Here is a 143,880-nt window from a genome sequence, read left to right on the forward strand (position 1 = left end):
AATGCAACACGACTAAAACCAACCTTAAAACACAAATACCACACCACAATCAGCTCACTCTACACACACGCAATTCTACAAGCAGGCTCCAAACACATGCACAATACTCTTTCCTGGCCCTTTTGTCTCCTGTTATCCCATTTATAAAGGCACCAGAGACAAGTTGCAAGTTGCAACATGTTATTAAATTTGCTTGACAGGTGTATAGTCGCCATTTGGGCAGTCGGAATCCAGGACAAACCAAACCCATATCCTAACCCAATAACACGCAGACACTAAGGAATATGGGGAAATTTGTCCACAGCTTTATTAACCAATAATAATAATAATAATAACGATAATAATAAATTAACAGGTAAACATGGGTCATTGCCCCCCATACTCCGCCCTCGCATCCTGTTCCTTCTGCTACCATACAAAAGGCAATGACCCCCATATAAATAACACATATACATACTTATAACATACACCAACATTATTCCAATCCACCAATTGTAAAAGTGCCAACCATCCATTAACCACGGCAGGGGTATACCCGGATACCCCTGCCCCACCAGGTTCTGAGCCACCTCCAGGACTCGAAACCTCTCAACCACCGATGACCACAACTTGTTTGTTCCACCTCACGTTCATCCTGGGGAGCCTATTTCCTCTCCTTCAGCTCCCCGTCCCGCCACAAGCTCAGACCTTGACCCCTTAAGCCGTCTGAGCTCCGCCACCCCGAAGAAACAGTGCCATCTGCATACCATCCTGCCAACCCAAGTTGAGCAGGTCCAGACCCACATCCGAGAGATGAACACCATCCGAGCGGTAGTATCCTGGCAACCCTTCCTCCAACTCATGGTGCCTCACTACCACACCCCCCACTTTTCTGACAAAGCTTGCCATCAAGCTGTTCACCTTCTTCCTGCACTTATCCACAGCCACCGGATCCCGTGCGTGCCGCCATCAGCGCCGCGGGACAATTTCTGACCAAACTAACATAATACCCGGAAGCAGCTCCCTCAACTTGTTGATATCCTGCTTCATCCACTTCACCAGCCGGCGTTGCGGCGTAAGACCCAGGTCATTACCCCCTGCATGGAGGACCAGCAGGTCCGGCGTTTGCCCACCTGCAACCATCCTAAACAGCTCCCCGCAAACATCCCCCCAGCAAAACCCCCGATACCCAAACCATCGAACTGCCAACTGGCCTCTCGGAAAACCCAGCTGCTGGCCTTGCGCTCGAGCTGCGGCCCTCCTCTCGGCCCAGAAGACAAAGGAATGGCCCACGATCCATGCAATACGCCCTGGGGAGGAGAAAACAAACGGTGAGGGAAGTCCGACAGAGACCCCCACCCCAGCCCAAAACATTAAAGCGTTCCTCTTTTTTTTTTTTTTTTAAATATTCCCCCAACTCCATCACTCCAATAACCCCAACCGGACATATGAACGGAATCTTACCGACTCCCATCTCCCTATCCGCTTCACCACCTCATCGCCCAGTCCCAGCCGCGCAGCCTCCGTGGCCGCCCCAATACGGAACGAGTGCGTTCCAAAACGTTCAGCCCGAAGCCCCAACTTACCTAGACCCAACTGAAAAACCTTTGAGAACTGGAACCGAGAAAGGGATGATCCGTCAGCATGTACCAACAGGGAACCACCTACCGCCGGCCTCCGCGCCAGGTACTCCGCCGTAGCGGCCAATGGGCACAAAGCCGAGCCCGGCAAGGCCCAAAGTGTCACGTCCCGGCCTACGCCGCGGACGTCCGTCAGAGCCCCACGCCCGGCCCGTTGGACCAGCTCGACCGCCCGGTCGAAAGATGCATACGAAACCGAGCATAAGTCCCTACTAATACCATCATTCACCGACTCCCCTTTCGGGTACGAGAGATGGTGAATGAGTCTGAACTTCCCCGGCTCCTTCTTGGGAACCACCCCGAGGGGGGAAATCCGCAGGCCCTCCATCGGAGGTACTGCGAACGGGCCCGCCATGCGGCCCAGCCCGACCTCTTTGCCCAGCTTTTCCCTCACCACATCCGGGAAGTCAGCAACAGACTTCAGGTTGCGCAGCCTCCCCGACCCCCCCCCCCCCCCCCCCGCTCCTGGAACGGAATAAAAAACCCATTCGCAAAACCCGCCCGGAGCACAGCAGCATCAGCCCTGTTAACGTAGCGGCTTAGCCACGGTTCCATCGCGCCTAGCCTCACCGGGGTTAGGCCCCGGGGAAGCGGACGCACCCCCTCCCCCAGTTGCGACAGCTTCCGGACTTGCCCTTCTTGAAGCATCGGTTGAGCCCATGAGCACCCCCGCAGCCGGAGCACTCGTGCTTGAAACGACAGGTGGCCCCCCATTTGCATTGACCCTCATTATAGAGCCAGCATAAGCCCTTTTGTAAGGCGGCCGACGAGGCGGACTGCCCCCTTGCGCCGGCCGAGTTATGAAAGGGCTGCGCCTTCTGCGCCATCATTAGCTTCATCCAGAGCGGCAGGTCCATCTGGTCCCACCTCATACCCGGATTAGCCGACAGCCGTTGCCTAAACTGCTCATCATACCGCCACCAAGCCAACCCCCCATAAGTACGGTATGCCTCCCAAACGCCGTCCAGATAGCAAAACAGAGACGAGCATAACCCCGGTGATTTCTCGCCGAGCACGCTAGCCAGCACGCAAAAGGCCCTCAACCAATTACCAAAGGATTTCGAAATCTTGCGATACCGCTTCCTCTTTTCCTCCTCCTCCTTCTTCTCATCCTTTTTATCCTCCTCCTTGAGGTCAATAAAGTCCTCCAACGGGAGAAGGGAGAAAATCTCGCAAAACTCACCCTTCCATATCTTTTCCTTCACGTCCTGTTTCAGGTGAACCCCCAGCGGGCCCGCGAAAGAGACATATGCGTGCTGCCTAGCCGCGTCGGGGATACCCCCTGTCAACTCAGCCCGCTCAATCCCAGCCTCCCCGACGTCCTGCGGCACCACCGTGTCCCCGCCCAAACTAGGCCCTGCTGAATACCCGACCCGAGAACCCGTAGCCCCAGCTCCTGGGGCCCACACCTGACCAATGCCGCCCCCAATGTCACCCCCCGCCCCCAATGAGTGGAGTAGTGCTTGAAGTGTGGTAACTAAAGCGCTGGAGTGTAGTGACCCATTGGACTCACCGGCCAAGCCCCCCGACACCTGAGCGGTGGGGGCTGCATTGTCGATCGCCCGACGTCCAGGAAGAGGAACTTCCGCCGCCGTCTCGCCAACCGGGGAGCCAACCTGGTGCCCTGCCTGCGAGGAGATGGAACGGCTCCGAGAGCTAGGAAAAGGAGAAGAAGTCCTGGGTATGGTGTAACGAACATCAACTCCCCTCCCGTCACGACCCCGGGAGCGCCTGCCCTGAACCGAAGCCTCCCGCTGAGCTCTACTTCCCCGTGGCACACGAGAACCCCTGGGACTACGACTCCTCCCGTCCCTACACGTAGACCGCCCCCGCCGATCATACCTAGGGGCTGCCTCACCATCGCCTGCTGAGCTGTCCGAGGGGGAGCAATGCCGTCCAGACCTACCCCGATTACCCTTTTACCCCGAGGATCTAACCGGCGAGGGGCTGCCACTACTACTCCCAGAACCCAAACCCCCCGCCGCAGCCCCCCAACCGCCCACCCCCCGCGGAAGATCCCAAACCCCCACCTACCCCGCCTAGCTGCACCCGAAACCCCCTCCCCGCACCAACCGCCTCAGCCCCCTTACCTCTCCCCCCATGCGTACCTGACCCTGACAGCCCAGGCCTACCCTCACCACCCCTGGAGAACCCGCTCACTGACCCAGCAGCACCCCCTAAACCCCCACCACCCCCAGTACCCACTCCCCTTAAGCCACACTTCCTCTTAAGGGCCCCAGAGCCCTCCCCCCCACAACTAAGTCCCGGGCGCCCACCACTGGCAAACTCCTGCCCCCCCTGTAACAGAGCTCCCCCCAGCGTCCTTCCCGCCAAGAGGGCCCCGGCCGGAGCCCCCTGCACTTGCCTGTTGCCTCCTGGGCCGGCCCTGCGTCCTCCCGGATCCGGTCCCATCATCCTCGCTGGGGGGGAGGCCCTCCTGGACCTCACCTCCGTGGTCCCCGACCCACCAGGGGGCCGCCCGGTCACCTCCGACCCGAAAGCAGCAGCGCCCCCGTCCGCGTCCTCCTTCCGCCTCCGAGCACTCATCAGAGACTCCGGCCGCACGCGGGGAGGCAGGGCCTCGACCACGCGGCTACCGGGCCCGCTGCCGGCCGCAACCGAAACTCCACTGCCTCCGGGGATAACTTCACCGGGCCCCGCGCCCGGGCTTAGCCTCCTCGGGGGCCTCCTGGCCCGAACCGGTCTGCCACCGCTGCCGTCCCGTTCCGCCACCTCCGCCAGGGCAGGGCCCAGCTGGGCCCGCAGCCAGTCTGCTCCCTGATGCCTCGCCGCTGACCTGATCCCCTCCAGCAAACGCTCCACGTCGTCCATCGTACCTGCAGAGGAGACAAAAGGAAAATCCCACCAAGCCAAATCTGTGCACCCAGGGGTGAACACAAACTCAACCAGGTAGAAAGTTAGAATGACTCACCTAAAATGGCTGCCCATTTAAATAGCCAATCCTACTTACCCATAACTCCAATCCTTGCTTACTTCCTCCTAAGCCCGCCTAATAACCCCTGTCAAGGCCTTTTTCCGCTTAGCTGCGCTCTAGCTACATGGGGCTACATGAACTGTGCAGAACAAATACAGGGCCTTTTTTCTCATGCTAGAGCTCTTTAATAGAGCTCTGGGCATGGTCTGCCCTGGAAGACCATTGAACCAATATGCTCACTTTGAGATGGTGCGCTCTTGTCACTGGTGATGACAAAACACACTCTCTGCCTCGCCCCCTTCTTAGTGGGCCGCTGTGATTAAAAAGTGCCCGGGCCGAATTTTCCAAGTCTGGCCCTGCCCCAGCACATGCCTATGTATGCTTAGTAAATGGCTGCCACCAGAGGTTTTTATTTTTTTTATTCCTATCCCATGGATCTGTTTCACTTGGATCCAATTACTTGAAATAATTTCAGTTGTTTTCTTGGCAGACCTCCAAATGTCTCACAGACAGGGTCGCCATCAGGGGGTGACAACCATAACGGTTGTCACGGGCTCAGCGGCCCTGGGGTGTATAGTGCGACCGGGCCCCTTTAAAATAAATAAATAAAGCAGCCGCAAGTGCTGCTGGGAGGAAGTGGTCACTTCCTCTCAGCTCACTCCGCGCGGGAGGAGTGCGCGCGCCAGTGAAGAGGGAGCTGCGCCGATTCCCATCATCCCCAGCCACCCTCCTGCAAAGAAAAGGTAAGAGACAGGAGGGTGGCTGGAAAATGAGCTTTGTGTGTATCTGTACAGGGAGTGCAGAATTATTAGGCAAATGAGTATTTTGACCACATCATCCTCTTTATGCATGTTGTCTTACTCCAAGCTGTATAGGCTCGAAAGCCTACTACCAATTAAGCATATTAGGTGATGTGCATCTCTGTAATGAGAAGGGGTGTGGTCTAATGACATCAACACCCTATATCAGGTGTGCATAATTATTAGGCAACTTCCTTTCCTTTGGCAAAATAGGTCAAAAGAAGGACTTGACAGGCTCAGAAAAGTCAAAAATAGTGAGATATCTTGCAGAGGGATGCAGCACTCTTAAAATTGCAAAGCTTCTGAAGCGTGATCATCGAACAATCAAGCGTTTCATTCAAAATAGTCAACAGGGTCTCAAGAAGCGTATGGAGAAACCAAGGCGCAAAATAACTGCCCATGAACTGAGAAAAGTCAAGCGTGCAGCTGCCAAGATGCCACTTGCCACCAGTTTGGCCATATTTCAGAGCTAAATGTGGGAACTGCAGGTGGACCCAAGCCCAAACAGAGCTCAGGGGCACCAAGAAAGACTCTATGAGTTTACTCTTGTATGGACAAAAAATAATAAATAAAAACACCTTTATTATAGGGTATAAATTCCCCCAAAAAACAAAGGAAACTTATAAATAATGCTAACACATCTAATAAATCGAATTGAGGGAGGTAGTAATATATACAGGTGAGAGAGGAGTGAGCAATTAAGTTTTACACAGTAAGGTACTTAAGACCCTCTAACCAGGGGTTACTTTAGGTATCTATGTAGTCTGTGTATAAAATAGACAATGCTTGTTGAGGACTAAAAAAAAGCCCTTAAAAGAAATAAGATTGTATCTTTTGTAGGTAGAGCTATTACTTAGTCAATAGTAGGATTGATACAGTTAGGCAATAAAGCCTTAAACATAGTATCAATTGTATCCAGGACTAACAAGTCTTATGTGATCTATTGCTAATGCTTTTAATTATTGGGCTTCATCAAAGGGCCAAAGATGAGCTGTCCATATAAGGGGTTAAAAAATGCCCCAAATGCTTAGTATATTACTTAGCACAAAGATTGAAAATCTGTGCAGTAGTTATAATCTCTACAGGAGATTCTGTAGCCTAGCCTAAGTAACAGGAATCCACACTGTTATTCCTATTGGAAAGTAGTTAAACCTTCACCTGAGTGCCAAGGATACATTGTCCATATAAGGGATTAAATGCCCCAAAAATATGTTGCTTAGCCCAGAGGTAGAAGGCTTCTGCTGTGGTTATCATCCCTACAGAGGATTCTATAGTGTAGCATAAGCAACAGATAAACACGCTGTTGCTATTGTTGGAGGGTTGCTAAACCTTCACCTAAATGTCTGCGATAGATTATCTACAAACGGGGTTAGATGCCCCAAGTTGCTCAGTATAATGCTTTACAACCACTGGAAATCTTATGCAGACATAAAGTATAGTCTCTCCAAGAAATTTCAGCATAACATAAAGATATTCACGCTAGTGCTCCTGTTGTAGAGTTACTAAACTGAGACATCACGGCCACAAGCTTGAAAAAGCCCCAAATTACTCTAATCTGATATATCCATCAGTCTCCTATACTCTCATCTACCTCCCCTCACCTAGTGAACACACACAAAGTGCTTGGTGATAGTTAAAAAAGCATAACCTAACGCACGTTTCGGCGCTATGCAAGCGCCTTTCTCAGAGCTGCAACATCACTGGAGTGCCCAAAAGCACAAGGTGTGCAATACTCAGAGACATGGCCAAGGTAAGAAGGGCTGAAAGACGACCACCACTGAACAAGACACACAAGCTGAAACGTCAAGAAATATCTCAAGACTGATTTTTCTAAGGTTTTATGGACTGATGAAATGAGAGTGAGGATGGATGGGCCGTGGCTGGATTGGTAAAGGGCAGAGAGCTCCAGTCCGACTCAGACGCCAGCAAGGTGGAGTACTGGTTTGGGCTGGTATCATCAAAGATGAGCTTGTGGGGCCTTTTCGGGTTGAGGATGGAGTCAAGCTCAACTCCCAGTCCTACTGCCAGTTTCTGGAAGACACCTTCTTCAAGCAGTGGTACAGGAAGAAGTCTGCATCCTTCAAGAAAAACATGATTTTCATGCAGGACAATGCTCCATCACACGCGTCCAAGTACTCCACAGCGTGGCTGGCAAGAAAGGGTATAAAAGAAGAAAATCTAATGACATGGCCTCCTTGTTCACCTGATCTGAACCCCATTGAGAACCTGTGGTCCATCATCAAATGTGAGATTTACAAGGAGGGAAAACAGTACACCTCTCTGAACAGTGTCTGGGAGGCTGTGGTTGTTTCTGCACTCAATGTTGATGGTGAACAGATCAAAACACTGACAGAATCCATGGATGGCAGGCTTTTGAGTGTCCTTGCAAAGAAAGGTGGCTATATTGGTCACTGATTTGTTTTTGTTTTGTTTTTGAATGTCAGAAATGTATATTTGTGAATGTTGAGATGTTATATTGGTTTCACTGGTAAAAATAAATAATTGAAATGGGTATATATTTGTTTTTTGTTAAGTTGCCTAATAATTATGCACAGTAATAGTCACCTGCACACACAGATATCCCCCTAAAATAGCTAAAACTAAAAACAAACTAAAAACTACTTCCAAAAATATTCAGCTTTGATATTAACGAGTTTTTTGGGTTCATTGAGAACATGGTTGTTGTTCAATAATAAAATTAATCCTCAAAAATACAACTTGCCTAATAATTCTGCACTCCCTGTATGTATGTGTATGTCTGTCTGTATGTCTCTGTCTGTCTGTCTGCATGCATGTATGTCTATGTATGTCTGTATGCATGTATGTCTATGTATGTCTCTCTGGATGCATGCAGGTCTGTATGTATGTCTGTGTGTATGTCTATGTCTGTCTGTCTGACTGCATGTGTGTATGTGTGTGTCAGTATGTATGCCTGTATGCACGTATGTCTGTTTCAGTATGTGTGTCTGTTAGTATGTATCTGTGTCCTTTTGTATCAGTGTGTGTGTTTGTGTCTGTGTGTGTGTATTCCTGTGGGCGGTATTTGGAGGCGGACCCAGTGGGCGGTATTTGGAGGCGGACCCAGGGGGCCCAGACCCTGAGCTGAGTTAGGGGCCCCAAAATTTCTGGTGGCGGCCCTGCTCACAGAGCAAAACCTTGAGACTTGATTAGGACTTGGAACAGGGTATTTGAGAATTTGAAGTTAAGTTCAAATTTGAGGTCAAGATACCTGAAATGGTCAAATAAAAGTGTCAAAATCTTCTTTCAGTTTGGCTGCTCTGACCTGAAATTTGAAATTCACTTTGAATCCTCAGGTTAGTAAATTACCCTGTTTATATTGCATGCCTTGGGTTATTTTCACATTTATCCCCAGTAATATCATAAATAATTATTTCATAATTTGAAAAATCATGTTGTTTCTATTTGTGGGGCTTTTTTTTCATTTTACAAATAGTGCAGATTTCAATAGAAATTGGCACTTTTATAAATTAACTTTATAACACTCACCTGTCTGTGAATTAGACAATTGGTCTTGTTACCTCCTGGTTTATTTACACTGTATGAACAAAGGTATTGCAAGTATTTTCAATCAGCCCCATTGCCACAGGTGTATAAAATCAAGCACCTAGTCATGCAGTCTGCATTTAAAAACATTTGTGAGTTTGAAGATGTCAGTGAATTAAAGCATGGTTCTGTGATAGGATGACACCTTTGCAATAAGTCCGTTTGTAAAATGTAATTCCTGATAGATATTCCACAGTCAACTGTAAGTGATATTATTGGAAAGTGGAAGAGCAACCACTCAACCACGAATTGGAAGACCACGTAAAGTCACAGTATGCGGTCACTGAGTGCTGAGTCCGCGTGGTGTGTAAAAGTCACCAACGCTCCTCTGATTCCTTAGCTGAAGAGTTCCAAACTTCCACTGGCATTAATATCAGCACAAAAACTATGCGGCAAGAGCTTCAGGGAATGGTTTTCCATGGCCGAGCAGCCGCATGCAAGCTTCACATCACTAAGTACAATGTCAAGCGTCGGATCAAGTAGTGTAAAGCGCGTCACCACTGGACTCTGTAGCAGTAGAAACCAATGGCTAATACCAGGGCTCTAAGTCTAAGACCTATTCTTTCCAGTTTGCCAAACAGTTTGTTGATTCTGATATTTATTACTGAATCCAGTCAGCTCCTTGAACACCGTGGCGTACTTAGTTCAATACATATTTTGTATTTGTGCTGAGTGTTTTACATCCTGACTCCTTAAGAGTATATAGCCTCCCACATCAGGATCCCCAATTAACTATTGCATTAATTATTTGTACAAACCTTTCATGCAGTAGGCAGGCCTATTTAGGGAACAAAGGAAAACAGCAACGTGGCAGGGATGCATATTATCAGTTCTTAGAATGGTTGGACTTAATATTTTATAGTATATACATATATTTAACAAGGAAAGATTACAGAGCTTGCCTAAGGTTTCAGCACTGTCCAGGAGAAAGAAAACCAAAAACAAAAATGTCTGCACAGTATGCCAAATTCCTTTGTCCATTTACCTGCATGCTCTGGCCGTGGTACCAAAAAAAACCCTGTTTGGATTAATGCACAGGTATGTTTTGTGCTGTAAGCACATGTAGTAAACATGACACTAATGGATATGTAGTAGCCAACTGTGTCCTGACTTTGGAAATGGCAGTGCCAGACTCATGACTACTAATAAGGCAAACTAAAATGACAACCCTCCAGCTCCCAAAAGTGCTCCTTATCAGGATCAGCATTTGCTTCTCACACACCTGTTCTAGAACCTCCCCTAGATTCAGAGAGTCACCTAAGACAGAATCCCAGTATATCCCTTTACCTTCCGTGGCACAGGCACCTGTATGACTAATTTAAAAGCTAGAATACCAAGAATTATGCAACACTTACTCTGAAATACATTCTTTCTTAGAAAGTTTTAGGAGGATCCCCAGCTGTCTCAAATTATTTTTTGTCTTTACAATCTCCTCCTCAGAAATTAACTCAACAGGAACTTCTGGCTCCAGGAGACAAAGTAATATTTTAGGAGTTACCTCTGGCCATGGCACAAAAGCAGTGCATCTAAATCAACCTCTGGCATAGGCAGAAAGGACGTTAGAAGAACAGCATGTGTTGAGTACATCCCGTGCTTCTCCTACGTAACCGTTCATAAAATCCAAATTAAATCCGAAATACTTTATTTAGTGATTGTTAAATTATTACCAGCTTCTAGTTAAGCCTAAATAGTTAGCATTTTGTCCATTTATATTTTTATAGCACCAGGTCCTCGACTCAGGAAGTGGAGTAAAAAAGTATTTCTTATTTATTTAAAATTTTTGTTTTAAATATGTTTATTGGTATCACATAAAGGCATCGCAAACCTGCCATTAAGTGTGCTGTTGCCTGCGCAGAGGCTCTTCATAAGATTAATTGCTGTGTTGCCTGCGCAGAGGCTCATTGTGTTGAAAAGTAATCATGTAAGAAGCTGGTGCCTACGCAGAGGTCCAGTATAATTTTACAGGATGTCACTACCTAAGCTTTTGAGTTCAGTGCTGCGTTCATGCGCTGCTGGTCACTGTATGAGCTGATTTTTAGCCACTTGTAATCAATTTTTCTTGCGAATGGATCGGAAACCTTAAATAGCATTGGGTAAGATCGAATAAGATAAACTTAATGATATCTAATGTAATCACCACGTAAACCCTTCTCAGGCGTACCCCCTTGCAAAAAAAAAAACAAAAAAAACAGGGGGGGGGGGGGGGAAATAAAACCAGGTCGTATATGTTTCACATGGACTCAAATAATTGCTTAAGCGTATGGTGCGGTAAGCACATTTGGCAGAGGTATTGCTCAAGTCCGGTATTAGTAGATCATGTCTTGTAGCATTATAACAATTTCTTATCAATTGTATCGTAGGCATGTTATGAAATAAAAATACATGAATTAAACGAAATTAAAATAAAAAACTGTAACTTTTGACATAAGGGGCTTAATCGTTTTTTAAGCTGTGGTGGATTACTACGTGATGTAACAATATGGCTATTAAGTACGTGGTAATAAACAACCTTACAGCCTATTATGCAACAAACAATTATTACGTATGCAGCGGTAAGTACAATAATTAAAATAAAATAAAAACTGTCTAACTTTTGACATAAGGGGCATATTTGTTTTCAAGCTGTGGTGAATTATTATATTATGTAGCAATCCGGCTATTAGGTATGCGGTATTCAGCAACTTTACAGCCTATTATGCAGCAATCAGTTATAATGTGTGCAGCAATGAGTACGTAGCATCAATCTTTGGCCCCTAGAGGCATTATAGCATGAACTGCGTATTCCTGTGGCATTGTAGGCTAACATGGTAGTAGGGGACCAACATCAAATGTACGAAATAAGTAACAACCTAATATGCATAACGGGTGTGTCTGAGATGTATCACCAGGGAACCTTCCCTTTGTGAACGTCTAACGTTTTAGGCATAACAAATCCTAACGTGATAGCCTAGCAATCGCTTAATTTGCCGCCCTATACAGTGCATTATAGCGGAGTATGCATTAACTAAGGAGCAGTATTTTGTGAAGCAGTAGTATAGGGTGTGAACATACAGGGTTTGAACCCAGCCAAAGCTGATACTTTGCCAAAAATATTTAAAATTTTTGTATACTTATACTTTTAATCTTTTTAAATAAAGAAGAAATACTTTTTTACTCCACTTCCTGAGTCGTACTTCACCTTCCTTGGAGCAGGAGCAGTGTTCACGCCCCCCAATGATATCAGGGGAGGCACCCTTGGGCGCAAACCATTCATCAATCTTGTGAGTTCTATTCTACTTAGCACACTCATATTTTATCATACAGTGTTGCACTATTGTTTTATTTTATTCTTTGTAGATCTACAGCTGTATCCTCATTTTGCATATATCTATTCTATATTGGAGGGATTATTGCTGGGATATCCCTGGAGGAAGCTGTCACCTCTGTCTACTAAGATCTTTTTGTTTTAAGGGCAAAAAGTGATTGTTCTTTTGTATTATATACATATTTTTATAGCCTCTTCATGTCTTCCAATACACTCCTTGCCTAGTTACAAAAATGATCTGGACTATCTTCCTGCTGAAGAATCATGAGTGTAGCATATTCATCCCAGCATGGTCACAAATTACTTTTCATATAATAAAGGCTTAATACAGCTTCCCAAGTTTTATGAGGCAGATTTCTGGTCACTGGTCCTTTTGGATCAAAACCCATGCTACGGTTAAGAACAGTTGTTTATTTATTTATTATTTTTGCTGTGCAGAGGTGTACACGCAATCATGTCATGCCCCAACAGCAGTTGACACGAACTTCAGAATACATAGTTTACATGTGAGGAGGCATTTAGGGAGAACATGCACAATTTTGTAGATTATAATGACAAGCGTAGAACTATGCAAAGAAACCATATCTAGCTGTGACTAGTTGTAGGCACTTGTAAGCGACTAAATACCCTCAAAACAGTAGGACATTTTGCAATAAAAACAAAACAAAACTTTATACTGAATAGCGTTTAGTGCTTAGCATGGTCTGGTTTGGCAAGATAAGATTTTAACCTTGGAAATATTACTTGCTACTATTCTACCTTAGAAGGAAAAGAAAAGAAAAATGGCAGTGTCACCAGCAAATTAAATTAGAACCACAGTGCTCGTTAAGGTGTCAGTGACCAGTGTCTCTGAGTGAGTGCTGCTGAGCCTCAGCCAATACCTGTAAGTGGCAGAATTGCTTCATGGCTAGAGATAGCTTTTCTCCAGGCTTGGGTGCCTCTCCAGCCCCAGGTCCGGGTGAGAGCCGCCATCTGTGTACCACCGACTCGGGTGCTTCTAGAGTCCTAGCCCGACCCTTTTATAGGGTGATCGGAGGATGTAGATGTTGTTCGCAGCTGTGTGCGGTTGATCTTCCGTCTTTGTGGGTGATGTAGGGCTTGCTTGCCCCGTGTGGCTCTCGGTCTGGGTGGGCATACGTTTGGGTGCACATGTTGCTTCACTGTAGATGTGCCCTGAGTAGGCCCCTGCGCCTCTGGTTGCCCGCCTCTCCTCACTCTCTTCCAGGGCTCAGCTGCAAGGCGTTGACGGATTTTGAGCCAAAAGCGGTGAAAGATCTGGTCAAGCCGTGTCATGGCTTCAGCGACAAAGTCGCGGGAATCCCCCTGGGTGGAACTCAGTGTTTGAGTCCACATGGAGAGGATCCGCCATTTTGGGATCCCAGAGAACCGGTCACCGCAACGTTCTCATCTTGGTAGGTATCTGTGGATGTGCTTAATCAGCTCTGAGGGGACCGGGATATCCCCCACCGGTCCAAAGGGGGGGCGGGGGGGGAGTAGGGGTGTTGTCGAACCCAGTCTAGAATCAGAGCTCAGGAAGATCGGCTGCTTCTCCCCCCGCCCCGCTCCCAGCAGGCCGCAACAGGACTCCCAGGTATGTAATAGGACAAGTCCTCGTTTGAAGTGACAGGCAGCTTGCAGAAACACTAAGATTTGGTCTCGGAGGCCAGTAAATCAGGAGTTATATCCTTTTGTCGATTAATAGTGCAGGAGCTCCAGCGTTTCACCTTCGCTTGAAGGTCAGGCCCTGCCCACAGTTGTTTTGTTTTTTTTTTTTAAATGGGTTCCATTGTCAATTTCATTGTTCATTTGCATGGTAAACTGGTAATTCAACTGATAATTCTCTGATAGTTTTGGAAACTTGATTTTTTTTTTGAGGTTCTGTAGCAAATATGAACTTACCCATTGAAAATTAAATGTTAGGGCTGATTTCTTAAAGGAATGCTTATTCCTAACCCTATAATGTTCCCCTGCCTATATAGGTGTCCACAACCTCTGCATCTTTGGCTGAGATCATCAATACTGAACTTAGTCAAACCAATGCTTTCCTATTTTGGAGGCTAATGCGCATGTACAGCATTATTATTAATATACTGAACGAAAGTATAAACGCAACACTTTTGTTTTTGCCCCTATTTTTCATGAGCTGAACTCAAAGATCTAAGACTTTTTCTATGTACACAAAACGCCTATTTGTCTCAAATATTGTTCACAAATCTGTCTAAATCTGTGTTAGTGAGCACTTCTCTTTTGCCGAGATAATCCATCCACTTCACAGGTGTGGCATATCAAGATGCTGATTAGACAGCATGATTATTTAGGCTTAGCACCAACAAATTTAGGTTTAGATTTAGGCTTAGCACCAACAAATTCCGTAGCGCTGTACAATTAATGCACTAACAAACAGGTCATTTTATTAAAGGACACGGAGGCTCATATTATGCTTATCTCTTTCTTTATTATACCTCAGCAGCAAAGAGAAGGTATAAACATTCATAGAAAAAAAGTTTTAACAGGTTCTCCAAGGGTTAACACAACATTATACCCTTAACCAATAGGAACAGTCCTTCTATTTATAACTACTCATGTGACCTTTCCTTTCCTCTTTCTTTGCTGCTGCCTCAGCTAAGTACCATCTCATTTTAGCTCTCCTCAGAGCAACTTATTTAGATTGTTAAAGCTTCTTTTACTTATGTCTTTTATATTCTCAATGTTATTTTTATGTGTTAATCCTATGTGTGGCATGTGTTAATCCTTCTGCTCTGCTATCGACCGGCGCCTATCGGCTCCTGATACAGATAGAAGGCTTCATTGGGGTCCCCCCCCCCTCCGGCGGTTAACCCCCTCCCACACCTCCCCGGGTAGTTTATTACCCGTTCTACTTCGTCCTCCCAGCGTATCGCGGCAGCCGTTACCGGCGCGAGCGCTCTGAATCCAGAGATCGCTTGCGCAATAACGGCCGCACGGCGCGGCGGCCATTTTCCAGCAATCTGACTGGTCTTTGCCGCGCTTTTTCTCCGCCCGCCCCCCGTACCTGAGGGCAGGCGCTCTCGGATTGGCTGCCGGCATTGGCTGGCAGCTTACCAGTGCTCCCTGGCGGCCATTCCGGAGGGAACACTCGGTAAGCTGACAGCCTTTGTTTGTGCCTGAATTCCCTTTACATAGAGCAGAGCTCACTGCCCAAGTAGCTAATACTACCTTTTCCCGACATAGGGTTTAAAGGGATACCACTTTTTCTTACACACTTTTAAAAAAATTTGGTGCAAATTCACTGTGTCAAACAGTATACTCTAATATACCTGTTTTTACTAATTCAGCGTCCCAAGAGTTTTGTATAGCCTGCCTGTAATGCAGCACCTCAGGGACCAAGGGGTTTCCACACCCACTGATATCAGCAAGGACACCATACACCACGTGTCCCAAGTAACACGTCCATGCTCACCACAGAGAGAGGACATGGCATCCATGCAGCAGTTGAACTCGGAGGAGTTTCACTTGCTTCTGGATGCGACCATGACCAAATCGGTCACCCAAGCCATCTTCACGGCAATGGGGGCGATGTCAGAGAACCTGACACAATCTATTAGTAACGCCATACTGGCGTCTAACAACAACCCCAGCGGCCTCCGCCCCAAGGCCCAAACTGACAAGCCTGCGTCCCTCAGCGGCCGTAAGGCTACGGAGAAGACCCACCATACGGGCAAACACACCTCCAAAACCAGCATGACGGACAGGTCACACCCTGTCACTACTGAGGACGTGGGGTCCCCACGTAAGAGAGCCACCCGCCGGCAAAAACGGTGAGGACGTGGAAATGGGCAAAAGCCCAGACAGAGACATCCGACTCTGGTTCGGACATAGAGGAGGTAATGAGTGAGTCCGAGGAAATCGGCTCTTTGGAATCAGGGAACTCTTCCCCTGAGCGCAACCTGGCAATCACACCAGCTAAGGGTAAAGTGTCCACGGATGACTCCATCATCCTAGACCCTCAGGGCGAGCCCCTATTTAACCCAGACGACCTCCAACACCCTAGGTCTACAGACTGGTTCCCAGCTGACCATGTGGCCCAATATATAGCGGCCAGGATCAGGAAGCCCCTGGATAAAACGACCAGGAATAAGTTAAGAGCAGAGTGCCCACGCCCAACGGTCCCCGATATGGCTTGCGCCACACCGGAGGTGGACCCTAAGATTGCCCAGTTCCTGGGTAAAGCTGGCTGGAAAGCCAAAAAAGGGCTGGACTACTCCCTACGCCACTGCCAGGACAAGGTGCTTGACTCCTTGGGCCCCAGCGCAAAAATCTTCGACTTAGTCGAAGCAACACTCTCAGGTGGCGCACCGGTAGATCCCTTAGAGATCCGAGAGTGGGCGCAACGCTCCATCTGCCTCATCGGCAACTCCAATGCCGCACTTAGTACTGAGAGGCGGAAAACAATCCTCATGAAAATAGACCCTAAGCTGGTCAACATGGCCATAACCGAGCCTGGACCCCAGGCAAAAGGCCTCCTTTTCGGAGACAATTTTGTAAAAGAGCTGGGCAACTACATGAGCACATTTACAGCCCTAGATAAGGCACAAACAAACCTGAAACGGGTGTTCTCCCCAAAGGTTTTTGGAGGGGCTGGCAGGTACAGGGGCCGCCTGTCCAGCCGCCCATCACGGAGCTCTCATCGGGGCTACCGAGGCCCCACCACACCAAGGTTCCCTCAGACGGAGACCAGAACCCCCGCACCTTTCTTCCCGGTCAGGGGCAGATCGTAGCAGCCCAGAGGACACAGGGGTTCCACATACGGCCGACGACCTTATGGTAAGTGCTTTCTTCTTCCCCCTCTCTTGTACCTCACACGTGGGGGGCAGACTTTCCAAATTTATCGGGGCATGGCACAGACTCACGTCCGATGCCTGGATTCTCAACACGGTAGCAGGGTACCACATAGAATTCGTAAAGGACCCAACCCAATCCACAATGCCAAGGCGGATGGTGTTCAACCCACGGGACAGAGAACTCGTGTCGAAGGAAATCAGAGCACTGGAGGAGAAGGGAGCGATCTATCAGGTCGCACCTCACTCCCCAGGCTTCCTGAGCAACCTGTTCCTGGTCCCCAAGAAAGGCGGTGGGGTAAGACCAGTGATCAACCTACGCCCGCTCAATGCGTTTGTAAGATATCACCACTTCAAAATGGAAGGGATTCATTGCCTACGAGACCTTCTCAGGCTGGGGGATTGGATGGTCAAACTAGACCTCCAAGATGCATATCTCACCATCCCCATTGCGAAGGAATGTCAACATCTCCTTCAATTCCGTTGGGACACTCAGACGTGGAGGTTCCAGTGCCTACCGTTTGGCCTATCATCAGCACCGTGGTGCTTTACAAAACTGTTAAAACCAGTGGTTGCGCTGCTACGCAGCAGAGGGGTTCGCATGATCATATATCTGGACAATATGCTGATCATGGCGCCGGACACCCTACTACTACAACAACACCTATATTGGGCAATAACACTTCTACAAAACCTGGGATTTCTAATCAACTGGGAGAAGTCGGTACTAGTCCCCTCCCAGTCCTTAGAATTCCTAGGATTCGAGATAGGGGCGGTCTTAGGGACCCCAAGCCTACCACCCTCAAAGATAAAAATCATCAAGAAGGAGATCCGCAGAACATTGGTTCGTCCAATACTCACGGTCAGACAACTAGCCAGAATAATTGGACTCCTTTCCGCTTCCATACAAGCGATCTTCCCGGGATCCTTGCACTACAGGGCCCTGCAGAGACTAAAAGCCGCACAACTACGCTCAGGACACTCCTACTCAGACTCTGTGCCACTCGATCACACAGCCAAGGAGGAGCTCAAGTGGTGGCTACAGCACATGGAAGCGTGGAACGGCAGAGCAATCTTCGGCAACAACCCGGATTGCGTAATAGAATCAGATGCCAGCACACGGGGCTGGGGAGCGCACTGTGGACATACCTCCACAGGCGGAAAATTGTCCCAATCGGAGAGGACATTACATATCAACAGCCTGGAATTAATGGCGGGATCGTTCGCGCTAAAGAGCCTCCTGGGCCCCGTGACGCATTGCTCCATCATCTTGAGGATGGACAACGTATCAGCCGTACAGTACATCAACCGCCTCGGCGGCACCAAGTCCAAAATCCTGGCAGACTTAGCCACAGAATTTTGGCAGTTTTGCTTAGAACGCAACATAACAGTACGGGCCGAATACATCCCGGGACTTTCAAATACCGTAGCAGATTGGAATTCCAGACACCTACGGGATATCCACTTGACGCGTTTCACCTGTAGAAGGCTTCCTCAGAAGTGTGACACTTCTGAGGAAGCCTTCTACAGGTGAAACGCGTCAAGTGGATTTTTAGAGACTATATATTTATATTTTTAATCTCTTTTTTTAACTATTGTTAAATAAATTATCCTTACTACACTTCGGATTTTTTATTTTTTCACTCCTGGTTACCTACTTGTTCCTTGGTGGGGACTATACCACCTATGCCATTAAGACTAGAGCAAGTTCTGCTCTAGCAAATGTGAGTACGATATTTTTATTATTTATTCACATATTTTATCAATACATACTGTACTATTTGGAGTTCTTTTATCTTACATATATCGCCCATATGAGAGTGTGAAGACCCCATATATCCTTAGACGGGAATTGTTCCGTCCAGGCGAGATAACAGCTGAGCTCTGAGTTAGCTCTGGGCCATGTGAGTGTGGAATATCTACAATTATTTATCCACCCACCATATTTAAATATACTACACTATTATTGTTTTTTATGTTTTATGCTTTTTTTGAGGTCTACTGTGTAAAGAAGACTATAAACCACAACTTCTGTGTACGTATATATATATATATATATATATATATATATATATATATATTTGCATATATCTTTTTATTTAAGGCGCGGTTTCCTTCCCTTTTTTGTTCACAAGTAATCACACTTACCTGTTGTTGTGGCAGGCTTTGTGTGGCTTTTCTTTGCCTCCTATGCAGGTTTGCAGCAAGATGGAGGATTAGCTGACATTTTAAGTAATCACACTTACCTGTTGTTGTGGCAGGCTTTGTGTGGCTTTTCTTTGCCTCCTATGCAGGTTTGCAGCCAGATGGAGGATTAGCTGACAGGAGTATGGGCAGCAGTACAAGAGAGGGGCGTCGAGTGGCTGAGAGACCGCCTTAGTGAGGCCTTGCCGTCCGGCTCTGGGAGCTCCCTGGGACAGAGGCCGGTCAGGAGGACAAGGCACCCCCTCCCTTTCAGAGGTTGAGCCTCAGCGCGGTTACAGGCTCCCGGCATCCATGGAACCCTTCTGGAGGCGGCGGGCAGGAAGGCCGCAAGTGGAATGAGGTCGCGGGAGGTGTCGCAGGGCGGCCGTACGAACACGGCGCCGAGTGAGGTAGGAGTTGCAGGCTGCTGGTTCGGGAACAGAATCTGAAACTGCCGAACGTTCGGGAAGTGAACATGGAGGTAGGGGAAGTAGCGAAGGGGCTGAAACTGCCGAACGTTCGGGAGGTGAACGTGGAGGTAGCCATACTGCCGACCGTTCGTTTGCCGAACGGGGAGGTAAGAAAACTGCCAACCGTTCGGTAGTTGAACGCGGAGGTAGCCATACTGCCGACTGTTCGGCTGCCGAACGGGGAAGCAGGAAAATCTGCCAAACGTTCTGTTTTTTTTTTTTGCTTCCTCTGTTGCAGGTACAGCAGGAGAGGTGGCGGATGTAGACAGGAGTTCGGGCAAACGGCCAGTACAGAAGGGGATCTACAAGGAAGGGAGGATAGGTGTGGCAGGCTTGTCAGCAGGACCTGGAAGCGCTGGAAGTGCTGTTGGCAGTGGCAGAGTTAGGACAGTGGGAGTTCATCGCCCGGGTCGACCTCTGACATCATTGCCCCTCCGGTTGCCATGCCAAGGGTAGCCCCGGTGGTTGGTCCCGGTACGGGTCAGGCTGGTGACGGCGGGGGGGGGGGCAGTTGGTAGGCGGGGGCTAGAAGGGCAGCGGCTGGACCGGAGGGTTATGTTGACACACGAGACGCCCTACCCAGGTCGTCTTCTCCTCCTTACAGATCACTGGAGCATCCTTCCACGGGCCGTGAGCGGGCCAAGGACTCAGGGGCCAACCGGATGGTTGGCAAGAACTCCTGGGTCCTTGGGCGGCGGAATCTCGACGGATCCCCCCACGCTCTCGACCAAAGGAGCGACTGGTGAATCTGCTAATACAGACAAGTCTGGCAATTTTACAGGGTTTGCGTCATTTTTAGATAGTTGGGGCTCTGGGCAGGATCAGCCAGGGTTTTTTTGGGGGGGCGTGTCTGGGAACCAAGCCCGGGGTTTAGGGGTTTAAGTTAGCGCAGTCAGAAGCAGGAGAGTTGGTAGTCACGGCGGGGGCATCAACATCGATGTGTACGGAGGGCAGAAATGAACGCGCCGAACTGACGGGTAGCAACCCTTATGCTGCACGGCAGGATGTGCACATATCCTTCGCGGGGCCGCTTGGTTGCCAATTAAAACATTGGACTTGAAGGGAAGGATTTGGAAGGGTGAGTTCCTTGAAATGTTGTGCTTCTCCCATTGGGGAAGTGTATTTGATTTGAAGGACAAGGACGCTAACAAGGAGGGGGAGGGAAAAGTATAGGATGATCCTGAAGGCTTTTGGCAATTGGTTGCGAGCGTTCTGCATTTGGACCGTCGTAATTGGCAAGAAGTGTCCGGAGAAGTGCTCACAGCTCTTTTGTTATTTAGACGGCAATTGGGAGGCTCATAGAAAGTATGGGGGTCTAGCCTGGGGGCGCTACGACGAGCAGCTGTGGGAGGGTTTCCCACACGGTTTTTGTTCCTCCCCCCCTTTTTCTGGATCGCCGTCCGGAATGTCAGTTGCATAAATAGAAATCGGTGGCGGAATTTCCAGAGGTAGTGCGAGTAAAACTTGCTAAGGAGGTCCAAATGGGTAGGATGGCGGGACTCCCCTTCACCGTCCCGCCCTTGGTGGGTCTTCGGGTTCCCCCCCTTTGGGGGTAGTGCCGAAGAAGGAGCCGGGGAGGTTCATCATACATCACCATACGGCTCATACATCACCTTCGTACCGAAAAGGGTCGTCAGTCAACGGCGACATTGACGAGGGTTTATGCTCGGTTTCTTCTACATCATTCGACACGGCTGTCGAGTTGGTTTGGCACGCAGGGCAGGGGGCGGTAGTGCCAAAAACTGATGGGGAATCGGCTTGTCTGTTACCTTTTGGGTTGTTGGGTTGGCGGGGAGCTCTTCATTGACCTTTGTTTGCCCATGGGACGTTCCATCTCATGTGTGTATTTTGAGAAGTTTAGTACTTTCTTGGTAGAGATAGTTAAGGTGGAGTCGGGTAGCAAGTGTATAGTTCATTATCTGGATGACTTCCTCCGTGTCAGTCCCGCCGGTTCGGAGGATTGCCGTTTACGGTTGCGAACTCTGGAATGGGTCGCCCAAGTGTTTGGGGTCCCTTTGGCGGCGGACAAAACAGTGGGACCGACCTCATGTCTCAATTTCTTGGGTTTGGAATTAGATTGGATTGCAGGGGAATGTCAATTGCCGGTAGACAAATTGGTGGCATTACGTCAGGCTGTCCGGGAGGCTGGGGCAGCACGTAAGGTGACTTCAATATCAATGCAATCATCGCTCGGGCGTTAGAACTTTGCTTGTAGCATTGTGCCAGTGGGGCGGGTTTTTCAATAGGTTGTTAGCAAAGGCGACATGTGGGGTTAGTTCCTCTCATCATTTATTTGGGTTACGATCCTGATGTGGGAGGTTTTGGCAGTGCGGGATGTGTTCCTTAAGGACTTTATTGGCAGGGTCTCTTCCGGGAGCCCACTGGTCAAGCTAAGGAATTGGAACTTTTTACAGACGCCTCTGGGTGTGTGGAGTTTGGAGCGTATTTTGCGGGACAATTGGGTGCGGAACCGTGGCTGGAGGAGTGGAAGGCGGACGCTATAATTCGTAATCTGGAATTTTGGAATTGTCTCCCTTGGGCTGAGGACCCCCCAAGCAGTGATCTTAATATTATCGCATCAAGTATCTCCATTGCCCAGGGCACTATTGTCCCATGGTTCCCAAACTTTTCGGAAGGCTGCCATGGTTCCTCTCATCCTGGCCGTAAGATCTTCCATGATCCTGCTGTCCTTTATCCTAGAGATCACCCCTCCGAACTCCGGCCCTCCAGGTGTTAACCATGCCGCTGCTATAGTTCTATGCGCACTCAAGGTGATCGTCCGCACTAATTTCTGTTCCCTTCTCGACCATCCCTCTATATTTCTATTTAACAGATAGAACCATGGGTCGAAGGGGAGGGGTCTGCCGAAGGTCTGCCTCAGTAAATTTTCAAGAGCCTTCCAAAAGCCCCGGAGCGTCGGGCATTCCCACCACATATGAAGATATGTACCCCGGAAACCGCAGCTCCTCCAACAATCATCAGAATCTAATTTGTGCATTTTGTGCAAAATGGCCGGGGTAGTGTACCATCTGAGCATGGTTTTCCATGCCTGTTCTTGCTGCGTGACGCATATAGATGCATTCTTGGTTGCTTCCCAGATTTCCTGCCATTCAATACCTTCTAGTTCTTCCCCTAAGTCTTGTTCCCATCTGTCAATGTACGCCAGTCTACCCCATTCTTTAGTTTCCGTGCAAAGATGAGCGTATAGGAGGGTGATCATCCCCCTGGGGGCAGACGCATCTCTGCAAAGTCTCTCGTAGAAGGTAAACTGTCCCTTGGCCGCCGCTATAATATCTGGTTTCCTAGCAAAGTCCCTTATCTGAAGGTATCTAAAATAATCTGCTGGGGTCAGGTGGGTGTTTTGTTGGAGGTCTTGAAAGGGGATCACAGCCCCCTCTCGGTAAAGTTGGTAATACCGTTGAACCCCGTTTTTTTCTATATTGCGGAAATTCCTCGGGGCCATACCCGGTGGAAATGCTCGATTCCTAAGTATCGGAGTCATAGGGGAAGGAGATGAGGTGAGTCTGAACTTGGTGCAGTTCACATCCCATAATCGTAGAGAATTAAGGATGGCCGGGCAAGTTGCTCTGATCATGGGCCTATGTTCTCTCGGGACCCACATGGTGAATTGGGGAACATCGAGACCGACCATCAAAGATTCTATTTCCACCCATCTCCTTTCTCCCACAGGGGAGTGCCACATAATCACCTGGGACAACTGGGCCGCCAAATAGTAATAATACAAATTTGGAAGCCCCAATCCCCCTCTATCTTTGCGCCTATACAAGATTTGTCTGGCTATTCTATGCCGCTTATTGTGCCACACAAAGTTACAGATCGCCCTTTGCAGCGGCTGTAATTGAGACTTCGTGATGCGGATGGGGAGTGCTTGAAACAGGAAAAGTATACGCGGGAGGATGTTCATCTTGGCGGAGTGAATACGACCGAGCCAAGAGATAGACTCATCAAAGTCCGTAGCATGGGTTCGTAATTGCTAGAGTACAGCCGGTTCGGATCTGCCGTTAAGTAAACTCCCAGATACTTGAGGGAGTGCGGTTCCATTCTTAAGTGGTGAGTGTTCTGTATCAAAGCCACATCTTCTGCCGCCATCGCGCTGGATTCCGAATGTTTGCTTTGTAACCGGATAAGTCCCCGTATTCTCCTATAACTCTCTGTAATGTTGTCATCGACTCAAGCGGGTTCGTAACTGTGAGGAGGACATCGTCTGCGTAGGCGGATACGGTGAATTCTTCCCCCCCGACTTCTACTCCATGAATGTTCGGATGCCTGCGGATCGCCTGCAGAAGAGGCTCCAGGGCCAGCATGAAGAGGAGGGGAGAGAGAGGACACCCCTGCCTGGTTCTGTTGTGCAGACTAAACGGAACAAGCGGGGCCCCCGATATCTGTATCTGAGCCCTTACGTTATGGTACATTGCCCTCGTGACTTGCAGGAATTCATCCGGAAATCCCAGGTGCGCCAACACCGCAAATAGGAAATTCCATTTGACCCTGTCGAAAGCCTTTTCGGCATCAATAGATATTATCAGGGAGGGTGTATTCGTCGCCACTTGTTTCCAGATCAAATCAACCGTTCGTCTGGTGTTTTCGAACAATTGTCGGCCTTGTATGAACCCTACCTGATCGGCATGGATAAGAGTAGTCAAAAGTGGGTTCAGTCTGTCCGCCTGTATTTTGGCTAATATCTTTACATCGTGATTGATCAACGATATAGGCCTGTAGTTTTCTGGTAGATGTGCATCCTTATCTGGTTTGGGTAGTAATACAATCGTAGCCAACGACATGTCAGAGCCCAATCATCCTCCCTGTCTTAATGAGTTAAACAGCGTCGCCAGGTGAGGTGCTAGTTCTTCCCGAAAGGCCTTGTAATACGAGCCATCATGGCCAGGTGCCTTGTTGCCCTTAAGGCTCGATATGGCCTTGCCCACCTCCTCAATACTGATTTCCGCAGCTAAGTTCCCGGCAGCGTCCCTTGACAATTTGGACAAGCCTAATCCGTCGAGATAGCGTGATATGCCCCGGTCCTCCTGGCCTCCCATCAAGTGTTCGTGCGGTGAGTGATTATACAATTGTTTGTAGTATTCTTCGAATACCTTTGCGATGTCTGTCGGTTTCGTTTTTGTCGTACCATCCGGGTGTCTGATGGCCGTAATGTGAGTCCGTTGTTGCCTGGGCCGTAGCGTCCTGGCCAATAGCGTATCCATTTTATTGGCTTTATCGAAATAGGTCCGTTTGGACCATGTCATGGCCCTAGCTGTGTCATCCAGCAGTAGTGTGCGTATGTCTCGTCTGACTGCTTCCAGTCTACCGAGTATCTCAGCGTCCGGGGTAGTTTGGTGCTGTTGCTCCAGGTTCCTCAGCCGTTTAAGCAGGGTTTTCAGGTGAAGGTGTTTCAGTCGTTTCTTTCTTGTGGCCAGTTTAATCAAATCCCCCCTTATGACCGCCTTATGTGCAGCCCATATCGTGGTGATGCTTTCGTCCGGTGTGGTGTTGACCTGAAAGTAATCCGTAATAGCCTTCCGGATGCTGTCCAGAACCGACTCATCTCTCAATAGCGACGAGTTCAGTCTCCAGGACCATGGGCTCGCCGTGCAAAGATTACCTAAGACTATAGATACGTCAGCATGGTCAGACCATGATATATTCCCAACCTCTGAGCTCGAGAGCCTGGAAAGGCTCGCTGCATTTATTAGAAACAGGTCTATTCTAGAGTAGGTTCCATGGGGAGCAGAGTAAAACGTATAATCTCTGTCCCCAGGGTGTTGCGCCCTCCAGGCATCTACCAATCCCGTTTCCGCTATAAAGGTCTTAAGCTGGCGGTCCTGTCCCCCGCGTCCCTGCGATCTCGGACCTCCATCCCTGGAGCTCCTATCCATCGCCGGACATGGTGTGGCATTAAAATCTCCTCCCAGAAGGACCATGCCGTGCGGTAGCGCGGCAACCTTATCGCGCAGCGTAGACCAAAACCCAGCATCTGGCTGATTCGGGGCGTAGATGTTGATCAGGTGTACGACGTGGGAATGGAGAGTTCCGGTAACTATAATGTATCGTCCCCCCGGGTCCGCATCCTGGGCTGACAGCTGGAAGGGGCAAGAGCGTTTAATAACTATAGCGACTCCGTTCCGTTTACGATACAACCTGGCTTCAAAGGAGTCCGTGTATACGTGGTCACTTAATCGAAAAGTAGCCTGTTTAGGCAGGTGGGTTTCCTGAAGGTAAACAACGTCCGAGTTCATCCTTTTCAGGGCCCTAAACATTAGACGTCTCTTTGAAAATCTACAGTACTATTGATTGACATTTGGCATGATGTGGGCTTCCCTTCAGACGAGATTGGCCTCTCGATACGAAATATTTGTCTGCATGCAACTATGTAAAAGGAGTCAGGCATGTAGAGATTACCTGCCTTGCTTACCTTTTTATGGTTCTCCTTCTCTTGTTCCTCCACTGGAAGCAATTAGCTGCATCATCTGTTCGGGGAACTATATTACGGCATATGTTTTTAACTATTTGTTGTATAAGTAAGTGATCCATGTAGACTTTTGCTTATGGGAATACTTCTTGTGCCCTATTCATGAGTGATCTCCATTAACGTAGTCATCCTGGCATCAGGAAGTAGTAGACCCTAACCCCGAAGACAGATTTTTCTACTGTGGAGGTGATAGTAGAAGAGGGAGGTATTCGTGGAAGATATAATTTTGGGTACAATGCTAATATGGCAAATTATCTGATGACCTTGCATGATTATGTATATTGTTCTGATGTGGTTGCTGACTTCTAGGCCCTGCATTGTCAGTTATTCTTCTCCTGCATGGGAACTTGCACGTCTTGCTGTGTACCTTTCTCAACTCTTGATGTCGAAATTAATAAAAATAGATTTGAAAAAAAAAAACAACCTCCAGTTTAATGTAGTTGTTCTGGTGTCTTTTGCCTGTCCCTGTAGCCTTTTTAATATAAACACTGCCTTATTAGAGAAAAGACAGTGTTTACATTACTGCATAGGAACACCCCTAGTGGCAGCACCCACACAGGCATGGAGGAGCTGAACATTCCTCATAGAGATGCATTGATTCAATGCATCTCTGTGAGGAGATGCTGATTGACACAGTGCAGCGTTTTGCCGCACATGCACAACAGCCTTCCAATGCTTTTTGGATTGGCTGAGATCATCATGCAAGGAGGCGGAGCGTGGGCAATGCCAGCCATGACCAGACCTGCGCAGTGCTGGCAAAAGGTGAGCAAAACTATTTTTTTAATGGGGTCAAGGGGGAGCAAGAAATCTGAACGGGACTTTTAGAAAAATAGTGTCATAAATACATGTTCCTTTAACCCGTAAGTGAACATGGATGTATCAGGTACATCTGACAAAAAACGGTCCTTAAGGACTGCAGACGTACCTGACACGTCCGCGAGGAATTAGAGCGCTGTAAGTGATCACTTCCAGCAGCTCTAATGGTATTGCAGCGATGCCTCGATGTTGAGGCCCTGCTGCAATACTCCCCTCACTGTCGGTGGCCACTGGATAACACCGGGTGAGCGCTCCCCCCGGAGCGATCACTTGTTGCTCCACGTGGAACCCGGCAGTGAGGCAGAGCATCAAAAGGCCACCAGGCAGGCTTCCAATGCTCTCCCTGTACTAAGTGCCTTGAGGGCTCGAAGCACTCAGTTAAAGTAAAAAAAATGTTTTAAAAAATAATTAAATAAATTGGAAAAAAAAATGGAACCCCTACCCTCCCTCCCCATGTACTTACCGATCGCCACCATTCCCCGCCGGCGATCGCTCTTCTTCTTAGGGGGGACTGTCTGGGCTAAGTCCACCCTCTCCAATTTAGGACCCCCAGGGGCCATGTGACCGCTCTAAAAGATAGGACAATAGGTGTCCACAGTGCTGCCAGCAGGGGGACTGCCTGAACTGACAGGCAGTCCCCCTGCTGGTGAAAAAAAATAAAAACAAATAAATAAATAAATGCTAATACATTTTTAAAAAATACAAATAGGAGCCCTGGACTTACCTGGACTGGCGATCCACGGCGATTACGGTCGGGTAGGACTGCCGGAGACCCCAGCAGTCCCCCTGCAGCAGCTCCGGCCACCCCGGCCCTCCAGGGCCATGTGATCACTATGATCACATCGCCGCAATAGGAGTCTAGAAGCTGCCAGCAGGGGGACTGTCTGAGCTGTCACACAGTTCCCCAAGCTGCTAAAAAGTAAAAAAATATATATATAATACATATATATGTATAATATATTATAAAATAAATCAAGCATTGATGATGTTATTATAAATGTACTTTGAGATATATACATATACACATATTATGTACACGTATTATATGTATGTGTGTGTGTGTATATATATATATATATACATACACACACACGTATTATATGTGTGTGTGTGCATATATATGTGTATATATATATATATATATATATATATATATTTGTGCTCGGAATCTCTATTATGTTAATGGAATGTAGAGAAGGACCAAAGTTGGTTGAGGTGTGCCGAAACCAACGTACGAGTAGGCCTGTAAAAAAGAGGGCCCACAAAGAGAAATGTGTAAAGGAGGGTGTAGGTGGGTGGGGTCAACACAGCTTGAACGGCAAAGGTAAGTAGGGGGGTAGGGTTTATATAGGGTCATAACTCCTCCCACAAATTCAGGCTAATTGGCCTTCCAACTTGTGCTCGGAATCTCTATTATGTTAATGGTATGTAGAAATGGAGCAAAGTTGGTTGAGGTGTGCCGAAACCAACGTACGAGTAGGCCTGTAAAAAAGAGGGCAAAAAGGAATTCAAAGTAAACACACTTTATTGCAAGTTTAAATTGCTAGATTTCTGAGAGCCTGCCTGAGCTCCCTTTCTGGTCGAGGGATGTAGGAGTTGTATATTGAGGATTTCCAGCGTCCCAGCCTCTTAATGATGTGTACCGGGGTGTTAGTGCTAGAGGCTGATGATGCTGCGCCAATGCAAAATGAGTGACCAGAGAAGGAGGCTGGGTTGTAGCCTAACCTAGACAATAGAATTCTGATGTGTGACATAAATTTAGCTGTGGTGAGTGGGTGTCCTTGGAGTAGAAGTAGTGGAGTATCTGGTGAGTGCGTGAGGTGAGAAACCAGGAGCATATCCAGAACATGTACAGGGCACCACAAATTTCCGGTAGGAAAGAGGGGAATGATAGTGGGATAGGCTTAGTGATTAGTCTTGGTAGAAGGCAAAGAGAGTACAAAATGGTTGTCTACTCTATTTAAGTAAGAAAGTTTGAGGCATCGTAATGTGTCTCCTTGACGTACCACTGTGAACTCTCTAGGTCTGAGGAACCCATAAAAGGCCAAAAAATTGGCAGATTTCATAACTAAATTGGTATTGTGGTCAAACGGGGATTTGTCCAATAAGTCACTTAGGAGCCAGAATATTGGACCGTCTATTGGTAGCCTAGTCGTACTAGGAGAGACTGAGACCTTAAAAATACCTTTGAGGATTTTCTTAATGGGGTAGGAAGACAGAAAAGGAGCGTGGTTAGGGAAGTAAGTGAGGATGTGGTGTTGTACTCCGGTGAGGTAGAGTTTGATGGTATTATGAGAAAGTTTAAGGTGTAAGTGGCAAAAGGAGGCAAAAGCCACCATGGTTTTGATGGAAAGGTCACCTTGTAAGCAAAACTCGGCTGTGAATTTGTTAAAGATAGTCAGTGCCCTAGCGTAAGAGATAGTGGTGTTGGGAGACAGTGCTTGGTGCGTGAGTGTTTGTGCGTGGAGTAATAGTTTAAACCAGGGTTAGCTGTAGGAACGATGGCGTCCTGGCTGATTGAAGGTGTGCCAGAGGGGGAGCCCGGCCGGAGACCTGTAATTAAAGAGCATAAAGGAGTGTTAGCAGCTGAGTAGAGGAGGTGTAGAGAATGAGGTCTAAGATATATCTATATTGCTTAAGCATGTATCCCTACATGCCGGAATAGTAGAATGGAGGCAAATTACAACAAAATTATACATTGGTATGACTGAAACTATTTCATGAACTGGAGGAAAAAAAAGGATACAAAAAATTTTCAAAACACACTTTATTACTTGGAGTGCCAGTAAGCAGCCCCCCCGAGTTGAGTAAGGTTGCGAAGAGAAAGTGTCATTAACTGGACGTGGTGTCGTCGTTTAATTAAATGTGTTGTTGAACTAGCTTATTTGTTCGGTGTCAGACGGGTTGGGCACATGGACTTGGTGTGTGCTCTGAAGCATATGGAGCAGATGTGCAACAACCTGCATGCGCTGTTGCTGCATATGCCAGTGTTAAAGTTATTGCACACCTGCACCTTGCCCAAGAAGGTGATGGGTCTGCCCAGCTTGTCTCTCTGGACACTTTCCTGTCTAGGGAGTGGGTTGAGGGAGTGGTGGGGTGAAAAAGTGGACGTGGAAGGGTCTGCATCCCCAGGGCATAGATCGGTGGAGTGTGAAGTGGAACCACAAGAGGCACAAGATGGGGGCCTCAGACCAGCAAAATGACGGCAGAATAACTCAGTATCTATCAGACACCAATCGATTCTAATATTGAATTGTGTCACATGAGTAGCTGCCTTGGCCGAAATGGATTTGTGGTAATCGTAAAATGAGGACCCTCCATATTTGATGCCCAAATCAACAACCTTGCGCATATATAAATCAAGCTCTTCTCTCCTATGAGGGTACACCGTGCAGATAACATCGCGATAAGTGCAGAACGCGATAAACTGTGGGATTGTGAGTTTTTTTTATTCAAATGTGGGTCTCTGGCTCTTAAGACTACGGAAATGTCCCTGTAGTTGTAAGCTCAATTCTCTAAGACGTCTTGGGAGGCTATGAGGAGGGACATTAAATTGACGTCTTTTCCATCAAGAATATCTTTCTTGATGGAAGCCGTAACAGAGTGGGCTGGTGAGGTGTGGTTAGTGGGAGTGGTAGTGGCTGGTGGGGGAGGGGAAATGAGGGGTATGGCAGTCAGAGCGGTCGAGGTTACCGGTGTAGGGACTGCTGGGGCTGTTAAGTCACCTGGAGTGGCTATGGCTGATTCCACCTTCAGCAACCTGCTGTTAATTGATTGCAGATTTGCCAGTATAGCTGGGTGGAATCAGAAAAGCCAACTGAAGACCCTTGTGAACTGGTGCCGGGCCTTGGTTCATTGGCCTGAGTCGTCAGCAGTTTATAAAGTTCTGCTTTCCTGGCGGTGGCTGGAAAGGGGATTCCCCTGAGCCTAAGCTCAGCCGCTATTTTAGGAATGGTCCAATATCTTAGGGATCTGGGGGTAGAAGGAGTGAGGGATTCCACCGGAGACCCAGGCCTGGCTGGCGTGCTGGGTATATCGTCTGATGGGGGATCGATGATTGGTTCTTGCGACATCCTGAAAGGAATAATGATATGGATAAGTAGAGTATAGTGGAGGTGGGATGAAACCTCCGGAGAACTGGCCTGCTAGCTAATGCCGAAGCGAAGAAATTAAAAAATGTTGAACCAAGTGACAGATGAGGCCCTGCTATTGCCAAGCGGCGGTGAGAGGCTCTACCTATGATTTGGGCCGAGGGGATTTTGTGGCCACCAGAAGGAGGTAGCAGGATGTCGGCCTCTCCGTGACTGTAAGAGATTCAAAACGTGTGGCCGTGACATGGGAAGACCTGACTGTAGCCCTAAAGAAGAGCGAGTGAGGTGGCTAGCTATGATTTGGTCGTGGGGCTGAACCTCCGTGTATGAGGTAGGGGTGTAGACCTCGCGGACCGTAGTATTATTGGGGGAAGCTAGGGCCAGCACCTGACCCTGAAAGCCAGTTCTCTACCCTGACGGGGGCTTGTCTCTTGCAGGAAGTATGTAACGTATGTAGATATTGACCTTGAGTGTTAGTTCTGTATATAGGAAATTGCTCAGGCGACTTCAATATATAGGTCTATATATACTTTGTATAATCAGGTCCAGTCCAGGAACCTAGGGGTAAGAAAGATGCTAGTAGGCCAGAGGCGTGCAATTGGTAATCCAAGTGTAAAAATGTAGAACGTATGGAATGGTGTGTAACAGAAACACTGTATCATAAACGCTTGTGTAATGAGAGAGAACTGAATGTAGGTCCAAATAATTTTATTTTTTTTCAGATTTTCTTTATTTTATTACGCATAAAAGATTACAACATTGCTTGTATAGCCACAACAGCTCTAACAAGCGCGGTGGTCACAGAGTGTTAAACATATTTGTGGCATGAAAATAACTTGCGCATATTTTAGTTAAGTAAACGTTTCCTAGTATTGTTAACAAGTTTAACGGGAGAATAATAAAAGTAAAGAAACATCAGCTTAAGATCGAATTAGATTGTAGCAAGTATGTGCCATGAGAAACATTGCACTGTTTGCGTAATTTTTACATACATTAGTGAAGGCAAATATGTGCATCAAGGATAATATGTAGCTTTACATTTTCATGGTAAAGCGTATTATTTGACTGCAGAACAGAGAATAACTTAAGCCTACAGCACCCAGTTTAATCAAGTGATGTCATTATGTATGTCAGTTCTAGTTGTGACGAAAATATAAGTTCCGTCTCACTCTGTCTCTTTAAGTCAAAGTTTCATTATGGTGCGAGGCGATAATTGTTTCTGATGATAAGGCAGTATATTTAGGCGTGTGAAAAGAAAGAAAGACCGTTTCTGCCTAAGGTGCCTGTCTGGCATATCTAGCCTACCTAGTCTAGGCCAGCGTCCGGACATTTAATCTAAGTCAGTATAGCCGACAGTTTAATATTACGCATTGTATAAGCTATAGTAGCCATTTATGGCACGGGTTTCCTGAGTTTATTGTGGCAGTGAGGTTTATCACAGTAAGCTACAACGCAGTATGCGTACAGTGTCTGAGGCATGTCTGCCGGTTAACTGCGTATGGTGAGAGTATACTCTGCGTTGGAGCGGGTGTTAGTGTGGTTACGGTTTGTGGTAGAGGCGTACTGCGGTGGGTAATGCCCGCCTATGGTGGGGTGTGTGTCGCTCTGGGGTTCCAGATTTGGAACTCAGGGCCTGATCTTAAAAGAAGGGGGGAGAGGGCGGCATGTGGGCAGCAGGGAGATGTGGGTCGAGGTATCCCTCCAGTCGCGTTAACCTGGCGCGTGAGGGAGTGGGTTCGGAGGTCCTCGGTTAGTAGGTCGGTTCGTGGTGCGTGGCGGGGGGTCTGTCGCTGGAGACCTGTAGTGTGTGTTTGCCATGAGGGCCCGGCAGCTGCGTGTTCGTCCCGGGCCCACCGGTCCGGTGAGTCTGTCTCCGCTGCTCCGTTGTTCTTGCTTGGTCCTTCCAGAGGGGGGCGCTCTCGGCCGTTCTGGGGGGTTGTGTGTCTTCTCCGGTCCCAGCGTGGGAGGCGAGCCATCGGAGCCAGTAGTACCAGGTGTCGTGGTAGCGCTGTATGCGTCCCGCCGCCGAGAGGATCAGCTCCTCAATCTGTCTAATGTCTTCCACTCTGGTCAGCCATTCTCTTAGTGTCGGGGCCGTGGGTTTTTTCCAGTGTGTCGGAATAAGACTACGTGCCGCATTTAGGAGATGCGGTATCACTGATCTTTTGAATCCGGTTATGGGGATTGAGGTTAGTTGGAGCAGGTAGGTTTCCGGTATGAGTTGTATGTTCGCGTCCGTTATGGTCACTATCACTGCATGGATCGCCACCCAAAAGGGTTTGATGAGTGGGCAAGTCCACCAGATGTGGAAGAGGGATCCCAGTTCCCTCCCGCATCTCCAGCATTCGGGTTCGCAGGTGGCTGTCATTACGGATAGCTTCTCAGGTGTCCTGTACCAGTGCAAGAGCATTTTATACCCAGTTTCCTGGAATTTGGTGGCTATTGATGCTTTGTGTATGAGCGTAAACACTGTGGTCCATTGCTCCGCTGGTAATGTGTGTCCTAGGTCCCTTTCCCAGTATCTAGTGAAGTGGGGGGGGTGCATCGGTGGGTGGCATAATTGCATGCGGTAGAGAAACGATATTGCGTGCGGTGGGCTTGGGAGGTTCGTGCACACCGTCTCAAAGGTTGTGAGTGCTCGGGCTGCTGAGTCCAGTCCAGGCGTGGTCTTCAGGAACCTCGTCAGTTGATGGTATTTGAAGCGGAGTGGCCAGGTGTGCAGGTCTCCCAGAGGCGTGATTGTGCCCTGTTTGTACACATCCTTCAACCTGCAAGGGGTCGGTAGTCCCAGCGCCGTGGTGTAGCGGGGGTCCTCCGCCAGGGGGAGTCTTGGGTTGTGTGATACGGGACAGAGAGGTGAGAGCTCCGGGGCCATGTCCTTTTGTAGTGCCAGTCTCCTCCAGATGGTCATTGTGGCCTTCAGTGTTGGGTGTTGCTTCGGCAGTTCGCCTGACATTGCTTTTGGTAGCCACGGGAGGAGAGAGAGAGGTGTCCGCGAGAAGCTCGCCTCTATTGGGATCCACAGTTTGTCTTTCGGGTTATGTGTCCATTCTATCAGCCGTTGGAGGTGGATCGCCTGCCGGTATTTTGCCAGGTCCGGCAACCCTAGGCCCCCGTGTAATTTGGGTTTGTTGAGAGTGGCAAAGTTCAGTCTCGCTCGTCTACGGTGCCACACGTATTCTGCCATTGTCCTACGGACTTTTGCGAGGAAGGATTTGGGGATATGTACTGGTAGGGTCTGTAAGAGGTACAGGAGACGTGGGAGAATATTCATCTTGAGTACACTGATCCTCCCCAGCCATGTGATGTGGGGCAGGTGCCAAGAATCCAGGTCTTTTGTGATCCAGTCAAGGAGGGGGGGAAAGTTGATGCAAAGGTGTCCGTAAGGTCCGCTGATAGCCATGTCCCCAGGTATTTGATCGCCTCTGTGCACCAGCAGAAGGGGAAGTCATTCTGTAATCTGGTCACCAGCGTTTGAGGGCATCCCACGTTGAGAATTTCAGATTTAGTGAAGTTGATTTTTAAGTTCGACAAAGTGCCGTACGTGTCAAATTGCTGCATCAGTTCTCTAAGGGAGTACGTTGGGTCGGTGATAGTGAACAGGAGGTCATCCGCATATGCGGAGACTTTGCTGACTCCCCAGCTGCCTCCGATTCCAGAGATGCCGGGTAGAGCTCTAACGGCATTGAGCAACGGCTCCAGACTGATGACAAAGAGCAGAGGTGACAATGGGCAGCCCTGTCTCGTGCCGTTTTTAATCTCAAACGGGTCTGAAAGGAGTCCGTTTACTCAAATAATTTTTTGAGACAAGCCCCTGGGATCCAGAACTGAGAAATATTATTTGACATATATGCAGGACGAAGTGAGGCCTTAGAAGGACGTAATAGTAGTGAGTAAGATTAGGGATACCTACTACTGGAACGTCGGGAACCAGGTAGACTGATGGACGTAGTGAATCTGCGCAATGGTGCAGGTCTACGTAAAGATATGTAGAAATGAAAACAGAATTTAATATAATAGTACCCTGAAGAGTGTGAGGTATCTTTTAACCTGATGTGTTTGAAGTTTTGAGCCAACTTTGGGAGGTGGGAGGGTATTGTAAAAAGACCGTGGAGGCTGAAATGAGGCCTCAGGAGAAACGTAAATTTTTTAACCTTATTTACCTGATACCGTGGTACTGGATACTGGAGCCACCTCCTGGAGTCTTCTTGACAGAATAAGTAGTACAACCTAAAACATTTTATAAAATTAAGGAACCTGAGTAAAGTATTACAATTAACAGGGATTTTTTAAATAAAAACTACTGGAAAAGTGAGCGTGGAGTTTGATAATAATTTAGAGGTTTTTGTGGAGCTAGGCCCTGCAACCGTAAAGGGGAAGCGAGTTGGGAAAGCCACGGGGCAGCCGGTGGATGAGCCCTGAAGTCTGCGGTGTGTGCTGCTGGAGGGAGACTGCTTGCTTGCTGCAGAATTTTGGCGGGAACGGCTGACAGGAAATGCAGGTAACTATGGTGACAGTCAACACAGCTTAACGGCAAAGGTAAGTAGGGGGGTAGGGTTTATATAGGGTCATAACTCCTCCCACAAATTCAGGCCAATTGGCTTTCCAACACATATATATATATAATATCTAATTTTAATTTTTTTTTATAAAAAACAAATAAAAACACTAACTTTGGCCAGCGTTTGTGACGAAGTGGCTACTACAAAAGACTGGAAATACCCCCATTTGAAATACCCTGGGTTATCTACATTTGAAAATGGTATGCCATGATGGGGTTATTTTTACTTTTATGCCATGATGGGGTTATTTGTTTACATTTCAACAAAAATATGGTTTGATGGGGGTAAATTACATTGTCCGGCTTCAAAAATGTCCCAAATAGGACATGGGTGCATGATGACCAGCAGAGAAAATTCCAAGTTAGAAAACTGGAATGCAAACCCTCCCGATAACCTGACACACATCTATGTGTGTCAAAAAAATCACCAATTATTTTTTTATTTGGCATAGATTGGTGGTAAAATGGTTGCATGAAAAGAGTCAAAAATACCCTAAGTTTAATACCTTAGGTTATCTTCTTTAAAAATAATATATACATGTGAAGGGTTATTCGGGCATTCCTGACAGATGTCAGTGTTACAATGTAACTTGCGTTAATTTGGGGGGGGGGGGAGAATGGTGAAAGGTTGAATTGTGGTAGAATTAGTACATGGCAAAAATGCCTTTGGTCACAAACATGTCACATCTCAAAATAACCTTGGTCCTTAAATAATAGGTTAAATAATCTCTCTTGTAAGGTTTAATGATCTTACATTCATGTTAACTATACCCAATTCTACCCAATAACAAATAACAGAGCCAAAGTGACATCAATAAACACACATTAATAATTTGTCATGAAACCACTGTGGAACCTTTTTATTTTAAATTTGTTTTTTTATTATTTTTTTTCAAACTTTCTTCTAATGACTTTAAGAAATATGTCATGGTCCAAACAAATAAACTACAAAATATATAAATTTGGAAAACAGTCTGAGTTGGGCGGCTTCCGTTCAACCATGAAACTAAAACAAAATATGCTGACATCACATTTCACATATGCAGTTTTCATTAGCCTTAGAAACAAAATTATGATATGATTATGTTTAAATCTCTCAGGGCCAATAATAAGTCAGGATTTCATGAAGACTTTGGATTTACACAACCTTGGTCCTGAAGGGATTAAGAAGCAGTTTTAACAAAAACAACTTTATTTTTATATATACTTTTTTTTTTTTCTTCAAAATACTGGTAGCATAATAACAAATAAGAAGTAATAGTTTAATTACATATGAAAAATTCAAATCTACATATTGAAGCAAACATAAAAATACCATCAGGTATCAAGGATAAAAGCGCTGTCACTGGTACCTTAATTTTGTGCGCCCGAATGGTATGCAATGGTTTTGGTTATTCCACAACCTCATTGTAGTGGATTAAAGTACCTCTACGACTAAGTTTGGTCGCAAAGATATTAAAAACAAAAGTGCTTATGTGCTCCTATTTAATAAACACTGATTACCATTACATTCTACTTTTTCCAGCTAATCCACATGTGCTTCACATCCCAGCTACTCGTTTTTTATAGTACAGTGCCTTAAAAAGAGAATTAGTGCAACTACTTTGTGGACACATTTATTCTGGTAAGAAATTCAAATTGTTGAGGTTAAAGAGACAGTCCAGGGATCAGAAGAAGGAAATGCTTCTACGTGCTGAAATACGTCAGGCTAATTCTAAAGCCAAGTTGATACATCATTATAAACTGTTTCAATCACTTCTTACAGATCTGTTTCCTACAACAAGCCCAGAGATATGGATAAAATGCAATTAGTGATGCTTACTGTTATAGCAATGTTGGATACATTTAATTTGCGGTAAATTTATCAATGCAGTCAACATCACTGACATATTCCTTTCACATTCACCGCCTGCTATTATGAACCCCATTGCTAAGCTAGTTAACTGGAGAACCATCATGCTTCCTCGTTCGGGTCTCTTTCACAAGCGGAGTGAATCCCTGAACTCCCTAGGCAGTGCACACGCCACACCTTATGGAGAAAGGGTCGAGCGACTCGAGGAAGCCTTACCCCCCCTATTTGACCTTTTTTGCAGAACAACTCAGCTCAGTTGGGTGCTGACAGTTCTCCAGTTCACTTTGATTCCCCAGTATTCTGACCTCTTGCCTATTTTATTGCCTAAGAACCTACGCCATCTTGACTGACCTAATAGTCTGCCTGACCCCGTCTTTGGATTCTCTCTTCCTGTACTTCGCTATTGGTGTTATTCTACAGACTGGGTTCCTCCCGCTCCACACCACTGACACCTACACTGTGAACCTCAGTTACAGGTGGATATACTAGGTGGTTTCTACCGTAATTTCCTAAACTGTAAAAGCATGTAAGAATGGCCCAAACAGCAGAGTGCATTCCACATTTACCTACATTGTGAAATTGAGGAATGTGCCAGGCTGTTTCCTCTTGACACAAACTGTAAAGCCAAGTTAATGGAGAGTGCGCTATACTGTTTCAGGATGGAAGTTATGTTGGAACTAGTTGGAACCTTCTGGTGATTCGCGAAGGATCACTCAGCAAACACATACAAACATGGGAAAATGTTGCTTGCAACATTGACTCTGGGATACAATATATTACTAATGTGGGCACCTTATTCACTTGATAAAGTGTAATAAAAACATGAAGCAGCTTTGGTATATAGTTCAAGTACCTGTACTCTCACTGCTAAATTCTCTGCCATTTATGAATGACATAATTTTGTTTATGCAGCCCTAGCCACACATCCCCAGGCTGAGAATCACAGTCTCCCTACACAATTTCTTAAAAAGGGTCTATATATTTTTTCTATTTTCCGTTATTACACTTTAAGTTTTAAGAATGTATTTCCTGCACTGTAAATAATCAGGTAGAGTCTATAATCAGTTAACAGAGAAGAAGATAGGAACTTATAAAGTAAACACACTGTGCTGTAAGATCTGATTGAAAATTAAAACAGCGACATAGCTCAAAGCATCAGGAGGTATTGATTTGGGTGGTTGGGCCTTGGGGGACAATGCCAGCGATGCAACCTGCGTTTCTGGCAATGCACACAATGGGCAGTCCCACCACTTGTCCTGGTGGGTGTGCCCATTGCCCCTGATGGACAAGTGGCAGGTCCATGTCTGTCTGGTAACAAGCACAACAGCCTGAAAAACATCCAGTGGATGTGTGGCTAGGGTTGCATAAATACAAACAAATATTATTTAAATCATAAGTAGAGAATTGAGCAGTAAGACTGTAGATGCGCAATCTGGACACCACTGCTTCATTAAAGGACCACTATAGTCACCCAGACCACTACAGCTCAATGAAGTGGTCTGGGTGCCAGGTCCCCCAGGTTTTAACCCTTCAGATGTAAACATAGCAGTTTCAGAGAATAGGAAAGCACTGAGAAATGCTTTCCTGTGGCCCTTTAAGCTAAAGTTTAGGTTCTTAGAATCTATAAACAATGTCTTATTTTTGAGTTGTAACTAAAATGATGTGTTAACCTGTAAAACAATGGTTTATAAACCCATGCCACCACCCCAGCTATCTCTCAAAAGACTCTTTTCTTTTCTGGCATGACATTAACTTCATGCCATGTCCTTAAAGTCTTCTCTGTGTCATTTAGTTCTATTGTATTGCTCACCTACCTCCACATTTCTATGTATCTAGTGCTACCTCTCTTCCCTAATAAACAGTATGCAAATCTGCTCTTGTGAATTAGACATTATCATCAAAATTGATTTTCCTATATTACATTTCAGAAGATGAAAGAATTCTACTCCAACTTTTAACAGTATCATCACTTAATAGCCAAGCTTTAAACTGGGCTGGAAATGTTAAATCCAATTTGCTTTGCCATGTGAAATGACAGTTGGATACTTCTGAAAATCTACTATTTAGCCTACAATATCAAGACAATTATCAACTCACTACAAGACAAAGTTTAGTGATTAAACCCCAGATATGCTGCGTTACAGAGACCACATCAGCCTCACTAATACTCACAATACTAACCTAAAAAGTGGAAAAGTAAGGCATTGGGCTCCTTAGAATCTTGGAATACTAAGTTAAACTGGACAATTTTTTTTAAACCAATGCTTATTTTTGACTACAAGACCAAGGTAATTTGACAATCCCTCTACAGTATATAAATGGAATGTTTGTGTTAGCTGCTAATTCAGCACCTTTGTATTTCCATGATGGGGTTCTATGCAGAATGATACAAATAAAATCAAGCATTAACATCAAGACTGGAGTTCGATTCTTACAGCTTCAGAAATGTATTTTCTTTGTATCACAATTTTGCAATAACAAATGCGAATTTGCTTTAAAACTAAAGCTACAACCAGAGAAAACGATATATTGATTACCAGTACAGCATAAAACAGGGCATATGTTGTATTAAACTTGTCTAAAACAATCCCCAAGTTTGAATGAATCAAAATTTCAAGAAGTAACAATCATAAAAGGATTGATTTTGGTTTCACTTATCTTTCATATTATGACATTTTTGATTTCCCATAAAACAAACATTTTACTTCCATGTCTGAACTTGTGTCTACTAAAAAAATAACCAATTGCCATAAACAAAAACCAATATTTAAAACAATTCATAACATAGCACATGACAACAAACATGGGCCACGGTTACATTCATAACAAGCCATATTACCTGCTGCTTAAACATTTTTTTCACTTGTTCAGTTAAAGTATCCAAAATAGATTTTTAAAAAATAAAAATACAGAAACAAAGAACTAATGGACCTTTCGAAATTGTTTAACATTTATAAATATAAATATATTTTTACGGCGCACTACCAACCTCTTTATTACACTTTTTAACACCTTATTTTAATAGAGTGAATAAGAGTAATTTTGCAGAAGTGCTCGTTGCTTGGTCAAAAACTAACAACCTTTTTTTTTCTCTCTCTCTCTCATAATGAACGTTATCTTATTGCATACTATATTGGGAAGTGGTCCCCTGGTAGACATATGCGTATATAGATTAGAAAAAAAGAAAAGCAACAAAAACAAAGTTAATAAAACCTGTAAGTATTTAAATCTCTGCATTTACTAAGGAATTTTTATTTCAGAATGAGGACAGAAATCCCATCGTATAGAACTTTATTTACTAAACGGTTGGCAACCGACTTACAAAATTTGGCTGCGTTGTAGTTCATTTTTCATTCATTTTGGTCCCAATTTTGGAGGTCGATTTTAGACTCACTGTTTACTGGATAAAATCTGGATCTTGGCCAAGATATATTAACAGGAAAAAAAATAATAATAATCAAAACCTTTTCTTGCATAGACTAAAATATTTGTAATTTTTCCTCTCAAAATTTTAGAATCTTAGTAGCATTGTATTATTAAACATGGTGTTGCACTTTTTTCTCACAAACATTGAAAAAATACATCATATGGAGAGAGATCACATTGTGTTCTTTACTACAATATTAATATTATTAGTCTTTCCAATAGTTCTTTGTGGTCATAAAGTAACAGAAAGACTTAGGTTTCTACTGCGGGCACCGAAAAGGTGTAACCCATATAATGCACTAAATACAATACATAATGTGCTGTACAGTTTATATTAAATTTTGTATACCATCAGTATTTAAAGAAGCAGCATACAAGACTTGATCTTCCTTCCGAGAATATAGTAACAATCTAGCTTTCACTCTGTTGACTAACATGAAGCTGCTACATTTTACGGTCTAAACCTGTCAATGGAGAAAATAAGGTTTAGGTGTAGACCCCAATGTAGTAACTTATTAAAGTCTCAAACATCATGACTCGAGGAAAATCCTGAGTTTATAAGAGCACATATATCTCGTAGGAACACCCTTTGGGGTAAATAGGATTTTCTTTTTAAACAGCAACTGCTACTTTAACAAATTTGTATATACTATAAACTGCACAGAAGGCGTAACCTGATGAACTGCTCTTTCATTTATGTATGTTTATACTGATTTTGCTACATGGGACTAGTGCATGAATGTTAAGCTTGGGGAACAAACACCTATAAAACACTCAATTTCTTTGTAGTTACCCTTTGCAACGTGAAGGTCCTGCAATTATCCTTTGGCAGCAGAAGGGTTATCAAAGAAAGTATTACTATAATCTGAGTAATTTGTGATGTTTTGTTTTAAAATATTTCATCACTAACATTTAGGGAACAAATGGTTACTCAAAACTCGTCATTGTCTTTAACTCAGTAAAAGTCTTTGTACACTCTCTAGCGGAAGAATCATCAGAGTTCAAGCTCTCCTCCAAGCTATAGTGCCTGGTTTTCCAGTGCTTCCAACTCTTTGGGATCTCCATCAAGACACTCCCATGTAACGAAGCTGGAGGAAACGCTGATGGTGGAGTCATAAAGGTGCTTTCAAGTTCTCCCCCTGGGTCTACATTGTCCACCATGCCTACATCACTTACATTCTGAGGGACTATATCTGTAACACTGTTGTTAAAAGACAACAAGGGGGTCACGCAGTCATTGAAGGAAGAAGGAAAACGTTCAGGCACATCTTTATCTTCCTGATCTCTAATTGTTTCTGAAGCTTTGCAAATTGGACTAGTTAGGGAATCCCAACTTTCTTCAACCGTGAAGTCTTTACGATCTCTCTGCTTTCGGCTCCTAAGATAATGTTTCTTTTGGTGCATTCCCAGAGCTGCTGCTGTCTTGCAAATTTTAGAACACTGGACACAAACAAACCCTTTCACATTACGTTCTGCTAAATGTCTTTGTTCATGATTGTTTTTAGTGCAGAGATAGAGAAACTGCTGGGGACAGAACTGACAACTGTACATTTTTTCCCTTGTGTGAATTCTCTCATGCTTTTTCAGACTTTCATTTACCATGAAAGACTTGCTACAGTACTGACACACGTAGTTCTTTACACCCAGATGGATGCGTTCATGTTTATTTAAGTTTCCAGGGAATGAGAAGCACTTCCCGCATGTTTTACATGGATAAGGCTTTTCTCCTGTATGACAACGCATGTGAATCTTTAAGGTTGAAGGATTCCGAAATGATTTTCGACACAGTTCGCAAAAACAAGGCTTATTTCCATGTTGCCAGTCCTCAGAAACTTCCATGTCTTCCTCAACTGCCTTTTCAGTATCTTCAAAGTCAGTCGCTTGTAGATTTTCTTCTGTGCAATTTTCACCAACATTTTCTGGTAAGTGCTTATCATCTATCTTGTTTCCATTTTCTTCGGCAGGCCTTCTTAACCTGCTGTGTTTTTTCCGCTTCTTTAGCTTTCTGAATTTTTTAAAGTGCTTGGACTTCTTTTTGGGCTTGTAGTTGTAATATGGTCTCCATGGCTTGTCAGACACATCTTGGTCACTGGTATCATCATACATCTCTTCCATCTTCATACATTCTGACTTTCGAAGCCGGACAGAACTCCTCTCTTTCTTGTCTTCCTCAGAATACATAGTGGCTTTCTTTGCTTTGCTTTCGGAGTGCTTTGCTTTTCCACTTTTTCTGAAGAACAGGGATGATCCAGATATTTGACGTTTCACCAAAGCCTCACTTCCAATCTTAACTGTTATCTGGCAAAGTGGAGCAATGCCACTGTTTACTAGAGTTCCAGGCAAGGCTGGTTTGGCAATGTATGTCTCTGTTTTATTCCCTTTATGGATAACACTTTTATTCTTCTTTATTGAAGTAGTCACGGGAGCAGGCATTTCTCTACTTTCCTGGAGAGGTTCTTTAGCTTTGCATCTTTCATTTTTTTCCTCCTCTTTAGTAAACTGTTTTCCTACAACCTCTTTGTTTGTATCTTGATAAACTATATCTTTTTCAGGTGAGGAAATGGTTTTGTCGTTGTAATAGCCAATCCCATTTATTGTTGCCGCTGCCACAGCATTCCCATGCATTATAACAGAAGAAACCCTACTGCTGTGCATGATAACTGATGGTGCCAAGTTGGTACAATTGATAACTGAGTGTGTGTTCTGCTTTTCATTGAAAGGAGGGCTTGTTGCATTATCACACTCCTTGGGAACAAAATGAATGCTTGCCAAAGGTGAAGTGGGTTTCCCGGCAGGCAGATCATTCACAGTGCTCTCGGATTGTGATACATCAAATGTCCAGGGATCTAGGTTTGCAGTTGAACTTGAAACACCATGTGATGGTGTATCCAGTGAAAAAGACGAACCATTCTGGGGTTCTAATGCAAATGGCTGAGAACTGAGAGGATTCTGGACAATGGTGGTTGTGTTTAAAGAAGGGAGTCCTTGAAAATGCATTTCTGTTTTTTCTGTAGCATCGTTTCTATGACTCTTTAAAGGTGCCCTTTTACATTTCATAGGTAAAAGCCTATAAAGCTTGTATGGATAGATGCTAGGCTTTAGTCCTCGATTAGCAGATTTGTTTCCCACTCCGAGCCTTGGATCGATTCCATGAGATGATTTCTGATGATTTTTCAAGATGTAGTAAGTCATGAATGTTTCTAGACAAAATATACACTGATATCGTCTATCGCCTGTGTGCCAGATTTCATGTTTAGTACGATACTCTGCTAGGGCAAAGACTTTGTTGCAATAATGGCAGGGGTATGATTTTCTCCATGAATGAACATTTGAATGACGCCGAAGACTGGACAAAGTTACATAATTCCGCTTGCAAACAATGCAAACATAGAATATCTTTCCATCTACTATTTTCACAAAATGATCTGTTCCAGGAGAAGTAACATTTGAAAGGGTATTTTGACCTGACGTCAGATCGGAAGAAGCGCAACTCATGTCTGCAGATGCTTGTCCAGAAATGTTGTCTGATAGCCTCACATCTTTCTCTGTATGTACAACCTTGAAGCAGATCTGCTCATGCCTCTGTAGACGCTTCAAATGAGCAAACTCTTTGCTGCAATTTTTGCAATGGTATATCTCGTGTTGATTTTTAGGAAGTGGATACAATTCTTGGTCAGATAATGACTGGGTTGCAGGTTGATTACCTGGAGGAAGCTGTGGTAAGGGGATTGCATCTTCTCTACCAGTGTAGAAATCTGGAGGATTAATCGTTTGCCCACTTATCCCTGGACTGTTAATATTACTTGTTGAGGTACAGCTCTGGATAATAGGCTGTGGGACAACACACAGAGGGTCTAGAAGAGGCAAGTTACTAGCTACTTTTCTTTCTTGAATAGCAGGAACTGGGCAAGGCGTTGTGCTTTCATCAATCTTTGCTTCTTTAACTATATTTCCATGTTCAAACACAGAGTCCTTTTTATAAGGAGCATCTCCGGAAGATACTGCGTATGAATGCTCAGCTAAAGTGTTCACTGGCTCCCCTTCACTGCACACTCCTTTCTCACATTCATCACCACAATCTACCTCTGCTGTGACACCTGTGGTCTTCTTAAAATTAGCTCTCAAATCAAGTGGAGAGAACACACTAACCTCAGTCTCTAAAATAGAATATGCATTGGTGATCCTTGGAACACTGGAAACAGCAAAGTCATCTCCTTTTTTTTCCACAGCTTCTGTTTTCAGACCATTCTCTCCCCGATAAAACATTGCGGGCACATTTTCTTCGGGTTCTTTGGAACATGTTTGAACAGATGATGACGATTTCTTGTAAATCTGACCAAATGCTTTGATGTTCTCTAAAAACTTTATTCCCAGTTTTTTCCCAGCATCTGCAAGATCAGTCAGTGTTTCTTTTCTTTTTACCACAATCTTAGAGCTATATATATAATTCAGTATCTCTGTAAATGTGTCTGCTTTGAAATCTGTGAGCTCCAAAACATGACCCTGGATAAAGATGCTCTGGCTCAAGAACTGGTTTCTAAAATACAAGCTGGAGGCAGCCAGGATATTTCTATGTGCCTTGAATTTGGTATCTTCAACCACAATGGTAACATCACACAGGGTCCCATGCATGCGCTGTTCATTTAGGCTACAGAGCAGGGTTTCCCCATGAAAACAATCCACTATGTCATCAGTGCTGCACATCATGATCTAAAAATAAACTCCTATAAAGAAAAACAAAACAGGGATTTAATGTTAGCAGTATCATAAGCAGATCTATACACAAACAACAAATAGGTATACTAGCCATCTACTTCTCTTCAAAACATGTAGTGGGGTTTGGAAAGTTGTCTAGATACAAATTAGAGGCACAACAATTGTGTAGGGTGTGCATGGTCCCCATATGTTTTTTTTTATTCTTACTGCTTTCATATACAGAGTGTGAGCCCCTTGTAAAACGGAGCCTCTTACCAAAGTATACTCTTATATAGTATAGTGTTTTGATAGATAAAACTCATCACCACTACCAAACAATTTGCTTTTATATGATTAATGGGTTAATGTTATTGGTGCCGGCAGTACATGGCTCTTGTTAGATTAAACAATTGGTCTACCGTGGCCGACTTGGGCTATGATTTGATGAGGGCTAAACTAAATATCTTGTTTTCCACACTGATTGAAAAAAAACATCCTTGCTATCAATCTTCAGCCTACAAAAATGTAGAAGAATTCTTTGCATCTTTTTAAACGCAGACTGTTCATTTACAGGACATAATCAGATTGCACACCCATGGTTTGGTACAGTTTGTAGGGTTTGAATGGAGCACCAATAAAGTCTGATAAGAATACCCTATATGTCAACCCCAACTCAGCAGGACATTTTTCAACTAGAGGTTGTCTTAGTACTGCAATGTAAACATTGCAGTTTCTCTAAAACAGCAACGTTTTACATTGCAGGGCTAATGGCAATAGGGACACTGCACGCAGACCACTTCAATGAGCTGAACTGGTATGGGTGCCTATAGTGTTCCTTTTGTCCCCCTGCACTGCACACTAGCAACAGATGTAGTGAGTTTCTTCCCTTACAGGCAGTGCTGCGAGTAAATTTGTCTCTAACCTCCCTCCATACACACCCTGCCCACTGCCTGGCATTTACGCTTCCCTTATCCACCCCTTGCTCCTTCTTTGTCCTCCCCCTTCTTTGCATATGCTCTGAGCAATGAAAACGGTTCAATCAAATGCCCCGATGCTGGATTCAAGGTACGTTTTATATTAGTTAAAAAGATTTAATTGTAAAAAAAAAGTCAAGATGGGGAATGGAAATAAGGCATCCCGACACTGGATTCAAGGTATGTTTTATATTAACTAAAATGTTTATTCCCAGGGCATTATAAACCATTATACACATAACATAAAAAAGTGTTATAGTAACCCTTTAAAAGACTACGTAAAAGCAGAAGCAGAGCAGAAGGCGGCCAACATCATAAATCTCCCTTAAAGGAAGAGCAGGAATTGGGTGGGACCCAGGTAAGAGGGCAAGTCATTACAAAATGGTTTGCACCATTTCTGGAAAATGGGGCCAGGGTCCACCTACCATCATTACCACTATAGTGGGCTGTACTAGTTATGATGGTTGGCATAACCCTTTAATAACTGAGATGTATAGCTTATGTAAATTAAGAATAAATGAACTACCGTATATCGAAAAATAAACTTTTTTAAAAGATGAACTGGTTTTCCAAAGCAAGAGAATTTAAAGGGACTCTCTAGTGCCAGGAAAACAAACCCGTTTTTCTGAATCCAGCATCGATGTTCCTCAGCGCTGGGTCTGGCTAGGCCCACGCTCCTCCCCTGCCAATATCTGCCTGCAGGGGGAGGCCTCCCTATAGGAAAGCATTATTCAATGCTTTCCTATGGGGATTCCGGCGACACTGGAGGTCCTCATGCATAGTGTGATGACAGCCAGCATTGGTTGGACAACCAAAACTTGTCCAAGAAGCCGGAAGTCCCTCTAGTGGCTGTTTGGTAGACAGCCACTAGAGGAGGACATAACCCTGCAAGGTAATTATTGCAGTTTATAAAAACTGCAATAATTACACTTGCAGGGTTAAGGGTGATGGGAGCTGGCACCCAGACCAATTCAATGGGCTGAAGTGGTCTGGGTGCCTACAGTGTCCCTTTAAGTCTGGAATACAACCTAAAAACAACTGAAGTCAAAATAATAAAATAAAGGTACTTGAGAACAACAAGTGCCAAATACACACACCACTCCCTGTGTATCAATAAAAAATAGTAATACTTATACATGTACTATTTACATGTAGTAAATTCCTATAACAACAACAAATAGTACATAGTATAGAGTGTATATGCAGATAAAGAGGTATAAAAGTGATTGAATACACTCACGGATTCCAGAGCCGTGCCAGGCTCTGTATATAATGCCCAAGGGTGCCTCAAAAGGCTATATAGAGAATCTTGAGTGATGTCCCCCAAAAGCAGGAAAAGCAGCAAATGATGGTATAAAAATAAACAAATTTATTGTAAATAAAGGTTAAAAGATGACTGTGCAGGTCCCATATGGTGACACGAATTCACAGTAATGCAGACGCGTTTCAACTCAGTCCGAGTTTTCATCAGTGCAGAAAAATCATCCAGCTGCTGTTCCTTTTTAAATTTGCCGCTTCTATGGTTGCCGGTCATGTGGGCGGAAGTTCGGCTGACCGGCGTCTGATGTCACTTCCGGTATTTCGCGCTCATTTCGTCGGCTTAACTAAGCCATTAAAGAAATATGTCCCCTGGCACTGTCCCACAGTTTAATAACAAGTATCTTAAAGCCACTGTTACACCCATTTCAAAAATGAGTATTTCATAAAGATATGCTGAGTAGGGATCTCAATATTTTCCCTTTGCTTGACAAAAGTAGGAGTTGTTTTTTGTCAGGTTTATAATTTTACACTATTAACAGCTGTAGGGAAAAAAAGCTCTTTTTTGAGAACACGGTAGCCTCCATAGACCTCAATGCGCAAGAGTACAGCGCTGATATACTCTCCTGGCAACTAAAGCACCAGGAGCAACAGAGGATCCAATGGAAGAGGATTGTGGCACCCACAAGGAACAGATACAGGTACCTTCCCCTCCCCCTCATGGCCAACAGACCCCCAGCTGCGATGTCTTAGTAAATTAGGCAAAGTTCACAAACAATGACAGTGCGCTTAGAGTTTGTTTCAGCACCGATAGACCACCTATACCATCTCTGTCACATTGATAATGTAGAATTAACACTTATGCATTATTAATGGAAATTGTGTCCAACCTGGTGTTAGGTGCAGGTTATTTATTGGGGATCAATCAGGTAACACTGCAGCCAAGACAATCACAAAATTTAAAGACACAGGTACTCTTAAAGGAACATTATATCCACCAGATCCACTACAGCTTAATGTAGTGGTCCTAGTGTCTATAGTATGTCCCTGCAGTCCTAGCACTCTAAACACCGCTTTTCGTTGCAGCCTAGTAAAATCCCTAGTGATTGCAACCAGTAGATGGACTTTCTGGGTTCAATCCTGCAAAGATTGAATTACCGATGCTGAGTGTCTCCATACTCTGCATTGATTCAATGCATCGCTGTGAGGAGATGCTGTTGGGTACTGCATGACGTTTTGTTGCGCATGCACACTAGCTTCCTAATACTTTCCTAAGGGAAAGCATTGGATTGGCTAAAATCACCAAGATTGATCATCTCAGCCAGAGAGGCGGGGCCAGCAGTGGAGAGATTACCATGGCAAGGAAGAAAAGGTAAAGGCCACTGAGCAGGTCCCTATGTCGTTAGGAACACATTTGCAATCCTAATGCTATAGTGTTCTTTTAAAGGCCAAACACAATGATAGACCAGAGAATCAAAGAATTAGTTCGGCTGAATCACAATTTTGGAAAACTGCTGATTAACTGCCCATGAAAAACAAACTGAAATGTTTTCACTTTGGCTGTTTAGAATCTGAGCAAAGCTGGCCTAATTTTGTAGAATTATAGTAAAAAAAGAATTGATAAGTATATAGATAAGAAGAAGATACTTGCCTGAGCCAAGGAACAGAAAACTAGACGAACTGAGTAATCCTTTAAAGCCGACTTTGTCATCAATGCACACATAATCTAATGAGGAAACATTTTATTATTCAATTTTTAATCTACTGTGCATTTGTTTCCTCTTCTTCATATGATGTCATGAAGTATACTATGCTATTTCAAATATCCTGTGCGGTAATTCAAATGAAGTATTCTGTATTCTTAAAGTAGAATGCCGTGCAACATAACTGCTAAGAAAAAAAACAACAAATTAGCTAAAGTTCACCTCTGTTTCAGCACTGAGGCCATGACATTGACATTAGCCATAATAACGGCCCAATGATGCTGTCGGATGTGGAGTTACACCTCCAGCAGTAGAGGGGTTAAACTCTGTATGTGCAGCCTTTCATAGAGAAACACGGCACATACAGATTTTAAGCATGATGACAACTTCAGATCAGTAAAGTGCTCATGGTGATTGGAGTAACCCTATTTAGTTTTAAATACTCACTGCCATATTCCTTTTCACTTTTATGTTTCCAACACTCACTGTACTGTATGCTGCATATCTGTAAGCTTTTACAATCTATGCCAGATATTTACCATCACAACATATAGCAAGTTACGTTGCTTTTCCAATTGCAAGAGAAACTAGCAAATCACATGGGTGTTATTTTAGATAGGCACATTAATGATTTTCCCTGATTCACATATCTCTATGACAACTGGTGAATCGACATGTAAGATTATGAAACACTCCATGCACCACAACCACTAACGAATACTGTAGAGGTTGTGGTGCCAGGAGTGCCATGCTGCATGTTAAGAACGCTGGTATGTAAGATACCAGTTCGCTTCCGGTTGCTCCGGAACTGCTAAAAGCTGAGTGATTATAGCTCGAATGTTGATTCAAACATTCTCCAAAAGACAATGCACCATTTAAGTAATTCTCCCAGCAATCAGATGCATACCCAAACATCATCCTCAACTAGATCAAGGGTACAACAGGAATGACTTTATTCAGGCCAACTGGACGGTTTATATGCAAGTCACCATGCAAGGGGCACTCCCTGCTGGACCTTAGAGAAGACTACAGTAAAAACATACACACAATTACATTGACTCTCAGGTCCAGGACACTCCCATACAAATCCCTCCCCTGTTTATGGGAGATAATTGAGTCAGCACTGTATTAAACTCAATTATCTCCAGGCACAGAAAACATATATTTTTTCAAAGCCCCATTAATACATTTAAACACACAAATCGCCACAAAAGTTACATCCCCTGATCGCCCTGATCTGGGTGACCAACATTTCCAAAAAATCACCCAGGTCGGTTCAGGGGTTCAGGAATTTCATGGAAGTCATAATTTGACCGACCATACGCATGGTCCTGTGCCCAAAATAGTTCCAGTTTCAGAGGTAGCGGTCGGTCCATTTCGGGAAGTCTAAAAAGTTAACAAATTCACAAACCGTTCCCCTGGCTCGTAGTAGCATTTGTTCCCCTAATTCGTGGTAACCAAACTACCGAATAGCGTTCTCCTGGCTGGTCAGTGAAAAGAAGCAGGCATTCGGGAAGTCGAGTGTCCGATTTTAGTTCCAGACACTCGACGACCAAGTCCCGCTGCCTCTTTTCATGCGAACAAGATGGCCGCCATTTTCTCCAACACATGGCGTTCGGCCATACAAACGGCGGCCACACAGGGAGAGCACTTAATCATGCGGTTTTCTTTGTAATTAATGATCCAAGGGGGGGGGTTGGTGTTAGGTAGTTTTATCTACCGAACGAGAAAAATCCAATTTAACTAACCAAACAGGGTAGTTTCTTCACACTGCAACCTTAATGTAAGTATTCAAGCCATTTTCTAAAGTTCAATTTACCTGGACCCTGCCGCAAAAAAAGATGAAAGTTTTTTGCCAGAGCATGGAATTGAGTGTAAAAAGTAGAGGCTTTAGTTTTAGAAAGTCTTTTCGTTTGTGCTATTCTACTGTAGAATTGAAGCTCTCATAAACATTGGGGGTTTAACAGTTTAACCCCGTCAGGTAAGAAGGCACTCAAGATCTCCCTGCTCCATAATAACTTTATTAAATTGGAAGTTGTTATGGTGCCTGGAAAAGTTGTTTAATGGAGGTCGATAACTAGGTGGCAGTGCAAGTGCAGTGCAACTGGATAAAACTATTAATGTAACTTGACAGCACATTGGGTAAGGGAGGATGCCGTTTTCCATTGGGAATATCGGGGTTATCTTAATCCCTCTATTAATTAGTCTTAAAAAAATGTACAGTGGGACGGCGAAGAAGCTAGACACCCACACCATTTTTAACCCTGACACCACCATATGTGGTAAAAAAAAACTACAAAATGTCAAGGCACACTGGGTAGTTTTTTTTCTGGGAGAAAAAATGAAAAGGTTTCGGCAATGTCAAGTCTCAGTGAGAGCCGGAACATGTTATTTCCTGATTCCAGAAAAAATTACCCAGTGTGCCTAGACATTTTATACTTTTTTTCCATTGGATATCTGGGGAATTGGCTCTCCTTGTCCAGAGCAATCTGGTAAAAGTAACCCCCACCCCCCTTTTTTGTGTGTGCACTGGTTGCCACTATATGTGGCGTGAGAACAAAAAAGTGACTATATTGAAAGGTCCTACCTTGTTAATAAGGAGTCCCTGAGACACCGTTGTTTAGCTTTTACATTTCTTTCTCTTTTCATGCCATTCACATTCATGTATGAATTTTGCCTTCCATCCAACATGGACCAACAAAATTCTCAATTATATCTGCAAAACAGAAACAAAATATCACTACAATAAGATCTGCACTTATGCAGCCCCTTACGTAATTATTTACCCAGTCTGGAATTAAAATGGATTGTTTTACACAACATGCCTAGAACTTTTAGGGTCTAAAAATACAAAGCAAAGTCAGCTGCTACCTATATGCAAAACTTCTCTGTCGGATTCTCGTGCCTTCAAATGGCATCTGTGGATTAACGTTCATGTTACCTTGTCTGTTCCTGATGGTGTTCATTGGAATGGATGCAGGAAAATTGCATTCTAAGTCACCATTTATACCAGAAGAGAACTGGTTGACTAAGGTATCGTCTACTGTCTTGGACTTTTTTACTCTATTTCAACCATTTTACTTAGGCAGTGATAATGCTTCCTCTCTATAATTATTTTTGGACTATCTCTAAAAGTATATCAAGCATCATATAAAAATATATTTGTCTTTTTTCAACGGGACTCAGGTATCTCATTTCTATTTTGCTGTAGGTTATACATATACTTATTCAGAGCTTTATTCAATGCTATATTGAGACTTTTCTGTATTCTAGCCCTCTCTCGATTCCCATAGATAGTACATGTTGTCTTTTTAACCATTCAAAAAGCAAATTGTATGGCTTGTTCCCTTATTGCCCTGTGTATGTGAAGCATACATGTACTAGCACAACAAAAATAAAGATTTTTTTTGAAGAAGAGATATTTCCTAAATGCAAAAAATATTCACAAATCAGAGTCAATACTTGTTAGCCTTTTTAATGGAACACTACAGGGTCATGTATTCCTGACCCTGTAGTGTTAAAACCACCATCTAACCCACCTTGCCTCCCTAAATATAGTAAAATCTTACTTGTATTCAAGTCTGCAGCTGTTGGCTTTGCTCCTGTCTGCACATGAACTGCCTCTGTCAGCTAACATCATCAGAAGTGGTGGCCTGAGCCAATCACAATGCTTTCCCCAAAGGATTGGCTGAGACTGTCAAGGAGGCAGATCAGGGGCGGAGCCAGCACAAGTCAAACACAGCCCTGGCCAATCAGCATATCCTCAAAGAGATGAATTGAATCAATGCATCTCCATGAGGAAAATTCAGTGTCTACATGCAGAGGGTGGAGATACTGAATGACAGTACTGCACACTAGGCAGCAATGCCACAGGAAGCACTTATAGCAGCCATCTGAGGAGTGGCCAGTGAAGTTATCCCTAGGCTGTAATGTAAACACTCCATTTTCTCTGAAAATACCATGTTTACTGCAAAAAGCCTGAAGGGAATGATTCTACTCAACAGAACAAATACAATAAGCTGTAGTTGTTCTGGTGACTACAGTGTCTCTTTAAATCTGTCTCTGTCAGCTTCGCACATAAAAAAATATTTCCTAAATGCAAAAATATTCACCAATCAGAGTCAATACTTGCTAGCCTTTTAAAATCAGTTTCTATCAGCTTTGCTACATTTGACCATTCGTCTTGGCAAAATTGTTATATAAGGCTTGAATGGGTGAATAGCTATTTTCTAATAGAGGGCTAGATTTTAAGCGGCCATTTCAAGAAATTGGGTCCTTGGTTTATAACAACTTTTCCTCTAGAATGTCCGATCCTGGACAGATTTCTATCATCAGCCAATGAAAAACATCCTTACAACACAATTCTACCATCATCAGTGTTTGCTTTGATGTGTTTTTTATTCATCAATGTCTTTCTTGTTGCCATGTGTCTATGAAGTCACTCTTTGTGAAGCATGTGTGTTTCTTTGCTGTTTCTCTGATTAATTCCCTTATTACAGGGTTTAGGTGCATGGTCTTCTTTAAGCAGCATTGTAATTTTCCTCAATTTATTTTTTTTAATAATCACACCATAAGTGGCCTCCATTTAACACTATAAGCACCCATACCACTGTCCCCTGAACCCTTTTCAGAGAAAATACAATGTTTATATAGCAGGGTTAAGACTGCATCCACTAGAGGCACTTCCTGCGGTTTTGTAGAGTTTGACAACAAGTGTTCCCTTAAACTAATTTAATTTCTCAGTGCAGTTGGATGAACCAGATCAAGACCCTGCTTTTCAGATAAGTACCACTCTGTTTTACTCTCAGTTTTTTTCATAAAATGTTAGTTTTAACTCAAAAAGGGTTATTCCAAGTACCATGGCCATATCAGTGTTCTGAAGTGGGCATGGTGCTTGGAGTTCGATTTCAAATGCTGCACATTCTGAGATATTTAATATTGCTGCCAGACAGAATCGTCAGCCAGCCCGGAATGAAAGTTCCAGTCATTGCTAGTGTCATATTCTTTTCATAGTGGGTCACCCATTGACTCAGTGCGCTCAGCTGATCTTCTCAAGCAATGAATAGCCATCAGGATCAGAGTCCGGCTTCTGCAGCTCTGCACAAACGCAATACGCAAGGAGGATCATCGCTCAGCAGGACCCAGGTAAGATGACAAATGGTTGAATGGTGTGGCAGATTAACGCCGACGTACTGGAGTGCGGGCTGTAGTGGTTATGATGCTCAAGATAACTGTTTAAAAATTCAGAACCAATTTATGTCATTTGTACGTTTCAACCATTACAATACACTGTGTGACGAACTGAGCCTCGTCACATGTTCTTGGAGGTGCCTGCTGGCCAGCCTCTTACCAAAAGACTATGGGCCCTTTAAAAAACCATGTGAACAGACTTGGTTCGTGGGATTTTATATTTTGTTTGGCAATCGAACAGCTGCACAAACCGGAGACCACCCTGGAGCTTGTTAAGCTTAATTACTACTTTTTAGCAATTTCCACCGCAGTGTTCTAGTGTTCGTCTGGGTGGCCGTGATTCCTATGGATGACCACGAGGTGGCGGACATCTTGCTCCAGCAAACGCAGGCAGCAGTGTTTGGACATGAATCTCATGGAACTAAAAATGGACTTAGAAACTCCCGAACACTGCGGGACTTCTAGCATCGCCTGCGTTCGGTTCTACAACACTTAGAAAGGCTCTGTTCGGTGGAAACGTTCCCACGAACAAGAGGATCAAGCTCCAGGGTAATCTCGTGATCTGGGTGATTTTTGGATATGTTGGTCACCGAGATCAGGGCTATCAGGGGATGTAACTTTTGTGGGGATTTTGTGCATTTTAAGGTATTTTGGGGATTTAGAAAAATGTGTGTTTTCTGTGACTGGAGATAATTGAGTTTAATACAGTGCTGATTCAATTATTTCTCAGGCATAGGGGAGGGATTGACCTATTTTGTATGGAAGTGCCCTGGAACTGAGAGCCAATGTAATTGTGTATATGTTTTTATTGTAGTCTACTCTCAGGTCCAGGAGGGAGTGCCCCTTGCAGGGGGACCTGCATATAAGGACAGTTGTGGCTGCCATTAAACAGATTCGTTTTACCCTTCATGAAGTCTAGGCTCATGTTTGGGGGATTGGAGAACTATATTTACTCAGGGGATTGCTATAATCGCTATACTCCCTTGGGTCACAACGATTGCTCGTGTAAGAGCAGCCTGCTTTGCGCTCTGGACTAGGAGAGGTCTACCCACTGGAAGCTGGATCCTGGTCTTGGGTCCAGGGTGGGTGGAGGACAGCGAGACCCCAACCAAGCTGCGGCGGTTTGTGGGGTTTACTGTGGTTATGGTACTCAAGGATTACTAGGAAGTAGCGATTGACGGAGGTACCCAGGCGTGGTGCCAGGCGGTCTGTCTCACACTGTATTTGTCAGAACTCATTGCCAATCATAATACATTTACAAGTTGAAAGTTCACTCAATCCTTTGTGCTCAATACCATTGTATCTGTTCATATATAACTGAAATGGAAGAATACATTTGGAAAATAAACATATTTCAGGATCTTTACCCCACAAAATGTTTACTTACAGGAACCTTTATTCACCAATTACAAAGATTTTTAGAAACAAAAATACATAGGATAAATATATTTTACAATGCAAACATTGTCTGAATGAGCATTTTGCCCTGCACGCAAACTATTTGGCACAAAATAAAGAAAAGGCACAAAGCTTTGAATTTTATACAAGTAATCAGAAACTGCAAATTAACGGCCAATTAATACAGGGCTCAAAAGTTCCACGTCCCCTCTTGCCACGAGTTAAGTGAAAATTGGGTAATGGTGGAATGGGAGAACTAACTATATATTAGCCGCATGTGAATTAAAGCCATCAACAGTTCTTTTTTGGTTTCCTGGGGACTCTGGGACAAATCCTCTGCTGCTGGTAAAAACAGCAAGCATCAGCTATACTCATTGGTGTGATGTAACATCCCTTCTGTGAGATGTAACCAAGGGGAGTTTTGTTACATCTTCACTAGCGTTACAGAGTTCCTATATTAACCATTTGCTATTGGGGTAGCTCTCTTCTTTACTTGTTTGGTCAACAGCACCGGTTACACAAATTACCCAACAGACGTGCTGGTAGCTTGTACTGGATAAAATATTCTCCTTCTTTATTCACCAGTCTTTTACTTTTTTTAATTCTTTATTTTTATGGTGCAATAAAGATTACATACAAGCCTGCAGTGCCACGATAGCAGTAACAGGCATAGTGAAGCAAACAATATCATGACAGGGTTAGACTTAACTTTTTTTTTTTTTATATATATAGGTAAACAGGATGGTGCTATTAATGCCTGAGGGTGCTGAAGTAGGATTATTAGTATAAGGTCATGCAGGCAGTCAGGCACGATAGGCATAATATGGAAAACAAAAAATAAAATTAACTTTGCTTGGACGCCATGGATTTTACTCACATGGATGCTGAGTAAAGTAACACGTATTAATATAAAGCATTATACTGTTGGGTAACATGCAGGATGAAATTCAATAAAGTAAAATAAAATAACCACTGGTCTGTACCCCCACAACAATTCCAACAGAGGGAGAATCTGGGTTAGTAAAGCTGTTGCCTATGGTAGAGCAGCAAATCAATTTATCTCAAGCCCTTAAACTAAAGCTTGTCACTAGGGGCCTGCATAAGGCTGTTTAACGGATGCCTAACTGTGGCAGGCTGCCAACCTTGGAAGGCATGAGTCCACTGTTCCATATGCGTGGGCACCACCAGTCCCATGTGGAGGTGCGTTTCTGTGTCGCGACGATAGGAAAAGGCCATCCCCAGGACCAGTGTCTCTCGGTGCTCGTGGTCGGTGTTGCTGAGTGTGTGTCATGCCGCCTTGCGGCCTGCGGGCCAGGACTCTGCCCCCGCTAGTGTGTCCCACAGAGGAACGGTTGCGAGATATTGAGGTGGATTGTCGGAGTCGTTGTGTTGTCAGCATAACTTTTCAAATCAGGCTTCGAAGTCCCGTGCCCAGTCCAGGCTATCTATATTTGCATGTTGCTGTGAAGGCCTCCGCATGGCGGCCATCTTTAATCCACCACGCGGTCTGAGACTCCGACGATGTCGGTAAATGGTGTGCCCAGTGGGGACCGGGATATCCCCCACCGGTCCAGAGGGAGGGGGGCAACGGGGTGTCTGTGGTTGTTCTTCAAGATGCGTGGTCCCCAGCAGGAGATCGGGCGTCTCTCCCAGCCGTCGGGCCCGCAACCCTGGTAGGCCGCAAGGCCAGAAGGCAAAATACGCTTTCAGGAGCTGGTAATTTGGAATCCACAATTTCCCTGTCGTTTAAGGTGCTTGTCAAGCAAAATTCTGATCCTTCTGCCTATATTTTGTGTAGGTTTAGTTGATTTAAAGTTTGTGCTGGCAGGAGCTCTCAGTAAACACGTCTGGCCAGCTTGCAGGTTCAGGCCTGCCCCCCCAGTCTTTTACTTTTTAAGGAGGAAATTTGCTCATTGTATCCAGTACAAGTTGCCCATCTTTTCATTCATTCTTTGCAAGGCTCTTTACATTTACTGCTTGTGAGTACGATAAGTATCCCCACCTTTATCTGGGTTTTATGTGTCTGCACTATTATGTGTTCTTTTAGGATTGGCTGTATCTCCTGTTTGGTTTTTGGCATTACCCTACAGCAGGCTTCCCCAAACCCCGGCCCTCCAGATGTTGCTGAACGACAACTCCTATGATTCTCAGCCTATCTATTTCATTCATAGAATCATGGGAGTTGAGGTTCAGCAACATCTGCAGGGCCGAAGTTTGGGGAAGCCTGCCCTATAGACTCTGGTGCCTTTCATCTCTCCCCCTTGGTCAATGAGGGTTTATGCTGTGTAAGACAGTTGAGTGTTTTTCTGCAGAGTGAGGATTTTGTGTGGGGTGAGCTGTCAAGTGTGGCTAGGAGTCCAGCCTGCAAGGAGACTGAACCTCACTGGGACTACATACAAGATAATGGACTTTGAGAAAACATAAATGTTAGCAATGCCGCAGCTAATAATTAAATTAGAAACCATTTTTACCTGTTTTTTTTTTTTTTTAAACTTCTAATGGAATACACAGTAGGAACTGGACAGTACCTCTGCACATATTGTTAGCTGAAATTTCTGGGCGCCGCTGATGGATCTCATAGGGTTGCTCACGCCATCATGGCCAGCATTCCATACAGCATTTTAGATAATCACAGGGGTCCAAATATACCCGTTTTCACTATCTGTTCAGAAGAGTACTCACAGTAAAGCCTCTGTGTCAGTATAACAGCCATCCACGATCCTGGCAATAATGGTAATAACTCTGCATCAGTCCAGGGTCAAATTCAGATTTAATGCAACTGCATCATTTTCACTATGTTTCCTAAGGACTCGCTCCAATTTTGGCGCAGCCATGTCAATTCCACTTAGTAAACTGAGCCCTCGCTTCAAAGAAGACGCTCCCAAATCCCCTCATAGTAAACGGTCGGGTCATTTTGAATCTAAACAACCTCACATACCTGTCTCTTGCTCTCTCCTAAAGGGCAGCCCACCTTATTTGACTGCAAATTCCTGTTCTAATGTGTTTACACCCAACCTCCTATAGAATGTAAGCTTGATTGAGCAGGGTCCTCCTTAACCCATTGTTCCCGTAAGTTTTTTGTAATTGTCCTATTTATAGTTAAATCCCCCTCTCATAATATCGTAAAGCGCTACGGAATCTGTTGGCGCTATTTAAATGGCAATAATAATAATTAAAAAATAATAAAAACAATGCAAGCCACAACTTTTGCGCCCTTTTATATTTTCTCTATTTCTGCCATCTGGTTTTTCTTATTCTGCATTTACGCATGGGCCTGTGCCTATATATACTCAAACTGCTGTAGGCTCAATGCCCTTTAGTGGTTCCAGACCTCCTAAGCATGCTATTCCATGTATTTTCGTGTGTTTTTTTGCTTACTTCTTGCTGAAGATCCAATCCGTTCCTGACATTATCTTGCTGCCGAAACCAGCTCCAGCCCATATAATATGCTCCAGCTATAGTCTGTCTTGCAGGCTACTCCATCCTTTGTCCACCTCATTAAACCTGATTTTATTTTACTCTAGATTTTACTTCTTTCCTCACTGAATCCCCTTCTTGCTACTTTGCACTCAATTCACTCTTTAGGGAGTAACTCACCAATCCAAGGGTAGAACTTGCACTTTTATAGATTCTTGAATACAATTTTGGGGTTTATGTTTTGCTTTCTTGTTGCATTAGCCAATGCAAAAGGTGGTGTTAATAATGTATTACGTAAGGTAAAGTGTGCTGATGTCAGTCTGTGTTTTATGCTGTTATTCTGGGAATTATTTAACTTTAGAATAACTTTGTTGGACTACACATCCCTTTTCTCTTTTCTGTACCATCTCTGCTTGTTTTGAAAAAAAAATGATATATATATATATATATATTTTTTTTTAAGTGAACTCCTGTCTACCGCTTCTCAATGGTCAATTTGGATAACAAAACCTTTAAAAGGACTATCTATAACCTACTGCAAAGACAAGTCTTGGGATATCACCTACATTTGCCATGGTGCCCAATTACATTATAGTAGCAAACAGGAAGTGGAGTGCTAATTGTTCACAGTCTCTGATCTATTGTATGCACACCAGTAGAAAGTTTTTGTCCAATTTTGTCAATCTGTTTTTTCTTACTGTATACAATTGTATTATGCATTATCCATGTTGCTCAATTTCCCTCAATGTCACTCGTCTGTAGAGATGGTAAATCACATTCTACATCGATTTCACAACATCGTGCAAGGATTTTTTCTATTTCGTTTTGCTTGTTTTCGAAATAATTGGCTGAATATGAAGCTTCTGTGACAGCAAATAATTAATGGCAGACATGCGGTTGTCCTGGAAGTCGCGAATCAAGTCATTCTGCTTCTGATCTTGTATATGGGTGAGTTTGATGATGTCATTCGGAAAGACAGAAATATCTACTTGAGTTCTTGCCAAACAAAATGTGAGGATTAGCCAAGTACGAGGAGAATTTACTAAAATGTATGGGGCCTTGTGTCTATTATTCTTTTTATAAACCCATTTCACTGTAGCATGAAAATGAGACTGTTAAAACATTCTACTTCTATGTAAATCTGCTCCAATATAATTTAAAACTTAATCCTTTAATTAAATGACGGCAAAAACATACTATGCTGTTTTAACTATCTCATATGCTTTTTCCATTTTTCTATAAAGGAACGCTATAGTTTTAGGAATACAAAACTGTATTCCTAACACTATAATATCCCTCTTATTGTATATGTTCTGGTGAGCAGAATCACCTTTTTCAAAGAAAATGCAGTAATTACATTCCGAATCTAGGTACACCTCCACTGGCCACTCCTCAGATGGCTGCTAGAGGGGCTTCCTGGGCAGTGCTGCACAGTGAGCAGCACTGCCATTCAGTGTCTCTACTCTCTGCATGGAGACACTGCACTTTACTCATTGATTTAATACATCTCTATGACAAGATGCTGATTGGTCAGGACTGTTTGGCTTGTGCTAGCTCTGCCCCTGATCTGTCTCCTTGACAGAGTCGGCTAATCCTATGTCAAAGCATTGTGATTGGCTCAAAGAAATGCTTCTGATGATGTCAGCAGGAAGATCAGGGACATAGCCAGCAGCAACAGACTTGAATTAAAGTAAGATTTGACAATACTTTTATTTTATTTTGGGTGGGAAGGGGGGGCCAGATGGTGGATTTGACACTTTAGGGTCAGAAACACATGTTTGTGTTCCTGACCCTATAGTGTTACTTTGACCCTGCAATGTAAACATTGCAGTATCTCTAAAACTGTAATATTTTATATTGCAGGGTTAAGGGGAGAGGGACACAGCACCAAGACTACTTTAATGAGATGAATTGGTCTGTTCCTTTAAGTTCTCTTTAGTTAGATAAGCTGTGACTCTGATGAAAGACAACACAAGCAACTGAGAGCTATCATGCGCATAGTCTTAACATCTAAAAATGATCACTCTCAGCTTATTCAATGTACATGATTTTTGGTCACATAAGTAGTGCCTTTAAGTAAAATTTACTTACAAATGGCTGCCCCAGCAATACAAGGGTAAGCCAGGAAGGACTAAAAACTATTTATTAAATAATACATATGATCACAGGGTCCCTTTAAGGTGCAGTCAATATTCTTTGATATTTAATTTTAAATTTGCCATTATCTTTAATCTCCTTTTCAGTAAATATTCATTATAAACAATAATGTATGCATTTGTTCTTAGACAGTACCTTCACAGCATTCAAACTTGTTTTAAAATCATATATTTTCATGTTTAAATCACAACAGTCTTCCATTACTGATTTTGTCAAAGCGGTAGTATCAGTTCCTAACTAATTTTCTCATGCTACTAGATGAATTATTAGTGGGCTTTTATTTCCTTAGCTGTTGCATACATCAACAAATCTATCTGGGGACTTCAAAATGTTTCTTTATATCAAAACTTTTAAAGCAGACATCAGGTAAGTACCTAATTAGCCTTTTCTGCAGCTACATTATATCTCTGATGCTCTTCCTCACTTCCAAGGCAGTGTTGAAAAGGATGGCAGGCGATGAAAGGTTGTATTTATGTCCAGGGCCATACATCCCCATGTGTGTGTTTCACCCTTCAATGGCTGCAATAAACAACATATTATAAAGATCACTGCCAGTGTTGTGACATTCTAAATCCATACCATGTTTCCATTAATATATCTCCATGTGACTGTATCACACTTTGCAATAGCTGTAGTAATAATAATAATAATAAAATAAAAAAAGTTTACAGATCACTGTCAAAGTTATGACAATATCTACAAATGCCATTATTCTATTATTAATATATAGCCATATAACTGCGTGTCTGCGTCACATCTTGCAGCAGATGCAACAACAAAGAGTGCAGTTTACACAGATCACATTCCAAAGTTGCGACGTTATAAATCCATATCGTGATTTGCCATTTCAATATGACAGACTGTGTCACCTAGCAGCAGCTGCAACTTGGAAAAAAAACGTTTAGAATTCTACAGCCAACGTTGTAACATTCGAAATCCGGGTCAGCATTCGATTTTACTCCCACAGCAGTTAGACTACAACCTCCATGGAATTCTAGAAAACAGACCAGCTACCTGCGTACAGCGCTGAGAGGAAGCTACAGCGTTACTTCTCCAATCACAATGTGGCGCTTAAGTACCTGCAGGAGAGAAACAACTGCAGCCTGGAGCCCCTCCTCACTGTACAATGACCTCATGGTGCTGGCTTCTCTTACAGGGGATTCTGGGAATCTGATGACGTTCGTCCCACTGTAAGTCACATATATAGAGCTAAAATGCAGTTTTTATGTTTTTCTCCAATTCAATGCTGGGTGTAGTCTTATAGAAAGATACTCGGAAATCGTTTGATTCGTTTTGTTCTGTACACATAATAGGTTTAGTAGTGCACGGGACATTGCACTGACTGTAAGAAACATATTTCTAGCATGGGCAGTTTCTGTCCTTCAAATTAATATTTAACAAGCTCTCAAAGGGGTCTTTAAAAACAAAAAAGAGAGAAATCAAAACCCATTCTTTACAAATAGTATAAGTAGAAATATTATAAATCTCATCGACCTATCCCTAAATGTAGTCAAAAACTAAACAGTGACTTTAAAATGGAATTGAAATATTAGGTAGATATGTTAAAAAAATAATTCCAACATTGCTTAATTTTTCCCAAATTCAGCGATTTTTTTTTCTTTGGTTATTTTTCACTTTGGTTGCTAAATCCTCGGGTTTGGTTGCTGAAACACCACAGCATTAGGAATATAAGCATGTTTTCCTAACGCAAACCTGCTGACTAGGTTACCGCCACCCCAAGTGAAGTGAAAAGGTAGTTTACTTACCCTTTCTCCCTCCACGGTGCTCTCTCTGCACCAGTGGTGTGTATGAGACCATGAATTAATGTTTAAATCTGCTATTTTGACAGAAGCACCCCTAGTGCCTGTCAGTGTGGCATCAACTAAAAGCATTTTAAAAGTGCAATGTAAACATTGCCATTCTTTCAAAACAGCAATGTTTTCAGCTGCAGGGTTAAAACGACAGTGACATATCACCCAGATCACTTCACTGAGATGAAGTGGTATGTGCACATTTAGTGTCCCATTAATTAAACTTAGAATTACAGCAAATTGAAAACTGAATATTAAAAAAATCAGACTAAATTAGTGAAGTTGGACATGTAGCTACATTTTAGAATCTTTCAAATGCATTTTTTTTGCCTTTGTTTTGCAGTTATGGTATCGGCTACTGTGCCAGGAATATCCTAGCACCGCCTCAGTAAGAGAGTAAACCGCTTTGCTCGATAAAGCAAACTGAGCTGATGCAGGAACATGATCACTGACTGGGAGCACTCTACTTATGCTCTCGGCCAATAATTGCAATCTTGATTTGCTCTAAGCCAGGCATAGGCAACCTTTCGCATTCCTCATGTTGTGGACTACAAACATGTGTAGTGCCAAAGGTTGCCTACCCGTGCTCAAAGCAGTGGCATCTAGCATCTCCTGCTGTGGATGCTGCACAGTTACCCAAAGGGACCCGGGTAAGTTGTCAAACCGCCCTAAAACAGTTTGACATCTTACATTGGGATGTTCCAGGGCACTAATGTCACCATAACCACTACATATGGTTGTAGTGGTTATGGTACTTGGAGTGTTCCTTTAAGTAACTGTAAACTATTCCCTTCAGGTATCACAACAAGAACAAACATACTTGTTAACAATTAAAGAGCAAGTAGTTTTGCCTAATGCATATTGCTGTCAATTTATATAGAAAAATTATCTTTATATTGTGCTAGTAAAGGTGCTAAGAAATGTGTAGAAACTATTCAGTCATTTGGCCTCCCTTGTCTTTAGCTCTATGCTGTTGCCATAGTTGTAAAGACTGTAAGAATGCAGGAGACAAGGAGCTGCAAATGCAATATCCCACAACTCTGAGCATGCATATGCAATCAAGGAATTGTGTATTTTTGCATGCGCGTTTAGGGGCTTCTTTGTCTGGCTAGGATGCTTTATTGCAGGCGAAAGAGTGATATCCAAGTAAAATATATTTTCTTCCTTTTTGAAACATTTTTTTATTGAGAAGGATTTTTTTTATAAAATACACATATTAGTAAGAGAAGATATGAACATAGGAACGGTCAATAAATTAAACGGTTATTCACATCATAACATTGTATGCACATTTATCCTCCAAAGTTATGGGCACTAAATGAACACTCAATCCTAATACACCCTGTAGTGTTAATTTAAATTGATACAGTGAGTACAGCAATATACTAAAATACATGTGGGACCAGCTATTGCCCGCGAATGCAGAGTAAAGTATTGCACCCACAAAGGGGGTTACTAAGATCTAATAATTTAATATTTAGAAATAAAACAGGGCCAGAAACTGTAATTTATATGGGCTAACATGAAGGGACAGTTTGAGCATTACAACCCCTACAGAACCTAGCAATGGCTATGGTACTAAGGGGTTGAGGAATATCCTCCCAGTTCTGTGTTCTGTTTTAAAAGTTTTGTCACAAAACGAGGATCTCCTAGGCGCACATGGCCCAACTCCTTGCTAACAAAATAGTTCCACTTTCACATAATCAATTACATCAACATTTGAATGATTAGAGCAAAACATCATCTGTCATGCTTAGCCAACCACGTTTGCTTTATTGATAAATATATATATATTTGTGGTCAGGGCATAAAGCCGTAGCGTTAGTAACATAGACAAACAGGGGATGGAAAAGTCAGTTGTGGTGTGCCGGAACTGACGAGGTAGTAGGCCTGAAATAAAAGAGGGCCTACCTTATGAAATGCTTATAAAAGGAGGTGGGGTGGGTGGGACAAATCAACAGACCTAAAACGGTAGTTAGGGAAGGGCTGGTGCTCCTTAAGAAGGGGAACCAAGCCCCTCCCACAACTTCAGGTCCCGCTTTCCATTTGTGGTCAGGGCATAAAGCCGTAGCGTTACTAACTTAAGACAAACAGGGGATGGAAAAGTCAGTTGTGGTGTGCCGGAACTGACGAGGTAGTAGGCCTGAAATAAAAGAGGGCAAAAAGATGTAACCAGTTTATTCAGCCTACAATACACCATAGTATATCACATAATCATATTCTTAAATGCTAGGCGCACCTCTTGTACTGGCTGAGGAATGTATCTGGTGTAAGCCGTGATGTGCGCAGGAATATTCCTTTTAGAAGCGGTAGTAGCTGCTCCTATTTGAAATGAGTGACCTGAATATTCGGCTGGGTTCAAGCCTAACCGAACCAACAACATTCTTACATAGAGCATGAACTTACTCGTAGTGAGCATATTACCGTGTAAGGCTAGCAGTGCTTGTGTTGGAGCCATTGGAAAGGAGGAGAGGTATTGGTCGAAAACTTCCACAGGGCACCATTTATTACTATTGGGGTAATAGGTAATAGTGACCATCTGACCCTTGGCACTAGTTTTTGTATGGTGCGGGGACAGTAAATAGTGATCGTGTGATTTTACCAGGTTTGACCTTGTGATGAAGTTGGGGGTGTTGTAGTTAGCGGTGGTAAATTCTTTGGGCCGAAAAAAAACGTAAAAAGCTAAATAGATGGCTGGTTTAATGACTTGATTAGTATGAGTTTCGAATGGTGAGGTGTCTAACAGGTTTGACAGTGACTGGAACAGGAGATCGTGGATATATACTATGTATACTAACTTTTGTTTTCAGCCATAAATTAGCCTAAATTGACGAAAAATTGCAGATAGGAACTTAGAGCATCTCTGTCACCCTCTGTCACCTTATTTTGCAAAGACCCCAGATGGTGACATGTCCATTTGGTAAGAGGGATCTGGGGGTTAAGCAGAGGTCAGTTACCTGATGCTGTTTCTCTCTGGGCGTCGCCATCTTCGATTTTCAGCTCCTGGTGCTTCATATTCTAGGAGCCCAACATCAGTGCTGTACTCTTGCTCATGGGCGAGAGTACAATACCGATTTCTATGAAAGAGACCACGGGAGACAATGCCTTATTACAACAGATGTCTCTAGCGTGACAAAACTTGATGGCGGCAACTCAATCTTTTGTCAAATTAGTGATTTTTTATCTTTTGACTGCATTGGAATTTCAGTGAAATTCACAGTCTTTATGAAAATTGTATACAGTTTTCATCATTATGAAATACTCAAAAATATATATTTTGTTTTGAGGGTGGGGATGGGAGGAATGACAGAGATGCTTTAAACTGGACAGGAGTACAATATTTCCCTGCTGTCACACCTAACACAACCCTTGGACATGCCAATGATATAGATTTTTATCATACACAGACATATATTCCATACCTCCCATCTGCCCTGGATTTGTGGGACCGTCAAAATTTTGGGTTCCTGGTCCGACTCCCACAGGTTTTCTTTAAAGTCCTGTTTTAAGCAAAGCCAAAGAAAAAAATAAATCAAATTCACTTCCCATTTTTGACCACTGCATGTCATTCATCCCACAAACACATTAAATATTGCTTCTTACTGTAAAGCTTAGAAAACATTGCTTATTGCACTGTTGCCATGCATCAATCATTCAGATATTTCTACTGTATTAAAATCACTTTAATAATCCAGAGTAGCCATCATGTTACATCTCCGGATGTTTTAAAAATAAGGAAGTATCTGGCTTTGGTTCAATTTATTTGCATCATCTTTGCAGACTATCACCAGCCCACTTCCTGTTCAACATTTCTCAGAAGAAACTAGTTTGTTTTCACAGTGGCTGTTCCGTTTAGAGATATTAAATTATGGCACTTGATATAAATATGTTTTGGAGAAATGACGTAAAGGAATGTACTATGTATCTGTTAACCATTTAAGCTTGCTAGATGATGATCAGATAAGTTTAATGAGTGTTTTTTTTTACAGCTTCTTAAATTGAAGAATTAAACAGACAGTAAACCTTTAAAACAAAGTAAATTATGGAAAAAAGGAGGATGCAGCGCTGATAAGATTATAGGAAAATGTGATACTTCAATCTCCAATAAAATATATTTTGTTACAGTAGTTTATTTCCTATCTGCTGAAATTATTGGATTATTTATGAAACCCAACTCGTTTAGTTTCGAACCCTCTCTGACATCTTTTTAACACACCGCCAGATTCTTTGTGTGTTTATTATTTCAGAACCCCCTCCCTCCGCTTCTTTCCTCTTATTAAATCCAGACCACAAGCTTTTCTCCTCTTCTGCCATCCAACTAATAAGTATGCGTGTTGGGCTAAATGTCTTTCATTTTCAGAAATAAAGTTGACACACCCCTCGCACGTGCTCACTCACTCACTCACACGTGCATGCTCACTTACACTCCTGCGGCCAGGCTTAAAGGAAAACTACAGTGCCGGGCAAACAATCCGTTTTACTGGCACTGGAGGTACCTTCTCCCTCCCACCCCCAATTCCCGGTTACTGAAGGGGTAAAAACCCCTTCAGTCACTTACCTGAGGCAGCGACAATGTCCCTCGTCGCTGTCTCCTCCTCCGCGCCGCTCCTCCTACTGTCTCCGTCGGCCGGTGGGGGAGACTGATCCCGCCCACCGGCCGAGGAGACCTAATGCGCATGCGCGGCAATGCCGCCCATGCGCATTAGCGCTTCCCATAGGAAAGCATTGAAAAAGATTTTCAATGCTTTCCTATGAGGAAATGAGTGACGCTGGAGGTCCTCACACAGCGTGAGGACGTCCAGCGACGCTCTAGCACAGGTTTTCTGTGCTATGAAGGAGGAAGTGACCTCTAGTGGCTGTCTAGTAGACAGCCACTAGAGATAGAGTTAACCCTGCAAGGTAATTATTGCAGTTTATTAAAAACCGCAATAATTACACTTGCAGGGTTAAGAGTAGTGAGAGTTGGCACCCAGACCACTCCAATGAGCAGAAGTGGTCTGGGTGCCTGGAGTGTCCCTTTAAATAAATTTGAAAGGATGGGAGGATTGGTCATTGCCAAAATACTAGGACTTTGCTTAGCACATAGAACCCCTATTGCCATCCTTTAACACAGACATGCCCTCAACCCCAATACAGCCTCTCTATCCCCCATCTCTCCTCTTCCCCTTTGTGTCTCTTTCTGTTCTCACATTTCTTCAAACCATTTGTTTCTCTCTCTCTCCATCTTCATAACACCCTTTTTTGTCTCTCTCCCCATCTTCTATAATTCTGTTGGGAATTCCTTTGTGCATCCCTCTCCATGTGCCCTAAGCCCTATTACTCACTACTCTAAATAGGTAGACAAACAGAAATTTGCTGAAGCCCCGGTAAGTGAATTAGTCACGCATATTTTAGGTTTGCCTACATTGGCCTCAAATACATTGAATACATCATTTACCACAAAGAAAAGTGATTTATTCAATGTATGGTTTTGAGATTTACTCACCTTATACCCGAGCCAGCGCCACCATGTCCTCAGCTTCATGGATGTTACTCTTCTATAACACCAACCTCCAGTCCGCCATTCGCTCCTCTTCAACCCATCTCTCTTTTTTCATTTTCCCTGCTCGGAAACGTTTCCCAATGCAGGGTAAACCTCCTTTGTGATGACAACAAGCTGACTTCATTTCCAGTAGAACATAAGTTGTTATATGCATGACAGATACCCTTTAAGTCTACATTTTAGCATTCTAACCTCCCATTGTGCTGTTTAAGTCTTAGTACATTGCCAAACTTCCTGGAAAGTGCAGCATGATCATGTTTAAACATGCACTCAGATTGTACTTTGCTACGCCCCTCCAAACACCAAGTGACAGAGCCACTCTGACGGAGGATCACTGTGTGCAGATCATGTGTCACACTAGAGCATTATGTGATTCGACACATGACACATCACCCCTCTTCCAAATCTTACCTGGGATGGAGGAACTGCAAATAGTGGTGTTTGTTTCAGATTACGGCAAAATATGTAAAAAGACAGATCTTTAATAAGCTTATGCATTGCCATGCCATATCATATTCCATTATCTGGAAGATGCTGAAACACAATTTAGACATCTCATTATGCATGTCTGAGATCTATGGACACCCATTTTTTTAAAGTAGAAATATTGCACTTCTCTTTGCCATTGGTGTGAGAGAAAGGAGAACTGCAGGTAAGTATATCCCCTTTCTTACAGCATACAAGGAGGAAAAACCTAGAGAGAATAAGGAAAAAATGCTGCAGGTATAGTTCATTGCTAAACTGTGCTATGCACATTTAATGTGGAACATATAGAATACAACCATTTCAGGTCCTTTCTCAATGCAATATGCCCTAGAGGAGGAGGGGTACAGTAGCATGGTGCTAATATATTTGAACTTTAGTTTGGGGACTGAAGTAACCTACCCTTTTTTAATTATTTCTGGCCATATATTAGGAGGTAGGTGTGGAGATAATTATCTTCCAACAGGAAGAATTGCAATAAAGCAGCTGTCTAAGCACCATAGCAACTACAGATCAGTAGTTACAGCCGATCTATCACTTTTCAGTATGTCATAAAAATATATAATCTTAATGAAATACTGATCAAGACTAGGTAGGAATTTCTGAAATTCCAATGCAATTTAAAGATACCGTAAGACAAAGTAGGGACTGCTTTGATTTATGGACCAGTTTGAGGTTCACAAAAGTTGAGAAAAGGCAATATCCTGTTAGATGTGAAACGTGTACTTTTTTCCTTAGTAGTATCCACCCGTTATTTGTTTTGCCTGTATTAAGATTTATTTTCCTTGTACATTATTTTTTTTACTCCCTGGTGTATATCTATTATCTTTCTTTCCCACAGTAAATAAGCAACTACAAAGATTATCCCTGTTGATTACTTTGGAGATTCTCAAGAGTGCAATATATTCCTAATTTTTCATTAATTTGATTTTTCATTGGCATATTGGTTTAATTGCCCCAGATCATCCATATATTGTGAGTGATTTCATTAATTATTATACTTAATTTAGTTTATCCCTGCAACATACACTGGGCGAAGTAGCACTTTAGTAGTTTTACTATCTTTGACTGCATCCCACAACAACCAGACCCTAACCATAAATGACACATTTGGGAGTATTTGCAAAATATACAAAGACCCCTGAAAATAACAAATCCACTTTAAAGGAACACTACAGGGTCAGGGGCACAGACATGTATTTCTGAACCTATAGTGTTAAAACCACCATCTAGCCCCCCTTGCCTCCCTAAATATAGTAAAATCTTATTTGTATTCAAGCCTGCAGCTGCTGGCTTTGCCTGTGACCTGCCTGCTGTATTCTGACATCATCAGAAGTGGTGGTCTGAGACAATCACAATGCTTTCCCACAGAATTGGCTGAGACTGTCAAGGAGGCAGATCAGGGGCAGAGCCAGCACAAGTCAAACACAGCCCTGGCCAATCAGCATCTCCTCATAGAGATTAATTGAATCAATGCATCTTTATGAGGACGGTTCAGTGTCTGCATGCAGAGGATGGAGACACTGAGTGGCAGTGCAGCTCGCTAGGCATCACTGCCCCTCTAGTAGCCCCCAAAGGGGTGGCCAGTGGAGTTATCACTAGGCTGTAATATAAACCCTGCATTTTCTCTGAAAACAGTGTTTACAGCAAAAAGCCTGAAGGGAATGATTACACTCACCAGAACAAATGCAATAAACTGTAGTTGTTCTGGTGACTATAGTGTCCCTTTAATGCGTAAAGAGGCTATAGATGCCATTCCAGATTTTGTGTCAAGCTATTTTGGAACATCTTACAAAAAACAGGATTCTCCTCAGCATACATTGCCCAGTAAGTCAAGTTGGCTGATACAGATAACCAGTTACAAACCTAGACAGAGACCCAGAGAGATCGGAAGAGTCAAAGGCAAAACCAAGTACTTGAATTGTATGGGACTGGTCACTAGACAAAAGTATGCAACTACAATCATTACAGGAAACTATAGACATAAACAAGCCAGTCTTTAAAAGATACTGCTTAACATAGAGCTTGTGCTGATAGATGGAGATGACTCATGTGGGTGCTCCAAGCTTTGTAGTGATGCTGGACATGCATTGCCATCATTCTCAGAAGCTCTATAATTACATGCCTTGGTTGAGGGTCTAAAGTGGTCATAACCATGGACATGTATGGCAGGGTTGCAAGTCTTGCAAAGTGATGCTGGAAAAGATGACAACAAGACCACAGGTACTGTTAAAATCTGCTAAATGTTTTGCTATTTAGAAAAACTTGCATTTTGGTCATGTTTTTTTATAAAGGGAATAAGCATCTTTCTTGACAGATGCCATCTAGCATAACTGCTTCCATGCCAGTGTGTAAATTTGTAATAATACACAAAGACTGCAGAAGATTGCTTTTAATACTTAAAGGGACACTATAGTCACCTGAACAACTACAGCTTAATGTATTTGTTCAGGTGAGATCTATAGCTCCCTGCAGCCTTTCTCATGTAAACACTGTATTTTCAGAGAAAATACAGTGTTTACATTGATTGATAGGAATACCTCCAGTGGCCGTCACTCAGACGGCCACTAGAGGCACTTCCTATCATGCAGGGCCCTAAAAAGGCCCTGTACACGTCAGACGTTTGAAAATACGTCTGACGTGTGCTGGAGAGAGAAGGCACTGTGTGCGCGCCTTCTCTCTCCAGCCTGTCAGCAGAGGAGGGGGGCGGGCAAAGACCGCGAGCTGAGCTGTCAGTCAACTCAGCTCGCGGCCGCTCACACCGCGCACATGCGCGGTAGTGCGCTGAGGACTTCAGAGGGTGGCATGAATGCCGCCCTCTGAAGTATGTGCACATGTGTGGCGAAGCCGCACATGCGCACAAGGGAGCAATGACGCTTCCAAATGGAAGCGTCTGATTGCTCCCTGCTCGTGCCCGCCTATTTCGTCATTTTGACGAAATAGGGGGCGCGGCTTCACGAGGCTCCCGGCGCTGGAACCAGGTGAGTAAACAGGGGCTCCCTGGAGAGTCCCTTTAATGATTTGTTTGGTAAGTCATTTAGACTTTGGTTATTTTGGGGGGGGGGAGGAAAGTAGTGAGTTAGTAGCTACGAAGGCCTAGCATGGAAGCTCATTGAGCAGGGCCTTCACCCCCTCTGTTTCTGTGCGTCAAACCTGTCTGGTTAAAATTATATATTTGTTAGTCCACCCGTTGTAAAGAGCTACGGAATTTGTTGGCGCTAAAAATAATAACCATAAATGGTAAGATTTGTATGTACCATGGCTCTTGAGTTTTCTTCTTTCCTCATAAAAATGAACACTGCAGGCCCATCAACTAAACAAGGCTAACCTGGCACTGTGACAAATCCCACCACTCTCAGGCAGGCATATGACTGGCTTGCTTCAGTGGGTGAAATTTTTTTTTTTAAATAAATACCGTATATACTCGAGTATAAGTCGAGTTTTTCAGCACATTTTTTGTGCTGAAAAACCCCAACTCGACATACTCGAGTTAATGTCTGTATTATGGCAATTTACATTGCCATAATACAGACAATGGGGCTGTGTAGGAGGGGGGCTGGCAGGGAGAGTTTACTTACCTCTCCTGCAGCTCCTGTCAGCTCCCTTCTCCTCCGCGCCGGTCCGGTCAGCTCCCAGTGTAAGTCTCGCGAAAAGCCGCGGGGTCATAGTGCGGCTCTCGCAAGACTTACACTGGGAGCTGACAGGGAAGCTGACCAGACCGGCGTGGAGGAGAAGGGAGCTGACAGGAGCTGCAGGAGAGGTAAGTAAACGCTCTCTGCCAGCCCCCTCCACTGAACTGCCAATGCCACTGGACCACCAGGGAGTGAGAGCCCCCCTCCCTGCCATGTATAAAGCAGGGAGGGGGGACGAAAAAAAAAAAAATAATAATAAAATAATAATAAAAAAAAATTATTAAAATAATTTTAAAAAAATTATAATAAAAATGGCCACCCCCCACCAAGGCTCTGCAACATACACACACACACTGCATCACACACACTCACACTGCATTCATACACACACAACACACTGCACTCATACACACACTGCACTCATATACACACACTGCACTCATATACACACACTGCACTCATACACACACACTGCATTCATTATATACACACACTGTAAATAAATATTAAATTAATATATTTTTTTAGGATCTAATTTTATTTAGAAATTTACCAGTTGCTGCTGCATTTCCCACCCTAGTCTTATACCCGAGTCAATACGTTTTCCCATTTTTTGGGGGTAAAATTAGGGGCCTCGGCTTATATTCGGGTCGACTTATACTCGAGTATATACGGTACATTATTTGCACTAGACTAAAGATAATGATAAAAACATCTTCTTAACACCACCCACACTTATAAAAGCCGCTACCACTAATGCAATGTATGAATGGGGTGCTTGGGTTACTCCAACTGAACCAGATTTTAAAACTCACAAAGCACAGTTTAGCCAAATATAATCACTGTAGTATCCTATAAATCTCTTCGGTAACAGGATGCTTATAACAGACAAAGGCAGAGCTTAATAAAATAACATTTATTCTGAGCAAAATTAAACACAGTTCATGCATATAAAAAATAGGTTATAAACAAATTTTATAGACACCAAAAAAAGAGGGAAAAAGTTAACAAAACTCCCTAATAATAAAACTCCCTAATAATAATATCATTGTATTAGCAAAGTATGTTCTGTCCCAAGAGAGCTTTTGGTAAGGAAAATTGGAATCCACTACAAATTCAATTTAGCTCACAAAATAAATGACCAAATTCGTCAGGTTTTATCCAGGGTTATATTCTTTTTTTTCTGCTTAGCCCAGCTCTCTTGAGTGGTGGGAACAGGGGATGCAGAAGTTCCAATTTTAATATCACAATGTATTCCAAAAACCTGGCTAAAAATGCACATTGTAATATATTTCTGTACAGTTTTTTTCTGATCTCTGAACAGATCAGATAAATTCTGTGAATCCAGATAATTAGTTTGAGACCAAGTGACTGACCCTTCATTGAACCTACAGTATATATTTTAAGTATGCAGTGTATCAACTCTGATAGGCTATTTGTAAGTTCCAATGATAAAAATTACTGGCCTTCAGAAACCAGTGCTGTAGTTCTGTTACATTGATTGGTTTCCATACAGGAAAATAAAACAATAAAACTTCTCTGATTTATGTTTATCTTTCTTTTTTAGCCTGTGAGATCGAGCATATCTGTAAGACTGTCTACGGCAGTGTTTCCTAACCTTTTTTAGTTATGTATGTGTAACACACAACAAACACAGATCATTCGCCTCTTCCCCCCATGAGTAGTACAGCAGGACTGGGCTGCCCTGGAGGGGCACTGAACTAAAATGCTCATATTGAAAAGTGCATGTGTCATTAGTGATAATATAACATTCTCCCTCTCTGGTCCTGCCTTCTCCATTTTGGCTGTAATACATTTAAATGCCTGGGCCAAATTGTTGTCCCAATCTGGACCTACATACCTGGACAGGGGGGACGAGCTGCCTGTAGATGGGGCATGTCATCCTGGCATAAACACACACCATGTGGAATGACATTATCCCAGCTCAGGGCTGACTGCTGAAGCGCTCTATCATGGACACAGTGTTGCAGGGCAGGGGTTCCTATTGTTTGGGTGGTAGTTTTACAGGTTACTCATTATTTTGTTATAAAGTGTGTATTTTTTTTTTCAACATTTTAGCCATATTAAAATTTTGTTTAATAGAAAAACAGGATTTTTGTATTTTTCTACCTGGGTTTGGGCGTAACTGGTCAGGGAGGGTAAGGAAATCAAGTCAGTTTCACCCCTTTTTTTTTTTTACAATCACCGCAGGGGGTTGAAAAGGCATTGGAGCCAGGAAGTCTGAGTTGATTTTTTGTTTTGGAGGGGCTGATGGCTATTTCAGCAGAAACACAAGGGGTTATGGAAGAAGGACTTGATAGGGAACTGCATATACTGTTGGTGATGCTATTGTGTGCCAATGCCCTGTCTGGTTTAAATAGCCCTGCCTGGCTGCAATAAAATTGGTTCTGCTTTTGACCCCTATATGTAGTTTCACCTCATGGCATGGGATAATGGCTATAATTACTTACTTTATTCAAATGCTCTAATCATTCGCTATAATTTATCTTCGATTGCTGCTCGGATTGACTCAGAGGGATTCTGAGCATTCCAGACGGCATTGAGTATTTCAACTCGGTGCAACGATAGCAGATGGTCCAAAAATTGAAGAAAATGCCAAAAAGTAATAGCGGTACTCAGCTGGAATACCAGGAGTCCCTCACACCCTTTCTTCCTGGTCCTAATGAGTATAGCACAAGTTCCTCTATTGATGTATTCACACTGTGCTGCCTGAGGACTGTTCTCTATTGGGACTGTCCTGCTAAGTATGGACAGTAGGAGGCTTGTATGCATGGCATCATGCAGTGCACTGCTAGTTGGCATTTGGGGCACTGGAGGTCAGATCTATATCTAACCATCTTTTTAATGCAACCTATGCTGAGGACATCATTACTAGATTTATGTTGAGAGGTACACCACCATGTTGTGGTGGCCTAACGGGAGGTGATCTTGTTGTCCCTGCCAAGAACTCCCTTTCCCCCTTGAATAGCCCATTCCCTAAATATTAGCCAAGGCTTAATGTAAAGGTCAAATAAAACTGTTTTACTGGCGTGAATGGCATACCTGGGCCACCAAGAGAACAATGGATATTACACAGTACCTGTCGTCTAGGTGTCTGTACCTAACCAGATAATTTTACTAGCAGCCGGACACCTCGGCACTGATTAACATTTTTACAGTAAAAATTGGGTTTTCGTGCCCACATCCCTAAACCAGTGCCACACCTGGATAGCTCTCCCTGGAAAACCCACTCTGTCCAAAACGTGCTCAGATCGGAGGTGTCTAGCCCAAATAGTCTGGATGTTAAGTTGACCGAGCCATGAGTATCCTCCGATCTAGTGCAGAGGTCCATAGTACTGGGTGAAAAGTCCTGGTCACTTTCAACGATAGTACTTTTCGTTTGTACATTGAGATCCCTCAAGTCTCTGGTACAATTCAATGCCTCACCACCTCCTTTATCACCTCTCCAATTACCTCCCTGGTGGTGCTAGGACCAAGAGCGCTCTTGAAGACATTTTACCAGATCGCTGCAACTTCGTGATCCGATTTGGAACTCCCTCCTGGGCCGCTGAATTGGGGTGCTGACCTGAAAAGCACGGTGTGGAGGGGAATAGGTAGATGATTATAGTTGGCAATAAAGCAACGATGACACTTGAAGTAACAATGACAGTTGCCTACATGTCCTAGGGAGTATAGCGTGGATGTTGCAGGGAAGAGAAGAAAAAATTCAAAATTATATAATGATAATAAGGGAACAGGAGTATTACGTCAATGTAGTGCCCTTAGAAAATCAAAATTATATAATAATAATAATAAGAGAGCAAGGGTATTGCCTCAATATAGTGTCCTTGTTATACTAATAATAGTGATAAATCTTTATTGGATCTTTGATAGATAACAGAGAGACACAAGCTTTTCCCTATTTCCATATATAGCTGTAGGCAGGGGATACAGAAGACCCAGTAATTGTTGCTTGAGAGGAGAGATAGTTGCTCTCTATCTCAGTATAGCAAACAATCCTGTAGTATCTAGAGTGAGTTATTACCAAGTGCTGGGCTAGTAGAGGAGTGTAGTAGTGAAAATAAGAAAGAAAATAAAAATTATATAAATTCCTACTAGAAAAACCTCTATGCTAGTCCCTAGTCTCCTGAAAACACCTTCGAGGGTGTTCTAAACTCAGTCTGAATCTGGGTATCTAAAGGAGCCAACTGCCCGATTAGCTTAAGCTTACTCGCTAGGATTTAGCACTGAAAAATAATAAAGAAAGGGTCTAAAAACCCATGGTGCAAATAAATATCCTTAAGTGCATTAAGTGCATAAGTGCAAAGTGAAGAAAATAACGACGAGCTTATCGCCCGACGCGCGTTTCGGTGTGTAACAACACCTTCGTCAGGGGCTGAGCAGCTGTCCTGGCGAAAAGCCGGGACTTTTAAATGCCCGTTAACCAATCGGGTCCAGGATTCCCCGCCCTCGTCATTGGTGACGTGTGCGGAATCTACCCGCGTCACGTATGACGTACCTATCACGTGGTCCGGGGTGGCAACGGGGGAGGAGTCATTGGAAGAAAACGTCATATGATTGACGGATTTATAGTCTCTATTCTCCATAATCTGGCCAAAAAGAATTGTGACGAATCCCTTGGGCAGCTCTTTGCCATTTTTAAATTACTGCATTCTGACATAGATAAAAAAATCTCTATGGAGGCATGGTAAAACTAGATAAGCCTCCTTCCAGGGTGGATTTTCCCCTACTATATTTAATTAAATATTAGATCAGAGAGGCGCTTGTGCAATATTAGAATGACAGTATAAGTATTACATTTTTATGAAGGTTATTCTGTCATATTTGTCCCTTATTAAAGCCACTTTCAGGGTTATACACTATATATGGGTATTCAGTCCAATGCCTTTTTAAGGGGATTTCTGCATTAAATATGCTGGAGTGAATACTCTTAATATATAACAACGTGTATAATTAGAGGAGAGTGGTTTATCTATATACAGTAGAGATTCAGGGACAAATATACTTATTATATAATCATTCATATACTATAAACACTGTCAATTGTTTATGTAACGTGGTATGGATGGTGGGGTGGTTAGTGTTTGGTTAGGCGGACAGATGCTCTATTTATGATAGAGAAGTGCTTCATGTGAGAATAATAAAAAGATGATTACTATTTACAAGTGTCAAAATTTATATTTAGAGATCATGTAATAAATGGGGAGTAGGTAAAACCTTCGTTCAGACCATTTGGCGACAGGGTTTGTAAGCGGTAAATCCAGTAACATTCCCGTTTCCTAATACGTTGGTCCCAATTACCTTTCCTTTGGTCTTGTTTGATAAGTTCAATGCCTTGAAACTTTAGGACCGTGGGATCCCCTCTATGTGCAGTTTTGACATGTCTAGAGACCGAGGTCTCTATGTGTCTTGTAGTTTTTACTGCATTCACGTGTTCAAGAATCCTTCTCCTGAAGGGGCGAAAGGTTTTTCCCACGTACTGCATTGGACATTGGCAGGTAATCAGATAGACCAAGCCCTTTGAACTACAGTTGAAGAAGGATGGGGTGTCAAAATTTTGATTTTTCCTATTCAGGAAGAGTACAGCTACAAATAGCTTACTTAACTGGAGGAGTCATCACCCTATCCCTCAAAAGAAAGGGATCCCCATCGGACAGTACTTGCGTCTTAGGCGCAACTGCACAGATATGGAGGACTTCAAATCAAAGGCCAGAGATTTACGCATTATGTTTAGGTCAAAAGGATACCCAAACAAATGTCTGAAGAGGGCCTATCATAGAGCCCTCCTAACAGACAGAGAGAGTCTAATAAGGGATGAGAACCCTCGCCCCCTCCCCCACATGGGAAAACCAAGGAACCAGACAACAAACAACTCAGATGTGTAGCCACATTTGATGCGGGATGGAACTGCGTGAGATCCATCATGCACAGGTTCTGGCCGCTGTTGAAACAGGACGAACAACTAAGGGATGTCTTACCACCACAAGTATCCCTAGTGGCAAGGAGAGGTATGAATCTTAAAGACTCCCTTGTCCACAGCCATTTCCAGAGGACCATAGCGCCACAACACTGGCTGACTAATAATCTAAAAGGCACCTACAAATGCGGTAGATGCAAAGCTTGTAATTTTATTAGAAAGGACTCTAAAATATTTACGAACAGCTCGAAAAATCAAAATTTTGACACCCCATCCTTCTTCAACTGTAGTTCAAAGGGCTTGGTCTATCTGATTACCTGCCAATGTCCAATGCAGTACGTGGGAAAAACCTTTCGCCCCTTCAGGAGAAGGATTCTTGAACACGTGAATGCAGTAAAAACTACAAGACACATAGAGACCTCGGTCTCTAGACATGTCAAAACTGCACATAGAGGGGATCCCACGGTCCTAAAGTTTCAAGGCATTGAACTTATCAAACAAGACCAAAGGAAAGGTAATTGGGACCAACGTATTAGGAAACGGGAATGTTACTGGATTTACCGCTTACAAACCCTGTCGCCAAATGGTCTGAACGAAGGTTTTACCTACTCCCCATTTATTACATGATCTCTAAATATAAATTTTGACACTTGTAAATAGTAATCATCTTTTTATTATTCTCACATGAAGCACTTCTCTATCATAAATAGAGCATCTGTCCGCCTAACCAAACACTAACCACCCCTCCATCCATACCACGTTACATAAACAATTGACAGTGTTTATAGTATATGAATGATTATATAATAAGTATATTTGTCCCTGAATCTCTACTGTATATAGATAAACCACTCTCCTCTAATTATACACGTTGTTATATATTAAGAGTATTCACTCCAGCATATTTAATGCAGAAATCCCCTTAAAAAGGCATTGGACTGAATACCCATATATAGTGTATAACCCTGAAAGTGGCTTTAATAAGGGACAAATATGACAGAATAACCTTCATAAAAATGTAATACTTATACTGTCATTCTAATATTGCACAAGCGCCTCTCTGATCTAATATTTAATTAAATATAGTAGGGGAAAATCCACCCTGGAAGGAGGCTTATCTAGTTTTACCATGCCTCCATAGAGATTTTTTATCTATGTCAGAATGCAGTAATTTAAAAATGGCAAAGAGCTGCCCAAGGGATTCGTCACAATTCTTTTTGGCCAGATTATGGAGAATAGAGACTATAAATCCGTCAATCATATGACGTTTTCTTCCAGTGACTCCTCCCCCGTTGCCACCCCGGACCACGTGATAGGTACGTCATACGTGACGCGGGTAGATTCCGCACACGTCACCAATGACGAGGGCGGGGAATCCTGGACCCGATTGGTTAACGGGCATTTAAAAGTCCCGGCTTTTCGCCAGGACAGCTGCTCAGCCCCTGACGAAGGTGTTGTTACACACCGAAACGCGCGTCGGGTGATAAGCTCGTCGTTATTTTCTTCACTTTGCACTTATGCACTTAATGCACTTAAGGATATTTATTTTCACCATGGGTTTTTAGACCCTTTCTTTATTATTTTTCAGTGCTAAATCCTAGCGAGTAAGCTTAAGCTAATCGGGCAGTTGGCTCCTTTAGATACCCAGATTCAGACTGAGTTTAGAACACCCTCGAAGGTGTTTTCAGGAGACTAGGGACTAGCATAGAGGTTTTTCTAGTAGGAATTTATATAATTTTTATTTTCTTTCTTATTTTCACTACTACACTCCTCTACTAGCCCAGCACTTGGTAATAACTCACTCTAGATACTACAGGATTGTTTGCTATACTGAGATAGAGAGCAACTATCTCTCCTCTCAAGCAACAATTACTGGGTCTTCTGTATCCCCTGCCTACAGCTATATATGGAAATAGGGAAAAGCTTGTGTCTCTCTGTTATCTATCAAAGATCCAATAAAGATTTATCACTATTATTAGTATAACAAGGACACTATATTGAGGCAATACCCTTGCTCTCTTATTATTATTATTATATAATTTTGATTTTCTAAGGGCACTACATTGACGTAATACTCCTGTTCCCTTATTATCATTATATAATTTTGAATTTTTTCTTCTCTTCCCTGCAACATCCACGCTATACTCCCTAGGACATGTAGGCAACTGTCATTGTTACTTCAAGTGTCATCGTTGCTTTATTGCCAGCATAGGAATACCCCTTAGGGGATTTTTCCTTTTTCGTTGCTATTTTTGTTCATTAATCTATTTGGGTACAAGCCCTTTGGTGGGAACTGGCACCACCTCCTGACCACACTTCCTTGTCTCCCCTGCCCTCTTGATTCCACCTTTGAGGACAGTTGGTAAAGACAGGGCAGTAACTGTTTAACTATAGATGATTATAGTTATTTTAGAGAGGAGGTGGTGGTTGGAAGCCATGTACCCGTACTGGGTAAACAGGTGGTCTGTCACATATGTAAAATAATATTCCTATATATTATATACATTAGCTGTCGGTTGGCTATAGAACATTTATTTGAGTATCTACTATGAGATTACTGACAAGGTCACACACTAGAGTGAGACATGCTAGGCATTTACAGTACTTAAGTTATTTCCCACTACACTGCCCTATTAATCTGTACTTTTCTGTAATTTAATTATATTGTCATAGAATGGAAAATAGCAAATTTCGAGCTTGTGTGGAAATGAAACTTGGTATTAAAACGATACACCCTTATCCATTCTTGTAATTTGCAGTGCCCCACCCCCACCTTCCACAGAAACACATACAAAATTAGCCACACAAACAAAATTAGTCATTCAACAATTTAATTAGATACTGTTCATAATTGTCTATTTACATATATATTTAATTACACACAAACACACACAGTACTCCCAACGTTTTCATTGGGACCTTCTCTATTTTTTGGTCTTGTACTGTTTCCTTGTGTTCCGCCTTTGGGACACCAGGGAATTGTCACTGGGCAGCGAATAATGATGCGCTCGCTCTGGGCAGCATGCACTAGGACCATGTAGAGAGCACTTCAGCAATGTCCTCTGCATGGTCCTATATGTAGGGGGCCTGCCAGGAGAGACTCGGTCAGATGGTCATTGCTAGTGATGCAAGTTGCACCACTATAGACACCCCCTGAAGACCCGCCCATGGATCACGATTGCATGCCTCCCAATGTTGGGAGGTATGTATAAATACATAGCTTGCCACATACATCAACCTAATTAGCTACATGCTTATGCACACATAAAAGTATGTATCATAGACAGCATTAATTTAACACTCCAAGCACCAAGCTTGCTGTAGTTGTTATGGTGTCAGGGCCTTGTTTCACAATGTTTTACATTGCAGGATTAAGGGGACAGGCGCACAGCACCCAGACCATCTTAATTAGATGAAGTGGTCTGAGTGCCTATAGTGCCCCCTTAATTTGTCAAATTCATCAATCTTGATAACTTCAGCGAGGAATCTGTTTTGTCAATGGATTTTAGTTTAAGGTTGATTTTTTTTTTATATTTTTCTAAAGGAGGGGCCCACATTAATCTAATTAGTAATATAATACATATGAATATAATGTAATAAATACAATATAAAGGAAAACTAAAGTGACACTCCTCTGCACAAATGGACCAAACAAAAAAAAGCAAGCTAAAATGCTTTTGGTGTTTTGAGTGGTCTTTAGAGAGAAAAAAATATATATTTTTTTTATGTTCCTTTAAATTCTTTATAGATTTTATTTTATTTCCATGCCAGGCTGATCACATCAAGTACAGCATATAAATGAATTAACCGCTGCAATGCTGTACGCATGGAGATTGTGCACCTACAAAACGCTAAGCAATCATGCGCTCATATGCAATTTTTACATAGGTATCCAAGTGGGCACAAGGCATCATGGGACAACTAAGTCACTGGAATGAGGATTTCTATCTCTGGTAAGTGTTTTACTTACCCTTTGCTTTATTCACTCCAGTAAATGTTGCAGTAGTGTTTACTGAGATAAAGAATATAAGGAACTTATTCTTATTAAGAAGTGATGGTTTCTCTATTATAAAGTGATAGTTTCTATATTTATAAATCTACTATTATATAATATTTGTTAATGTGTTACTATCCAGTGAGTGCTAAGGCTCCCAATTTATTGTCAGCAAGTGTATTTGTGAAGCCAGAGAAGGCCCATGGTTACAGATCGAGAAATACGTTGATTTTAAAAAAATCATATAATGCTTCAAGAAGAGGCACTAGAAATCATGACTGCAGCACATATGAGGTCATTTCCTGTTTTCTTGCTGTCTCATAGTCCGTTCTCGGCTAACCATGCCTCAATGCCAACGTCATTGGATGTTAATGTACATAATCCAAAACCACAAAATTCCTAGACTTTATATCACGCCAGAAGATATATTACTTTTAGTAAGATTATGGAGTTGCTACAGCCAGTTTAGTTTTTTTTTTTTTTTTGTTACACATTGGTATCTATATATATTTATATTATATATGTAATATATTTGTCACAGAGATTTCAAAACTGACTGAGCAACATTGTAGCTGTAGACTGCCAGTCTATATACTTGACGATTATTGTAGAGCTTTTATAATTCTAAAATACTAAAACCAAAAAGATGCCAAACACAGATTACAGATTGACAGATTACAGCTCTGAAGTATGCATTTGTTATAAGTATACTTCACTAAAAAGAAATATGGACACCTTCATGATGGGAAACATTTACATGAAATCAGCACGATCGGAAAATCTTGAGCAAATAGCTTTTGTGTTAATCCAACACTACTTTATAATGTATGCTATGGTCAATTTAGGTGAACTGAGCATTATATATTAACAATGCGTCCAGTGTGCTATACAACAAAAATGCAATATTGAAATAAATGAGTTTTTTTTTAAATATACTTATCTAAAACAGCAAAGTGGTCACTGTAACAGTTGTGAAATATAAATAAAATCAGCATCTTCTGCAAACAGGTTTGGTGTTAATCACACTTGTACTTATACATCGTATACTTATAACAAAATAATGTATGCATGTATGTGTTGAAAAACATCCAGTCACCAGAAGGTAATAAACATTTATACAATTTTTTTTTATCATTTTGTTAAAGATTTTTTTTTGTTTTAGGTAATTCATTGGGGTTTATTTACTATGCAAAGAGTTTTAGAGAAACGAGAACCAGACTGCTATATTTAGGCAGAAATATACAAAATCCAAAAAAGTGAAATGGGATAATTTTAATTTGTGGTAATTTAACAAATCTGTTTTCAATTTTCTGCAATTTATGTTTAGTAAATATATTTTTGTGGTATATCAAGATGGCCGTTTGGATTTGAAACATATCCCTGTATTTTTAAAAAAAATGTTTTTAAATAAATGGTCTGTTTGGCACCACAGTAAAGCATCAAGTTACATGCGCTGCTTATTCTGATTTCTGAATGAAACCCGAATATTAAAAAGGCGGAACATATGATTCGGTACTGGTAATGCATGTCGCAATAAAATATTTGAAATTTCAGTAAAACACATCTTATGTGTATTTTATGCATTGACTATTTGATATATTTAAAAAATATCTAGAACTTTATTTATATAATAGTCATACAGTGAACTCATGTACGCGTTAATTAATACTGTGTAGTTCATGTTTTTTTGCAATACTTTGCGGAATATATATCTGTAAAAATCTAAACTATTAAAACGTGTTCAAATAAAAACTTGGTCATCTAATTTAAGCTATTCAAACAGCTAACAGAAACATACATTACAATTAACATTTAACAGTTAATTTAAAAGCGCCATGACGAAAACAGAACATTTACAAAGTAAACATTATGTCTGATCTTGAATCAGGATCTCCACTTTGCTCAACTAAGTGAAAGTACAAGCCACATGAATACAAAGAAATTGCTATTCTATCCCGCTTGTGTTTTCAAGCATCCATTTTGTGGCAGGTGTTGAATCAAAATGGCTGCAGATTCCCACCTCGCCCTTTACACTGCATGTACAACAAAAGAACGAAAGCAAGCAAGCACTTGTATGCCTCTACAGGCGTATCTGTTAGCCTGCTAGCTTAGGGGACAAATCGTACTATTTTGATAATAATCAATGTACTGTTAGCTCAATAATGCAAAACGCCTCTATTGAATACTGCAACCGATCTCTTCACTTGAGTAACACATATATACATTAATATTTCAATGTCTTTAAGTTGAACAAATACTTTAACTCTTTCGCTTCTTGGTTGTTCTGCAACAGAGCAGGATTTTGGAACTAAACGAGTTAAAAAACAAATTTGGCACTCTGCCTATAGTTAAGAGCAGCATACATATACATATAAATTAGGAATAAAAATATATATATATTCTTTAGCAGGACTGCTACACAGCACGCACCTCTTTCTGTTTACCAAGATATAAATATAATCATCTCTAATACCCAGAGGTAAAAAAGGCAAAATAAAATATAATAACATAGCTGCATGTTATGGAAACTCATTTGCTACTTGCCTGATGGAACATTTTCTAGAAATAATATTTTCTTCCCCAGTGTTAAAACCATTTAGCGAAAAAAAGAAAAAAAAAGATTCCGTTGCCACAGTAACAAGGCAAAGGCCCGGTCTAGAGAGATCATCACGAAGACAGAATCCCAATCTTTAAGCAGCTAGCTGTGCTGTGAACATCCAACTATGTAGGGAATGTTAAAAAAAGCGCTATTCTGAGTGGATTCTTAACACTTTTGGTTAACTTATATGAAGGAATCACAATTAACCCCTTGTTTGCCAAAGGGGCTCTTGTAGGCCAATGTCACTAAGCAGAGAGTAACGATTACATTTGTCAGTTGCAGAATCAGAACAGAACAGTCTGGGTTTTTTTTTTTGTTTGTGTAGAACTCCCGTATTCTATTTTAACTAACATTTAAGGCGGGAAACATTTTAGCGTTCCCCCTTGAAGCGGGTTAAGAGGTTAGGACCCAGTTGCATCTATGGTGGCTAACGCTCATGCCTAAGCGAACAATAGCGAATTAGCACTCTTGGTAACTGTAGCAACCTGGATAAGAAGGGGTTACTGTCAGAAGGCCTCACATATTTTTTAGTGACAATATGGTAGGGTTTAGCTTATGCATTTATTTCACACGTACAAATAAGCAGCCTTTCCATTTATTAATATTTATTATATTTTATATACTTCAAATATAATATCTGATTCATCATGACTTTCCTTTTTTCTGCAAGCAACACTGCAGTCACATTACCATCCTGAAAGCAGCGAACAGTTAATATGTCTAAAATACCATCCGCCATACTGTGCAATGTACCTTTCGTACAGAAATGAATCTCATACACAAAAGCAACAGATGCGATATGTTTGGGCCACAAATATATTTTTTTTGTTTCATATGTGAAGAAGAAAAAAGGCATCGCCTTCAATTAAATCCGTGCCCTTTACAGATGAATCATCATGCAGTCAATTAAATCGCTTATATTCCAATTTCCAATACTCACATATGGTCAGTTCAAAATGGTAAAAAAAGAAAATTCCCCCTATACTCTACGTAAGGTATGTATTTTGGGGTGTGTCGCAAGGTATGTAGTTTGCGCTGTGTATAACGGACAATGATAACAACATGCACGTTTAACCTACCTGTACGAACCATATAAGGAAGTATTAAGACAGAATATACATTCACTCTTCCTGCGTATTGCGCAGTCATGAAGAAAAAAAAAGCTTTTAATTCGGTGTTCGCTTCATGGTTCTGAAGAGCTGTCGGTAAAATCAGCTGAAAAGCAGATCGGATTGATGGTATTCATAAGAAATGGATTTGCCATCAGGGAACGGATTGTCGAAAGGAGAATATTCCATTTCCTGGTTTTCTTCATGCTGTATTTCAGAGATCTGCTGCTTTATATACAGGGTAGTAAAAACTGACCGGCTAAAAGGGCCACTTGTCATATCCCCCGGGAGTCCGACCTTTAGCTCACAACTTCTGCATACACGAGCCAGTCTACAGAGCTACGCAAGAGTTAAAAATAGATTTCTTTTTTTCCGTCCCTCCTACCTGCATGGCAAGCATATTAGTTTTCAAGCGCTTTAATTTGATATTCACATTAATTAACAATACAGCATACATTATTTAGTTGGGTAAATACAGACAGGATTGAAAGCAAGATTAATACTGTCTGGTTTCAAGTTTGCACTGATGCAGTCTATCGCTTGTTTTTATTTTTTGGCATATTTTTTTTTGTACAGATGTGTTTTTGCATAAGATGACGATGGAAAATCAAGCTCTAAAATGATGATGCAATATTTAGATATGAAATTGGAAGGCAGGAGGTGTTAGCTGTTATGTCAGGCACCGTATTTACATACTGTCAGTAGGAACACTCTGTGGTGTCTAATGGATGCGTAGCTTAGCGTTCAAAAAAGAAAGCATTAATCTTTCCTGACAAATCAAGCTTGCACAAGATACATCCTGCATCATCGTTTAAAAAGGAGGAAGGGTAGAGCCAGCTCACCTTATACGCAGTATACAACTAACACTGTAAGTGACGTGCGTTATACAAAATACCTTGAATCAGCCCGGGATGCAGCAGAAGCAAATTATGTTAAATAAAAAAAAATGGCAGTGAATAGACGTGCCTTTAAAAAAACAAAACAAAAAAAAAACCAACAAAAAACTGCCTGCTCAAAAATAATATATGACGGAATTCTCAAAAATAATGATGTCGCTTCTTATTTCTGTGAACAAGACCAGACAGAGAAGCACAGATATTGCTGCACGCCATCCTTCCTTCATCTGCGTAAAGCTTATATATTAAACATTGCTTTCTGCTAAGGGAGATGTCCTCTTCAGTCTGAGATTACAACATGGCCCTGCAGTCAGCTGTGTTCACTGCCGGCTTGTTTTAGAATTCTGCAGTCGAAGTTTTTATTAAACGCAGGATCCGTTCTACAGTTTGCAAGCCACAAGAGCGGAGATCGAGTCATCTGACCGGCTAATTGTATTTAGGCAACACCCTACTTACCACAGGCTCTGCAAATGCTAAATATATCAGCATTACAGCTGCTCAGTCGCACAGGAAAATACGTACTAAAGAAATGTTATTTCCTCCAAAGATAATAACGTGAATCGTTCAGATTCTGATTGTTTATGGAGAGATGCAGTGCCGTTTCTAGTTGCATAAGCAGAGAACACTGACCTACATAACACTAACAAGTCATAGCAGCATATTTATTAATCTATCCTCACCTACAGACCCAGGAGTAGGTTAACTGTCTGACTGCCTGCACTGCAACGTGCACAGCAATTTTAGGATGATTCACTCCAGGGTAAACAAGAAAAGAGGTTTCATTATACCCACTATAAAGAAGCATTGTTCTTAAATGCTTGAGCCGTAAAAGAAAAACTACTTCTATGTTTGATTTTTTTTTTTCTTCTTTATACCGAATAATCAAGAGCACTTGTATGGAGCAATAGGAGGAGATATGTGGAGAATTTATTTCGAAATATAAAAGTAGTGTTTAGAAAGTCTTTTGCTGTTATTAGCTATTGGGTAATAACTAACTTGGGTTATGTTAGCATGTTTATTTTCCTAGTTTAAACTACTTAGGAAAATTCTACTGGAACAAAGAATATCAAAGTATTTTTACTAAGAGAGATATACTTAACTAAATCCAGGTTTCCTGGGGATATAGGCATACCGCCTAATATTGAGAGGTATGCAATCTAAACAGTTTGGCCGGTCTTCAGGGGGCACTGCCAATGACGCAACTTGTGTCACTGATGACGCCCATAATGGGTTGACATGTCCACTGAGAGAATATGTAACTCTGGCGTTAAGCATGCCAAGCTGACAGACTGCCTCCCAGCCGGCCATAAAGCCGTAAAACATGTTCAATGATGCACTAGCACTTTGCTGTCTGGTGTCCCTGAATGCAGCACACAGTGAAACTAAATGGGGAAAGAAGAACAAGACCACAAAATCGAAACTGTCTAGCCAAAAGAGGGACAGTTGGGATGCCTGTATAGCAAAAGGAAAAGTTATCGAGACAGGTTAAATGGAGTAATCAGAGGAGTTATAACACTTTAAATATGCAATATATTTTGTATTGTGAGTGTGATTTAAAATATTAAAGGAACACTCAAAGCACCATAATTACAACAAGAATACCCTGGTCCTTCCCCAATGTAAGTTATCAAACCTGGCTCAATGAGCGTTGGAAGGTATGCTGACTATGTATCCGAGCTAACCTGACGATCTCAGCCAATGAGCTGGCACTGCACTGGGGTTACCTCAGGAAAGCTAACAACGCTTCTAGCAGGAGCTTCCGACTCTCCAAACAGTAAGAGGAGAAGCAGGTAGTGACCCCAGGTGAGAAGTCAAAGAGTAAGCAAAAGAAAAATGGGTGAAACTGCCAGTTAAGGCTTATAGTACCAGGGGTTCTTCTTTAAACAAACAAACAAAAAAAAAATGGCTTGGGTATTCACCTTGCGATGCCTTCAGAAATCACATCATTAGTTGAGTGGGCCTTTAAAGTGTCACATGATGTCAAAATAAATCCACCTGTTTCTGTAAGGTGCCTTAGTTTGTAGGAGAGCAAGGAACTTTCCAAACAAGCAAAAGGACAACATTTCCAAAAGAGAATTAGGGTTTGGGTTATAAAGAACAATACTCCATCATCCATTGGATCACACATTAAATCCATTACTGTAAGGAGATTCACCAATTCTGAAGCATCTGGACCAGTCACCTTTCGTGGTATTTCATAGCCTGTCATACTACTGTTTCTTATTTACTGTTCACATCCAGACCCTGTGATCGCCTGTCCCTGTATCCTTGTGTTTGATCCGGCTACGTTCCTTACTCGGTCTTGTGTTACTAATCTTGACCTGTGTTGTGTTAATATTAGTTTTCATATTTCCTCTTTCTCTGCTAAGTGTTAATCCCAGCCACGTAAAGGGATCCCCTGGACTGTAAGGAAGGGGAGGCATGACTGCTGCCACACAGTAAGGGGTGTGGACTGATGGGATACAATTGTGGCAATATGGGGGACAGTATAAGTATGTATGCTAGGGGAGGGTACTCACCATTCCTGAAAGAAGGCTGGAACAGGTTTTTCCCTATTGTTTCCCTTCTTTCCATATACTACACAAAAAAAAAAAAAAAAAAAAAAGGAAAATTTCAGATTTTATTATTGCCTTACCTGATTTTTGATTTTAAGATGGCTGCAGTGTCTAAGGATGCCCTGATTGGGATGCTGCAGGCTTACCGTTCGTCTCATGGAGCTGGCTCTCTGGCTGAAGTAATGGCCGGTTTACCCCAGGAGGTGAGAGGAGAGGACCTGCTGGATGCTGAGAGCCCATCGCTGGCGAGTGGTAGGAGGCCTAGGCGGTCTAGGCCTCCTACTCGTCTTTCTCCAAGCCCAGTGAGACGAGGTGGCGGTGAGGTGGCTGTTCCGGTCGGGAGAAGCACCAGGATCGTTGATGGCGTGGTGAGCGGTGGATCCCGGGCTGCCAGGAGGCGGCCGCGGGCTGCAATGATGTCGGTGAGTCGGGCCCAACATGGCAGAGCGCGGGAAGAGCGCTCGAGGAGTCCTCCTTCTCTTCCGGCCGCACCGGAAATGACGCGCTCACTCAGGATGGCGGGAAAGAGCGTGGTCGCGCCGGCAGTGACGGGCGGCGCGCGCGTGATGACGTCACGCGCGCAAGTGCCGCGAAACCCGGAAGTGGGGCAGAGGAACCCGGAAGTGGGGCAAAGTCGGCGCAGAGAGGCTCGGGAGAGCCAGGAAAGAGCCTCAATAGGTGAAGGAAGGCACCGGAGAGGCAATATGGCGGGGGGTCGGCCCCTGGCTGCTGAAGGACGTGGAGGAAGCAGCAGAATGGTCACTACCAGCAACCCATCTGGTAGTGGACCCAGCAACTGGCGGACCGGCCGGAGTACTGCTGACCCACAGGATTCGGAGTCTGGATCCCACGAATCAGATGACCAGGACCAGCAAGGAGATGGTGGCGACTGCCCTGGAGAGCGGGCTCACGTGGCAGCTCCTGTCAGCGGTGAGTTGGCCTGCGCTAGCGCTTGGGGTAGCCTAGTTGGGGGGTCACATCAGGAGCAAGGGGACTTGTTGCGCCTGCTTAGAGAGGTAGTAGATAGGTTGCCTCCCGCTGCGCACAGTGAGACCCATAGGGAGGTGGTACCTAGGTTACCACCCGCTGCGCACAGTGAGACACATAGGGGCCTGGGGGTGCAGGCCCCAGCAACGCCGGCATGGGGAGGGGTGTTCCGCCCTCCGCTACCTGGCTGTGAATTGTCTCCGTTGGGCATGCATGTCCCAGTAGAGACATGTGATAAAATTTTAAAAGGAGAGTTTGTAGATTTTCTCTCACTGGTCCCTCCGGAGAAGGATTCTGTAGATAGGCCACGTCGTGGCGATCCCCAGGACACGGAGAAGAGCAAACAACTCCCACGGACATTTGGGAATTGGTTGCAAAGTTTTGCCGTGTTCGCTACTATCCTGACCAAGAGTTTTCCAGACCGGGCACCTGCCTTGTTCGGCTACCTAGACCTTATTTGGGGTGCATATAAGGTTTATGGTGGTCAGAGCTGGTACCGGTATGACCAGCAGTTCCGCCAAAAGATGGCGGCGTGTCCAGGGTTAGATTTTAGTACCCAGGATGGTAGCCTATGGCTGCTGATCATGACTCCCAGTCGTCCTTCCCCCTTTTCAGGAGCAGCCGGGGCTCCTTCAGGGGCACCGGCTGGTCCAAAGAAAGGAGTGTGCTGGCTCTTTAACGAGAGCCACTGCAGGTGGTACTCCTCCTGCCGTTTTAGGCATGAGTGCTCGCATTGTGGAGGGGCTCACCCCGCTATGCGGTGCTTTAAGAAGGCGAGGCAGCCTGTGCCTAAGGCGGGGGGGCGAGACGACGGGTCAAAGGGGGAAGACCCCAGTGAGCGTGGCAAGGATGTTGCCGTGGCTCGAGCTTTACCCTAGACGCCACGACGCAGTGGTGCTGGGGGAAGGGTTTTCCGTGGGTTTTTGGATCCCTTTTGTTTTTTCCCCAGAGCCACGTTGGGCTGACAATCTCCGGTCAGTCAAGGGCAGGGAGCCCCTGTTGGGCGCAAAGTTGGCTAAGGAGACAGCGATGGGTCGCATGGCTGGGCCATTCGATTTTTCCCCTTTTTCTAACTTACGGGTCTCCCCTTTGGGACTTGTCCCAAAAAAGGAGGCTGGCACTTTTCGGATGATTCATCACTTGTCCTACCCGGCTGGGAGTTCAGTGAATGATGACATTGACAGAGAGTTCAGCAGGGTCCGGTATGCCTCCTTTGATCGGGCGCTGTCGCTGGTTAGAAAAGCGGGAGTAGGGGCACTCATGGCAAAATCTGATATTGAATCGGCATTCCGGTTATTGCCGGTTCACCCGGAATGTTTTCACCTTCTGGGTTGTCAGTTTCAAGGGTCATATTTTTATGACATGTGCCTTCCCATGGGTTGTGCCATTTCCTGTTCCTATTTCGAAATGTTTGCTTCATTTTTGGAATGGGTAGTTGTTCAGTTCTCAGGTATTGCGTCAGTTACGCATTATCTCGATGATTTTTTGTTTGTGGGTCCTCGGGAGGGGGTGGAGTGTGCCCAGTTATTGTCGGCGTTCCGGGCAGTGGCGCACAGGTTTGGTGTGCCGGTGGCGGAGCAGAAGACAGAGGGGCCGCTTACCAAATTGTCGTTTCTGGGTATCGAAATCGATTCAATTCGTATGATTTTTCGCCTTCCCGACGAAAAATTAGTGGTTCTGTTGAGGATGGTAGATCTGGTAAAAGGGGCTAGGAAGGTCCAGCTCAGAACGTTACAGGTGTTGCTGGGTCATCTAGCGTTCGCTTGTCGCGTTCTACCTATGGGTCGTGCTTTCTGTCGACGCCTGTCGTTGGCGACGGTTGGTATCAGGGAGCCACATCATTACATCAGAGTCACGGCCAAGCTGCGGGCTGACTTACAGGTATGGAGTTCCTTCCTAAGCAAATATAATGGGCGGTCGTGCTGGTTGCATGAAGCGGTGTCGAATTCAGAGCTGAATCTCTTCACTGATGCGTCTGGGTCAGTCGGTTTTGGGGCCTTTTTTAGGGGCAAGTGGTGTGCTGCGGCGTGGCCTCCAGAATGGCGTGAGTTACCTGTTATGCGTAACCTTACCTTCCTGGAGCTTTTTCCCATAGTAGTGGCCCTGGCATTGTGGGGTGAGAATCTGCGGGATCAGGTGGTGGTTTTTCACACGGACAATATGAGTGTTGTCCATGTGATTAACCGATCGTCTTCTGCGTCTCCTCCTGTTCTGGCTCTCTTGCGGCATCTGGTGTTGCTTAGTTTGCAATTTAATGTGTGGATGCAGGCCCGGCATGTACCGGGGGAGCTGAACGTGGTAGCTGACTCTCTTTCTCGGTTTCAGTGGGACCGGTTTCGGGAGTCGGCTCCAGAGGCGGATCGCGTGGGTCTTCGCTGCCCTTCCTACTTATGGGACCTAATTTCGGAGGTTTGATGTCCTTGGTGTCGGACTCCTTGTCAGCTCCTACTTGGAAGGCATACAGGTCGGTATGGGTGGGTTGGTTGGCTTTGGTGGATGGGTCAGTGAGGCTGTCCTCTGAGGCGGCCCGGGTGGAGATCACTTTAAGGTACCTGGACGCGTTGCTCGCTGCTGGTAGGTCTTGTTCGGCGGCAGACAAGGCGTTGTCTGCCCTGTCTTTCCTGTTCCGGTTTCTGGGATGGAGGGACATCACCAGAGATTTTTGCTTACAGAGGGTTATGCGAGGTTGGAGGAGTCGGAGAGGTCCGGACCGACGTCGGCCGATCTCCTTCGATTTGCTGGGCCAATTGTTGACGGCTCTTCAGGCCGTCTGTGTATCACCAGGTGAGTGTCTGCTGTTTCAGGTGGCATTCTCCTTTTGCTTCTTTGGCGCGCTTAGAGTGGGGGAGCTGGTGGCCCCTTCCCGGCAGGCAACCCCCCCTTTACTGCTGTCGGATGTCCGCTGGTCTGACATGTTTGTGGACTTGCATATCCGTAGGTCTAAGACGGATCGGTGTTCTTCCCGGTATGTTTGGATTGTAGGACACTCTTTCATCTATTGGGCTGCTCGCCGGGCAGAGTCTCGTTCATATGGCCGAAATTTGGGGATTCCAGACGAGTTAGCAAGGGTTCGTTGGAGGGGTATCCGGGGTCTGTCATGGTGCCAAATCTACCCGGAGTGCGTTTCTCTCAGCAGGTTTGTGTCTGGGTCTGTGGTAATTGTAATCCATGCAGGGGGGAATGACCTAGGGAGGGTAAGGACGGTGGATTTAATACACGATGTACGGCGGGACTTGGCTCGGTGCATGCAATTATTTGAAGAATGTTGTTTGGTGTGGTCAGAGATTGTCCCCCGGCCGTGCTGGCAAGCCTTGCCGCATGCAAAAGGGTTGGAAAAGGCCAGGCGAAAATTTAATGTTGCAATTTCCAGGTTTGTTCGCTGCCTTGGCGGTGTGTCGGTTCGACACACGGAGTTGGAAGGGGACAATCGGAGTCTAATGAGGGCTGATGGGGTTCACCTGAATCCGATTGGGCTGGATATACTTAATGTGGGTATCCAAGGTGGGATTGAAACGGCGCTGTCTGCGGGGGGCGCGATGCCGACAAATGGAGATCAGGGTCGGCACCGCGGTGGCGGAGGTCCTGGCCAGCGCAAGTAATGCAAGACAAGGCTTTGGGGAGTCGCAGCTGCCAGGGCTGATGGCAGAAGGCAGACTGTACGGACTCTTGGAATTATCCGGTATATCTGTCTGTTGGGTAGTCACCCCAACAGCCGACAGGTGGTGATAAAGCTGGCTGAGTTGATATGTTGGTATAATAAAGCTGTGGCCGTTGCCCTTATCCAATACTCAGGTGTCTTGTCGTTATTGGGGGGGCAACGGGTATGTAAGTGGTCTGCAGTCAAGGGATCCCCTGGACTGTAAGGAAGGGGAGGCATGACTGCTGCCACACAGTAAGGGGTGTGGACTGATGGGATACAATTGTGGCAATATGGGGGACAGTATAAGTATGTATGCTAGGGGAGGGTACTCACCATTCCTGAAAGAAGGCTGGAACAGGTTTTTCCCTTCCCTCCCTCCCTCCCTGTAGGATGATTATGTATGTGGTTCTGTGTTTTGCGGTGTTTGTTGTTTCTCTTTTCTTTTTGTCACAGCTATGGCGGAGGTCCTGGCCAGCGCAAGTAATGCAAGACAAGGCTTTGGGGAGTCGCAGCTGCCAGGGCTGATGGCAGAAGGCAGACTGTATGGACTCTTGGAATTATCCGGTATATCTGTCTGTTGGGTAGTCACCCCAACAGCCGACAGGTGGTGATAAAGCTGGCTGAGTTGATATGTTGGTATAATAAAGCTGTGGCCGTTGCCCTTATCCAATACTCAGGTGTCTTGTCGTTATTGGGGGGGCAACGGGTATGTAAGTGGTCTGCAGTCATGTGCTTTTGGTAGGCTGTTGACTAAGGTCTTGATGGTAAGGTATTTCTTTTTGCTGATGATACTAAGATATGTAACATGGTTGAGGTTCCAGGAGGGATAAGTCAAATGGCAAATGATTTAGGTAAACTAGAAAAATCAGAGTTGTGGCAGCTGCCATTTAATGTGGATAAGTGCAAGATAACGAAAAAACCCAGGGGCAAAATACAGAATATTTGATACCCTACTAACCTCAACATCAAAGGGATTTAGGGGTGATTATATCTGATGACTTAGAGGTAGGCAGACAATGTAATAGAGCAGCAGGAAATGCTAGCAGAATGCTTGTGTTGCGGTCACCGGCCCGCCGAGTCTCACAGCCGTGCCCGATCGACACGACCGCGCCGACAACACGAGCTTACCTGCTCGTCGGCGAGCCGGGAACCGCTCCCCCAGGTCTTCCGGGCTTCACGCCCATATCCAAGATGGCGCCGACCGCGTGGTCGCGTCTAGTGCTAGCCCCGCCCCCGAGACTTATACCAGCGTATACCGACGTCAACGCACACACACGTTTTGGGGTCGTTTTGGGGTCAGAGGTCGCCCTCTGACCAATCACAGCATAGAGAGGGGTATTTAAACCCCTAATTCACCCCAGTACTTTGCCCTGTCATGGTTTCCGTTTCCTGGTTTCCTGAGAGTGCTATTTTCGTGTTTCTGATTTCCTGGTATCCTGATCTTGGCTTTTCCCTGGTTATTCTGATCTCTGGTTTCCCTGACTTGGCTTGTTTAAACGGTATTGAGTATTTTCTGGCTTCCTTGACCTCGGCTTTCCCTTTGACCATTCTCTGTCTCTAGCGTATTAGTCCGGCCATTCTAAGGTCCGGTTTACGCTCTATCCTGTTATTTTCCTTTCCTTATTTATGTATATGTTTACATAGTTTCTGCGTGTTGGACCACACTAGTAGCCGTGACATTACGACAGGGCCATGGATCCTGCAGAACTATGCAAACATATGATTGCCTGTGAAAGTAGGGTGGAGGATATGGACCACAGGTTAGACAAATTTGCCCAGGCATTTCAGACCTTGCTCCAGAGGACTTCCTATTTAGAGGTCCCTCCTGTACCACCTGTGGTTCCGCCACCTGTAGTGGTTCCCGTACCACATAAACCACCGTCCATAACCCTTTCACCTCCCCCTCGTTATGGAGGTGATTCTAAAGAATTCAGAGGTTTTTTAAACCAAATTGAATACCACTTTGAGGCTTCCCCAGGTTCATTCCCTACAGATAGATCAAAAATAGGCTATCTGATGAACCAATTAACTGGAAAAGCCTTAACCTGGGCTAACCCCTTATGGGAAAGTGGAGACACAGTAGCCCGTGATTACAGTGCCTTTCTCACAGCTTTTAAGGCTACGTTTGAACCTAAGGGCAGGGAGAAGAATGCTGCCAAATCCCTTATGAGAATTAAACAAGGTAGTCGCTCTGTAGCCGATTACGCCATAGAATTCAGAACACTGGCGTCCGAAATTGATTGGACCAATAGTGGTCTGGTGGCTGCTTTCTCTGAAGGTCTAGCTGAGAGTATACAAGATGAGACCGCAGCTAGAGACCTTCCGGTTAATCTTAATGAGTTTATTGCCTACATGATAGACATTGATAACCGGCTCAGAGAAAGAGAGAAAAATAAACAACATAATAGACGCCCTAATTTATCCATAGCTCCTCGTTTCTCTAACCCAGTGGTGAGTAGCCAAGCTCCTCCTCCAGAACCTGAACCCATGCAACTGGGTAGCGCTAAACTCACTGAGGCAGAGAGACAACACAGACGTAACGAAGGGCTATGTATGTATTGTGGCAAGAAGGGGCATCAAAGATGGTCATGCCCGATTCGGCCGGAAAACTTGCACACCTAAGGCACGTACGGGGACCGACCTTAGGTGTGATGTATATGTCCCCTAAATTGACTAAGAACCGTTTCCTTATCAGAATGACCTTGTCTTTTAAGAAGACCACTGTTCAGTGTGAGGCTATGATTGACTCTGGGGCAGCGGAGAATTTCCTAGACAAAGAATTCTCTGCAAATTATCTCCTGCCCTTAAGACAAGAAGAGAAACCTATAGCAGTCGAGGCCATTGATGGAAGGCCTCTTACCCAGCCTTTCATCACACACGAAACTCTGGCAATCACTGTCTCAGTGGGTATTCTCCACTCTGAAGAGATGACCTTTCAAATCATATCTTCACCTACATGTCCGATAATACTCGGTTTCCCATGGCTCCTGAAACACAATCCACGTTTGGATTGGGTTGAAGGAGAGATTGTGAGTTGGGGGGAGAGATGCAAAGGTGTTTGCTTTAAGCAAATCCCACAACCAATTGGTACCATTAATATTCCTATTGCACCTCCCTTGACCACACAGATACCGCCGCAGTATATGGATTTAAAAGAGGTATTTAACAAGGCCCAGTCAGAGGGGTTACCTCCACATAGACCTTATGACTGCACCATAAATTTATTACCAGGGACTATGCCTCCCAAGGGAGGAGTATATGCTTTGTCCCCCCAGGAAAATCTTTGTTTGGAAGAATATATAAAGGATGCTCTCAAAAAGGGTCATATCCGTAGATCTTCCTCACCGGCCGGGGCTGGGTTCTTCTTTGTCTCTAAAAAAGAGGGAGACCTACGCCCCTGTATCGATTATAGGGGTTTGAATAGGATTACTATAAAAAATGCCTACCCTATTCCCCTTATATCAGAGCTGTTTGACAGATTGAAGGGAGCTCGAGTCTTCACTAAGCTCGATCTCCGAAGTGCGTACAATCTAGTCAGGATTAAGGACGGTCACGAATGGATGACCGCATTTAACACAAGAATGGGACATTACGAATACCTGGTTATGCCGTTTGGATTATGTAACGCTCCAGCGGTATTCCAGGATTTTATTAACGATGTCCTAAGAGAGTACCTTCACATGTTCGTTCTAGTGTACCTGGACGACATTCTCATCTATTCCCCAGACCTAGAGACACATCACGAACATGTGAGAGTTGTACTGAAAACCCTGTTACAGAACGGTCTTTACTGTAAACTGGAGAAATGCCAGTTTGACCAAACGGAGATACAATTCCTTGGATACGTTATATCTCCGTCCGGTTTCCAGATGGATCCCCGCAAGCTGAAGGCAGTCTTACAGTGGCCGTTGCCCAAGGGTCTTAAAGCTACTCAACGCTTTATAGGTTTTGCAAATTACTACCGCAAATTCATAAAGGGATTTTCTTCCGTGATTTCCCCTATAACCAATTTAACCAAAAAAGGAGCAAATTGTATATCTTGGCCCAAAGAAGCAATCTTTATTTTCCTCAGCACCTGTCCTGACCCATCCTGATCCAAACAAACCATTTATTCTAGAAGTGGATGCGTCAGAAACAGGAGTTGGTGTCAGGATTTGAACCTGGGACCTTGGCAGCTCTGGTGCTTTGGCTTACCTCTGAGCCATCTCTCCGCTTCTGTTTCCTGTATCTAGCCCTGTCTAGTATTTAGTACTGAAGCTGGACATTTGTTGGAACTTCTCCTGTCACTCAAGTTACACCTGAGCCTGATGTCTCGTTAGCCAGGTATATAACACTGCCTCTCCCAGAAGGCAGTGTCAGTTCCTTGACTCTGGTGATCATCCTGCTGTTTCCTGTTCTCCAGTTTGTTATTGACCTCTGGCTTGGTACACCGATTATCCTGACTTCTGCCTTCCTTTGACCCTTGGCTTCCCACGACTATTCTCCTGGTTTATTGTTCCTGTACCGCGTTTTGGATTTACCCTGCACAGCCCCCGTGCACCGACTCACAGGTCAGGTGAATTCTTGCCTGATCACCTTGGCCTGTGTTTTCTTGCAAGGGTGAGCATACTTCTCTGCCTGCCGGACTCCCACACCCAGGTAAGCCCTGACATAAGGAACTGACCTTTATGGAGTCCGCAGAGATGTGCTCACCCCTGCTCCAGCAAGTGTCTAGCCTGGCCCAGACTGTTTTGGAGCTACAGCAAGAAATTTTTTTCTTAAAGGGACAGTACGCCCAGCCCTGGAACCTGTTTTTCCTGAACCATTTACAGTTATGCCGGAGAGATTTGATGGCAACCAAGCTTCCTTCCTATGCTTTAAAGTGGATTGTGAATTGGTGTTTTCCCTGAAGCCTCGGACTTATGCCAATGATTTCATAAAGGTCCGAGCAGCTATAAACCTGCTGTCTGGAAAGATGAAACAATGGGCACACGATATGTTGCTGTCTCAGAATCCTGTCCTTGCGGGATGGGATACTTTCATGTCTGCCATGGAAGCACACTGCAAGACTCCTAGCAAGACCGCTGTGCCTAAGCCACCACCACGTCCCAGAGGATCCCAGATTCCCAGAAACAAAGGGAACCTGTACCTATACGACAACCCCGTGTTGCCTCATTATGCTCCTGATCCTATGAAGGCCCCAGAGCAATCCTGCCTTCCTCTCGACCCAGACGAACCTATGGAGATTGGATATATCGGGACTAGGTTGACCCTAACGGAAAGAGATCGTAGGAGAGCCCATGGCCTGTGCCTATATTGTGGAGAAAGAGGGCATTTCATTTCTTTCTGCCCAATTCGTCCACCCAAGCAAAGACCCCTTCTATTGAGTGCCCTACGTACCCAACCAGTCGTCTCAGAAACTTCGTCTAGACGCTGCCATGGTTTTTGCCAGTCATGTCCCCGTTATGTGACACAGAAGGGTACGCAAACTATGCTGTATGACTTACCCAGTGCTCCTGAGAAATCTGAACCTCCGCCGGTAGAGACTTTTGTTAAAGCTGGTACTATCATCCCTTCTTGTCAACCTAAAGAGGAGTTACTTACCGTCTGTAATGGTGACGTACAGAGGGAAAAAGGTTCAGAGAAGAAGACTCCTGGGATCAAGTTACCTGCCACTTGCATTGTATCCATTGCCAGCCCTAACCTCTCTCCAGTAGTACCTGAAAATGATAATTGTTCGTGGAAGAACGATCTTCCTCCTCGCTGTACCTATGCCTCTAATGGGACTCTAGTCCGGAAGGAGGACCTGCAAACATTTGAGAAGGCCCTTATAGCTATGTCCTCCGATCCTGCTGGCAAAACCAAAAACAAGAAGTCAAAGAAGTGACCTCCTGGGCCGTACTTGTTTTTGCCTTTCTTGTTTTTGTTTTTTTTCTCGCCTGGAGGCGTCTTTGAGGAGGGGGTAATGTCAGGATTCGAACCTGGGACCTTGGCAGCTCTGGTGCTTTGGCTTACCTCTGAGCCATCTCTCCGCTTCTGTTTCCTGTATCTAGCCCTGTCTAGTATTTAGTACTGAAGCTGGACATTTGTTGGAACTTCTCCTGTCACTCAAGTTACACCTGAGCCTGATGTCTCGTTAGCCAGGTATATAACACTGCCTCTCCCAGAAGGCAGTGTCAGTTCCTTGACTCTGGTGATCATCCTGCTGTTTCCTGTTCTCCAGTTTGTTATTGACCTCTGGCTTGGTACACCGATTATCCTGACTTCTGCCTTCCTTTGACCCTTGGCTTCCCACGACTATTCTCCTGGTTTATTGTTCCTGTACCGCGTTTTGGATTTACCCTGCACAGCCCCCGTGCACCGACTCACAGGTCAGGTGAATTCTTGCCTGATCACCTTGGCCTGTGTTTTCTTGCAAGGGTGAGCATACTTCTCTGCCTGCCGGACTCCCACACCCAGGTAAGCCCTGACAGTTGGAGCCATTCTGTCTCAGAGAGAAAGTCCTGATACGCCTTTACATCCCTGTGGATTTTACTCTCGCAAACTCACACCTGCAGAGAAGAATTATGACATAGGGAATAGGGAACTTTTGGCCATTGTACTTGCCCTTAAGGAATGGAGGCATCTCTTGGAAGGTTCCAAAGAGCCACTTTTGATCTTTACTGATCATAAGAATTTGGCTTATATTGGGGAAGCTAAGAGACTGTCCTCTCGTCAGGCTAGATGGTCATTGTTCCTCTCCCGATTCAATTTCGTAATTACTTATAGGCCTGGAACTAAAAACACCAAGGCAGATGCACTTTCTAGGCAGTTTGAGACAGATGAAGCTCCGGAACAGGTGATATATCCTATTATACCTCCTGAATGCCTCATTGCCATTACAGTTTCCGAAGTGTCTTCTCCACTCTTCTGTGCCATAATAGCAGATCAAACTCAGGCACCCGTGGGAAAACCTCCGGACAAACTGTATGTGTCACCTCCGTTCAGGAAAAAGGTACTAGATTTATTCCATGACAACCTCACAGCGGGCCATCCTGGAGTCCATAAAACCCTCTCTCCAGGAGGTTTTGGTGACCTGCTCTGAGGAACGATATCAAAGATTATGTTGGGGTATGTCAAATATGTGCCGTTTCTAAAGTTCCTCCTAGATCACCCTCTGGACTGTTACAACCACTGCCCATACCTAATGCTCCATGGACCCATTTAGCCATGGATTTCATTGTGGATCTACCCAGTTCAAACGGGTTTAATACAGTCCTTATGGTTATCGATAGATTCTCGAAGATGGCACATTTTATCCCACTTAAAAAATTACCTTCTGTTCAAGATCTAGTTCAAATATTCTTGAGAGAGATCTTTCGGTTGCACGGTTTACCTAAAAGCATAGGATCTGACAGAGGTACCCAGTTTATTTCTAGGTTTTGGCGTTCCTTTTGTAAACAATTAGGTATCGGACTCTCCTTTTCGTCAGCATATCACCCTCAAACAAATGGAGCAGCAGAGAGGGCGAATCAGTCTTTAGAAGCCTATTTACGTTGCTTTATCAATGCCAATCAGTCTAACTGGTTTGAGCTCTTACCCATGGCTGAGTTTGCCAGGAACAACGCCACTCATGAATCTTCTAATCATAGTCCATTCTTTGTTAATCAGGGTTATCACCCCACTGTTTTCCCTTCTGAATTCTCAGACACGGACATCCCTGCTTTGAACACCCGTTTAGAATTGATTCATGATACTTGGGATTCCGTCCATTCAGCTCTGCAAAAGGCTTCGTTACGTGCAAAGGTCCACGCTGACAAGAAACGGGGTGCTAATCCTGTCTATCTTCCAGGGGACAGGGTGTGGCTCTCCACAAAACACATCAAACTTAGGGTTCCGTCCATGAAATTTGCCCCTCGGTACATAGGTCCTTTTCGAGTCATCCGACGTATCAATCCAGTGACCTATTCCTTGGCGCTTCCTGCTCATATGAGGATTGCAAATACTTTTCATGTGTCTCTACTCAAGCCCCTTACTTGCAATCGATACACCAGGATATCCACGCCTCCTCCACCCTTAGTAGTGGGTGACCAAGAGGAATATGAAGTTCGTTCTATCAAGGACTCCAAATTGTCCAGAGGTGTCTTGTCCTATCTTGTTGACTGGAATGGTTATGGTCCCGAGGAACGTTGTTGGGTTCCTGCTGACCGGGTTCATGCGCCCCGTCTTGTCCGGTCGTTTCACAACCGCTTTCCTCTTAAGCCGGGTCCTTACCGCCCGGTGCGCGGTCTTCGAGTGGGGGGTACTGTTGCGGTCACCGGCCCGCCGAGTCTCACGGCCGTGCCCGACCGGCACGACCGCGCCGACAACACGAGCTTACCTGCTCGTCGGCGAGCCGGGAACCGCTCCCCCAGGTCTTCCGGGCTTCACGCCCATATCCAAGATGGCGCCGACCGCGTGGTCGCATCTAGTGCTAGCCACGCCCCCGAGACTTATACCAGCATGTGCGTGACGTCACAACGTCAACGCACACGCACATTTTGGGGTCAGAGGTCGCCCTCTGACCAATCACAGCATAGAGAGGGGTATTTAAACCCCTTATTCACCCCAGTACTTTGCCCTGTCGTGGTTTCCGTTTCCTGGTTTCCTGAGAGTGCTATTTTCGTGTTTCTGATTTCCTGGTATCCTGATCTTGGCTTTTCCCTGGTTATTCTGATCTCTGGTTTCCCTGACTTGGCTTGTTTAAACGGTATTGAGTATTTTCTGGCTTCCTTGACCTCGGCTTTCCCTTTGACCATTCTCTGTCTCTAGCGTATTAGTCCGGCCATTCTAAGGTCCGGTTTACGCTCTATCCTGTTATTTTCCTTTCCTTATTTATGTATATGTTTACATAGTTTCTGCGTGTTGGACCACACTAGTAGCCGTGACAGCTTGGTTGTATAGGGAGCGGTATTAGCAGTAGAAAGAGAGAAGTGCTCATGCCATTGTGCAGAACACTGGTGAGACCTCACGGTCTCCAGTACTGCGTACAATACTCCAAGTATCTCCAGAAGGATATTGATACTTTGAAGAGAGTTCAGAGAATGGCTACTAAACTGGTTCATGGATTACAGGATAAAACTTACCAGGAAAGGTTAACCCCTTAAGGACACATGACGTGTGTGACACGTCATGATTCCATTTTATTCCAGAAGTTTGGTCCTTAAGGGGTTAAAGGATATTGACATGTATAACTTGGAGGAAAGAAGACAGGGGGAATATGATAGAAACATTTAAATACATAAAGGGAATCAACACAGTAAAGGAGGAGACTATATTTAAAAAAAGAAACTACCACAACAAGAGGACATAGTCTTAAATTAGAGGGCCAAAGGTTGAAAAATAATATCAGGAATTATTATTTTACTGAGAGGGTAGTGGATGCATGGAATAGCCTTCAGACTGAAGTTGTATAGGTTAACACAGTGAAGGAGTTTAAGCATGTGTGGGATAGGCATAAGGCTATCTTAGCTATAAGATAAGGCCAGGGACTAATGAGAGTATTTAGAAAATTGGGCAGACTAGATGGGCCAAATGGTTCTTATCTGCCGTCACATTCTATATTTAACTTATATCTTAATAAGGATCCTCCACCATGCATCTTTCAAACCATGCTCTCTATGGCGGTGGCCCGCTATTATGTATTGGTTTTCTCTATCAGGTAGCCTTAAATTTTGAGTATTCCCCTTATTCTTTTCTTACTGACAGAGCTCAAGGTAGGATATAATATAAATCATGTGACTGGGAAAGCCTATGTGTGGGTAAATCCTTTGTGTGAGAACAATCTACTCATAGTATCATATTACCAGTTATTTCTTGAGTCCTTCTGCAAAGTTTGTGACCCACCAGGCCCCTCAGCTACAGCTGTCAAAGCTTTCATTAATCATAAAGAGACACTATAGGCAACCAAACCATTTCATCTCATTGAAGTGGTTTGGATGCAGTGGCCTTGTCCCCTTAACCCTGTAATGTAAATCTTTGCAGTTTAAGCAGTTCGCTGTGCATGTGCATTAGGTCCTACATCAGCATTGCTGGAGGAGGAGACGGCGCTGGGGGAACTTACTGCTGGAAATAAGGTAAGTGTTAAGTGAGGCAGAGAAATGTTATAGAGTTAGAGAATGCAGTTTTGTATTTCTAACGCTATAGTGTTTAATTAAGCAAGGTTCTAGGCCGCTGAGGTTTTCAATTCAAAATGTGGTAGAACTTAACTTTAATAATAATTTATTAGTATCTACTTTCATGGAGGGATTGTCTAACCCTATCCTTGATGAGATTGCTGCCAGAGACCTACCCACTGATTTTGAAGACCTAGTTGCTTATCTTAATTAGATTGACACCTATATTTGTACCCTTTAAGTCATTAAAGAGTAGGAGAAGGCTAGGAGAACCCTAACTGTCCCATCCAGCCTGGAAACACCCACACCTAATGCCAATTAGGGGATAGGTGATTAAAAACACATATAGTAAAGTAGAAAAGCGTCAAATCGGGAATAAACAAATTGGTCCTACTGTAAGAGAGTTTTGGTAGGTAGATTCATCTCCCACTTAACAAATAAATGCTTCCACTACATCTGGTCCACATGCAGGATATAAATACTGGACTCAATCTTGTTGGTTAAAAGGTGTACTTTATTAAACACGAGTGTGCGGGGTGGGCACAAAAGAGGGAGACCCTTATATGTTTCGTGCCTCACAAGGCACTTCTTATGAGATCACTTAAGGGACAGCAAATACTGTGAGCCCTATGCAATCATGACTCCTCTTTCCCATCCTTTTGGCTAAAGCAATGAAGAACCTTGCCCAATGAAGCCATAGATGGAATTCCATAAACTTTGAGGAGATGGTTTCTATCCACTTTTTTGTGGGTATCTTGCATTCTGAAGAAATCAGGCTACAAGTTATTTCTTCTCCTTCCTGCCCAGTAATTCTAAGATTTCGCTAGTCAACTAAACACAATCCCAGTACCAATAGTGAGGAGGGTCAGTTAACATCCTAGGGTTCTAGTTTTCATCTATATTGTCTTGCCTCAGTAAAACTTGTTATGTCCAACCAGCTGGCTACAATCTCTTCATTCTTGCCCAGTTGCCCGGTATTCTGAATTGGCAAGTGTCTTTCAATAAATAGAAGCTGAGAAACTACCACCCCATTGTCTGCACTATTGGTCTCTTAATCTGCACTTTTCTCCGTAGAGGCAGAACATATCCTTTTTCTCATTCTGAAAATAAAGCTATGGAGGAAGCGATTTTTTTTTTTTTTTTTTTTTTTTTTTAAATTCTTTATTTTTGAGGTGCAGATAATTACACACTATCTCGTCATGCCCCAACAGCATGCGACAAGGGAGACAAGTTACACAGCTTGTAAGCATTAAGGCATTGGTAAGAAAAAACATGCACTTTTTTTTTTTTAACGGTATAACGACAGGATTAAGAGCAATCTTTGTAGTGCTTTCCCAGAGCTATATTATAACGTAGGTTCGTTTTGAATAGGAAAATAGACAAGATTATATCGTGAGCTTCACTACAACAACAGGAAAACAGTAGCTTAGGTTCACCGATTGGTATCACAATTTTAGGTAAAATAGGGAGATAGGTCATGCTATAGCATTGCATTTTGTGAATAGGTTGAGCGCACTTGGCTTAGTGCCTGTCTGTACCTGCTTCTGTGAGCTATGTGATGAGACAAGGAAACATATGGTGATATTACTCATATTCTGCATATTTACAGTACAAAAGGGAATAATGAAATAATAAGACAAGAACACAAAACTATTGTTGTACAGTAAGGAGGTGTTTAAGACATTTGTGTGGTGTCATATCTGGAGTGCGTATCTACAAGGGTCTGCATAGCCGCAGGAGCAGGTGCTAGCCCATTTATATCTCCAGCATTCATAATTCTATAGGAGGATTAATGGGGATATACTTTGTCGTCTGACACTGAGTTAGAAAATATAGCAGGTAACATGCTATGAGAGAGCGAAACAAGTTGAGTTTAGCTGTGTCAGTCTATGGATGCATAAGTGTTTGTAAAAACTGCTTGGACCCTGACACTGTGTGAGTAGTTATAAGGTAAGTTACGTGACTAGTATGCAGACTAGGTGCAATCATGCAATATATAAAACTGCAGCTGGTCAGTGGTCCAAGGATTTTTAAACTCGCTGAGGCTTCTAAAGTAGGAGGGAAACCCAACACCCTGTGGATCTTATGTAGTTGGGTCTGTCATGAGTGTTCCCTTTTAACTTACACTCAATAACCCCTGAGTGTTGGGGGGGGGGGGGGGCGGTCGAGCCAACGTCTGCATGTCAGGACAGCTCTGAGGCGGTGTGTAGGCAGAAGGCGACAACAGTGTAACCGTTAAACAATAAAACTAAGCCATACTAAACAGTACTTTAAAATAATAATGGCATAAATAACGAACAAATGGGATGGATTGAGGTCAGTCCGTCCCTGCGAGGTCGCAGGGGTTCCCCCGTGTACAATTGGAGCTACCGGGCGTCCGCCCCCTCTTCAGGTGGTATCTGCTTCGGTGCGGGGGGTAAAGGGTACAATCTTGTTTACGTCCCAGGTGCGGTTCGGCCAGGCAGCGCCGTCTGGAAGTGAGGTCAGGCCAAAGTCCCTTAGGAAGGCTGAGGAGTCCTCTACGGAGAGAAGCTGGTAAGTGCGGCCGTCTTTAGTAGCCGTGAGGGTGCGAGACTGACCCCATTTGTAGGGGATGTTAGCCGTTCGTAGGACCCTCGTGACTGGTTGAAAGGCTCTTCTCCAGTCTAAGGTGGATCGGCATAGGTCTTGCATAAATTGGAGCTGCATAGTTTCGAATTGAAGTGGTGTTTTGTTTTTCACAGCTTCTTGGGTTGCTAGTTTGTCCCGCAGTGTGAGGAAGCGTACCAGGACGTCTCGGGGAGCCCCAGCCGGTGCCCTGCTAGATTTTGCGAGGCGGAAGCAGCCATCGTTTTGAATGCCCCTTGAAGAGCGTTGGGGCAGCAAAGTAGACAGGAGTCGCCGAATTAAATGCGGCAGTTCTTGGTCACCAATTGTTTCAGTTATGCCTCTTATTTTGAGGTTTTTGCGTCTCCGTGCATCATCCAAGGTATCAAGTCTGATCTGCATGGTTTTATTTGCTGCCAGGAGTTGTTGCATCTGTTCTTTGGTGCTTATTTGCTGTTGTGTGATAGAGTGGATGCTGTCCTCTGTAGCCTGGACTCTGGCAGTGACTACTGTAATATCTTCCCTGATTATGTTCAAGTCAGCATTGAAAAAGGCGCGGATGTTGTGCATTAGTGCCTTGATGTCTCCCCTTGTAGCTGGGGCTGTCAGATCTTCCCCCTGATGTGTGGAGATTAGGCCCTCCGTGTGGGGTATTTCATCTGGGGCATCGAGGATTTCTTCCTCAGAAGAGGAATAGAGTAGGTCCTGCTGCGCCGCCATTTTGGGCCTAGGCCGCGGCTGCAGGAGGACGCTGATGTCGCGGGAGCCTTCCCCTGCGATGGTCCGGAGCTTTTTTGTTCTCTTCCCCATACCTCTGCCTACTGCCAGTCGCTGGCTCTGATAATTGCGGGGTTGTATACTGATGATATCGGGCTTTTGGTGCTGTGTGTAGCCGGAGCCCAGCCGACATGCGTCCGCTCCGGTCTGTATCCAAGCCACGCCCCGCGATTTTTTTTTGAATCTCTGAAAAAGGGGTTCATACACCAGTTATCTTCTTTATAGAACAAAGGGAGTGTAAGTGTGTTGATTATGGGGGATTAAATTACTATTAAGAATGCAATATCCTATTCCCTTCACCACTGAGTTATTCTAATCTAAGATTTTAACTAAATTACATATCAGAAAATGCCAGTCAGTACTGTTCAATCACTTATTAAGAAGTGGAAAATTCGGGGATCTCTTGATACCAAGCAAAGATTAGGTAGACCAAGAAAGATTTCAGCCACAACTGCCAGAATAATTGTTTGGGATACAAAGAAAAACCGACAGGTAACCTCAGGAGAAATACAGGCTGCTTTGGAAAAAGACGATGTGGTTGTTTCAAGGAGCACAATACGATGATATTTGAACAAAAATGAGCTGCATGGTCGCGTTGCCAGAAAGGAGCCTTTACTGTGCTAATGCCACAAAAAAGCCCAGTTCCAATATGCCCGACAACACCTTGACATGCCTCACAGCTTCTGGGACACTGTAATTTGGAGCGACAAGACCAAAATAGAGCTTTTTGGTCACAACCATAAGCGCTTTGTTTGGAGAGAGGTAATAAGGCCTATAGTGAAAAGAATACCATCCCCACTGTGAAGCATGGTGGTGGCTCACTGATGTTTTGGGGGTATGTGAGCTCTAGAGGCACAGGGAATCTTGTGAAAATTGATGGCAAGATCAATGTAGCATGTTATCAGATAATACTGGCACACTATTTGCATTCTTCTGCACGAAGGCTGCGCAATGGACACTCTTGGAATTTCCAGCATGATATTGATCCTAAGCACAAGGCCATATTGACCCTCTAGTGGTTACAGCAGAAAAGGGTGAAGGTTCTGGAGTGGCCATCACAGTCTCCTAACTTTAATATCATCAAGCCACGCTGTGGAGATCTCAAACGTGCGGTTTATGCAAGACGACCAAAGACTTTGCATGACCTGGATGCATTTTGCCAAGACGAATGGCCAGCTATACCACTTGCAAGAATTAGAGGCCTCAGAGACAACAATTACAAAATAGTGCACACTGTCATTGGTGCTAAAGGGGGCAACACACAGTATTAAAGGGATTCTCCAGTGCCAGGAAAACAAACCCGTTTTCCTGGCACTAGAGAATCCTGGAGTCCCCCTTTACCTCCCGCCCCCTTCAGACACTTACCTGAATCCAGCGCTGACGTCCCTCGGCGCTGGGTCAAGCTCCTCCCCCACCGACATCCGCTGGCGGGGGAGACCTCATACACATGCGCGGCAATAGTCAAGCGTGCGCATTAGACCTCCCTGTAGGAAAGGGTGATGGGAGTTGGCACCCAGACCACTTCAATGAGCTGAAGTGGTCTGGGTTCCTACAGTGTCCCTTTAAGAACTACAGGTATGCAGACTTTTCTTTCATTTCATTTTGTTTTCTTTGTTTCCATGATTTGTTTTATGATTGTGTCATTCTGTTATAACCTACAGTTCAATATGAATCCCAAATAAAAGAAATATGTTTTGCCTGCTCATTCATGTTTTCTTTATGCAAAGATTTGCCGTTTTGGAGATGCTCTGACCCAGTCCTCAAGTCATCACTATTTGGCCCTCGTGAAAGTTACTCAGATCTTTTTTTAACATGAAATGCCTTTATTTTTTATTTTTTTTTAAATATATTCTTTATTTTTGGAGTGCAACGGAAACAAACATTGCGTGACAGTGACATACAGGTAAGTTTCATTCTGAATTATTACAGGTTTAGATTACAAACACGGAATGTCAGGAGGAACTGCACTCATTTTTGGTTGAAAATGTAAAACAAGGGTTAGTTACAGCGCAAGCGTTTACATACATGCTTATTATATCATGTCGAGATGGTCTAGCACTTAGCATCACTTTGGTGAGGTCTGAGACATGGTTTGCTGGAGCGTTGCGTTATTACAGGCTAACATAATAGGCTGGTAAAACCGTAGTTAGGAACAAGCTATTATTACCGCTGGGAGACCAGACTCCGCTGCAGAAATGATTGGGGCACTTTTACAGGATGAGATAAGGTTAAACAAGTTAGAATAGTGTGGCTACCAGAGGCTTACTGATTGAGCTGAGTTAAACTGAGGGCACAATATTCTGCAGGTGACTGACTTTTTACAGTTGCTCCATATTATATTAATAAGGACATCAGGCCACAGTGCTATCCTGTCAGGTGGCTGGTATAAGTAAAAGATTTAGGGACAGAACTGCAGCTTTGCAGTGGGAGATAAAATGGTCACCTCGGGGCCTCTTGTGGCCAAGCTCTAGCACGGTTAGTGAGGAGTTTATCGTGGGAGCTGGATCTCGTTTGTATAGTCCCCATATTGTGCGGGTTTAGTTAGGCAGGGCACATAGGCGAAACTTGCACTTGAGTCTTTACATCGCGACTCTGTCATGGCTGGCTTAGGATGGTTGTCTGGCATTTCAGCAGGGGTGTGCGGCTCTTCACGTTGGAGACCAAATCCCCGTTGCGGCTGAGAGGTACGGTTTTGACCGGTGTAGTGTTTCTTGCTTTTTCCGCGGGGTGAGTGCTGCCTCGTTGTGCCCCATTTGCTTCGCCGGCTTCCGGCCTGCTATGACTCTCCGATGCGTGCAGGTGGCTAGTTGTTGTGGGTTCCCGGCCAGTCGGTACTTAGAATCTGTGCTGTCAGGTACAGGGAAGAATATTCCCTTCCTCTGCCTTCAGCTCACACGGCATCTGCCATTTTGGAGGTCGCCAATCAGGGTGGTCTCTTTGCCGGGCCTTGGTTGCATGGCAGCGGACAGGGTTCCAGGGTAAGGACCGGGATCACCCCCCTGGTCCAGAGGGGGGGGGGGAACAGGGCCAGTTCCACTCTGTTCTGGGCCTCAGGTCAGGCATCGTTAGGCGGGATAGTGGGGCAGCGGCCGTCCACCCCACTCACCGCCGGAGTAGGCCCCATCTGGGGCTTCGAAGATTCCTCCTCCAGGGGACTGAAGCTCAAGGAGCCAGCCTCTCCCTGGATCCAGTGCCTCCTTTGGACCAAGGACCTGCGCTGTCGGTCTGTTTTTAGGTTAAAATTCTTGGCTTTAGAGGCTTAAAGTTTAAAAAATTGCACGGGCTGATCATTGTGGTGACCATCCAGCTCGGCAGTCCCGCCCCGCCCCCCCCAGATCTTTTTGCTTGCCTATTTTTCCTGCTTCCAACACATGAAATTCAAGAACTGACTGTTCAGTTACTGCCTAATATAACCCACTCCTTGATAGGTGCCATTGTAACAATATAATCAATGGTATTTAATTCACCTGTCTTTGGCTTTAATATTACGTCTGGCTCGGAGGCATGAAAATGAAACAATAGTATGCATGGTTGATAAGCGCACTTACAACTGCAAATCATTTTTCTAGAGTTGTAGGAGCACTTCTAACCAGAAAGGACTGCGAGGCATTGCAAATTGGTCCATGCAATGATACATGTCCTTCAGCTTGACCTAACAGGGGCCAGCTGCTGACAATCATTTGTAGAGTCCATAATCTTGTCAAATAGTTATAATGCAGTACCACCTAATAAGCAAACATAAGACATAATTAAGAAATAAAGTACAGGTAAAATAAATAAGTGGAAAGGCCAGGTGAAATGCCAACATTCCTGAAGACAGCAAGGTAGTCAAGTCTTCTCATTGGGTCAGCATACCCAGGTTTAGGATACCAGAAGTCACAAAATTGAGAAAGCAAACCAAGCAGTATATTATTCAGAATAGTCAATATGCTGGTTCAGAATGGACAGGATACTGGAGTTCAGAACAGACAAAATGTCAAATTACCAACAGATCGAAAAGGCTTTGTGTACTTAGGATTTACTTAAACCACGAAAGAGCAGTGTGTTCCTAGTGATCTTTGGTTTACATATGATCAAGATTTGGCTGGGATTCATCATCAATTCAGCTGTGCCATATGCTGCATGCTTGGCTGAGATTCAGCAAGGCTGTATTGATGTAAGGTGGATGGAGTAGGCAAATTCACCAAATTTTGTCCTAACAGAATCTAGACAGTTTATCTATCCGTTTTAGGACAAAATTCGTGTTTAACTGGGCATGCACAGGAATTTCACTGAGCTATCTAGTGTGGGCAGATGACATGCCCCACAAGGCCTTCAACTGCCAACACAAAGATGATGATGCCTGGGACCTAGGTCAGGGCTTGAAATCAAACATTAAAAAAAGGTAAGATGTAGTGGTGTCGGGTGGCCATGACAGTGACGCTTGAAGGTCTTTGAGACCATGAAAAGGCAGAAGCTGAAAGGGGTTTGTATAGACTCGTGCATTATGTTCGTGCTATTTCTGTACCTGTGTACTGCAAAATTAGGACGCCAACTCATAAACTTATAAAAAGGTGTGAAAATAGTGGATTGTGTCATTCAAGTTAGACAAAATGACGTAACTTGTACCTTGTAAAAATGATGAAACCGCTTTTACCGTGGCTGAATTTATTGGGAACGTGGCTGAACATTTGGTGAGTGTACAAAATTTCTGATGCAAGCGTCTGGAGGGATGACTGGAATTACATGAAAAGGAGGACCTTGCTCTCCTCTGTCTACTAGGAGCAGGCCCTAGACATTTGTCAAGTTCCGGGGTATGTTCTTTAATAAAAAAAGAAGGGAAACTACCTACTAACTCATCATGTGATTGCCCTACTAATAACTTCCTTGATGCATCACAGCTGAGTTAATCCTCACTGTTTCTCAGAATGGTGCAATGGAGTAGTACATGTAATATATTAAAGATGGAAAAGAATAGGTTAATTAAATCTTCTCCAGAAGTTTCCTTTTTAAAAAAAATAAAATAAAATAAAATAAAAGGATTTTAGAACAGGACAGGCTGGCAAGAATTGCATGGGGGCAATTGCCTCTGATGTAAAATAAAATGCTTTGCTTTTTCTCCACCTAATAATTTCCATGACACCTTCTAGGCCTCACCCATATAGTGGTGTGCGCGACACATCCTGAGAGCACCATTTAAAAAAAAAAAAAAGTTTTTATTTTTTGTTGCGCAGGTGAGCACAGTATCAATGACAAATGCCACAACAGCGTACATTTGCATATTGAACAGGCTTAACAGTGGCAATGATGAGAGTGCATTTTTTCATTTATGAATACAGGCTTAGTTTAATAAAGGGCTTACAACGTTTACAGGTACATGCAAAGTGCCTCAGGATTGAAACATGTAATGTTATATGTTAGCCTATATTTCAACATTTACAAATGTTCAGCTGTATCTCATATTTTGTATAGTAATATCAGGCTGATGCGAGCTAGGCTATCATGTTTAGACTGAAATGAATTGCTGAACTCATGAGCAAGGGAGGCTAGCTATACATGAATATTGTGAAAAACATGTATATTGATAACACTGATGGAAACATTAAGATGCTACACTGTTCAAGTTGTACCAAGTCAGAACTAATACGACAGGAGTATGCAGCTGATGATCAGGCAGTCATTATATGTCCACATGGTGCATAGCAGTACTGTTAAGGTTTACTGAAGGCAGCATGAAGCCATTATTGCATAGTATTGATAAGGTCTTGCTTAAAGTGAGACAAAGGTAATAATAATCTTTCAAAAAAAAAAAAACCCAAACTGAAAGACTCCACTGGGTATCTTGGGGAAAGTCTCTCCGATCCCCGTCGGCAGGTTGTCAGGTGTGCAAGGTCTCCCGGGCATGTTGTTCTCTTGCCTCCGACCCGTGTGGAGAAGTAGTCCCGCTATAGGGGTGGGTCTGGTGTGTGCCACGCTGCCAGCCCCGAGCTCTGTATGAGCCAACCAACTGTGCCCTTGGTTCCGGTACCATGTAAGGCCGGCAACAGATTTCCCGGTAAGTGTGGTTAGTCCAGGCATTGGGCTGCGGTTGGAGGGATGACCTCTAGGGCTCACGGGCCAGGAAGGCTGTCGTGGGGGACAGGCCCAAGCGCATGGTGCGGAGGTGAGACAGTTGAGATTCACTGCTTCATCCCCGGGTGAAAATGTTTTGTTGTTGCTTGCAGGGCTGCCTGTGAGTGGTGAGAGATGAGCGCAGTCACGCCCGGTGTGGGACCGCCAGGCAGGGCCCCTGTGTTCCTCGTGTTCTGATGTCGTGCGTGCCCTGCGGGGTTATGTTGCGGAGAGTCAGCTCCCTCCAGCGGGGACCGGGATGACCCCCCCGGTCCGGGGGGGGGGGGAACGGGGCCCGCTAGAGGTGTCACAGGGTTTTGGCGTGACAGCCAGGTTTGTCGGCAGGGCAGCGGCCATCTGCCCAGTGTCTCACCCGAGTAGGCCGCATGCTCCGAAGTTCCGCACCTCGAAGGTCCCAAAACTCCCGATCTCGGAGTCTGCAGTGGCATCCACCAGCTCCCGTGCACATTAATGGATCTCCGCTCACTGTTGTCTGTCCATGGTTTCTGCTGTTTTAGATTAAATTCAGCAGGAGCCTAAGTAGCATGTGACCGGTCAGCATGGCGGTCAGGCCTCCCCCCACACCCCCCCCATTTTTCTCTTTATGAAAAGCTTTAGGAGGAGCATTGGAATGTCTGGAGAAGACAAAAGGAACCAAAACGGGCCTAATCGAGGTCTCTTTTTATCCTACAATTTATGTACCAGGAGTGGAAGGACAATAAACCACATAGGAATCCCCTGGATGCCAAATTAACTAAATAAATAGAATATACCAAAAGTGTACCTTAGTCCTAATTGCTCCCACTTCAATCTATTAGTTACAGTGGATCATCAAACCCCTAAGCCTAAAACCTATACAACTAAACAGACTCAGGTAAAAAAAGGTCACTTGGGGTGAAGGGGAGAGATACTATATTTATTTATTTATTTATTATTGCCATTTATATAGCGCCAACAGATTCCGTAGCGCTTTACAATATTTTGAGAGGGGGCGGAATGTAACAATAAATAGAACAATTACAAGAAAACTTACAAGAACAATAGGCTGAAGAGGACCCTGCTCAAATGAGCTTACAGTCTATAGGAGGTGGGGTATTAGAAACATTAGGATGGCATGATATATATGCCCTTCCTCTCCTTGAGCATAGAGAGCAATGAAGAGTAATAAACACAATTCAGCACTTGTAAAAGTGTAAGAAAAATGTTTATCAGTTGGCATATTTTGCATGATCTTTTCCATATGTTTGAAATAAAGCAAAATCAGATCAAATAAAATATAAACCGGTAAACAAATTATAAAACATAAGAACTTTAAATGCTCTCTTTTACCAATATGTGCTAATAAGCATTTTGATTAATGTCTAACACCTTGATAAAGCGTGTTAGATGTGTATTTGGAGGGGGGTACAGATCTGGCTCATCTAGGTTGAAAACTATGTTTTATTGCTATATTGCTATAGGGAGAGGAGGGCAGGGCCTAACTGCCAAGATAGCCAGACATGTTTGTTAACAGCTCCTGCACACTTGAGTTTAATCTATGCCAAGGATAGACAACCTTCGGCACTCCAGATGTTGTGGACTACATCCCCCATAATGCTCTTACACCAATAATGCTGGCAAAGCATCATGGGAGGTGTAGTCCAAAACATCTAGAGTGCCCAAGGTTGCCTATGCCTGTATGCTATTCATACTAAAATCCAATGAAGTCAGACTAGTGTTAATGGTGGATTGATGCTGCGTCGAATGGTCCTTTACATTTTGCTGTACTGAGGAATTCCACTGTCCCTACATGTTTCCTAAATTGATTGGCGGCCTGGTGAACAGGGGAGGCGACTGATTCCCTGACACGGGGCTCGCTTTGACCAGTGGCTTGTCTGATGCCCTAGTTGCAACCCCCCACTCTGGATCGTTGGGGGATGTCCAGGTTCCCGCTGGGAAAACTTACCTCTCTAACACAACATAGTCTCAAGCCAAAAAGTCAACCACGTGGTGAGCCTAACATGGCTGTCGCTCTGCATTCTCAGCAGTCTTGGGAATATGCAAATACGCAGAAATGGAGAGGGCGCTTTGTCGAGCGATTTAATGAACTCTGCCAGGAGTTCTGGAGGCACATTTACTACCAACCACACACCTCTACTGTACCTGTCAAGCGGACAGCTATGCCGGACCACCGATCTTTTCCTGGGCCAGGGGCCCATCCAGAGAAACCACCCACGAGGCACCCAGAGGGTTCCCTAACTCCCAGAGTGCCACTGGACCAGCTCTCAAGCAAAATAGAGGCAGAAGGTCCCGGGCAACATGAATGTGGCTTCCCTAACAGTTCTGGCACTGAGAGGTGAAAACCCCTCCTGCAGAAGTTCTCTCCCAGTTCTTCAGCATACAACTTGGCAGAAGTAAAGGGAACAGCATGTGGGGGAGAGAAGGCATTATGCTGACATTGGGACAGGCCTTATCCTGCAGCATGCCTGTGGCACTGGATAGTTCCATGCTCCCTGTCTGCTGGATATTCGGATTATTCATAATTGCCAACATGTTACTTGTATAGAGATCCACTTTACTCTCTTCTAGTGTGACCAGTACCCAGTGATCATAGAGCAACTGTGTTTACTATATTAGTTACGCATGTTTGATCCTTTCTGTGTAGTTTACCTCTTCCATGTCTAGGGACCTTCCTTAATCTATAAGCCCCACATACGCTCTTATTATCCAGTCTTTTCTGCTTAGCCTGCTCGAGTGAGCTATAGTTTTCTTGCTATTATTGTCAAGACAAATGTCTTAGCTCACTGATTTATATATATGTATATGTATGTTTAGCCTGTTTCTTTAAAAAAAAAAAAAAAAGTGCGTTGTAACTTTAAAGATATACAGATTCAGAAAATGTCATGCCCGCATTACAGCCTCAATGTAACTTTGATTGCTCATTCTGATGTTATGGCGTAATTTGTAGTCACATGCACTTAAAAAAAAAAGAAAAATAAATAAATAAAAATTGCTATTGGGGTTGGCCCGCTGTGACCCTGGTTAAGTACCAATACGAACATTCAAAAGTGGATTTAATATTGGACATTGTGGAGTTGTCTAGTGGATTGATATAGGGTTGCCATGTGATCAAGATTTTTTTTACATTTGGGTGCTTTTTTTAAGAAAGTACTAGCTTTTATGTTAAATTATATTATTATGTTGTATTAATATTATTTAATTATTTCCAGTTCTTTTAGTGCCATTACCTCGGAAAATGCTGCATTGTTTCAGTAGAAGCACCTCTATTTCACCTTTTCATATTTCCTATGGCTTTCAGTGCCATATATAGGATTGGCATTTTGCCGATATAAATCACTGACGTGACAATGACTGGGTTAAGTCGTGTTAGGTAAGACGGAGGGTGACCGTCATAGACAAAGACGTTCTTGCTCTTATCCGGCCTTGTGTAATAATGACCACCGTTACATTCATTTTTGGAGATTTCTGGTCAGGAAAGCAAGTCACATCCAATGAGATTGTCCACATTTCAATGCATCTCTTTCTTTACATTGCCATTTTAAAACTGTTTTGCGTTAAGGTAGTTTTGAACAGGCAACAGCAAAGCACAAAAATAGGTAACTAATCATAACACGTATTTATGACATTTTTATCCACTAATTTATATGTTTCCAATCCTAGCTATTCCTGTTTTTTTTTTTTTTTATTATATTCTTGCATATTAAATCCAGATGTGGGCAAAGCCTGACTTTCCTGCCGCCGAACGAAGGTCAGAGACTGCCCATTCCTGTTATAACCTACTACATACGTTCTCTTATTAACACTGATGCTTATCGGCGTAGCAAGTGTTAAAAACGTATCTCTTCCTCATATTGTTTCATCACGAAAATTGTCTGTAAGGCGTGCCTTTATTAATCCAAACCTATTATTGAAACAACACACGATGGCAACGTAAGGTACCCTCTAGCATTAGAACAATTTTCGAAGTACGTTACAAATACAGACACACAAACACAACCAGGAACTGCAATTTTATTTACTGACCTGAAAACCAGAGAGCTCCAGCATATGATAGACAGAACATGGCAAAACATATTATTTGCTCAATGCTGCCATCTACTGTCAGACAGACTTTACAGATTCCTTTTCCATAATTCTCCTCTGACGGAAGTTACATGGCAGAAGGCCCAGCTTTTATAACTTTCTGTTGTCTCTTAGAATATCATTAGCTATAATGAAAGAGAAAGGCTTTAAAGAAATGTAGCAGTGCAAAGCCCAAACAATGCAGTCATCGTCGTGTGTACTACTGTATGTATTATAGTGTTTCGTTTGATATAGCCAAATAACAAGCATTTCAATGTGCCTGTTGTTCGACGTGAAGAGTTGCTGTGTAATCATAGGGCATCACGGTATATTCAAATGAATGTGCTCAATATTAGTTTATTGTGACATCCAGGTGGATACAAATTAGCTCGAAATCTAATTACATACTTAAAAATGAGAGAAATCACAATGTATTTGTCCTGGTAAAATATTTTATGAATAAATAAATCAATAATTGACCAGGCCTCACCTGGATCCCATCTTCTAATCAGCTATTTAAATACCAACTCACACCAATGGGGCAATTCTCTAAAGTCTTAAAGTGTCACGCAGTCATCCGCACATAAAAATGTGGTTAATGGAATTTACCGCCCTGACAGGAAAATTTGTGCTGAGCAGCATTACCGTCCTGAAAGGAAAAGTTATGCCGAGCAGCAATCATGCACATGGAAACCTGGTCATTGCTTATTGGGTCAAAGGCCAGTTACAGCCAATTGGATCCACAGGAGGGGAATTTAAATCTAATTCTACTTTTGCTCATTGCCCTGTCATGGTTTTATCATGATGGTTAACCGAGAGTGTGTGCCTGATTTTGATTTTCTGGTATTTGACTTTTGCTTCGTTTTGACTTCCCTGAATTCTGGTATCCTTGACTTTTGGCTTTCCCTCATCGTTGTGTCTGATTCTGTGTTCCTGACCTAGGCAAGTATTTTGATTATTCTTGGATACGTTAAGTCTGGCCATTCTAAGGTCCGGTTATACGTTATCCTTAGACCTAGGTGTGACACAGTTTTGCGTGCTGGATCAGCTTGTAATCCTGACATTATGACATGGCCATAGATCCTGCAGCACATAGCAGCTTGCGAGAGAAAGCTAGAGGAGAATGGTCACCTTATGGATCAATGTGCCCAGGCTTTTAGCACGCTCCTTACTAGGACGGCTCATTTCAACGTGAGGCTTCTTCGATTATGTCACTGCTGCCTAATGTACCTCCACCTGTAGTATATAAGGCACCTATGATCTCCTTATCTCCACCCCTGCATTTTTCTGGTAATATCCAGGAATGTAGAGGATTTCTCAGTCAGACTGAGTAACACTTTAAGGGCCTCACCTGGTTCATTTCCTTCAGATAGAGCTAAGATTGGGTATCTGATGAACCAACTTAAAGGTAAGGCCTTAATTTGGGCTAATCCATTATGGGAAAGGAGTATCACTCATTGTTACCAGGAATTCCTTGCGGAATTCAAACTAACGTTTGAACCATTAGGCAGGAAGGAAGACGCCTCCACTGCCTTAATGCATATCAAACAAGGGAACCGGTCTATCTCAGATTATACGATAGAATTTCGTACTTTGGTTTCTGAGGTAGACTGGACTAATAACGGATTCATTGCTGCTTTTTATTTTCTTTTTTAAATTCTTTATTTTGGTTGTGCAAGCATTACATCATACTTGAGTAGCCACGACAGCCATATCAAGCTTCATAACAGTAACAGTTGAAAACAATATCATGGCATAGGAGGTACTGCACATTTTTTATATAAAAGGAGAGCATGTAAGAAAAAGACAAAGAATAAGACATTCGTGGTTTGTGATAGACATGCTAGGCTAAGTGTGTACCTAGCAAAAGTGTTCTCGCTTGACGTTACAGTGAGGTGTGTTGCCTTGCATATTGTATAAAGGGAAATGTTTATAGCTAGGGCAACAGTGCAGGTAGACAGGTTCTCGCTTGGGTGATTACACATGGTGTCGTATGTTATGCTGTAGTGTGGTTGCATTGTGTTGGTTTGTGCGTTGCCTGCGGTGTGGCAATACATATGTGAGTATGTGCTAATGAGTGCCCTGTTGGCTTCTTGTGCATGCTACGCAAAACAACATACCGATTACGTAAAATAACAAGCAATATGTGTTGCAAGCAAAATCTTAGTAGGTCACTGTGGCAGATCTATCACCCTACATATAACGCAAAACAGCATACAATACATTTTGCAGTTAGGATCTTAGTAGGTCACTGTGTTGGATTTATCACCCTGGTGTATCGGGGGTGTTTCCCGGGCTTTCTCTATGGAAAAGGGCTAGCTTCAGGGAGCCCACACAGACCAGAAGAGTTCCTGCTTTACCCGATACCTGCCCTTGCCAGTACCATGTAACGGGTCCGTCAAAGCAGTTATTCTGGCATAGTCCCTCCATGCTGTGCTGTGGGTTCCTTGCCAGGTTCACTTGGGTGGCAGTCGCTTGTTGTGGAGCCCATCGCTGTCGGTCGTCAGGAGGCTGGAGTCAGGCTTGGCTGGGAGTTCGGCGTCGGTCGCTTGAGTTAGCGGTTTTCGGGGTTGTGGTGTTGCGCGCTGGAGAGCAGGTGAGTGTAAAGTGGGTTCTCGTGTGGGTGTTGCTCGCTTGGTGGTAGCCTCCGATTTCCCATGCGGGAGTTGTCTTGGCGCGATGTAGCTTCCCTCTATGCTCCGCTCATTGGGGTCTCTTGTGCCGCTCAACTTCGGCATGTGTGGCTGCGGGAGTAGGTGGGGGTTTGTCCGCCCCTCCGTGTTGCTAGACCGAGATGTTGGGATCCCGTGGTTTGCCGTGGGCTTAGAGACAGTGCAGGTCTTCATCCTGCCTCCCGCGCACATGGCGCCCGCCATCTTGGAAGCCTTACTCGGGTCCCCTAGCTCCATTTGCGCTGACCTGAGCAGGGCCACAGGGTGAGGACCGGGATCACCCCCACCGGTCCAAGGGGGGGGGACGGGTCCGGAACCGCTTGCAGTGGCGCCCCGAGCTGAGAACTGCGGTGCAGGATAGTGGGGCAGCGGCCGTCTGCTCCACTCACCGCCGGAGAAGGCCCCGCTCGTGACAACGAGAAAGTCTCCTCCCGGGGACTGTAGCTCCATGAGCCAGCCTCTCCCGGGAACCAGCAGTCCCTGTGTTCTGGGCACCATCGCTGGCGGACTGTTTAAAGGTGGTAAGACATGTTTTTTCAGCGTTAATGTCTGTATTTTGCAGGAGCTGCTCATGTGTGCGACCGTCCAGCTCGGCGGTCCGGCCCCGCCCCCTAATTGCTGCTTTTTAAAAAGGATAGTATTTAAATATAGTATTTGGTTGATTGGGGTATGGGCCTGCTGACCGTTCTTGGGTTTCGGCTTCTGATATCCATGCTGGCCGTAAAATTCATTCTTTTCACGCCAAGTTTCCTCTCAAACCTGGTCCTGCCTGCCCGGTGGGCGGTCATCAAGTGGGGGGTAATGTCACTCACATAAAAATGTGGTTAATGGCATTTACCGTCCTGACAGGAAAAGTTGTGCCTAGCAGCATTACCATCCTGACAGGAAAAGTTGTGCCGAGCAGTAATCATGCACATGGAAACCTGGTAATTGCTTTTGGGGTCGAAGGCCGGTTACAGCCAATCGGATCCACAGGAGGGATATTTAAACCCAATTCTCCTTTTGCTCATTGCCCTGTCGTGGTTTCATCCTGATGGTAATCCGAGAGTGTGTTCCTGATCTTGATTTTCTGGTATTTGACTTTGGCTTTTGTTTGACTTCCCTGATATCATGTATGCTTAACTTTTGGCTTTCCCTCATCGTTGTGTCTGATTCTGTGTTCCTGACCTCGGCAAGTATTTTGACTATTCTTGGATACGTTAAGTCCAGCCATTCTAAGTTCCGGTTATATGTTATCCTTAGTCCTAGGTGTGAGACAGTTTTGCACGCTGGATCAACTTGTAATCCTGACAGAAAGACCATTTAAAATGGGGCAAACCCATCTGACTGTGTACAGGGACCATATTAGCCATACCAGGATAATCTTCACTGATCTAGAAGGGTGGGGGACATGGAGCCTAAATGAAAGCTAGAGCAAATTAAAGCAGGGATTTTCTCACCTCCCCCTCAGTAGGTTAGCAGGCCGCTGTCGAAACGATCACGAAAAACACCCAACTGTTCTGTTAAAACTCATTCCACAGTTACATCAGGATTTTCCCCAGGCAATAAAAGTCAAATAGCTGCTAAATATAGCTAAATAGATTGGGATGTAAATTGTCACGTGTAATCTGAGGAACACCTCAAAACTGCGTGTTACTCGATTGGCAGTCAGGCCCCACTGCTCTGGCCTAAAATGATTATCATACTTAGCCAACAACTGGATTGTGGTTGTGTTATGGATAAAATACTAAAATGTCTTTTTTACTATACATTTGTGTCTTATTTGTCACACATTCCCTAATATCCTTGTAAGAGGGTCATAATGTCTTACACATGTGTGCTCAGTAACTATTTCCTCTGTAAAATCCTCCCATCAGGCTACCCTTCCCCCATCCCATCGGGAAAGCCTTGTGTAACAAATTCCTGTGTTAAAAGAACAGCTTCCTTTACTAACTCCTCCCCCACTTCCTTTGTGCCAGTTAACAGCTATATGCCACATGTAACAAAATGGAGAATCACTGTTAAAGTAACTGAAAGAAACTACTCACTCCCCCTCCCATCGTGTAACCAAGATGGAGCTGGAATATGGGTGGGAGAACTCTGTAATGATGACATCACATCCTGTAGGGTGGGTTTAGACAAGACCCATTAGACTGTTAACCAATTGTTGAATGTATACTGTATGTTTAACTGTGACTCTGTACATGACGTATTTCTGCTTTAAAAGGAGCTCCCGCTCCAGGGAATAAAGGATTCCTCCTCAGGTTTTTCACTGATCAGAAACTTTGTCTCCGGTGTGAATTACTTCTAGGAAGGGCGCATTAATTAATCAATTTGGAAGGACCACCTCAGGGCCACCAAAGGCTTTAAGATGCTCCCAGTGTGGCCGGGGGGAGGGGGTTGCGGAGCGAGTGTGTGTGTGTCTGTCAGTGAATGTGTGTGTCTGTCAGTGAGTGTGTGTGTGTCTGTCAGTAAATGTGTGTGTGTTTGTCAGTGAATGTGTGTGTTTGCCAGTTGGTCAGTGAACGTATGTCACTGTATGATAATCTTAGAGTGTGTGCCTGTCAGTGAATGGGTTTGTCAGAGTGTGTATGTCAGTCAAACTGGGTGTTCGTCTTAAACAGGTAGGGGCGGGGCAAATTTAGATCGGGCCCGAGTTTTGACATGCCTAGGGCAGCACATATCCAAAATACACCACTGTATTATACACTGTATATAAATAACTTTTTTTTTTTTTTAAAATGTTAATCTTTATTTATGTTGTGCATAGGTTAACAAGCAGATTTGCACTGCGAAAGCAATAAACAGAGTTAAACATTAATGTGGCTTCATATACAATGCACTTTTTTGTTTTTTTTTAATAGAAGAGTAAACAATAAGCTAGAATTACAAATCTAGACTGGAAATATCATACATTCTTACACAAGGTTTAACTATCTACACTGATGAAAAATAAAAAATACAACTTGACTATTGTAGAATATTCTGCACATTGTTATATTAAGAGGTAAAACTGGCTAAGGAAACATAGCTAGATACAAGTAAGAGAGCGTAAAGTGTACACGGCTAATATGCATTCGTGATATACCACTCCAGAAGGCCCATGAAGTGAACATCCAAAATCAGTTGTATGACCCCCACTTTGATGCCGTCCAGCTGAGTGTGATGGGTGTAGGAGATCCATAGGCAGGATGCTGATCCAGGAGATGGAGTGGGTTGTCAGGCTTAGAGGCTGAGCTGTGTTCAATGCGGTGCCCATGTAATAGGGTATCTCCTCTTGTCCACCTCTTGTGCTTTCTTCCTTCGCCCAGCACCACAGATGGAGTGCGAAGCCGCCATGGAGGACTCTTGGGTGAGTGTTCCTGTGATGTTTGTAGGGCAGGCATATGTACATATCGATATGATAACTGCTCGTCAGTGTCTCCTTCCCCTGTTCCTCCTCCCCTTCTGTCCCTTTTCTTGGCTGGAGTTCCTCAAGGCACTGTACAGAGATCTCTCTTTTTTCAATTTATACTCCCTCTTTTGGTGACATGATGTCTTATGGCTTTTAATTTCATGTGTACACTGATGATACCCAGATCTACCTCTCCTCACCTGACCTTTCACCCCTTCTTCTGGATCGTGTCACCGACTACCTATCCTCTGTCTCTGACTGGATGACTTTACGATTCCTAAAACTCAACCTCTCCAAGACAGAATTACTTGTCTTTCCTCCCTCTAAGGTCATGACTGTCCCTTTTTCCCTTCAGATTATAACCTCTACCATACAGGCTCGCTGCCTTGGGGTGCTCATTGACTCTCCCTTTTTCTTCACCCCTTACATCAAATCTTTCACCAAATCCTGTCACTTTCGCCTCAAAAACATTTGCCCATTGCTCACTCAGGATGCGACCAAAATGCTTGTTCATGCTCTCAGTGTTTCCCACATTGAGTATTGTAACCCTTTGCTTATTGTCCAAAAAAGTACCGAAATTGCCCTTCTACAGGCCATAATGAATGCCTCTGCCAGACTCATCTACCTTGCATCGCACAACTCTCAAAGCCCCCCCTTTGTCAATATCTACACTGGTTTGCTGTTTCATTTAGGATTTGGTTCCACGTTCTTGTGCTTACTTACAAAGCTCTCCATGCCCCTGTTTATATCTCCATCTGTATTAGCAGATATGTTCCTGCCCGGCCAGTTCAACCCACCAACAACCTGTTGCTAACCTGTTCTCATACCTGCACCATTGACTCACGCCTGCAGGAATTCTCTAGGGCTGCCCTTCCTTGTGGATTGCCTTCTCACTGCACATTTGAATTTCCCTATATCTGCAGTCCTTCAAAAGATCCATAAAAGCACACTTCTTTAGAGAAGCCTGTCAGCTTGCCCCTAGAATGATCTCTCTCACCTTCTGAGGTCTTAGCATATTTTGCAAAGACCCCAGTTGGTGACTGCTCAGCTTGAATTCCAGTAGCAACAAGGTGCAGGGGAAGCTAGTTTTTACTTAAGTGAACCTCTTCCTCGTGGGCTGCCATCTTCTTCCGGAAAGTCCTCTTGAACTTCTGCCGCTTCACTTACCAGGAGCTGACATTAATGCTGTACTCTCACAGATACACAAAAGTAGAAACATAGAATGTGACGGCAGATAACCATTCGTCCCATCTAGTCTGCCCAATTTTCTAAATACTTTCACTAGTCCCAGGCCTTATCTTATAGTTAGGATAGCCTTATGCCTATCCCACGCATGCTTAAACTCCTTTACTGTGTTAACCTCTACCACTTCAGCTGGAAGGCTATTCCATGCATCCACTACCCTCTCAGTAAAGTAATACTTCCTGATATTATTTTTAAACCTTTGCCCCTCTAATTTAAGACTATGTCCTCTTGTTGTGGTAGTTTTCTTCTTTTAAATATGGTCTCCTCCTTTACTGTGTTGATTCCTTTTATGTATTTAAATGTTTCTATCATATCCCCCCTGTCTCATCTTTCCTCCAAGCTATACATGTTAAGATCCTTTAACCTTTCCTGGTAAGTTTTATCCTGTAATCCATGAACCAGTTTAGTAGCCCTTCTCTGAACTCTCTCTAAGGTATCAATATCCTTCTGAAGATACGGTCTCCAGTACTGCGTACAATACTCCAAGTGAGGTCTCACCAGTGTTCTGTACAATGGCATGAGCACTTCCCTCTTTCTACTGCTAATACCTCTCCCTATACAACCAAGCATTCTGCTAGCATTTCCTGCTGCTCTGTTACATTGTCTGCCTACCTTTAAGTCATCAGAAATAATCACCCCTAAATCCCTTTCCTCAAATGTTGAGGTTAGGACTCTATCAAATATTCTGTACTCTGCCCTTGGGTTTTTACGTCCAAGATGCATTATCTTGCACTTATCCACATTAAACGTCATTTGCCAAAACTCTGACCATTTTTCTAGTTTACCTAAATCATTATCCAATTGGCTTATCCCTCCTGGAACATCAACCCTGTTACATATCTTAGTTTCATCAGCAAAAAGACACACCTTACCATCAAGACCTTCTGCAATATCACTAATAAAAATATTAAAGAGAATGGGTCCAAGTACAGATCCTTGAGGTACCCCACTGGTGACAAGCCCAAGCTTCGAATATACTCCATTGACTACAACCCTCTGTTGCCTGTCACTCAGCCACTGCCTTACCCATTCAACAATATAGGAATCCAAACTTAAAGATTGCAGTTTATTGATATGCCTTCTATGTGCAACAGTGTTAAAAGCCTTACTGAAATCTAGGTAAGCAATGTCTACTGCACCACCCTGATCTATAATTTTAGTTACCCAATCAAAAAAATCAATAAGATTAGTTTGGCATGATCTCCCCGAAGTAAAACCATGTTGTCTCTGATCTTGAAATCCATGTGTTTTTAGATGTTCAACAATCCTATCCTTTAACATGGTTTCCATCACTTTCCCTACTACTGAAGTAAGGCTTACTGGCCTATAGTTGCCCGACTCCTCCCTATTACCTTTCTTGTGAATGGGCACAAGATTCGCCAACTTCGAATCTTCTGGGACTACTCCTAATATCATTGATTGGTTAAATAAATCTGTTAATGGTTTTGCTAGTACACCACTAAGCTCTTTTAATAGCTTTGGGTGTATTCCATCAGGTCCCATTGACTTATTTGTCTTTACTTTTGACAGTTGAAATACAACCTCTTCCTCTGTAAACTCACGTGTAATAAATTACTCATTTATCCTTTTTCTTAACTGAGGTCCCTTTCCTTCATTTTCATCTGTAAATACCGAACAAAAATATTAATTGAGGCAGTCAGCTAGACCTTTATCCTCTTCTACATACCTTCCTTCTTTTGTTTTTAATCTTCCTAATCCTTGTTTTACTTTACTTTTCTCATTTATGTATCTAAACAAAGTTTTGTCCCCCTTTGTACAACATTGATGTCTAAGGAGCATACCGCGAGATCCTTCATGGTAAGAGATTTTTTCCCTGACGACTGAGGACTTGACAAGGCTTATCAAAAGGTATCTCCAGATTTGTTCAAGTTTGTCAAGCGTAACAAAAATATATACTTTGTCGTATGACATCTTTTCACTGTGTTGGAATATCAGTTAAATTCCAACACAGTGTTTACGAACATTTCATAAAGATTTTATCTCTAGGAAACGCTTGTTTTCAGGGTGCGGGGGGCAGAGCTGCTTTAACTCCTCATCCATGATAACCTCTCTTTGCTGTCTCTTATCCACTGTGCTAGTCTTCCTAAATGCCTCCACCCCCACCCTTTCAGGTATATACAGTTCATTTGACCCTTCACTTCACTTTGTGTATTTATTCCTCAACCTTTTAGATTGTAATATTGTTTGGACCTGCTGTTCCTGTATATCAAAAGTGTTTTTATTAGAATTGTCACATTATTTTACCAATTGTACAGCACTGCAGAATATGTTGGCCCTGTATAATTGCAATTGTAAGTTTCTTCTTGTGTTTATGAGATCTAGGAGATTGTATTTTTTTTAAATTTTGTAAATATAAAATGGATGTGAATGTTAACAACACCTTGCACTGTAAGTATGCCTTTGCATCCTTATAATAAAAATGAATATCAACTTGGCTAGATTGGTCTGGGCTGAGAGCAGTTAATGGGTACAAAGATCAAAGTGTACCTTATTACGTACTGGTAGCAGCAAAATTCTGTATTGCATGACTTCTTCCACCCCTCCCACTCTTCATATCGTATTAACTACTCTTAACACAGCCAGAGGCTAACCAAGGTTACCTGGCACATGGAATGGTAATTTATGTTGGCATCTCGTCTTTCCCATGCACAGACACAAAATCATACACCATCGCGAAATAATTACACAATTACACTGACAAAAGGAACAATGTAGTCCAGGCACTCAGGATCGTTTGTGCATGCAGTTTTATTGGAACAACAGGGAAATCAAGCAACGTTTCGATCTTTTTCAAACTAACACCATAGTGTGAATCCACATATTATGTAAGGTATACAATTAAACAAAGAATTAAACAATGATTAGCGAACAATTACAAAAAGGTGATACATTTAAAATACACATAAAACATCAATAATTAAGTGATAAACAAAACAACAACTTACTTAATCAACTGGCCAGTAAGCTCCTCAATCCAGTCAATAACAAGTTGTACAAAATTCAAAAAGGTGAAAAAAAGGGAAAAAAGTCCAGAGATCAAAATGTTGCTTGATTTTCCTGTTGTTCCAATAAATCTGCTGCGCAAGTGCCTGGAATACATTGTTCTTTTTATTATTGGAGTGCGGTTAGTCAGCCCTAGGTCTGGATGCACCATGACCAGTAGGAAACAAGAGTGCGTCTTCCTTTTTATGTTTTTGACAATTACACTGACATGCCACACACCACACACACCACACATACCCAGTCATATACACACAGTCACATACACTTATACACAGTCACACATACACTCACTCACAAACACATAATCATATACAGTCACTCAGATACACACACTGTCACAAATACACACATCCACATAATGGCTTCACACAAGACCACACACATACAGTCACCTGAAGTCAAATATACACAGCCACGCAATGTCCCCAAAATCACATACACACAGCCACACACTGTTACCCAAAATTAAATGCACACAGGCACACACTGTCACCCAAAATCAAATACACACAGCCACACTCTATTGCCCAAAATCAAATACACACAGCCACACATTATCACCCAAAATCAAATACATACAGCAACACACTGTCACCTAAAATCAAATACACACAGGCACACACTATCACTCAAAATCAAATGCACACAGCCACACACTATTGCCCAAAATCAAATACACACAGCCACACACTATCACCCAAAATCAAATACACACAGCCTCACACTATCACATAGAATCAAATACACACAGCCACATACTATCACCCAAAATCAAATACACACGGCCACACACAAATGTCAAGGATTCTTTTAAGCAAACCAATAAGTTTGAATGACTATCTGTTCCTGTCCAAATTAGAAATAATAAAGTTGCGTGCACGCAGAAGTAAATTCACACTGACACGAGGTTCAAGTTAAATTAAAGAACTTCAGGAAATTTAATGGCATCTGTTAAAAAGTGGGTGCGCAGACCCTTATAAAGGCATAATTACATCACTAAAGAAATTCAAGATAACAACAAGTAAACATTATTAATTGGTTTAGGTGTTAAGTGGTTAGTTAAATGCCCTCCCTACTGGGTGTACCATCTTAGGTCACTACTGTCGTCATGAACTTCTCCTCCAGATTCCGGCACCATCTTGTTAGCACGAGGAGTTCACTCGATGGGAGGGGGGCTTTGGCAGCCATTTTGAGTAGTTGGCACGTTAGTCTCAAGGTTAGTTTTCAAGGCTTTTAGTAACTTCACATTTTATTAAGACTAGCTGCTACAATGTTTCACTCAGCAGGAACCTAACATTTCCTGCTGACACACAATTTCTATGAACAAAGCATTCTTGTAAGACTCTGAGGCCTGAGAAAGAAATATAAGAGTATAGATTTAAAGCGGCCTAATAATTCTACAACACTATCACCCAAAATCAAATACACATAGCCATGTTATAGTGTAATTTAGAAATAAACAAAGATGTTTAAATGTCTATCTGTTCCTGTCCAAATTAGAGAAAATTAAATTGCGTATATACGCTGAAGTAATTCAGACTGACACACGGAGTTCAGGTTAAAATAACTTCGAGGAAATTTATTGGCAAGTGAAGCAAGAGCGGGCTCGCAGGCCCTTTTAAGAGGCATTTTGCGTCATCATTGATTATCAAGATATCAGTAAATAAACATCATTAATTGGATTAATTGTTAAGTGTCTGTGTTAGTGTCCACCTATCAATATAATGAATTGGCTCAAAAACTAAGTGGTTAGCTAAGTGTCCACCCACCGAGAGGTGGTATTGTTCTGGACACGGGTGGGGACAGAGGGCTCAAGCGCCATCTTCCCTAGCATGAGGTTTACTCGGTGGAAAGGGGGGCTTGAGCGTAATTTTACACAGTCAGTGATGTCAGGTCTTGTGGTCAGGTGCAAGGTTCTCTTATGAATAGAACATTTCATTAGTACAATGTTCTCATGGCCTTCAAACTATACTATGTTGCAAGTTAAAGGAAATTCAGCAATTCCTGGGTTAGTCATGTCTTTATAGAAAATACAGTCTCTGTTCATTGTATTAAATGTGCTGGGAAACTCTGTCATGTCATGTAGTTTGAAATGGATTAAAATGGAGGATCTGTCAGGTAATGAGGACAAAATGGAGGGTTTGTCACAGTGTGAGGTTAAAATGGAGTTAGTACAATAATTCAATACAAGTTCAATAAGGATTTTTAATAATTCTACATCAGTCCCCCCTATGAAATGTTAGATTCTAAGAGATAAAACTTTATTTGTTAATACCAGAAGACGTGTTAGCCCAAAGGCACAGAAACCCTGTGGCCGCTAGCTAGGTGTTAATGCAAAGTGCAATTCTGTCCCTAATTCTGACCCTAATAGGCTAACTCATCGTCAGTATGGCTCTCGAACACTTCACTCCCATGGGTGGCCCATGGTGGCTTGCCCACCACTTCTCCACACGGGGCCTTTACCATTCACTGACAGATGCTGTCCCTGAGCTGGTCCCTTCCTAGAACTCTCACACTTTATCAACAAAAGGGATAGTTTGCAGCGGTAAACAGGGTGAGTTGAGATCTTGGAAATCTTGGTCATCAACTTCGAGATGTGTGAAAGTGGGTGCCGCTTGGTCAACAGTCTTCATGAGGGATTTTCTCAGACAAGGGAGGACACAACAAAAGAGAAGAGCAAAAATAAAAAGAAAAATTAGTATTGCTATACCAATATGCATTAAAGCCTTTTGCCATCCTGTCATCCAACCAAACCATCTTTCCCAGGGATCTTTTATCCCAGAATTCCTTTTTAACTCTTCAGAGAGCTCATTAAATTTTTCTATGGCTAAGGTAACTTTACCATTAGGGCCTGTGTTTTCTGGGATGTAAGTACAACATGTCATAGTGTCGGGCAAAATTTTACATACTCCTCCTTTTTCGGCTAGAATCATATCTAAGGCCATTCTATTCTGGAAGGCCATTTGGGATGTGGCCTGCAACTGTTCGGCTAATCCCTGGAGGGCATCTCTGGTGTAATTAACAAAGCGCTGTTGGTTATAATAAATGTAATTTATCCAATTTAAATTCTTGTTTGCGGTAACTATGGTAAAAAGTGATTCAAATCCTGCGGCAACTTCATCTCTTGCTTTAAATTCATTGGGCACCCCCCTAGGCACCCCAATGGCATCAATATAAATGTGAGGATCAAAACTTCCTTTTACTGGGGCTTCGCGCTTAACCTTAGCTGGGGTGTGACTAGACTCATGGGTGTTGAGGTGTGTGTCAGAGATAATGTGTATAGGCATAATGGCTTTAGCCAAAGTACACTCCCCCCACCATTCCTTGTCCATTCTGGATCTTAGCTGTAAATCCCCACACAACCAGTAAATATCCCCTAATGATCTAGTGTGGAACTGCAACAAGTTCATGGAGACATTTCTGTAGGTAGCACAATACCCCTTAGAGAAGTTACCCAAGAATCTACCAATTCCATCATAATTAGCATAACAAGTGTAATTACCTTTATATACTGTAATACCATCTGGGGGTTTCACATCTTTGGTTAGAAGAGGATACTCTACTGTCCATGCTTTACATATAGACCTGTTGAAATCGTAGTGATAGGCAAAAAGACTCAAAACACATTCTTCTATATCTACTGGCAGGGTTAAAGGCACGGTGCCCAGATGAGGCCGGGCACCGCCACACACATAGCATGAGGTTTTGTTATGCTTGTTGGCGTTATATTTCATCCATTCTAACCATAGATTAACATCATTAAAACCTGTTTCAGCGGCCATAGTATCTTCAAAGGTGGGGTTAGCAATGGCCATCATGTCTTGAAAGGTCTGGATGTGTGGTTTTAATGGATTAGGGACCATATGAGTGGCCCCTTGCCACTCAGAAGAGTTGCACATATCTTTGAGGTAGAAATGCCCTAACTTGTTATAGGAACCCTTTTTCCAATACATTCCCATCACATACTGGTCTGCATCTGTTGGACTTGGATGCTCAATATTGAGGATTAATTTCATTGGTGTACCCCCCCCAGGCTTTCTCAAAGTCATTCTCTGGAGAAGGGATCTACCATGATCATCTACTTTAGATAAGGCACTTTTTGGTTTGTAACCCCAGGCAGGCCCGGCATTCCATCCCGCCGCCCCCCAATGGTCACAATTGTGCCCCCATTGTTTGTCAACTACACAAACATATGGGTCTTTTGCATGAGGGATATCTCTATAGATATTCTGAATTTGTGATGTAGGGAATGGGCATTCTACGATGTCACAATAATCAAAGGTATAAGTAGCCACGTGGGTACATGATGAATTATACCAGAAGGTGTACCCACTAACATCTTTGGTGATGGCTACTTGCTGGGTCTTAATTGAACTAATTAAGGAGATGATGTACCAGAGGTACATGGTTGTGCGGTATCTGCTTCCTCTGGGGCAGGAGACTTCTTGCAGTGGGAAGCGTGGATCCAATGTGGCCTGCCGGCCAATTTGACGGAGGTTGCGGTGATCAGGAGAACTTGGAATGGACCATCAAATCTTGGTTCCAGGGTATTTTTCCGCACAAATTTCTTGACCAGAACCCAATCTCCGGGAAGCAGGTTATGGGTACCTGTATCCAAATCGGGATCTGGAATTGAAGAGAAAACTTGGGCATGTATTTTGTTTAAGGCACTTGCAAGTTCAGTTACATAGTCTACTAAAACATCAGATTGAAGCTGCAACTGTTGCGGATAATAACAACCTAGTCTGGGTGCTGTCCCAAATAGAATCTCATATGGGGATAATGAGTGCTTCCCTCTAGGTGTGTGCCAAACGTTGAATAAAGCTATTGACAGGCTTTCTGGCCAGGGCATCTTTGTTTCTTGTGACATTTTTAACATTCTGGCTTTTAGAGTGCCGTTCATGCGCTCTACTTTACCACTACTTTGTGGGTGGTAAGGGGTGTGAAAGGCTAGGGTCACCCCCAGAGCAGTCCAAATTTCTTTAGTCACTGTTGCTGTAAAAGCTGGGCCCTGATCACTTTCAATGACTTCTGGAAGTCCAAATCTACATACAATGTCTGTAAGTAGGCGTCTTGCGGTTGTTTTTGCAGTGATATTGGCCACTGGGTAGGCTTCTGGCCAGACTGAGAACATGTCCACTATTACTAGTTCATATTCATGAGGCCCACTCTTGGGCATTTGTATGTGGTCAATTTGAATTCTCTGGAATGGGTACATGGGTTTTGCCAGGTGTTTTGAAGGCACCTTGATTGGTTTCCCCGGATTGCATTTTGCACAAATGACACAGGCCCTACAGAAGCTGTTGATCAATGTTGTGATTCCAGGTGCTTCATAATACTTTTGTATGAGGGCGGCCATTAGGTCTTTTGACAAATGTGCAGGTCCATGTGCCCATTGGAGAACTGCTGGATATAGATTTTTCGGAAGGCAGAATTTGAAGTTGTTGTAGTATATCCCGTCCTTTAGGATAGCTCCTTTCTTCTTCCATTTCTGGATCTCTTCAGGGGTAATTGCAGCTTGCTGTTCTCGCAAAATTCTTAGATCGGTAGGAAGGGTTTGCAAGGTAAAAATAGGAACTTCTTCTTCTTGTCCGGACACTTCTTCATCCACTTCCTGCAAATCTCTGGCTGCTTGCTTAGCAGCCTGGTCAGCCAAATGGTTGCCCTTTGCTTCATCTGTATCCAACTTCCCATGTGCCTTGACTTTCAAAACGGCCACTTCTTCAGGGAGTAGGAGGGCATCCATTAGCTCCTTGATTGCAGAGCTGTGTTTGACTGGTGTACCGGCAGTGGTAAGAAATCCTCTTGTCTTCCAAATGAGGCCGAAGTCATGTGCCACACCCAGAACATATCTTGAATCTGTATAGATGTTGGCACGTTTTCCTTCGGAAATTTTGCATGCTGAAGTCAGGGCTTGTAATTCAGCTTCCTGCGCAGACATCGCAGGTGGTAAAGATGATTACTTGATAACTTCATCTGTTGTGGTTACGGCATATCCTGTATGGTATTTTCCTTCTTCATCAGCATACCTTGAACCGTCCACAAACAGGGTAAAATCAGGATCTGGTAATGGATTCTCATGCACAGTTGGTAAGTGTATTGTCTCCATTTTCATCTGTTCAAAGCAGTCATGAGGTGTTTCTGGGTCATAATCATTCACTATGACCAGATCTTGAAATTCTTTTTCCAGGAAATGGCGTGGCCATGCTTCAAGAAGATCAGTTGTTGGGTATTTGGCAATACCATTTTCCTGTAGCTGGGATTCATCCATGGTGGCCCATAATTTTGCCATGGGCCCGAGATCATTCCATGATCTTGTTTTTAACTTGGTAACGGGGACATGTGGGATAGCAGTATCCCAATGACGGTACAGGTAATTGAGTTCTGGAGGTAGTTGGATCAGGACCATGCTATTGCCTTCAGAGTCACAATAGAAATCTTGAGCAGTGAGCTTCACCTCTATCTAGTGATAAAGCTCATCTTCATAGCAAGGTTTAGGAGTGATGTTTGACTTGTACCACATGGTACAGAAGGCGTAATCAGGGCCTTCACAAAGAGGTGTATTTTCTTCATAAAATGTTAAATCTGGATGCATTCTCTTGATGCACCCGCAGAGAAGGTAGATGTAGGTTTCATCCATGATAAACCCATAGTAGATACCCCCCTCAGGGAGTGGAAGAAGAGTGGATGGATTAAGAACTTGACATCTTTGTATGGAAATGTTGTCAGGCAGAAGAAGATGCCATTGTAGACGCAGGTGTCTGGCAGGAGACACGTGCTTGAGCTGGACTTGGTTGATAATGGCAGAGATGTCATGAGGGGCCAAAACAACCAGAGGGTGGCCGAGGACCAGGTCTGCAGTTATTTCAATAAGTTCTCTTGCAGCAAAAACAGCCCTAAGGCAGGAAGGGGTCCCTCTGGCCACAATATCCAGTTGGCAGGAGAAATATCCAATAGGCCTCTGGCGGCCTCTTAAGTTATTTGTTTGGGTGAGGACTCCTGTAGCATGGCCTTGTCTCTCAGAGACAAATAATTTGAAGGGTTTGGTGTAGTCTGGTAGGCCTAAAGCAGGAGCAGATGCAATGGCACGTTTTAGAGTGTGGAAATTGTCCAGAGCTTCATTGGTCAGGCAGAATGGGTCTGACTTGAGTGCATCATAGAGAGGTTGCATAAGCAAAGAGGCTTCTGGGATCCATGCCCTGCAGTAGGAAATGAGGCCTAAGAAGGCATGAAGAGATTTTGAAGTCCTTGGAGGTGGAATATCCAGAACTGCTCTGACTCGGTCCCGAGTGAGATGTCTGGTACCTTGAGATAGGCAATGACCAAGGAAAATTACTGAAGGTTGACAGAACTGCAGCTTGAGAAGTGAAGCTTTGCATCCTTGTTCTGCTAAATAGCAAAGCAGACTAATTGAACAGTCTTCAGTTGTGGGTATATCATCTCCACAGAGCAGTAAATCATCCACATACTGGAGCAGGACAACTTTTGGATGGTCTGCTTGCCATGGGTCAAGGATGGAGCACATGGCTCTTGCAAATTGACTTGGAGAGTTTTGTGCCCCTTGGGGCATGACAGTCCAGGTATACTGTTGCATCTCATGGGTGAAAGCAAACAGGTATTGACAGGCTGGGTCCAGTGGGACACTGAAGAAAGCATTTGCCAGATCAATGACTGTGAAATATTTTGCAGATGGTGGGACTCCAGAGAGCAGAGTGTGAGGGTTTGGTACAAGAGGGGTGTCCAGGACAGTTGCTTCATTGACAGCACGGAGATCCTGAACCATTCTGTACTTCTCTGGCTCACCTTTTGGAGTTTTCTTCTTTACAGGAAATAATGGAGTATTACATTCTGATTTACATTTCACTAGAGCACCCTTCTCCAAGAGTGCTTTGATTTGAATTGAAATGGCTGCGGCCTGGGCTGGTTTTAAAGGATATTGTGGTTTTCTTGGTAACTTAGCTCCTGGAATAAGCTTTACCACCACAGGTGGGACATTTAGGTGACCTATGTCCTCTGGGCCTGAGGACCATAATTTAGCAGGCACCTTTGTTTTTAACACATCTGGAAAGTTGGACCTCTGTTCTGCTGCTTCCCCACGGGGTTCTTCTAAATGCAGCATCAGAGGTAGGGAGCACAAGGCTGAGGTGTCTGATTCAGATAGAGGTGTAGACATTTCTACTTGTCCATCTGGAGTGAAGGTGATAGATGCCTGCAGGCGTGAGAGGACATCAGCGCCTAACAGGTTAATTGGGCATGTGGAGGATACCACAAAACGAGCAAGCAGGCTAGTGCCAACTCGTAGTGGAGTTGTTAAAGGACTGTGTCTTGGCTGGCCATCCACTCCAACACAAGAGACATCAATATTTGACAGAAAAGATGGGTCTGGCAGGTCTTGTTCTCGTAGAACACTTCGGGCTGCACCTGTGTCAACAAGAAATGTGGTTGGTTGGTGTAACGGATCCACTGGCACCCCGACTGGGTACCTCCGTTGAAAGATGCTCCTAGCGCTTCCAGAGGACTCCAAGCACTCCACCAGACACCATAAGCACCGCAGGCTGCAGCTATCTCCCTTCAGAACGAAGCAGGAATAAGCTCTTACAAGAGCTCAGTGATTATAGCAAGGGAATATGCCTAGCATAGCAATCCCTTGTAGCAGATTCCCCCAATAAGACACAGGACTCAAGTTGAGGGTAAAACAGGAACTCTGGACTGGCTCATCCAGCCTGGCTTTTATTTCCAACTCACACATACAGGCCACACCCAGGGGGAGGCATAAAAGAACCAATGACATAGATGTTACCTCCCACACATCCCCTCCCCTTAGTGTGACACATAATCCCATTATGCATACAGTGTAAAATATACTTTTACACAACTTTCATAACTTTAAAACCATACATCACATTCACATAAAAATACATATCCACAATCAATCCATTCAGGGGAACAACATATTAAAAAATGACATGGATCAGACCAGGGGTTCAAAAGTTACTAAAAGTATATTTTGTCCCTTTCTGGCTGGCAGAAAAACATCCCCACAATGCACCCTGGTTTCCTCCCTTCTGCCCTGGAGTTAATTGGAGAAGTAATCCAATTACCCAGGACTAAAGGCAGACTCCATTAACCACATGGTTGCAAAACAACATAAAACACTTTAAAATACATAAAGTCACATTTACACATAACACACAGACATTTCACCTATCCCCAGATAGCTGGGATCTGCACGCACAAAACTACCGAATAGCGCGCAGATCCTACTCACACAGTACAATTGCCATGGAGCTAAAGTCTTTCCCATAGTCTTTCATTATATGAATAGGCTCCATGGTATGGCTATCTGGGGTATCACATTCCCATAAAGTCTGGTCCATAGTCCAAAGGCAAGAGGCGGGCAATCAGCCCCCTCCAAGGACACGTGGCGAGGTCGGTTTCGCCACACTTCTCCCCTTTACCCCCCAGACTAACAGGGTACTTGACCTCCTGCCGGTCAGTGCCCTTGTTAGTCCAGCAGCCCACCCACAAGACAGAAACAGCAGAGCAGCCCACCCACAATAAACCGTTACTACACCTGGGTGAGGGAGAATCTTGTCCAGGTTCAGGTGCCTCACCACGGCTGTGTGGGGGGCTGGTAGGCTGCCTTGGTGGGTTGCTGAGGGGGCAGAGACCAGCGGTACTCTGTCCTGTTGCCAGCACTACCACGGGAGTAGTCTGGTTGGAGCCTGGTTGCTGGAGACCGACTGTCTCCCCTTTAAATACACCGCTCTGCTGCTGGAGACCGACTGTCTCCCCTTGAGTTACACCGCTCTGCCGCTGGAGACCGACTGTCTCCCTTTGAGTTACACAGCTCTGCTGCTGGAGACCGACTGTCTCCCCTTTAGTTACACAGCTCTGCTGCTGGAGACCGACTGTCTCCCCTTGAGTTACACAACTCTGCTGCTGGAGACCGACTGTCTCCCCTTTAGTTACACAGCTCTGCTGCTGGAGACAGACTGTCTCCCCTTTGGCTAAACAGCCCTGTTGTGGGGGGGCAGGACCGACCGTCCCTACCCCCTGTGCTGGAAGTGCAGAGACCACGGTCCCATCTGCACAGGTGTGGGGCTTACATTCTCCCCCTGGTACATTAAGCTGCCGCTGGGGAGAGGTGGTAACCAGCTCCTCTCCCATTAGAACACTCTGCCGCTGGGGAATGGAGACTGGGCTCTCTATTACCTGTACATTAATGATCCGCCGCTGGGGAGTGGTGGTAACAATCTCCTCTCCCATACATACTTTCCGCCTTTGTGGAGGGAGACCGACTGTCTCTCCTCCCAATACAGTGCCCTGCTGCTGGGGAAAGGAGACTGGGCTCCCTATTCCCTGCACATCAATGATCCGCTGCTGGGGAGAGGTGGTAGCAAGCTCCTCTCCCATACATACTTTCCGCCATTGTGGAGGGAGACTGACTGTCTCTCCTCCCAATACATTGTCCTGCTGCTGGGGGGGGGAGGTCGATGCTCTCCACTTTCTGTAACTCCAGCTCTAGTTGGGCATCTGGGCCGGTTGCCCAGCATCCCTGTAGGGCCGGTGGAGAGATCTCGGTCCCATCTCCACCTGCCTGCAGGGGGTCCTCCCAGGACCAGTCTATGAGGTCCTCTACCTCGGGTACCTCTGGTTGCTGTTGGGGAGGGAGACCGGTTGTCTCTTCCTCCAATAACCCATTCTGCCGCTGAGGAGTGAGACCGACTGTCTCCCCTCCCTGTAAAACATACTGCCGCTGGGGATCTGGGCCGGGTGCCCAGCATCCCTGTAGGGCCGGTAGAGAGACCTTGGTCCCATCTCCCCCGGCCACTTCGGTTTCTTCCTCGTCCCACTCTACCTGTGGCTGGAGTTTCTCCCAACGTGCCCACTGGCCTTCCCTCAACGCCCTGTGTTGTAGGTTCCGGGTCACCATGTCCCACACGAACCGCACGTATTTCTCCTCTGGATTGGGTCCGTAAAACTTCAGGCGCAACCCTACCATCGTGCCAAACTCTAGTACGGAGTAGCTATACGCCATGCTTGCTGTAGCCACTGCTGGTTCCATTATGTTGCTGAAGATAGGGACGCTGCACAACTCCACACGTTACCGGTGTCTCTGAGCTGCTTCTCCTCGCACTAGGACGCCATCCCACCGCTTGCCACCAATGTAACGGATCCACTGGCACCCCGACTGGGTACCTCCGTTGAAAGATGCTCCTAGCGCTTCCAGAGGACTCCAAGCACTCCACCAGACACCATAAGCACCGCAGGCTGCAGCTATCTCCCTTCAGAACGAAGCAGGAATAAGCTCTTACAAGAGCTCAGTGATTATAGCAAGGGAATATGCCTAGCATAGCAATCCCTTGTAGCAGATTCCCCCAATAAGACACAGGACTCAAGTTGAGGGTAAAACAGGAACTCTGGACTGGCTCATCCAGCCTGGCTTTTATTTCCAACTCACACATACAGGCCACACCAAGGGGGAGGCATAAAAGAACTAATGACATAGATGTTACCTCCCACACATCCCCTCCCCTTAGTGTGACACATAATCCCATTATGCATACAGTGTAAAATATACTTTTACACAACTTTCATAACTTTAAAACCATACATCACATTCACATAAAAATACATATCCACAATCAATCCATTCAGGGGAACAACATATTAAAAAATGGCATGGATCAGACCAGGGGTTCAAAAGTTACTAAAAGTATATTTTGTCCCTTTCTGGCTGGCAGAAAAACATCCCCACAATGCACCCTGGTTTCCTCCCTTCTGCCCTGGAGTTAATTGGAGAAGTAATCCAATTACCCAGGACTAAAGGCAGACTCCATTAACCACATGGTTGCAAAACAACATAAAACACTTTAAAATACATAAAGTCACATTTACACATAACACACAGACATTTCACCTATCCCCAGATAGCTGGGATCTGCACGCACAAAACTACCGAATAGCGCGCAGATCCTACTCACACAGTACAATTGCCATGGAGCTAAAGTCTTTCCCATAGTCTTTCATTATATGAATAGGCTCCATGGTATGGCTATCTGGGGTATCACATTCCCATAAAGTCTGGTCCATAGTCCAAAGGCAAGAGGCGGGCAATCAGCCCCCTCCAAGGACACGTGGCGAGGTCGGTTTCGCCACAGTTGGCCCTCAATGGGTAAAGTCACTGTAGCAAGTGGCCCCCCCTTATCCCCTGTAGACACTGCCATGACAGGGGTTACAGACACAGGCTTGGCAATTTCCTAATCATCAGGTTCCTCAACTATTGGAACCGTTGTTTCGGCCTTGGGGGCCGGGGCAGGCTTGGACGGCTTTCTTGGCTCTCTTTTAGGTTCTGGGCAATCACTTCTAAAATGTCCTTTAGCCTTGCAATTAAAACAAAATCCTTCCTCTGGTTTAGTGCCCCTGGGGACAGGGGTAGTGCGGGACACCATGAGAGGAGCTGAACTGGGCCTTTTGGGGGTCTGGGCAGATTCCAGGCCTCTAGCAACTAGGAGTAAAGTATCCAGAGGGACAACCTTATATTCAGGGCGTGCAGCAATGATTCCCTTGCGTATGGATTCTTTAACACCTTGGACAAACGCACCTGACAGCATTTGTGAATGAATCTTGTCAGTAAGATCAAATCCCAAATCTGTAAACATTTGATACAGTCTTGCATGAAACCTTTCCACTGATTCTCCTTTATCTTGTATAACATCAGTGAGGCCAGCAGCCTGATCTGCAAGTTTGTCCTTAGCCCAGTCTTTCAATTGGTTGCAAAAAGTTACTCCGGAAGGGTAGTCAACATCACTTACAAGCAGATCTGTACTGAGGTGGCGGGCCATGCTGGGCCAATATGCATCCCCGGCTTTAATAGCACAAATGCTTAGTAAATCACGCCATGCTGCGGAATAAGTCTTTTGAATCTGAACTATCCCTCGGTAAAAAGGCATAGGCTGCTTTTCAGGGTCAGGGAGTGATTTCATTAAAGCACTAGCTTGGGTGGGGTTAAATGCAACATATTTAGGAGGGGCCCGTTCTCCCCGACCCTTGTGTCCAAAAGGATCATCGATGGAACGGTGGGCTGAGGCTCCCGCAGCCTCCAATGAGTCCTGGGACACCCTGTCATCCTCTTCCTCTTCTATTTCTACGATCTGGGCCCTTCTACGTGAGGGGACCACCTGAGGTGACAGAACCGGGGGATGGGAGGGAGTCCCAGATGCGGGAGTCGCTAGTGGGTCATGATCTTGGGATAAGTAGTCACCGGGAAGTACGGGCAACAGGGGTGCTGAATGACTGGGGGCCGCCATATTGGAGGCGTGAAAGGAAGCTGCATTGGGGTTAAGGGAAGAAGTGGCGGCCATGTTGGATGTGGGCACATCCGGGGCAGACTGTGCCGGACTGGGCATGACTGGAACCTGGGGAGTGGCTTGGGGAAGGGGGTATGGATAATTTGGATAGGGCAGGGACATGGGGTATGGGAAAGGGTATGGCCAGGCCATCTGGGTGGGGACCGGGGCGGAACCTGGGGAGGGCAGGAGAGTTGGGTAGGGATTAGGGAAGGAGGTGGGAACTTGGGCCGTGGTAGGGGCGGGTAAGGGAGAGGATGGAGAGGGATTAGTAGAGGTGGGTGTAGAGGGAGGAGCCGGAGCGGGTGTAGTAGGATTGGCAGCAGCAAGGGAGGAGGGGTTAGTTAGTTGGGCGGACGCAGATGGGAGGGTAGGATTATCAACGGAGAGAGAGTGTAGAGAAGAAATGGCAGATGAAATAATAGGATTAGGTACAGAAGGTAGTGTAGGGATGGATGAGGATGATGGGAATGTTAGGGATGGAGAAGGGGAAAAGAAAGATCCATCAGAATTCAGGACCGGGCAAACAGGGGAGGCGACGGGATGGGCGCTGAAAGGATTGGGAGTGGGGAACATAGTCAGCTGGCTATCGCCTATTACTGACTGAACCTTGGGGATAGACATCCCCTGGGCGCCATTTTGGGGCGCTGGCTGAGGGAATACCCCAGCAACACAGTTATTATGATACACAAACAATTTCACACCTTTGTGATTTATTTCTTCCTCAACCCAACCTTCCTGCTGAATAGCCTTCGCTACTCTGTACCACGCTTCAGCAGTCTTTAATAAATCGTTATCTGTAAGCTTGCCTTTCTTCTCTGTCAGTAATCTACGCCAGCTTTCTGGCTGCAATCTACCACATGAAGGCACAGCAATTTTACACACTTTAGCAATCCTTTCAACACCTTTAACCATCTCCTCTCCCTCTCTGTCTTCAACTAAATCACATGCGAGCCAGCCCTTACTGGGCTTACTCAATTCCTGCCCCATATTCTCCTTCCCCCTATACAGGCGTCCCAGATATAGGGAAAGAAAAGAAAAATGAACCAGAACGTCTACAATGCTCGACTGCCACTCAAGAAGGGTGGGTCCCCCTCAAGTGCGTCTTCCCAAAACGTAGACCAGTCACTGAATCCGCCTACCCGGGGTGGTAGACACGGATTGGAGCGAGGTGAGAAGTGTGTGACCAATCACTTCTCTATCAAGAGAAATAGGAGTGGATAGAGTAATAATACAGGAAGTGTAGGAAAAGTAAAAAGTACGGAGAAATTTCAGAGACAGATACAGGAGTTTGAATGACTCCTAATTAAACAAACAAGACAACAATACAATTGAAATACAGTGCATGCATCACAGTTCAAATAAAATCAACAGTAATCCCTTTCCTTTACTCGTGTGACCAAAGTCACCTCCCTCAATCTCGTAGTGTCCCCGCTCGGAGAATGACTTCCTCAAGTCTCACTACCAGCGGCCAAGGATAACAGCTAACACCGGTCCGAAATCCATATGCCTCCCTCGTTACAGCAGTCCACTAGGAGTGGCCACCTCTATCCTCACCCTCGTAGTGCCCCTATGAACCCACTCATAAGTCCCACTACCCCGTGGTGATGAAGACAGCAATGCCTGCCCGAATTCACGCACCACAAATAAAAACCGGAATGACTCCAACTCAGCGCTCAAAGCT

General features: G+C 44.0%; 1 protein-coding gene across 5 annotated transcripts; it reads right to left on the minus strand.

Annotated features, from left to right (window-relative positions):
• Window positions 1-36,492: 36,492 nt before the first annotated feature.
• ZBTB38 (zinc finger and BTB domain containing 38) lies at window positions 36,493-88,346 on the minus strand. 5 transcript variants are annotated; one of them, XM_063442279.1, is made up of 5 exons: window positions 86,796-88,346; window positions 66,951-67,028; window positions 62,092-62,236; window positions 52,143-52,271; window positions 36,493-45,650 (listed from the first exon to the last, which is right to left on the minus strand). In XM_063442279.1, exon 5 carries the CDS (start codon window positions 45,631-45,633, stop codon window positions 41,854-41,856), a length of 3,780 nt encoding a protein of 1,259 aa, XP_063298349.1. In that variant the 5' UTR covers window positions 45,634-45,650; window positions 52,143-52,271; window positions 62,092-62,236; window positions 66,951-67,028; window positions 86,796-88,346; the 3' UTR covers window positions 36,493-41,853. The 5 variants fall into 5 exon arrangements, with proteins under 5 accessions (XP_063298349.1, XP_063298348.1, XP_063298351.1 ...); XM_063442278.1 differs by lacking the exon at window positions 66,951-67,028; XM_063442281.1 differs by lacking the exons at window positions 66,951-67,028; window positions 86,796-88,346 and adding an exon at window positions 62,732-62,771.
• Window positions 88,347-143,880: the final 55,534 nt, after the last annotated feature.

This window comes from Pelobates fuscus, chromosome 2, assembly GCF_036172605.1.
Source record: "Pelobates fuscus isolate aPelFus1 chromosome 2, aPelFus1.pri, whole genome shotgun sequence".
Lineage (NCBI taxonomy): Eukaryota > Metazoa > Chordata > Amphibia > Anura > Pelobatidae > Pelobates > Pelobates fuscus.

What these genes read in the sequence shown, in the direction of transcription:
- ZBTB38 (XM_063442282.1), bottom strand. Translation starts at nt 45,633, where the DNA reads ATGATGTGCAGCACTGATGACATAGTGGATTGTTTTCATGGGGAAACC.